The 141,965-nt window shown below is 36.0% G+C and overlaps 2 protein-coding genes across 3 annotated transcripts; both read right to left on the bottom strand.

Moving 5' to 3' along the window:
- Positions 1-15,031: 15,031 nt before the first annotated feature.
- Positions 15,032-42,865, bottom strand: Prp31 (pre-mRNA processing factor 31). The gene is made up of 10 exons (XM_081751159.1): positions 42,715-42,865; positions 39,205-39,360; positions 35,844-36,041; positions 33,773-33,977; positions 30,918-31,087; positions 29,739-29,896; positions 26,140-26,280; positions 21,368-21,517; positions 19,330-19,557; positions 15,032-15,272 (listed from the first exon to the last, which is right to left on the bottom strand). The coding sequence occupies exons 2-10, from the start codon at positions 39,332-39,334 to the stop codon at positions 15,165-15,167; spliced, it is 1,488 nt and encodes a 495-aa protein (XP_081607285.1). The 5' UTR covers positions 39,335-39,360; positions 42,715-42,865; the 3' UTR covers positions 15,032-15,164.
- A 32,684-nt stretch (positions 42,866-75,549) lies between these two features.
- Positions 75,550-127,519, bottom strand: LOC145680539 (uncharacterized). 2 transcript variants are annotated; one of them, XM_081751157.1, is made up of 9 exons: positions 127,366-127,519; positions 124,747-124,824; positions 122,008-122,078; positions 100,583-100,732; positions 97,221-97,406; positions 95,511-95,766; positions 91,302-91,572; positions 82,722-83,445; positions 75,550-78,214 (listed from the first exon to the last, which is right to left on the bottom strand). In XM_081751157.1, exons 1-9 carry the CDS (start codon positions 127,385-127,387, stop codon positions 77,978-77,980), a joined length of 1,995 nt encoding a protein of 664 aa, XP_081607283.1. In that variant the 5' UTR covers positions 127,388-127,519; the 3' UTR covers positions 75,550-77,977. The 2 variants fall into 2 exon arrangements, with proteins under 2 accessions (XP_081607283.1, XP_081607284.1); XM_081751158.1 differs by lacking the exon at positions 97,221-97,406.
- Between the last annotated feature and the right edge of the window lie 14,446 nt (positions 127,520-141,965).

Genomic DNA, 141,965 nt, shown 5'->3' with positions numbered 1-141,965 from the left:
TGTCGCCATTTTGGACAGTCCTAGCTCTGAAACTTTGCATTTTTCGCCATAGGTCCATATGAATTTTTCTCTTATTTTGGTGTGAGGACCAAACCTATTAATTATTGTTGACCAAACTTAAACATGCTTACTTAATCAGACAAACAATATCCATCTAAAAATTATTTTAGTATTTGTTGATTCATTGTTGGAAAATTATAGGTAAATGCCTTAGCGACAAAATTTATTTGGTCATACAAAATATCAATATTGGATCATTGTGGTGTGGAAGGGATCCAGCTGTTGAAATGTTAAAGGCAAATGACTTCTCTACAATAAATCATATCTACATTTAAAGAAAAAACGAACAAGAAAGTAAGGTTATCGTTTTCTCTTTATACATACTAATTTATTTAATTATCCCGTTGCATTATGGACTTAGAATTATTAACAAAAGTTTAAGACCACCTTCATTTTCGAAGGTTTATTTAAAAATTATATGGAAAATATATCAGAACAAAACATTAGTAGAGTACAAAACTGTCTAGTACTCAATTGATAAATCTCTCGCTTTTAAATAGACATTCACTCTCTTACACACGAATGCAATGAATTGTTTGCATTTTCTTAGCATCGATGTTCAATCATATTAATATTTAACACTTGTGGAAAGTTTTTGATAGACACCGACGCTGATTAAATTGTTCTAAAGTTTTTTTTATTATTATTATTTATTGAGTCAGGCCTTGATTGCGGCTTGTGAGAGAGACATGGTAGAATTAATACACCATTTTGGTTAAACTGCACATAAAAACACGTAATTTACTGCATAGAGCTTTGTCTTCCAGAAAGAATACTTAAAAAAGCATATAGTAGAACAGTTATTAAATAGATACTACTATATAATAATAGAAACAGCTATTTGACAGAAGATTCAGCCATTAACTATCAGTAACAGCACGATCAGTGACCTTAGTTGCTTAGAAACAGCGTAAAAGAATACTGCAGTGATTGGCAAACCACCTTTCCCTTCATTTCGTTTACAACACGTATCTGTCAAAGGTCAGCTTTCCTTAATTACTTTAACTGGAACTGATTTAATTCTTGTAAATTTGTATTATATTTTTAGGAGGCCCGAAATTTATGTTTGTGGGGGGCCTGCATACTTACCGCTACACACTACTATATATATATATATATATATATATATATATATATATATATATATATATATATATATATATATATATATATATATATATATACTGGGTGTTAATGAACTAAACCGACAAACTGTAAGAGGTGATTCCTCACCTCAAAATAAGATAAAAAGTTCATATGGACCTGTGGGGAAAAGTGCATAGTTTCAGAGCTAGGGCTGTCCAATATTACGAAAAAGCCAAATTTCAAGAGGCCGTATTTCGAATTCAAGAAACTGTGGATGGTGTCCTTATCAGTGTAAAGGAAGTCACGCATATGCAGTCCAAAAATTCACATTTCATTAATGTTCCATGGGTGTACAAGTATTCCCTGCAGGGTGAAACTCCCAGACATGCCATCAACCGAGTTTTGAGATATGCTCTGATTATATGATTCGTCTAAAGTTGGCAAACGAGAAGTCTTGATAGCAGTGAACGGAATCCTTTGGCGCGATGTGGGAAGTGTTAAGGATCGTCAGCAGCACGGTCTCTTGTACACGGGAAAATGCATGATGCGATGTTAAAAGAGAAGAAAACGTGAAATATACCGTGACGAAATACATCGCATCACGCGTTATTCGAACACACACACACACACACACAAAAAAAAAAAAAAAAAAAAAAAAACGTGGAGCTGTCAGTTCCTAACACTTCTGACCTCTCCGAAGCATTGGATGTTCATTGTTGTCAAGGCGTACTTTCCTGTCTATTTTTGACCCCCCTTAAAACCAGGGTATATCCAAAAAGTCTATTGAGAGGATTACACCCTGTACACCTATTAAAAATTGATTTACAGTTTGTCGATGTAGGTAATTAACATCCTATATATATATACAGTGAAACCTGTCTATGTTGGCCACCATCTGTTCCATCTAGGGATGCACGCGAGACGAGACTCGGTTAAGTCTCGCACGAGAAGTCTCGCGAGACTTCTCGCAGTCTCGCAACATTTATGAATTACATTTAATTGTATATTTAGTGATTTTACATTTATTGAGTTTTCTAAGTTGAGCGTTAATGCCTCCAGGAACAAAAAAGTGATTGGGGCAATAGACATTTTATGAGATTTATTATTATTCAAGGTTGATTTTCAGAATTAAAGCCTTCTTTAGTTTCTAAAAAAGAAAAGCTTTGTAAATTGGACATTTATTACAGCATCGATTTAGGACTTTATTTTGCGACACAAACACATACACGCGGGCGCGCACGAATACATGAACTTCTGTTTTTGGTCTGAAAAGCGGACTCCCTATTGCTGAGAAATGTGATATTTCTGTTGTTTCTGTCTTTTTCACATTACTACTAGCGATTAATATTGGGGGATTGCGGGGAAATACCATCTCGTCAAAGTTTATCCCCGGCCCGGCTCGCAGAAATAACATGATATTTTTACATGGAATAAGTATTTTCTTTCTATATATTTACCAAAAACATCCTCCTGTAGTTCAGAAGTTTAATTCAAACACTGGTTTGGTAGGATGGCCCTATAGGTTTGGTGGGAGATGGTAGGAATGGCCCTATATCTGTCAGTAATTTTATTTTCTAGATCTGGCAACACTATAAAGTTGAAAGCGAAAGTTGATAAAATGCGATAATGCAACATTACTACAAGCGCGATCGAACCGAAAGAATTGGGTCGTATTGTGTTGTGAGGAGTTCTTTTGTTGTCTACAAGCGCTTTTGGTGGTATAAAAACATCTTTATAATGGAAAATCACCCTTCAAGGAAACGACCAAAACGTGTAAATGTTGATAGTGGCGACGATATTTTAGAAGAGCCAAATATTGCTGAAGACCTCTAAGCTGGAAAACAATGTTGGATCCAGCAACAATTTATGCTGGTTTTGCTGTAAATTATGCTATTAATTTGACGAAAATTAATGGTCCAGGAATGAAATTCCAGCACAACTTTTCTTTTAATTTGCAGCGGAGGGAACACAAGTTCGGATACCATGTTGAACTCTAGGTTCCGTCTCCTTAGGATGTTATGAACATTCATCCCATGGAAAGCAATGGCAAACCACCATGGATTCACCTTGCCAAGGGACTTTTAGTTCAAATACCTGCCTTCGGACAGAATATCACATCACCATTCATTAACAGCCATAGAATAACACATTGCAAAATTTTGACCCAGAATATATGCGAGACTGCGAGAAAGTCTCGCGCGAGATGAGACTCAAAACTTTATGCGAGACGAGACCAACATTTGAGGCTGCGAGACGAGACGAGACTTTTCCAATTTTCGTCTCGTCTCGTCTCGCGTGCATTCCTAGTTCCATCGAAAAGTGGCCAACTTACAGAAAATAAGTGTGATTTGAGTATTTTTAGAATAGGATTTCTAGTATTACTTGATTGTAAAATTTTAATAAGAAGTGGCACGACAGCTACTTATAAATAATGTATATAGAGTAATCATAAAAATATACAGTACTAGAAAATATTACTATAGTATATTTAATATATGTGCATACCTTTCTCTTCCTGAGAACTAGTCTGGTACATTGGATTATTCGGATTGAAAACACAATAACACAAACGACCATGAAATAGAAGTGTATGTACGCAGTTTATTGAAACGGATATTATAGCACACTGAGTTCTTCAGATTGAAAACAAGAAAAGCTAAGTTATAAATTGAGAAATTCATATGCAATTTATATGACATTGTTTTATTCTTTTTAGCAGATATGCACATCATAATATTGTAGTTAACTATTACCTGACCAGGATATTAGTGCGGTTTTTCGTGGAGGGCGCTAGTGTAGTGTTTACGTCAGTTTCTAGGTAAGCGCGGTGGGACAGGGGAACGGAGAGCGTCAGTCTGCAGTGTATCCAACGATTTTCAAAAGCTGCAGTTTACATGTTATAAGTAGCCTAATCTGTTTCGCTTAATAAAGAACTCCATAAACTATATATAGTTGTTATTGAATGCAGTAATGGTTATTCCTGCAGTAATGCAGATGTATTGTGGATAATGGCATATGCATGGAAATTAACAATTTAAGAACAAGATAGCATACAAGTGAGTTTCTACCGTGTATTAAGTAGATTATATTTTTTTTAAAAAAATGATTACGTTTTATTTGATTCCATTATAAAACAGTAGAAACCTGTAAAACTCAGTAATAAGATGTAATGACTAAAATATTAATTATGGGTTGGTAGCTTAGATACTTGCGCAATATCTTGTAACTGTAAGTTTAAATCAAGTTAAGGCTCGCGATACTTGTATTTGTTTTAATGTACGTCTATCGATTGACAATTAAATTATTTTCTTGAGTTGTAGCCAAGAAAGAAGTCCGATACGTTTCCACTCGAGAACTGTGGAAGTTCTCTCCGTTGGTCTATTGGCTAGCGCATGTGTCTTTGTTGTACGTGGTTCTGTGAGAGCCCAACAATTAATTTTACAATGTTTCACTTTCATTAATCATCTGTCTCCTCTAGCATAAAGAGTATAATCATGGGACGTTAAACTAAAGAAATTTAATTTCATTGTTTCGATTAATGTGAACCCTTTGGGGGAAAAGGAAGTGAAGAATAAATTTTCCTTAATTTTTTAAAGGGCTACGGGATTGGATAGCTTGTCTTTCGGGATTGCCTTGTAAACCCTGATTACAATGTATCTTTCTTTTAGGATTATAAACGTAATCCAGCCTTTTGGTAAATGTGAAATAAAAGTGTCGATAAAACATCAGCGTATGGGTAAATGTAAGCATAAATATCATTGGTTCAATACACAATAAATTCACAACTTTTATTTATGAGTATAGAAATTCCCTTTGAACTTCCTCTGAATTTCTTTCAGACCCTAGGTCTCTTGTGACAAAGAATTAATTCTACTATGTTTTCATACACAATATAATTTTGAAACTTGGGAACCTAGTGTTGTCTTTGTGTCTGTAATACGTAATCATTTGTCGATTGATTTCAGAAGACTGAGTTTAGCCCGTAAGCATAAATTGCATATAGTTCAAACATATCAGATGTGCGGTATTGTTTAACAAATCCTGTGTGCACATATGAAATTCAAAGACAAAGGTAATCAATCGTCTTTAAACAGCTGTATTTTTATTTCAAGTGTAAGTACTAAAATGTGCTACGTAGATTTCCGGCCAATTGTTTCATCGCCGGTATCTTTGAGCAATGAGATAGCAGTGGAAGACAAACTTCGTTCTTCTAACTTGATATTTTGAAAAACTTACGCAAGTGGTTTTGTTACTTAAATACATATCTATTCACTCTAATCAATTTCAAAAGTATCATTAACTTTATAATAACATAATGAATGTAAGAGTTACCCTGAAAATGTATTTTGTATTTCTTTTTTAATATGAAATTCATTTTTTTCTGAATTTCACGAGCTATAAGAAATCAATTGTCAGGCTCCCCACTTTAAATTTTAATCGCTCCCCTACCGCCTCAAGGTAACATTGGGTTTATTTCTTTCAAATATTTTTTTTTTCAAAATATGGTAGAAATACTGGATTTTTAAATTACCAAACCATGCTAAATAATGACAGGTTAGATATCAGAGAAAGTTATCTTTATCTACCTTCTTAATTAGGGGCGGATCCAAATCTCCTTCGGAGGCGGTTAGATTATCAGTTTCTCTCTCACCAGTCTTTTGCAGCACATCCGAAAATGATCTCAATGCAAATTTGTTACTGAAGGTACTGTCAATCGATCGATCACATGGTCCAAATTGGTAGCAATTTTGAAGACGCCTTATCTCAAAACTACACAATAGAACTTGCTTTAAACAATGAAAGCGCAGTTGCCAAAGTATAACTTTGATTCACAAAGATGAACTTCGAGGTTTCGTTAACAGATGAATTAGGAATTCCTTACACTCTAATGCTACGAAGTTCTCAGTGTTCCTTTGTACAACACTGAGGTTAGTTTATTCGCAAGTTATTGTCATATTAATATGGAGGGTGTATGTACTTTTTTTTTTTTTTTTTTTTTTTTTTTTGCAGTCCCTTAAAATGTTCTGAAAATAACTTCCATAACTTTTGAAATTGTGTTTGTCTTAACTTGAACAGATTAATTACAAGTGATCCGGTTAGAAACACTGTTGTTTGTATTTTAGTTCCAAAATCGGCCGCCCGCATTCGTTCGCTGGTGGACTAATACCTCTTGTTAATGAGCTAGAAGTGTTTCCCTCGGAGCAAAAGATGTTTTAAGAAAATCTTCAGGGAATTGATATCTCAAACACTCCGCTATCTTTTGACAAGCCGACAGGTGCCAATAGTTGACAATTGAGATGGTTAGTTTTAACCCTGAGAATTTTCCGGAATTACTAAAGCTCCCCACTGATGAGAGGAGTTGATGTAGCTAATGGTTTTACCAAAACAGATAGGGTAAACAAATACGTACAACCATTTCCTGAATTCCTGTACGTGCTTTTTCTTATTCACACCTTCCTTCACCACCCCTTTATGAGGGTAGTGTTTTCGCCATTGACCTTCAAGAACAAATCGTGCGAATTGCGAATCTATGCTTCTTTGTGTCCAGTCACAAATACAGAACATCTGCCTCTCATATGGGAATTCGAAAGAATTAAGAAAAATAACAAAACTGTACTTTGCGTGTCCAAGACACTCAGGTAAATTTATCATTATCATCATAGGGTAAACATTGCTTCAGTGTGGCCAACTTCCAAGATAGACAGGTGGCCAACTTATAGAGTAGTAAGTAACGAATGTCTTATGGGAAAATGCAGGTTCAAGACGAACTAGGCCAAGATAAGCAGGTGGCCAGCTTAGAGAGGTAGCACTGTATATATATGGTAGCACTGTAGGCGAAACTGCTTATTTATGCCGCGCATGCCCGGTAATTTGTTGTGGAACTAGCCAGTCAAAATAGCCAGTGCAGCAGACAGTCGAGTAGCAATAATGGGCGAGGTTCGCTTGCGGTTTGTTGAACGTAAGGCCGTAGCGAAATTATACTGGAAGTACGAGAATATTCACGAGATCGACGACATTGATTTGGAACACCGCACCAACAAGTCGAACAGTTGCCCGTATTCGCGATGATTTCGAAGCCGACGAAACAGTTAAAGATGTGCACAAGGAAAGATCCGACCGACCACGAACAGCTACAAGTCCGGTGTCCAGTGCTGTGGTATTGCAACATTTCACCTGATCACAGCAAAAATCAGTGAATTAGAGAGCGTGGGAAAGTGGGGTTAGCCGGTCAAGTGTAAGACATATTTTGAAGAGAGCAAAATGGAAAGTGTACATCCAAGACTGCTACACGCGATGAATGAGGACAATTCAGATCAAAGGGTAGAGTACTGTAAATGGCTTCAGCACAAAGAATGAGGAATTTGCACGCAAGTTTGTGTGGACTGACAAGGCATACGAATTCACTCGTGGACTCATAATTCAAACTTAACAGTAGTGAACCGCCAGAATTGTGTCTACTACGCTCATGAAAATCATCACGCTAATATGGACAGGGCAGTGAGTCTACCGGGGGTTGGCATGCGGTGTGGTTTATCAGTGCGTGGTGTATCTTGATATGCTTCAGACAAGGATTTTCTCTTCAATCCAAAAACTGTATGGTGAAATACTTTTTTTTTTTTTTTTAACGCAACAAAATAGAGTCCCACCTCATTACCATCGAGAGTCAGGTTGTATCTCGATAAAAATCTACGCGGATGTTCGGTTGGTCGAAAAGGTCCTGTTGAGTACCATTCTGATTTGGCACCTCTGGTGTACCGTCAATAATGACTATATCGACAAAAACGAGTAACAATCGACGAACCACGTGAAAACATCAGAGTCATGTGCTGCCATTACGCCAGATACACTAACAACCATAGTTCGATGTGTATTTGCCGTCATGTGCGTTGTAAAGAAGCTGCTAGTGGTTATTTCGAACACATACCATAGCCCTCTCTGAGTGCCAAAAATTGTCACAAGTTAAATTTGTCACGAGATATGGTCTAGTAAATAGCGAGTACATGTTTTGGATCCATGTTTATGTAGACACCTAAGAAACTTCTTCCGATTATTATTACTAAGAACGAAGGACAATGACATATTTTAAACGCCGTAAAGGCTACTTTTTGTCGATTTTCTCAGAAACTAAGCATCAGAATTCTTTTAACCCTTTCACTACTATTTTTTTTTCAGAGAGAGAAACATTAATATATGGTTACTTTGTTTTCAAACTTATAAATATAAAAAAGACATTTTCCACCGTTTTGTTTTTCGATGTGGGAAGAGTGGGGCATATGTATCCCACTGATACTTTTACGTGGGACCTATATGTTCCAGTGGTAGTGACATAAATGATCATCTTGTATTTCCAATTACGATACGTATATTGTCAGAAAAACGGTTGGGTCGTATTTATGATTACAAATATTTTACATTTCACCATCCTTTTCCAAATAACAGTACATGCAACCACTGCTTTATCACTAGTGCCTTGTTCTTCACTCTCATCTGTTCCATTATCACCACGTTCACTTTCACTACTGTCTATTTTATAATGTTCATAAGAATTCTGTAAACCATTAGCAAGCGTCTCTTTACCAGTGGAACATTGATTCATAGCAATAACATGTGGTAAATTACCACGGGTCCTCTGAGAATGTATCGTGAGACACATATGTCCCAGTGGTAGTGAAAGGGTTAAATATGATATTTTGTTAAGTTTGATAAGATCTATTGATTGATGTCTTATCTTTGGATAATATTTAAATTAACTAGAAATTAAAGTTTAATAATTAATTATAATTTTAGGCAATATCTCATTGGCCACAGTACGTAGTATCGTCTCGTTAGTCTTATAATGAAGGGCTTCATGAGGGTATAATTCAGTATCAATCTCACCTTAAAAACAGATGTGGTTCTCGTTCAGTATAAAATTTTTGGCTTACAAAATAATTCGTTTTTCTCAATTTTCTCGTAAACTACACATGAGCTTTTACATTTTTTTTTTAATTTCAATTTTTCGTATACCCTTTTGGATCAATGAAGAAAGAGACTGGCCACACTACACCTGTTCTACTGACTTACTGCGTGTAAAACGCTTTTTCAGGCCAGTCACACTGAACGATGTTTTCCTCATTCACACCAGGCAAATGCCGGGGTGGTACCTAATTTATAGGTCCACGCCGCTTCCTTCCTTCCCCAATCCTTTCTTTTTTCCCTTTCCCCGGATTGTATGCTCGCCGAAGTACGTCATCCCTCAAACGTGACGGGTTAAATGGACTTAGATGCCGAAAGCCCAGAAATCTAAATCCTGAATCTACACTGACTTCTTTGATCTCACTGAACTACGTTAAGATAAGCGAGCTAGAACCAATATTTTGGGTAGAGTACTCAGCTAAAGCAAGAATGGTTACAAAAAAGAAGCTGACTCTTGATCTAACCTTAATGTATCTCCCGTTTACAAAATTTCAACATTACACTCGAACTACTTGTACTAGACTCAAGCCTACATCATCATTCCATCATACACAATTGACCTCATCTCACATCAATCCAACAGGATTTCATTTGAATCCGCACTCACAACGTGAATCTAACATTGTATTCATTTGACCTCAAACTCACACCAACTGAATATCACCTTAACGATCGTATCCTTATATCACTATTCCGAAACCTAACGCTCACTTTATGAGACAAGACTGAGAGCTGACCAGTATGATACTCATGAGTTCGGGAACCATTGCATCCGTCATTTTACCTTCCTATGCGCTGTTGTGTAAGTGGTTTTTGCATATGAAAGATTGCGGCTTTGGATATCCTTCATTTTCTTGTTGTTCTTGTTCACTTTTCTTCTTTCACTTAAATCTAAAACCTAATTTTGGATGCTAATCTATAAGTTACTTATCAGGCTTTGCGCCAGAATATCCTGATGGGCCAGGCGAACAATGGTAGAGAAAATTTTTGGGGTAAGTAAACATAGAAATTGAAAAATTATTTTGATTTGTTGATGATAACGTCAACTAGGAAGAGAAGGTGTCAAGAATCTTTTCAAAGTTTCAAACTTCTCTCGGCTACAATTTGAATCAGCCTGTTTTATTCAATGATCAGGATTGGTTCTTATGAAAAAGTAACAAACAAACAAATAAATAAACATAAGAGCCGATTAAGGATACATACATCTATCTCTCAACCGAGACATGCCAGCCACCGTTTCTCAAACTTTTCTAAAGTGGGGACTACTTTTATTAGTCAGAATGTTCTCCAGAAGTGATAGATCGTTTCAAAATGTCTTTTTCCACGAAATTCACAAATTTGCAGTCGTCGTCGGCAATTCAAAACCTGCTATGTGCATTTTGCAGGAGAAGCGAAAAACAGTATCCTGGTTAGATTTTTCGCTTTATAAAAGTGATGTTATAAATAATATTTGATGCTGCACGTAACTTGATATCTTCTCAAGTTACTTGAGAAGGTATCAAGTTACGTGCAGCATCAAATATTACTTATAACATCACTTTTATAAAGCGAAAAATCTAACCAGGATACTGTTTTTCGCTTCTCCTGCAAAATGCACATAGCAGGTTTTGAATTGCCGACGACGAATTGCTTTCACCATTACAATATCCAGTTCACAATGCGAGCGTTCTTCCTCGTGCCTTAGACACGTAGAAACATATCTAATAAACCGAATGGGAAGCAAGCAGTCGCATACGCGATCTTTAATCTTTTCAGTAGAAAGAAAATATCGTAATGAACATTGTCTTACACTAGGGCTTCCAGAGTTTCAGACTTAAAAGCCGGAACACCGTATGAAAATTTACAGGATACTCAAAGTTAAGCACTTGTTTACTGAAATATCAGAATTAAAATCATAGGTCAATGTCACCAAAAGTGAGTGTTAGAGTGCAGATTTCCTCCTCCACCTGTTTCTAATTTTGTCATATCCATGTGATACCACACTGTATCATATCGTTCTTTACACAATTTCCTCTCTTCTACTCTGGCCGGCCTTGCGCTGGTTTATTCAATTCTATGGTATCCACTCGGTGAACTACATATTCTGAAGGTCTTCTCCTTACTTGTGCAAAGAATCGAACTTTACTTTCTCGCACTTTTCATACTACTCGTCTTAAGGTCACTTCATTCTTAATTCTGTCCTTCTGTGCCACTCTACACACATCCACCTCAGCATCTTCATTTCCGCAACATGCAACTTAGGTTTTTCTCTCTTCCTGCTTGTCCATCATTCCGTTGGCATGTCTCAATTGCTGCTTTGTAAACTTTTCTCTTTCAGGCGTATTGGTACTCCTGCAGCTTCTCTCTATTTTGTGCAATACCTGCATCTTTCTCTAGATTGATCGCAAACTTGAAATTGTTCGTCATTGCCACCTCTTCTTCGTCCAATTGTATTATTGTATTTTCGATTACGTTTTTGCTGAATGAACAATGTAAATACCCTGCCTTATCTCAACTAATTCTAAGCCATTTGCTCTTCAATGCTCCTCTCCAGGTATCTAATTTCTCTTGAAGTACTGGCTTGATCTAATTCAAGAGCACAATGTTGTCCGCAAATAGCATATTCTAAGGTGTTATCTCTTGGATATCCTTTGTAAGCTCGTCCATTACACTATAAAAAGATATGGGCTAAGACTATATCCCTGATAAAATCCCACTTAACTGTGAACTCTTCCGTTATTCCACTCGCGCTTCACTCTTGTCCTACATCTATTATACATATCTTGAATTACACATATGTGTGTTCGTAATACACTTTTTCTAGGTCGATAAAAACCATATTTAGACTCTCATACTTTTCATTAGCATCCATCCTAAGTTCGCATATTGCATCCGTTGTCAACCGTCCTCAAATGAAATCAATCTGGTTCTCTGTTATTTCGATCTCTTCCTTCAAGCTTGCTTCCATCAGGCTCTCCCAGAGCTTCATTGCATGGCTCATAAGTTTTATTTCCCTGTAGTTGCCACCTTTATGCACATCTTCGTTTCCAAAAACAGTCACAATGTAGCTGCCTCTTCACTTTGGCATAATTCTTGTTTCCAATATCCCATTAAAAAATGTCGAATAAGCCACTGCACTCCATTTTTACCTAAACTTTTCCATGCTTAGTCAGCGATATTGTCTGGTCCTGGGGCTTTACCATTTCCATCTTTTTCATACCATTTTCCACTTCAACCACAGTCATAGGCCGAACAAGTCCTTGATTCTTCGGTAGATTTTTGCAAGTTTCCTTCGCGTTTTCTTCATTGAGAACTTAATGTAAATACTGCATCCGCCGCTTTCATTTTCTCTTCACTTCTCTGAGCGTCATTATTTTCACCCTTGATCCAGCGCACAAAAAACATCTTTCTTTTGCCTCTCTTCTACCTTCGCAAGCTTGTATATTGTCTTTTCTCTCTCTTTTTTTTTTCAAAGTATTCCTTGAATATCGGTGACTAACAAAAACGGTATCTTTTTAAATATTGCACGAATGATATTTACATATATTTTGGAGAAAATTCGGGAAACCTGGAGTTTTGAACATTTTTGGAAAGAACAATGCCGTTGTGAAAATTAATTGTAAGATTATTTGTGTTATTACTCATCTAATCAAAATATTTAATAGTCTAAAATATATTGTGGTTTATATGTACTATATGCCAAACAAGTAAATGCACGTTTTTGGTGGGATAGTATTGTCTGTCCCTTGCTAGTATCGATGATATAAAAATAAAATACGACACATTATCCCGTATCATTTTGCCAGTAGATCCCTGTTTTCTGATCAGTTAAAACAGTATTCCTGGCACAAAATAGTTCTTGTAACTACGACGATAAAGGTTCGAACTTCCAACTCTTATCGCTTTAGTCCCAAGAACTATTCTATTCAAGACATCTCATCTTTCTACTTAGAAGAAGGGCGAAACAAAACTCATTACTGCTACCAGCAAACAAATATTTATACTCCATTTCTTTCTGTCATAAAATGATAGTTCTATTTGTAAACCCATAAACGTAATAATAATATTATGTTCATTGTAAATCTAAAAAGCATCTGACATATGTATATCTCTTCTTTTCTTATCAAATTACTTCCCTATGTGACTTTTTACTTTCTCTTTTGTCGTTCTAGAAATAAAAAAAGAGACTGTTTTCTTCGGAAACTGTACTTGTGACTTTAAATGTAAAGCGTTGCCGACAACAACACACAGAACATTGCTTATAAAAAGACCGATAACCGCTATTCACTAGCTCATTGCTCAGGTTTAGACTGCAAGAAATGAAAATATTTCTTTGCGTTAATGTGCCTGCAAAGTGAAATATTTTGTTCCTGCACAATTTGCTTTTCTCACATGACTGGATAATTAAAAAAAATAAATGAATAAATAAATAATCGTGATAATTAAACGAAACCATACGGCTTCAGCGGGAATCGATCTGAGGACCCCACGATCTTCATTGCACGTTATCTATTACACCATAGAGACGGTACTTACAATGGGCATGATATCTTGAGTGATTTGTTCGAGAGGAAAGACACTTTACATTGAATATTTTACCTTGTTTCGTTTTTATTGTGTTCACGCTTTGTTTGTCGTACAAAGCATGAGAAAACAAATACATTTTTCGCTACGTGTCCAGGAATACTGTTTTAACTGATCAGAAAACAGGAAACTACTGGCTAAATGATATGGGGTAATGTGTCGTATTTTATTTTCATGCCATTGATAACAACAAGGGGCAAACAATACTATCCCGCGAAAAACATACATTTACTTGTTTAAAACATAGTACATTCGAAAAAAAAAGTGACTCAGTTAAAGACATTTTAATGGCATCAACCAAATAGAAATGTAACGTATCTACAGTATTACTAATGATAGTAAATATTACGATAATAGTGAGTGAGACGTGAAGGTGTTATGTGTTTACACTTTCTAGTTCCTTTTCCATATTGAAGGAGTGATGGCTTTATAATTTTACATGAGCTGCTACTGAGGATAGAGCTCGGGTTTCTACACCAACATTAAAAATACTAACCTTTTAGCTACCAAGAAATTCTTCACGATGCCAGCACTATTATCCAACTATGACGTACCGACTGTGGTCACTTGCTGCTGTTTTCATTCAGAACTAGTCTATTTGCAGTACGAACTAGCTTTGAAGCCATTCCAAGTCTTCTGTTCGAAACTATCACATCTCAAGTCCAAAATACACCTTCCAAAACAAAATTCTTACTTCGTTAATTATTGTTAACGAAGTCTTCAAAATTAATTACTCTTAATTTGAGACGCAGAAAATACTAAACTGAAATGCATCTCGAAAACACCACTTTCGTAACAGAAAAATAACATTTAAAAAAAAGCAGAAGTGGATCATAATATTGTATTGTATTACAACGATATTGTATATCTGTTTTGTGAATTTCTTCTATTTTTTGTATCTTGATTTTGGGCAACGGTGCTTGAACGTACACAATCTGTTGTGTAGAAGAAGAAGAAGAAGAAAAGAATATATATGTTGTTGATTCTAAATATAAAGAAATAAGGTTTAATCTTAGTAGCTGAAAATATATGTTGATTTTATATGTATAATCGGTACTCATAGTTACTGTAAGAGCAGATAGTTGTTTATTTAAAAGTTACTTTGACAACCGAAAAAGAAAATTATTATTATTAATGGAGATGTGAAAAGGAATAAAAAGGGTAATAATGATTCAAGGTTGTGTGTCTGATTTTATGTAATTTGATCGTGTTGACATATTTTAAAAATTACACGAATTGTGGGCTGAAATGTAGCGTGTATAAAATATAAGAATAAATAAGTTAATCGTTACAGTATTAGGATTCAATATATCTATAGGCTATTTTTATTTTAAAATACTACCCAGAATAATAATAAGCCAGCTACTTTATCAAAAGTAAAACTAACTTTTTTATTTATTTATTTATTTACAGTTACATTTCACACGCATACACAAAAACACACTTTCGAATTTAAATTTCCCAACACACTTAAATTACAGGTTCTGATTTTGTCCAATTTATGCCTTCTTTTGTATTTTAAGAAATCCAGCAGTGTTTGAAAAATACTTCGCATTTGCCTCGTTGATTTTCTTTTCTGCTGCCTGGGGATTCACTATTTCCAAACCCTGAAATATACAATCAATATTAAATATATCATTTAGGAATCAGCTGCGTTTTTTTTAACGCTAAAAAAACTAATTAAATTTTGTTAAACTTCCGTTCGTATTGTTGCAAAATGTTCGAAGCTCTAATTTCCATCATCATCACCATAGGTATTCTGCCATTATTGGCAGGTCCATGCTCCACGGTCTTCCGCTAACCTCTTCGTCTTCATGTATGATTTTTCTGTTTTTATATCGTCCATTAATTGTAGTCTCCTTTGCCCTCTCCCTCTCTTTCCTGCCACCATACCCCCTAGCACGTCCCTCATGATACAATTTCTTCTCAGGCAATGTTCCAATGGAACATCTTATACTAATTTCCAACAATACGTCAATAATAATAAAAATAAAATTAATAATAATAATAATTTGTTAAATGGATCAAATCCTATTTCAAAATGCTACAACTATTTGATTTTCACAAACATGTGGAAGTATTCCGAACTTTCCTTGCTTCCTAAGTGTGCATATGAGTAATATTCCCGATTATTATTATTTTAAATTTTTGAAACAACAAAAGAAAAAAAGAAAAGAAATAGTTTTATTAGTTTGTGTGTTTCTAAATTTAGACAAGTCTGATTTTTCCATCAGTGAAATGAAAGGAACTGAATAAAGGAGTAGTCACGAGCTTTTAAAGTCTATTTTGATACTTATTTCAAAATAATAATAATAATAATAATAATAATAATAATAATAATAATAATAATAATAATAATAATAATAATAATAATAATAATAATGCTTTATTATAGTACTAGGAACAGCGCTCAGCCAATGTACGGCACTATGCAAAATTTTACATCAGTACATTTAGAAGTGTAAACATTAATAAAGAAATAGAAGAATAAAATGTTCACATACAGCTTGACTTTTTATCACATAAACTGCCGATATACGTTAACTCATGATATTGCAATTATCTTTACTTTTACTGAGCTTGTTTTTTAAATACAGTTCCTTAGCACCTACCTAAAATACTGTAGATTATGTATGCTTATTTACACACTTTATTCCCTGTTTTGTTGGAACATTAAGAACTTTCAACAAAATACTTTGTACTATATAAGCTTAAGTCTGTACTAATGTCCGATCATGACACACGTGTCTCTTTTTCAATAGGTCAAGCTTTAAAAAATGTGGTCCATTGTTCGTAATTATGGGTGCTAAATCGTATCTGATTTTAACACATGAGTGCTTTTTAAACCTCTTTTGCATTCGTTCTAATTTTTGAGAATGAACTTCAGGTACAGAGTTCTATACTGGACCGGTAAGGTCTTTAAGGTCTTTTTAGATGGTATTCCTAGAAGATACAACCGACAGCAAATTGGGTTTACAAGGTATAGTATAGTTTGTGTTAAGACACCGAAGTCCAATGGAACATCAGGCAATGTTATTCAGCGTAAGACGTTAATTGTTGATAGAACGTTAAAGAATGCTTAAGTAGACCATACTCTATGTTCCGTCACCAGGATGGAAGTAAAATTAAACGAAGTAGAGAAGGATCAAGTAATGATCAACAGAAGAGCACAAGCTCTAACCTTCAAGCCACGGAGCGGTTTCAATTTAGAAGATCTAGAATCAGAAGATCACCTATTAAGAGTGGGATATTGAAAAAAAAAAAAAAAAAAGAAAAATCTTCTGGTAGATACTGCTCATTGTTTTGTTTTACTTGATAAGACCGGGGGAGGAGGATGGGAAGTTTTAAGGAAACTGTGAATTATCGGATATAGTGTTTTTATCAGTTCACAATAAATGAATTCATCAAAGAGTTTCCAGAAGTATATGCGAAAACAGTGCATCGAATTGCAACTAACAAGCTGGGTTATCACAATCTGCGTGCGAGGTGGGTGCCAAAAATGCTGACTCACAAAGAGCAAAGAAAGATAGCTGCACGTGAGTTTTGGCCCGCTGAGGAGAGGATGAGAATGACATAGTGATGGAAGATGTAACCTGGATATCGTACGTCACTGGGGTGTCGAACCCGCAGTGAATGCAATGGCGGCACTCCAGTTCTAAAGCGAAGAAATTCAAACACAATCTGTTCACAAAATCACGGCAACCATGTTTGGGACCAAAAGGGTGTGATTCTGGAACCAGGACGAACAATTACAGTAGATGTGTATTCCCAAATACTATAATCTGAGACGTGCCATGCAAAAGCCAGAGGAATTTTAAGTTCTGGAATTCTGATCCATGAGAACGTCCACCTCAACACACAGCTGCTTGTACTGTTAAAACATTTAAATATTTCGATGGGAACTATTTAATCATCCCCATTACAGCTCCGATCTTGTTGCCAGAGATTTTTTCTTTATCTGAAAAAGTGGCTTGCATCAGTGTTTCAACAACAGTGAAGTGCTCAAGACAAAAGTTCTGGATTGGCTGCTCTCATGCGGACAATTTTTTACATAAAGTGTACAGAAGGTTTTACCACGCTACCACGAATATTTGGAGGAAGATTAGAATGTAGATGGATTATATTCTTCGGCCCCTTGCTTGATTGCAGAAAACTGCTTCTCGCTATATTTTAATATTTTCACTTTTGAGCAATCAACGTGAAAACCAGGAGTGGTTGATATTTGCAACTTCAGGTTTGAACAGAAGGTTAAGAGAGAAGATTGTACCTATTATTAGAACGCTAAATCGATTCCAGATAACAGTTTTTCGATTACTTGTTACCGCTTTTGCCCCATTAGTTCAATATTGAAACCGGAAGTTGTAGTAGATTTGTAGCACTTTCAGTTTTAATCGAGAGTTAAGGATGGGAATAATTTGTTCTTGGGACGCTTAATCTACTGGAGAAAGCCATTTCTCTCTACCTATTATAGTTTTGCTCTATAGCGATTAACGTTAAAAACAGAAATAATTAATTTCTACCACTACTGGTTTGAGTATCTGCTCCAAAAACTAACTCGATTCCTAACTTTTGTTCCTCTACATTCTGTAAAAATCTGATGATTGATAAAGTAATTCTTGAGAATTTTTGTCTCACAGACGGACAGGGTAAATACGCTGTATACAGGAATTTTGATAGATCAAGCTCTTTAACTAATATTTTGGTAAAATGAGAAGTTTATATTTGATATAAACCTTGAAATTCTTGTTTAGGCAGGAAAAGAAGACAAGTAGAGCAAATGAGTGAGAAATATAATCATTTCATTAATATAATCTTAGTTTATGAGTGTTATATGATTTTGCCTAAATTTATCATTGTTTGCTGGTTGAAAGTGAAAGGCAGCCATGTTGTAAAGAAACCATTTGTACTTGACACATGTTTAGAAATTTGAAATAAATCATGTTAATAATGCTATTGTTTGCTGTACTAACCTGGAATCTGTTTTTTTACTCTAAATCACAACAGTATTACTGCATTAGATTAATTTTCACAGATTTCTATGAAGAATTACAAACTTTATGACTAGGTTCATGCCATATGAATTCCACTTCCTGCCAGTAATTTATAGCCTGTTAAGCAGGCAGTTTTCTCTAGTTCGGAGGTTCTACCTATTATTAACGTCCTGTTGAAGATTTTTTTAAAGGAAAGAATTTGTATATTAAGACGTTACAAAGGTAGTTGTCTGAAGAATAGACATAGCCTATGATCACTTATTTCATTACTTAGCTCTTTCTTGTTGCATGTATTTTTTGATACAATAACTCAATGCGTATTATTATTTCGTATCCTTGATATTTGCTTTGAAGAAAATTTCGTAATAGTGGGTATTTAACTATCCCAAAAGCTTAGCTCTTGCCTTAGTTAACTGTCCCTCGCTACGTCGCCGGTAACTTTCATTATTGTTACGTCTGACTTTTGTTTCCATTATATTTGCTTTACAGAAGAGAATGCTGAATTTTCGATCTAATAGTGGACCATTATGTGTGTTGTGTTTACAGTAGCAAATACTAAATAAATAAAAAGCAAGTGTAATATATAAAATTTTGAAGCACAGGTTTCATTATATTCGGAGTATGATACTTCCATTTAAGTAACAAGAGAATTTTTAAAACTAATAACACTTACCTGTAATGGAGTGAATGCTACACTGGAAGCTGTTCCCGACACATGTTTCTTTACCGTTGTACTGCCGCCCCAAACCTGTTGTTGTTTTTGCAGATTTTTCTGTAGGGTTTTCGAAATACGAACTTTGGTCTTTTCATCGATCTGAGGAAGACGAATTCTTCCAGTGCCTGTTTTCCCAATGGTGCCACGGGTATAACCCAAATCTTCTTGATACGCATCATCCTCGATCTACAAACAAGAAAAACAATGAATATAAATATCCATACGCTCGACCACAAACCTGGAAAGGTTTTCTCAGAGAAACGTCTCTGAATACTGTGATAAAACTTAATGATACTGAATGAAGTTTCCTGTCTAAAGAAGCAATTACATGAGATTAAAATATTAAAAATATGTTCAAGAAAAGCTTAAATAATGAAAAAGTTGGCTATGTTGCATTTACCGTATACAGTTTACCATATCTGAAGGAACAGAGCAATAATCTAATACAAGTACCTTCAATCTAAAATACTAAAATCTAAAAATGATTTTTTTTTTCTGATCTAGTAAAGCATATAATGCTAATCAACAGAGATCGGATATTAGGTAAAATGCCTATTTCTTGATGGTAGAGATAAAAATGAACGCGCTGAAGTTCGTTTGAGAACACTATGTTCCAATTTCAGCAAAATTTATTTTGACTTAAACACCTACTACTCTCCGCATTTTCTTCAAAATAAGAACTTTACTGAAATAATTACACACATCTCCTGTTTAATAAAGATTTCCGTGTCTTCCGAAAAATTTAAAAATCACAAAGACTATCCAGATACCAAGCTTCATCCTGACACATGAAAAGAATGCAAAGCAACAAATTGAGCAAGTTATTGCGGCTAACAGACTTGTTAAACAAAAGAAATCAGTAAGTGTTCAAAAGTGAAAAGGTATTAATCGACATATTCCTGAGTGCTTTAAATATTCTGGTTACATCCATTAAAATAAAAAGATTGTTTTAGATTTTAGAAAGTGTTCTGTAGGTCAAAGATATACTAAAAATTGAGAACTAAAAAAAATACTTCATTATCATGTGAAATCTCAATAAATTCTTACGATAGAAGGCCAAAATGTATTACATTTAAAACGTACTTAATAATTTATCTGCTCATTCGAACGTGACCAACATTTCCTTTCTTTGGACTATTATGTGTAAAGTGCAGCTATAGTCATAAAATGTATGAAATAATTTATTCATTAGATATACTGTATATATGAAATAATGTCATGTTTCTTTAGAATAAGACGTTCTCTCTTAACACGATAGTTAATTGGGATGGCCAAAATTTTCCGGAATCGGAAATTTCACTTTCTGGATTTCGGAGAAAGTCGGATTTTTCCGAAATCGGAATTTTTTAAATTGTTTTTTTCCGACATCGGATTTTTTCTAAAATCCGGAGTTTTTCCGCTTTCACTTTCCGGATTTCAGAAAGTAAAAATTCTGGAATTGGCCTTCCTTAATAGTTAACTTCAGTGCCGTACGCAGAATTTCATCAAGAGCGGTTTCAACCTCTTAAGTTTATACCACTTCAAGTGTTCGTACACATATCTTAATATAGTAAATGTTAATTTCTGCATATACTGCTCAAGGGGGAGGTCAAAACTCTCAAAAATCTCTTGCACATGCGACTACTTAATTTCATTATTTCGAGTTATAATTTTAGTGTCTATTTTATTATTTATACGCCGTTTTGCCCATCTGCATTTCACTGGCTGAACCTCCAGCCTCTACTTATCAATAAACTCAAGAGTAAAATAACACTAAAAACGCATCTGCAATACCAAGCAGAACATAAACAACAAATAAGACAATCATTAAAAGTCTATTACAATACTGAAAATGAGTGCTCCAAAATTAAATCACAAAGAAAAATTATAATCACAAAATATACACATCCTACCAAATAAACCCCCACAAAAGTCAATTTTTCCTATATTATTCAGGTACATCCTTAATTTAGCTAAGAGGAAATACAATGAAGAAAGAAATGAAGAATAAAGTTACCTCTCCAAAGTTTAGTCTATTCGCCTGTTTCCGAAGCTCAGTCATCGCATATCGTTCCTTCATCTTTCGTACGTGCCTTCCACCCCTCTTCTTTCTGCTGGGGTCGATTGGTTTGGGAAGTGGCTTTACTGCTTTCACCGGAGGTGGTTCCTATTAAAGATGTACACATGAAAATGTCTTCTAGTGAAGAACAGTCGGTCACATTCGCGTACATACATATACTTAGCACTGTCGACAGTTGTCCTATATAATTAATCCTAATAATTTTAGATGTTGCAATGTATTTTATTCTGTTCATGAACACAAATATTGAAATTTATTTTGCAGTTGGAAAAAAATCAACAGCATCAGTAAATAAGACAGAACAAAATTATCGGATTGTTCAAGGCTGGCCATGATGATGCACCAATGATATTTTTAAGTTCCTGGAATAGCTTAGATTTAAAAAGAAATATCTACAGGGTTATTGCAAAATTCACTGAAGTTAGCAGAACCAATAACAAGCTATGGTCTAGCAGACTACGCAAGATGCTAATTCCACAGGCCGCCAAGGACAAAATCTCTCGAAATCCTGTGTGAAATCAAAAATCATGATCATACATGTGAAAATATCCCTCAAAACAATATCTCGAACCCTCAAGGTATATCTGTCACTGTATTCTCTGTGCAAGACAATGACAACAATCCAAGAAGTTAAATTTGTGATGCAACAGTTTGGAAAAAGAAAAATACGATTCATTTCACCACTGAGTGATTTCAGTGAACACCCGTTTCTAGTGATAGTGCTGAAAGTATTATTTTTAGGGAACATCTGAGGTCATTAGAGTCTCAGCTAAAAATGATTGGATGAAACTCCCTTTCTATACTGAGAATTTTAATATGGAATACTTCCTTCTGTTGAACAATGGCAACTTATCGAGCTATCTTGTGATTCAACGTTCAAGATATGGTTTCCTTCTATTTCCGTTACTAGCGTTTTAGTTCGTCTGAAGCTGTTTATTCTTAAATTTCAGAAAGTGCTGTAAGACAACTGCTGCCATTGCATATCTATGCAGGATTCATAGTGATCTGGTCCCTTCTAAATAGTTGAAAAGTGGTCAAAACACATGAAAAAGTGACCAAAATCTCATCGAAAAGCAACTTTAAACCTTGATGCCAAACTTGGGCATAAATTGAATTTTACATTATTTTAAATTTATTTCAACCAACATAGGGCCGGCTGGATGATAGCTGAAATATGTAATGTTTTTACATGTTAAGACTAAAAATTATTTTACTTAAGTTTGTTAGCTAATAAAAAAAATTGGGTTACTTGTGTTTAGAGATTCATTATTAATTACATATTTGCACGGTTCTAGAAGAAAGAATAGGCAGAGAAGCGCTCTCAAACCCACCTTGAGAGCTTAAGCACACACCACCTACCCACTGTGCTTTAGAAAGAATAAAGCTGACTTGGTTCACATGTGGTAGCAGTACTGAAGTTTTCACAAGAATAATAAGTAACAAGTTTCCATCTTTTTCCATTTATTTTTATAACATTTTCTTAGAAAACTGCCAATGCAAAATATAAATCAAACGAAAAAGTGACTTTATCCACCCCCCCAAAAAGTAACTTTTAATGACAAACTCGAAAAAAGTACTTTTAGTGACTAACTTAAAAAAAAAAAAAAAAAAAGTAACTTTTAGTTATGTGACTTGCTATGAGCCCTGTCTATGCGAGCCTCACCTTCTCGTCTCGTACATATGAATATCAAATACAGGAACATACTTAACCTTGAGTCAGATCTATGTCGGAATTATCCAGTTTTGATCCAGGCATACAGGAGCATATGTTCGAAAACACAGTATCATCCATCATATTAGTTGAGTGTTAATTCACATTAGGGCTACCTGGTATGAATGTATTTTTCCGAATATCTTCACTTATAACGGTACTGCATTGTTATAAATTACACATTTAATGTTGTAAAACTGTAATTTATCACTTTTATTATATGTAAATATATATTAAAAAATATTTATTTCACAGGGGAGCGCGGAGAATTAGCAGTTGTTCCAAGGAGTCCACGACATCAGAAAGATTGGGAAACGCTGCTCTATATTGAAAACAGACACTGAGTTTTCAACAGGACACTGCTTCTACGCCCACAGCCAAAATAGCATAGGAGTGGGTCACGAGCAATGTACTTGAGATCATTAATTGTGCAGGTTGTTCGGCTGGAAGTTCAGACTTTAATCCGCTGGACTATAATTTGTAGTATAAATTGGAGATGACGGCGTGTACTGAATATCACCTAAATGTACTATCTCTAAAACAATCCCTTGTTCAAGCTGTGAAACGATTTCCCCTGCAAATAGCGCACATTAACATGCATGCGTGGTCTGAACGTTCGTGACCTTTTTATTGAGAATAAAGGAGGTAAACTTGAATTCTGTGTTTCTCATGTTGTACTTTGATGAATAAATATGGTCGAGTTAATTTCTTTAGCTCTATTATTTTTGTAGATATGTACCATCTTGTATATGAGAAACTGAATGTATGGTAGTACTAACTTGTTTTCCTGGTCCGAGGAGTGAATATTTGTAATGAATGCTCGTTTGAATTTCGCAGGACACGAAACAGCTTGAATAGCAATACTGCATCAAAATCTGCCAAAAGCTTAATAATATCTAAATAGAAACAACTTAGAAGAATCAACACTTTTGACAACGATTGGTAACAATGAATTGAAGAATGATTAACCATTTCACAGATGGTCGTACATCAATGAAGAACGGACATTGTTCTCAAATAGCTGTAATAATAAGATATCGACCACGTTCCGGGTCATACAGGAATGTCGTGCATGTCACAACTTGCAGACAAGGTTGAACATACGGATTTGGTATTCGATTTTCAGAAAGAATCTGACATATGGATTCTGAATGATTATTAAAGTGACGTTATTGATATGGTTTGAAAACCAAGATACAATGTGGGAATATTTACTGTCGCCAGTATGGAAACATTTATCTCGAAAAAGAAATGCAAGAAAATCAATGTCACGTTGATTGTTTTTGTGGAGAGGTACATCACAAACACCCACCATCCTCCGACGCTTTTGTGATGCTGTGTGTCACAAACGACTTTACTTGGATATGGGCAGCAAATCTTAGCAACTGTATCAAGACACCGCACCCGCTCATTCTTTGCATCTGATTCAGGATTTCTTGGCCAAACACAACATTTCTCAGCTCCTTGAGACTACCTACTCTCTCAATACAGCTCCTTCTAATTTTGGCTGTTCTTTAAGGTGAAAAATGCACCATTAAGTGGTACAGTTTGAGTTACAAAAAGATACTAGAGAAACGCAACGTCCCAAATACTTTTAAGTTGGCGGGACTGTAGGAAGAAGTGTTTGAAGAGAATTAGCTTTCAGACTTTCAGGTGAGTAATTGTATATTTCTCGGTGAAAGTCAGTGATTCTTGAATAGAACAACAAACAATTTTGATTGGAATTAAAAATATCTATAAAAGAAAAAAAAACTAAGGGTATAGTGCACACAATATTAAAGTTTAGGAGAGAAAAACTACAAATTACTGGTAATATACACAAAATAAATACTATTGGTAGTTATAAAATGCATAATTGACAATATATTTACAATATATTTACTTTCTTATATATATATATATTCTGCAGCCTTCATTTTGTTCCAATGTTTCAAAATCTCGGAATGTTTCGTGTTTCATTTTAGCAAGAAAAGCATCGTTAAAACTAAAAGATGAAAACCAATGGAACTAAGCAAGTACATGAGAACATAACGAATTTAACAATCCTCTTGATTACGCCAATACATCATTCCTTGTATTCACACTTTGTTTCATACATACGTGATAATGCCATCAGGTCAATGTAGAAACTTTTGTACCCTATTAAATTCTTCAGTAGTTCTTAAAGGAACCGCATTAACATTTAAATTGGCCTCTTTAAACATTCATTATAATTTGTTTGCTAATCGTGAATTGTAGATAACAATCCATTTATTTTTCTTTTCCGTTTATTCTGTTACGAAGACCTTACTTCATTTAATGATACCCTGAACGATAACGTTTCTGACGAATAGGGAAGCACCCTGCGAATGCCAAAACTCATATTTTCTTACGAGCAAAACGAATATTTGAACTAGAATTAAGAGATGTCAGTAATTCTAAACTTAATAATAACCCAATATGAGAATTATCTAGACATTTAAAAGGATTCTTAAACAACCATTTAAATAAAGAAACGGCACGGGTTAATAAAAAGTCGAATTTAGAAATGAAAGTCAGGTGTTATGAGCCATAATTATTTTAATTTTATTATTATCTTCTTTACTGCAAGAATAGAGTCTGAATTAGGACAAAGTGGACAAAATATTTCATTCTCTAAAACCACAAAATTTGCAAAAGAACAGAATAAATAAATTAATTACATACTTAAAACTATGTTCCTTCTACTACAATTATAACTGGTTTAGTGAACAGCACGACTGGCATACATCTACAACAATGATACTTTATTCATCACCTAGTTACTGATTTTTAACAAATCCTCCATATCCACATGTAAGCAAGTTTATTAGTTTTCCTTAGTTTATTAGTTTTTTTTTCCCACAAATTCGGTATGAAAACAATGAACTAAAAGTAGAAAAACATGAGCGCTATCTACAAATTTTGAAGAAGACAAAACTGCATACACAAATAATGACCCAATATCTTCACGTTTATAAATCAGTAACTCCGCACATACCTGTAATTTATCCAGTTTCTTTTCAATTTCCTCCCTCAAGGATTTGCCAACAGAGCCATCGGGATATTCATGAGAGCTATCAACTCGTGCTGCTAAAGTGCACTTAGCAGCTACTAATCGTGCTGCTTTCCGACGTAGATCCTAGCCAAAAGAAAATGACACCACTTTAATTTCTAAGTTACGTACTGGCACCGATAACGAAGATAAATTAGGTTCTTTTTCTTCTTCGGTACTATATACATATTTCTATACAAATTAAGGATGTGAATAATCAGTTCCTTATCATCAATATCGATTACGTGTCGTGAAAAACAGATCGCTTGCATACGGCAGTCCCTAATAAGCATAAAATTCTTGCTTAACAGACTTTAGAAGTTTTCCTTAAATGTCCTTTCTACAACAGTACGTTTAGGTTCAAAATCGCCAACTTTACAATTGATCGCAAGACTTGTTTATCAAGGGTTCAAATCCCACTTATGGCATAGACGCTATGCATTGTTCTTTTACCATTTATTTCATTATGACCATAATGTTCTTTTACCATTTGTGATAGAATATATGCTGTTCAGCAAGTGGACTAGGTAGCGTAGTGGTTAACGAATCAGGACAGTAAGCCAAAGACCTGGGAGTAGAATCTCGGTAGAGTAATGCATATATATAATTGAATTCGAACCTACACCGGAACTGGTGTAATATTTCCTTCATCATATGAGTTTAGGTAACACTCTTTCAGAATCCATCAAAATTAATTTATATCGTATTGAACATATGACTATAAAAAAACATTTAAATACCGAAGCCGGTATCGGTATTTTTGAATACCGAAATATCGATATATGGAACCATACCGAAAACCGAAATATCAATCAATATCTGAATCAGGGTGTCTACTAAAATTCCAAAATGAGATTTCGTGACTTTTTCGTGACCTTTTCTTTACCATACCATGAAATTTAGTAATATTGTCAGGAGCGAATTTGGGTGCGAATTAGGCCGAATTTTCATGCATGCGATAGAAGTATGCTTCGCTTGCGATTTGCTAGCGTCTAGAGCCGATCACAGACAATTTTGGTGGCGAATTTTGACTTTTTATAGAACAAAAGTTTTTAATCTCTACATATATTTGTACAGATAAAAAAAAAATCGTGACCCAAAAGCTAAATTTCGTGACTTTTTCTTGACTTTCATAACCGTTTTCTGATTTCGTAACTTTTTCCTGACTTTCGTGACCGATAGACATTCTGTGAATGGTTTTTAAGGACGTTTTTCCTTATTTTGTCTCTGTTAAAGCAGAAACTTAATTCATCTTTTCTTTTCACTCTACATTTAAGTATATTATGGGCCTATATTGTCTTTCTTGCATAATATCTTATTACGTTTCTTGTATATACAAATTTATTTCATCAGAGCGCGATTCTTGTTTTATTTAGTTTTTTCTCTTTTTTTCAAAATGAAGTTACGTATTCTCAACTAATCTTCGGTGTTGTATAAGAAAGAAAAATATCTAACTCAAACTTCAAACTAGAATTTCCTCCGTTATATTACTGCTTTACACAGGTTTTTCTTTTTAAACAAAATAAAATTTTATATATATATATATTAATAAAACGATATTGTACGAAATTTTCCACTTAACAAGGGATAACGTACTGTAACATTTTAGAGATTGATTTAATTGTTCTTTCCAGACTTTCGACTTTAAACAAATCTATGTGACATCAGCAATTTTCAATTGCACCTATTTTGTCACTTTGCTGCGTATTTTAATTATTGTCTTCTTTTGGTATTTTAGTTTCTAGTATTTAATTATATCATTCTTTTGTGTGTGTAACTTAATGGTATTTCTTGGTTGGTTAGTTGTATTGTTGTTGTTTACCGTCCCTTTTAGCACAAAGGTTATATGAAATGTGGACCTACAGTTTAACGTAGGTTTCGAACCATGGGCTTCTACCGGGAATGAAAACGGACCTTTCGCGCGGAACACGCGTAGGATAACCACAGAGTATGAGTTGAGTTGATTTTGAGTTTAACGTCCCGTTCAGCAGCGAGGTTATATGAGACGTAGATTTACTGATTAACGTGGGATGTAATGGGAAATATACCCAGTGCTGTAGTACTAAAATTTCCACAGGGTATACGCTGTTTTGTGTACATCTATAATAGGTATAAAATACATATATGATAGCAGAGAAGAGGTTTTTAAAAATTAACAATGTAAAACGCACATAAAGGCTGAGACACTATTCTAAAGCATTTTACTATTTTCTTTATGGTACTCCTAAGATAAATCACTCCATTAAGAGCATAACGGTGTAGTAGCAGCTTACTGGGAGAAGGAATACAGAAAATCGCGCCCGATGTGTCAAAAGGTATTAAGAAAATTGTGGTGAGGAGTAGAAATGAAATGAAATGAAATATTTGAGTTTTATGTCCCACGGTTATGCCGGTTAGGCTAAAGGAGACGGTGATGATGAGAGATGAGTGAAATGGTGGAATGAAGAAAGTGGGAGGAAACGGGAGAAGCCCGAGAAAACCCACGAGCACGGTGTTTGTCCACCACAAAGTTCACTTGGCGGGGGCTGGGATCGAACCAGGGACCCCAAGCACCAGAGGTGAACGCTCTACCACTGAGCCACAGCACCCCCCTGGTGAGGAGTAGAGTGGAAATACTTATATCGCAGTTAAACAAGACTTTCATATGATATTCGCTGATCAAAACAACAAGAACTTAGACAGAATACACATAAGTTTTTTTTTCTTTCTTCGCTCTTCGTCTCTCTTTTGTAATCCTCCCACGTGCCTACATGTTTAAAGTAAGCATCTTTGAGGCAGGAGACCCGTGTCCAATTCCCGAGGGAAGCTCAAGTAGTTTCGGATTCCATGTTAAGCTGTTGGTCCACGTGTCCTGTAACCTCGTTGCTGAAAAGATGCTGAACTTAAATTCTATCTAGCTAATCTCTTTTATAATCGTAGGTGAGAAAAAATGAACTTTGCGCATGATCAATATATTTGAACAACGGCTAAGGATAGGATAGAAAAGAATTGATAGTCATTTTACCATTTGAGTCATGATCCGATTAAATAAATACGTAAATAAATATAAATTAATCAAAAGTATTATACGCCTTGAAGCAGAAAGTATACTCTAACGACTAAGTTCAAGCAGAAGGTGTACGGCGGTGTAAAACGTCTACAGTTTGAAATAGGAACTGTTCAAGTTCATGAATATATCATTCGATTTCAAAGTGCACAAATCCCTTACAAAATACAAAATAATTTTAGTTATGTTCAATGTCTCTCTGGACAGAAGTATACGTCAAGTACTTATACTTTGAAATTACCCTCATGGAAGTAGCAGGTTGACTGATGGTTGGCGGAAAATGTCACTAGTGTGTTTCGATTCTGCACACTAGTGATATCCCTGTCAACCAAATACAACTTGAACGATCACCCTTTCGAACTGTGGAAGTTTCATTACGATTAACCGTTTAAAGATTTAACACTTTGAAATTGGATGAAGACACCTTGAACATGGTCACCAAATCTATTCTTTTAGAACACGTTACAGTACTATTGCAGGATGGCACAGAAAAGCTTACCGGAGGCGTATCTTGTACAATGTCAGAATAATACACAAATCCTGTATGAGGTAATACTGCTACTTGTGAAAAGCCTGATAGCGTTCTTTTCTGTGCACCCAGGACCAGAACATTACAGGCTGGCATCTTCGAAAGTTTCGTTAAACCTCCAGCCACACCTGAAACATAATTTTGCCAGTTAAAACAATAGCCACAATAAACCTGCGCTCTTATAGATAATAATATATTTCAGAGAGGCAATAGTACACATATTATACAGGGTGATACTATAATACACCGACAAATTGAAGGAGATTGTAATAGATATGAAATTTAGCAAAAAAAAAAAAAAGTCTAATGAACATGGATCGAAAGCGGCATCGTTTTACAGTGAAAAGGATTCAAAAATCCGCGAAGGCGTTGATATAATGCCGAATATCTCACGGATGCGGAAAGTTGCTGCCGGGTCAAAAAACAGAAAATCGTACTTGACAAATGCAATGAGGTACCGATGGTAGCGGAGCAATTGCTGCAATACGGGGATCCCTACAGACAGATGGATAATTCAGACAAGTAATTCCCCATGCGACAGCGATATCCTTCCTTGTTAATGAGATATTCGGTATTATATCAACGTCTTCGGCGAGTTTGAACGGCTCTCACGGTAAAACGGTGCTGCTTTCCACCCATGTTCATTAGACATTTTTGCTCAATTTCATGTCTATTATCACATCTTTTAGCTTCTTGGTGTATTATCGTACCACCTTGTATAAACATTTGAATCACATTTATATGGTCCATCAGATACATTTTATTGTAGCACTATTTAATGAAAATGGGTATCCATCTTTAAACGATCTACCTCATACATGTAGGATCATAAATGTTATATTTGTTCTTAATACTACGAGGCAAAGGTAATTCCTAAGTCATTTTACGAAATTTAATGCATCCCGTCTGATAAACAGCTGCTCATTTTCTATGTCTACGTAATTAAGTAAATTTTTATATGATACAAAAGTCATTACAGAATCTACGAAGAAAATAATGACAACAAAAATAACTATATCACTCAAATATGAAGTATAACAACTACAAAGTAATGTGACATTTTGATATATGGTTTCATTAGAGATATAAACTAAGTGACATATTATTGCATGCAGTGCAACAAAAGCAATCACGAACAATTCTACTCACCCATGACTTTTGCAGCAGTGGAAGCACCAACAATTATCGACAAATTTGGCGCAATAAACGCCATTCTACTTTCTACGTATTCATAGATTCTTAACTTGAAATTATTTAATTCTATTGCCATATCGCACGCCTCACATATTCTCTCTTTTTCTTCTTCAGTTAGCAATTGCCTGCAAGAGGAAAAAGGAAATAATTGTGACAGATACTTCGATTGACAAATTTATTTCATATTATTTTATTCGAAACCGTTAGAGCTAGACAAACCCACCACAGATACGAATCCTGAGCAAATTTTAGTGCTAAGTGATTGCCATACACAGCCATTCCTATTTAAAATTTTGAAGTTGAATCCAAGATGGCGGATTTCAAGACGACCGCCGGAAACGCGGTATGGTCTGATATTACCCCTTCCCTAGTCTATAACAGTGTAGAGACGTTTCATTCCTGCCTGTCGCGTATTTTTAAATTTTATTCAACTGTCCTTAGAACCTTGGCCCACTATATATATACAGGGTATTTTAAAAAATCCGGAGCCATATGCTAAACCAGTTATGAGTAAAGATACGAAAAAGTGGAAAGAGGAAAATGCATAGCTTTCACTTTGAAGTGACCGAGATTTTCAAATCGGACCATTTCTATGGGATCCACATGACTAAGGTGTCCTATGTTAAATGAAAGAGCTACGTTTCCAGTTCAGCACGCACAAATGACACATGAACGCGTATATTGTTCCTAATGAGAAAGCCTAGAACACTTCGAAGCAGTTTCCCAACATCCTGTACTGTTGGTATGGTGAGGGTAAAAGGAAATAGCCTGCTTAACTGGTAACAGTGCCTTTTTATTTAACATGGGGAGCCTTACAATTGTGGATTCCAAAAGAATGGCGTGATTTGCAGAAGTCAACATTTTTAGAGTGAAAACCATTACTTGACAGAGTTGGCCTACGGCCCAGGACTTTTGATACCCCGATATTAATCACGAACTATAAAGACTACATTCCAAAGATGAATTTTATATAACACAGAGGACTGAGTTCAGTACAACCGACAAGTTAATACACTAACTAAATAAGACACTAACTATACACTAATAATAATATAATAATACACTAATTTAATACGAAATTTCTTAAAAACAAAATATTCAATTACTTTATATGAATAAATTTATAATAGAAGTGAGTAACAAAAAAATCTCGCTCTTCATGAAGTACATATTAATAAACTAATGGTTAAATATACAGATGGAGTGTGCTATCATTCCACTTCTTTACATAAAAAGGATCTTAATATTAACATAGGGTAGATGTGAATGTCTGGAATCAATTGTGGTACTGTTTGCTGATTTCAGGTAATCTGTGGCACTGAAGACAACAAAGCCCAATACGAAGCATTCACAGAAGTCAACGCACAGTAGTGTATTTGCAAACTCCGTTTAAAAACTTCGGAAACAGAAAATGAAATGAAATTATATCTTTTAGTTTAACGTCTCACGATTATGCCCTTTAGGCTAAGGGAGACGATAATTAAATCAAGTGAATGATGATGGAAGAATTGGTGGGGTGAGACTGTGGAAGGAAACGGGAGTACCCCGACAAAACTCCGGATATGATATTGTCCACCACAAACTCACTTGGCCGGGGATCGGAACACGAACCCCACGCATCATAGGTAACCAACCTACCACTGAGCCACCGTGCCTCCCACTTCCGAAACAAGATCGATTATGTCTACTGAATAGCTATTTTCAAAATCCAAGTATTTCTGATGTTATTATTATTATTATTATTATTATTTTAGGTCTATTCAGTTTATTATAATATTAACAGCTTTTATTCTGTTGCACACAAGCAAGGATTGTTTATGTCATCAGCTAAAAGGGGGATATCTTCAGATACCAAACAAATTCTATTTCTATAAGCTACTGTAAAACAAGAAAATAAAAGGACATATATCTACACTAAATGCAAACTGTAAAGAGAATTTAGATATGGAAAAACAGAACACGCCATGTTAAAAATCTAGTTGAGCAAATGTGCACTAACTTTAGTAATAAAAAGAATTACAAAATCTACACGTACGATTTTTAAGTTATTATTATTATCAGAAAATTTAACATAATATTTTAATTAAATTCTTTACCTCCTCCTTAGCTTTACAGACTCAAGAAAAATTCTAGATCAATTCGCCTTTCAGGTCAGTAGACACATTACGATATGCAGCATCGTGGCAGACCAACGCTAGGTAAAGACATCTGCATTGTATGCCAGTTCTATGAATACACATACATAAGAACTTCACATCAATTCTAAGAAGTCAATGGGGATGGAGCACGGACAGCAACGAAATCATATTTTCCTGTTTCCGGACACTAAACTGAGAGAACGCTATCGATGTAAGGGAACCGCGATCACCAGATTTCACTACTATAGTCACTGGCATTAGGGATGCGCACGAGACAAGATTTGTGGCTGTTTCGTCTCGAAAATGTGCTGTAAAAGTGATGTCTCGACTCGAAAAATGTACATTTCTCTATTAGAAGAGCCGTGTCTCAACTCAAATATTGCCAGGAAAATCCTGTCTCGACTCGTCTCGTGCGCATCCCTAACTGACATACTGGCAAGCTTGAAATCTAAAATGTATAACTGGAAAATTCTAAATCACTTACAGGAATAGCTGATCTTACTTGTTAGTCTTCACATCTCGAAGTGAATTCGAAGAAAGAAGCTAGAACGTTTAGAGACGTGTGTTGAGAATAACAGCGAACATGCCAAGCATGTTCTGAATTAAACTAATGTGTTGTTTTTCATTGGTCCCAGACTTTATATCACCCTGTCTATAAAGCAAATCACTTACCCTTGTGTTGTAGAAGCTGTAACGGAAACGACCATAATAGTAGCTTGAGTGAGAAACTGTTGCAGTGCTTCATTATTTTTGGCTTTGTCCAAGTCATTACCCAATTCTTTTACAGTCATCACGTATTCTAATGGACCAACTACCAACGATTCCAATTCGGGAAACCTCTTCGAGTACTTGTCTCTGGTAAATCTGTGAATAATAGCTGTACAATAATAATTTGAATTAATTTCATGATATTTCTCTTAAATTTTATATTAACTTATTGGCTATTATCGAGAAGATCTTTATGGAATAATTAAGTCTCATTTTTACACAATACAGTTCGTTGCTTTATATTATGGTTGTAATTAATTTTCAAAACGCGAATCTTAAAAGCAAAACGAGCTGAAAATAAATTGTACAGTGATCAGCAAAATGGATAAATAATATTGTCAGTAACTTCCAAACGAATTTATAAATTAGAAAAAGTTTACAGTAATGTACAGAATATTACATTCCTTTTATATTGAAGATTGAATTCAAAATTGGTTAATTCTTTCCAAAGTTATTGCTAAAGTATTTGTATATTCAATTTTGCTGGTGACTATGCGCAATCCCTAAAATATTAATTTAAATCACGAAATTATTTAAAACGTAACCAGGGCTCGAAAAATCCGGGCGACTGGCAATACGAGTCTGGCGCCTAGGTTTTATTATACTATTATTATCATTATTATTACGTTGGAAGCAAAGGACGCTACAGTTCATGCACGGTATCAAAACAGAAAAATCGTACGTGAAGACAAAAGGTTCGCCGAAGATCGTGCGTGAAAGCGTCTCAGTTGCAGCAAATGACCTGTCAACAATGGCAGAATACTTATGATTATGAAGTTGATGATTGCCAGTTTTTGCCTGTCAGCAGTTCTGATTTCTACTTCTTGGAAGGATTAAAAGAAGAAAAAAAGTACAATAAATTCGTCAGAAAGTTTAAAGTTTCCAATTTAGTTTGAATCTCAAATGTATTTAATTCCTTGAGTTACAAGTACTGCCTTACTCTATGCTGTGTGCATCTGCGTTTGGCTTTAGAGTTTGCAAAATGTTTTTGCTTCCGGATTAATCATGCGACATCAAATACTCAACTACAGTATCTGAAGCAATCGCCACTGACGAATTATTTTATCACCGATGCGAATGACTCATTGAGTTGGAACCATCCAATTGTATTTTGCATAACAGTATCTATCATTTTAGCCCAAAACATGTAGGCATATGTATCAAATTTTATTTATATTACCATAACGCCTGATTTTCAGAACCGGCACCTAGGAAAGAAGAAAATTTTCGAACCACGAACGTAACAAAATTCTGAATTATTTGCAAATCTCAATTAGCTGGTTTAAAAACTATCTAGAAACAGCTTTGATGCTATCCGCTACGTATTAAAATACAATTTTCACCCAAATGGTATAGTAGGATACTGGAAAGCATTTTTTTTTTTTTTTTAATGTTAAATTACTAAAATCAATATATCTTATGACACAAATTATCTATTATCTAAGACACAGAACTGCATATAGAAATTTAGTAACGGCTAAATTTTCACTCCCACTCTTATCTCTAAAGTGGAAAGTCGCGATTTGGACACAGGTCTTATCGATGAGAACCACAAAACTGTTTCCTTATCACGCATTCAAATGATATATTGTTGCCATCAGACTTAGGAAATAATCATGATATTATTATACGAAGAACAAAAGGATGTACATCTGCTATTTTATATACACACTTTAAGTACAAATGACTGAGCAACTATAAAATATCTATGAATAAAAATGAAACTACACTTTTGGAAAATTACATAATGTGAACAATTAAAAACATTACTACTTCATTCATTCACAAAAGGTTAATTTTGATTTCAAATATGGACTATACAATTTCGTGAAAGTTACAGTATTTAATATATGTATGTGTTTTTCACTTGTTTACAATTAATTTTAAGAATTATACTTGAACTTAACTACATCAAGTATCCAAATTTTAAAAAATGGAGACAAACGGAAATAATTTATTTATTAAAAAAACTTACTGATTTCATTGTCAATATCTGCTGCTACATTGTTTGCTTCAACAATTAGTTGGTACTCTGGATCAGATTCAACTGGTCCAACAATATCTTCGGCACTTCTTGTCATTTGAGAGTATCTTTCAATTTGTGCCATTATATTTTTTAAACGATGCGAATCGCGCAACGTCGCAAGCTGACGAATAGATGTGATTTTTGTTTCTGAAAGAAGACATACAAACGTTAATTATACAGATCTTTTTTCCATTTCCTCACTCTCGACTCGAAACAATTACTATTTATTTACAAAAGAAAGATTATACAATAACCTTATATACCAGACTCCATTCGAAGTATATTTTGTGCAGTATTAATTTCTACAGCACACAACACTAGTAGAAGGTTTACAAGATTTGAGCAAGGCACTTTATACAACTTTTCTTTAACATACTGAGTTTTCAGATGCTTAATAGTTTTAATCATCGTTGAAAGGTATGCATAAAAAAAATAAAATAAAAAAATTGAAATCAAATCTTTAAGTTTTACGTCCCACGATTATGCCGGTTAGGCTAAAGGAGACAGTGATGATGAGAGATGAGTGAAATGGTGGAACGAAGAAAGTGGGAGGAAACGGGAGAACCCCGAGAAAACCCACGAGCACGGTGTTTGTCCACCACAAAGCCCACATGGCGCGAGCTGGGATCGAACCAGGGACCCCAAGCACCGGAGGTGAACGCTCTACCACTGAGCCACCGCGCCCCACATGCACAAACAAAACTAATGTCTTGATAGACAGTGTCGTTTCCTAGTGCATGAAGAAAATATTCTAAAGGACAAAAAAACTCTCTAAAGAGATGTCTAATACACACGAAACAACCAATTCGGAATGTTAAGAATATTAAAATGACTCATAACTTAAAATACACCTAGAAATAGGCTAATATTCTTAAAATACGCATTTACCTTCAACATAAGCGTTTGCACAAGGAGTGATCAATCAGTACCGTGAATGCAGGTTTGTACAGGGTCATCTATCGATGTTGTATCGACTTCAACTAGTAAACCCGGTAGCCTAACAGTCAGTGTCGCGTTTGAACGAGTTGTCGCACGTTAGTTGGCTTCCAGAGGCAGAAGAGTAAGGACGTGCTAAGTGTGTTTGTCGCGCATCAACATTAAGTTTTCTTGTAAGCTGCAAAAAAGTGCCAAAGAAGCTCAAGAAATGGCGCGAAGCAGTGGCGAATGGCGATGAAGCAGTGACATTGAAAGTCACCGACATCAAAAACAGATTAAAACGTGCACAAATGATTTGTTCAAAGAAGTGAATGAGTATTCGAGAGCTTTCCGAGGAACTAAACACCCCGTATGGGTCCGTGGAAAGCATTTTAACCGCCAATTAAATGGGCAAATGGCTTCCTTCTTTACCACGAAAACGCGCCGAGCCACACCTTGCTTTTCATCCACGAGTTTTTGGCTGAAAAAATATTTCTCTCTGTCCACATTCACTGTGCTCTCCAGGTATAGCACCATGCGACTTCTGGCTCCTCCCCAAAATTAAAACCATGCTTAAAAGAAAACGTCTTGATACCATTCCTGACATTGAGAGGGCCACGACAGAGCAGCTGAATGCCCTTCCAAAAGAAGCCTTCCAGAAATGCTTCCAGTCACGGATTCAACGTTGGGATAGGTCCATTGCTAGCCAAAGACAGTACTTTGAAGGAGATCAAATCAAATTCCATGTAAGCTTATTACTTTGTTTCTAATAAAATTATTCACCGTATCTTTTTGATCACACCTCGTATATGCGCATTCGCATTAAAAAAAAAAAATCCGGACTCTACTCGTAACAATCACTGAGCAGGTGCATCAATATTTGTGTTCTCTTCCTTGTTTATATAGCTTATAATTTAAGCATATTTTTTTCTATTGTCTTCGAAGCGTTTAAGGAGAATGGGTTTGGCATCTAGGATTTTACACAGGGCAAATGTTAGTATAAAAAACTGCTTCCTTACGGAACCTATACGATGGAAATATGGTATATAACAGAGAAAAAATAATTCTTAGGAACTATACATAATCTGTAAGAAGTTAATAAATGTTAATATAACGTTTATCTGTTCTATTACTCATTAATACAACACATTTCATAATCTAACATTGTTAGAGAAAAACGTTCTACTATTCGGATATTTTACAATTTAACGGTACATCGGAAAAAAGTTATAAGTGTGAAAGTCACTATCCCCTATAAGTGTGAATTCAATGAAAAGTATGAGTATGTGGAACTGAGCCTGAACCGAATCAGAGTCCCTAGTTTATGGTATCGATGTGACCATACTTTCAGACGACATAGTCTGTACCACAATTAACAACCGACATCAAGACTAGAAAAGAATTAACGAGATTGAAGGAACAGACTGAATAGCAAATAGGTACCACACCGCTACGGTAAGCTGGTTAGCTGGAGACCCTGATTGTTTCTCGCACCTTTCACGCTTGAATTTTGATCGATCCATGAAGCAACCTGTGAATGCTAAAAATAAATATATGGGACAAGAATGGACTTAAAATCAAAATACAAAAATTACTGAAAACACAGTAATGCGGTTCTTCAACTATTTAGAGACGTAAGAGAGGGTAGTGAAAACAAGTGGGTTTAGGCAATGATAGGGGTTTCAATAGCACTTGCCATCGTTTCATGCTAGTAACGCTCAACTTGTAAACATAAAATACGGCTTCTGTACACTGTGCAGAAAGACAATGTTGCAGTGGCCACCTAGCAGGTCAGGTTGGTAGGTTACACGCTCGTTATTTTTGTATACTTCTATAAAACTCAAACAAGATATGTAACAACCTTGACATATACACGCCATTTCTACACTCCCTTTCCGGCCACTAAATCATAACAAGTGTACCTCTCCACTAAAAAGTCCCTTCCGAGCCGCTTACAACATTAAAAACAAGCAACAACAACAACCACTTTCTTATCTTCAAGTATTTCTCTCAGAACAAAATCTCCAAAGAACGAAGGAAAAAAAATTCTCCAATTCACCCGGTAAATTTCCTAAAATTGGTCCGATGATACAGAGCTTAACCCCATGAGCCAATATCTATTTAGAAAACAATCATTTGCGAGAAAGGATGCGTATAAATCTTACCTTGAAAACTGGTTTATCTCTTAGTTCAGTAAGCTCCCCAACTGCCTAAGATCACGAACATAGAAAATTATCCTACCGATAATCAAACCTACATGTTTTAACCTTTCCAATCCATGGGAACGCTTACAGTATATACAAATTAAACTATACAAGAAATTGTAATTCTTTTATGTACATAAATTTAAAATAAGGTTCAATTTTTCTCTTACATAGAGATACTTCACCCTTACCTTCTTCCATTTGCACGACGTTGTTACTACTTGATGGCTCCACCTCTGGCGCCATCGCGCTATCAAGAAACGCTTCCTCAACATCATCTCGATCTTCTAAGTCCGCCAATAGTTCATCCGCTAACGACATTTTTCACTTCTTAAGGACAGACACTTCTGTAATAAGAAATAATATACTTGAAAATTAGGTCAATTTTCTGTTATTTCTATATACACTGCGATTAATATCAAGAAAAAATATAAGTGTCCGAAACTAGTTTACAATCATATACTTCATATATACCAACCACATACTCTATATTTTCAGCAGTCTCTTTCTGCCCTGCTCTGATTTCATTAAACACGCAATTTGTTCCTAAGTATAGGTATCATGTAGTTTAACAAATTATACTTAGGAAATTGATGCACTACCAGTATCGGTACTTAACTTACTTCTTAGATATTTTTCAAAAAATTCTCGCAAAAACGTGAAATCTCAAATTAAATAAGCAGAAAATATATATTCTTTTCATGGGTTAAGTTCCAAAGTCGGTCGTCCGTTTCTAGTAACATTCCGAAAATTAACCGGGAAGAAATGGATAATTTGCTTGTTTGTGTTGCTGACATGTAAGGAGAGCGGAAGTTGTATTTACTTTCTTTCTAAGCAGCTATAAACACGGAATTATTTGGCAAACGGAGGGAATTACTTCGCGCAAGGTTATCATATGGTTGGATTGTAGGAAAGTAACGAGCATTTGTGTTCTGAATATGACTGCACGTGACAGACGCTCCAGTTGGTATCCCTGAGCAAAGACGAGAAATTACACTGTTAAATTTAACAAAATGAGTCTAAACTTCCCTAACTCTAAGCTAAACCCACCGTACTTATCCCTATCTTACTTTACTCTACTTTACTCTATTCTATTATACCCTTTTAAAGCAGTCTTTAAAAATTGATTGTCTTTAACTTTTTCGTAGCTATTATTACGCTTTTTGTTGAAAACCAGACGGACGACCAACTTCGGAACAAATTCCCTTTTCAATTGCGCATACATTCTAATATATCATGGTGCATCGCATAACGAAAAACATGCTAAATAAAGAAAGTAAAGTAAATGTTTAGCGGAAGTCCAGAAGTACATAAAATACAAAATTTACAGGGAAAATGGAAGATGCAAGAATTTAAATTCAACATAACTAAATCTAACCCAACCTAACCTAAACTAACTTACTTCGGTATTTTACGCTATGATACGATGTGTTATTCAATATTATAATACGGTCAGAATGTAATTTTAAGTATTGTTTCAAACCAATTTTTGAAGACTCCACCGTTCGTTCATGTCTTCAAGATAGTGTCTTGTCTTTTTAGACTCAAACAGCAGTACACCCCCTTCAACAAATCCGTCATCGCCTCCGATATGTAAACGTATTAAAGGTTTCCTTTGTCTGTGGGTTTTCGAAGACCCATACTTCGTCCTGATAAACAAAAGGATAGCATTTAGTACCTCTTCCAAATCCATCGACAGCTTCGCAGCCGGTACTGTGACCTAAGTGATTCTTTGTAAACGACCTCGTCTATGCGTATGCTCTCTATCGCTGATGCGCCTGCTTTTTACGGAGCACCCCCTCGCAGCACTCCTGCTCTGACTCGGTTAGATATCATTGTGCTTTTTAGTGGCCACCTAACACAAGTTAGTTGGTGGTTTTCGCACTGCAGTTTTTATGTCATACGTCTGCACTGTATTTATATCCGTCACAGTTACAAATAACGAACCGTAATAATTACTAAGTAAGTTAGAGTCACTACCAAGTGATTAAAATGATTTGGGAGAGAAACTAAACAGAACAAAAAAAAAGTCTTATTTCCTGACGTAACAGACGAGTCCACCCACGCTGTTTTAAGTAGCGTGTCCCTTATTTACCGAGACTTCATCTAACAAAACTTATGTTCCTATTTCCTCCAATGACGCAGTTGGCGAAGGTAATTCACACGCCAGAATGTAAAATTGTCTCTTTCAGTGATAATGTTTCTGCTACATCTCTTCACAAATTCAAACCCGATATCTATTTAAAATGTCATACAAACTCGTTCTCTACAAGGTGGAGAGATCGCTGATGTCGCGGTTTATTAGCGAAGAACAAACTAGGCCTATGCATGATTCACAAAATCATCACTCTTATCTAACACGGAACTAGCACATTTCCTTTTCTTCTCTGATGTCACTAAAGTACGTTTGTCGCGTTTTTCTCTACGCACAATTTGAACACTCCCCCAAGATATTCCCGTAAATTCTGACATAAGGTCGTATAAATTTCTCACTGCTAATTCAACTGTTATTCGCTGAGCTTATTAAACACATTTCTAGCATAAGTTCCTTATCACCATTATGTAGTTTCCCTTGTTTGTAATTTTCCATGCCACTCGTGGAACAAGGATTCGTGCCAGCCATCTTTCCAACTTGAAAGAATATTGGAACTACACGGCCGTAAGCGCGCAGATAAAGAACGCCAGTACCAACATTCAATAACTACAAATTGGGACAGTACATATTTATAATTACACTATTTCATTACACAACCATCTAATACCTTACTGATTTTATATGAAATCAGGATTTGGCATATAGGGAGTACAAATGCAGCCTTACACAAACCATCTGGTTTTTCTTTCTTGTATTTTATTTAAACTTATTCTATAAGCAACCATCCACTTTCAGCACGTATATGTTTGCATGGGGCTATTGCTTCCTAATACATTGCCACTCAAAGGAAGCAGAGGTAAGCAACCAATCAAGAGATATGATGAGTTCTACTGATAATCAATATTTGCAGCACAGTGTATATATATATATATATATATATATATATATATATATATATATATATATATATATAAAGGCGCAATCAAATAAATAAACACTATTTTTTATAGATTTTACCTATCAATTCGGGAAGGTTCTAGAACACAGGTCCTCCCATATAGGTTAGTACCTAGGTTGGTTCCTTTCTGTACCAAAGTTTAAATTTAATTCACATAGTATTACTGAGCGAGCGTTAACGAGTGAAGGCGGGTGGAACCCCACAGGGCACGTTGTTTTCTGTCTTTAATAGAGCCAAATGAGAAGGGGGACCTGTTTCAGCTTAACGTCCCACGTTATGCCGTTTGGCTAATGGGGACGATTAAAGCAACTCAATGATGATAAAATTGGTGTAATGAGAAAGTAGGAGGAAACGGGTGCTCCAAGAAAACCCACGGACACTATGTTGTCCGCCCTTAGCCAGGGATCGAACGAGGGACCCCATGCACTAACTCTGTACCATAATGGGTTTACCAAATAATGTTTAATTTTAAATCAAGATATACATACCGCCCTGTCAATTATGTGTTATGACCGTTCAATTGCAAATATTGTTCGGACTTATTACATTAGTTATTTTTTTAAAAAAATCAAAGTTCTAGTTTTGTGTGTGTATACTGTTATTTTAAACTCTTCACAAAGAAATACAATAATATTGACTGTAACTTACACTCTTCACATTCGTACATAAATCGTTCATTTACAATCCTACAACGGAACGCGCTTGCCTCTTGTTGTTATCTTCCGCCAGTGGTGCCAACAAAGTTGAATACAAATTCCCTCGTGCTGGTCTAAATTTTCCCCTAATCCTTACACAGCAGCCACACTGAGAATTGATGACTAAAGCCTGTTATAGACGAACAAATATTCCATCATACATTGTATCAAATATTTCATCAAAGTGGAATTTGAACGTGTATGATACCAAGTTGTATGCAACTTTTGGGTTGGATACAACATTTGATACAACTGTTCTAAATTAGAACTTGTTCTATTTCTATCCAACATTGTATCAAAGAAAACAAACGAAAATCGCTATGCGGTGGCACTAAAATCGAGTATAATCTGGAGACGGAAAGCAGTTGACATTCTATTGATGCATACTGACAGTAAGGCCGCCTATACATTATAAGATAGATCCTACGAAATCTCTTACGATTTGTCCTAGAGTCAAAATCTCAACGTGTATGGCATCAGATCGCATTTCATTTCCTGTGTCCTGAACGATCCTATGAGATTTCTCTTGCACAGACAAAGGATATACAGACCGCAAACTTCCAATATGTGCAATGGAAATCAGTTTTTATCGTCTGCACAGCGAAAGAGCCAATCAGCGCTCGGGTGGGTGGAACGATGTGTCGTCCCGGGTGAGATGGCGCTGCCATCGGTCTGTGAACGTGACGTCATGGGTTGTCATAGTAACCAGGGGACTGTATTCGTCTGCTTTGAATCACAAGTGTTAGACGCAGTGCAGAATGATTAGCTAGCTTGTGTTCAGCTTTTCTTGTACTGCCTCTGGATTTGACATTCCTTTCCAGCTTTATATATATATATATATATATATATATATATATATATATATATATATATATATGTGTGTGTGTGTGTGTGTGTGTGTGTGTGTATATAAATCAGATTTTTCTTTTTTCCCTTTTTTTCGAGTTCACTGAAAATGCCCAAGTTCTGCAAAATACGTCAACATAAAAAGCTGTTCCCCAAATGCAAGTAAAGGAGCCAAAGAGTAATAGTTTTAAATAAAAATATAGAAATTCCTCCTGTGGCTGCGAGTGTGTGCACAGACAAAGGATATCCTTTGTCTGTGCTCGCAGCCACTCTTCCACCACGTGCTAGTATCCTAACCCGCGCCCAGTGAGACAAAGCCTCGAAGGTGGCGTGAGATCGACTGATTAGTTCCGTCGTCGTTGGTGCAGCGGCGCTACTGTTCCCGAAATTTCCAGTTTGCCGCGGAGTTTGCGGTCTGTATATCCTTTGTCTGTGTTCTCTTGTTTAGAGCACGCTCTATTTCGGAAAGAAAATTCGTAAGATTTCGATTTAAGCGACATCAGGTGAGAGAAAGTGAAAACAAAACAAGTGAAAACACAACTGATGAGGTATCTTCTGATCGTGCAGGTTTACTTTAGGCGTACCACTCGAAATAATTGTTGAAAAATTATAATTTGTCACTGTTTCCTAAATGATTTGTGTTGACCGACATGAAAATATTTTACGTAGCATAGATAACATTCCTCAAGGAAACCATCAAAAGCAATTGTTGATAAACTACAATTCTTTTACGATTTGCGTAGAAATACGGGGTCCAGATATATAGTATAAAAACTATACTGCAAAAAACGCAAACCAAGTTGTGTAAGGTGGTTTCTATAAAGTCAGCGCAGGGCGAAGCGGATGCCCGAGTGTCAGCGACGGGATGCGAGCGAAGGAAACAGGCGCGTCAGTGAATATAGTGAAAACGAGTGGGTTTTGGCAATGATACGAGTTTGAAGACCACTTGTCATGGTATCATGGTAGTAGCGCTCCACTTGTAAACATAAATTATAACTTCTCTAAACTATGCAGAAATACACCGGTGGTGGAAAATAGTATCACCGGTCATCTTCCATATCCACTCACTTAGGTAAATGATTCGCAGAAGGGGTCCACAAGTAAGCAGAACATACGAAAATTACAGGAGAATGGAAGATGCGAGTACTTAGACCTAACACAACCTAACCAAATCTAACCTAATTAAATTAACTAACTTAAACTAACCTAATATTAATAGAAGTAAGCGAAATTCTATCACTTTTGGAAAATTGTGTTGGATCCATATGCTAATATAATCTAACGTGACATAACCGTAACTAACCTGAACCAACCTAAACTAAACTAATGTGAATAGAAACTACCGAAATTGTAACATTTCTTAGAAAAAAATAGCTGGACCCTTTCTGCTAAACATTGTCTCTCACCTATTTTAACCGTCATTAAAATATTTATAATGATTTTTTTACTAGTAACCCTACAGTTGTAAACATAAAATACAGGTGTATTACTTTGTATTTAATTATGTTGCTTACAAAAAATTTGTTCCTTGTAAATATGTCTGTTCATGCAAAATATTAAATTTTACTCGGAAATCTAAGTTTCCAATTTAAAAATATAGCGGCTGATATTAATATCAGTGGGATGTGCAGTGTGGTTAGCATAGTAATTCTTCAACTTTGTACTTTTATTAAATAGAACTATTTTACAATGTTGATAAACGTCATTCGGTCAGACAGGAAAACTCTTCACGTGTATGGCATAAAAAGGGTAAGATTTCCTACAAGATATGTCATAACATTTTTCCGAAGATAAATCCTAAGATATTTCCTAGGATTGATCTCGTAGTGTATAGCCCGCCTAATTTGTTTTGTTTATCTACTAGTATAAAATTAAAGATTAGGGCTAAGTACCACAGATGACTTCCCAAAATTGACGTAGATTGAGAATATTCCGTGATTTTTTTTTTTTTTTTTTTTTGAAAAGGCAAACATTTTCTTTCACTTTTCTTGATTTAAATTATTTCTTAAAACGTTCTGGTATATTATTACTTTGGCGCATGCTCAGATTATTGCATACAGATTGACAATATGCCTGCATATGATGTGTCTGGAATGATCATGTGCTATCTTATTATATGTATGCCTAGTTATTTCTTCACGAAATTAATTCGTAATGTCTTAAAATTGTTTCTCAGGATAGGAGTTGCATTCATGAGTGCAGATTTACTTTACGAGGACTATCTTTAAGGGCCTTCACTACACTGATATTAAACTACCGCTCATTTTAGAGTTTTTCTGTAATGTCTTCAAAACTAATAGAAATATTCGAAAAGCAGAAACGCAGTGAACTAGACAATTCGATTGTGCATGTGATGCCTTTACCACAATTCGCCTATCTGCGTTTGTTATGCCGTTATTTACAGAACCTGCACAAACCGAAAGCAGATAGATGAGTTGTGATAACGGTATCACACGCAAAATCGTATTGTTCAGTTCACAACGTTTCTGCTTTTCGAATATTTTTATTTGTTTCGAGGATATTACAGAAAAAATCTAAAATTAGATGTAGTTTAATTTCGCAGTATTAAAGACCCTTAAGGTATAAATACGCATCGGACGAATATTCTAATTTTAGATTTTTAAATAGAGATTGCAGAAAAAGCAACTTACAATAGGTGGCCATTAAAAGCGAGGATGATATTTAACCGATTCAGAGAGGAGAACAGCATGGGACCCACGAGTTAGCACAGGGTTGGGTTCGCAAGAGGCAGAGGTATCAGTGACTAAAGGTGAGAGCGAAAATGAGGATAGTGCGAAAAACACCTGATGTTTCATAAAATCACATAGGTTAGAGTACGTACTATTTTCGCATTTCTAAATATAAATTAGTAGTTTCCTACACTGAAAAATTCCTCCGGAATTTAATATCGTACAGAACCCTCTTTAATATGTACTCTCTCATTTTAACTGTAAAACCTAACATTTGGTAATTGCATAGTAATGGGGGGGGGGGGCAACACTAACGAAGACAGAAAACAACGTGCCCTGCGGGACTCTAAACCGCCTACACTCGCTCGGCAATACTGTTTCAATTAAATGTTATTAACGTAACCTAACCGAATGTGAATAGAAAATCGCAAAAGAGTCTATTAAAAACCTGGACCCCCAAAGCTAAACAATAGCCTAGCATTTTTATGACGGACTATTTATTCTTAATCAGTGCCCCAAAGCTACAAAAGTTACTCGAAAATTAACTGAATCGTATCGGACCAATAAATAGAATATAGATTCATACGTATTTATTGAACAAGAAAGGATCCATGAAAATAAGATTTATTTGGGAATAGCAATAAAGGAGGAAAATGAGACAGAAGTAACTGTGAATAGTCATTCCATTCATTTCTACAACCTTATTCATTATGGTTACACCAGCAGGTGCTACCATAAAACTACACAGATACTTTTAAGTAACCTAACAATTGAATCAAAAAATATATTATAAACAATTGAGCAATGATATTCACCTTTATATTTGATCGTTTATAATGGGTGCGAAAGTTTTAGCCAACTTATTTGACCAAAATACCATCAAAGAAAAGTTTAATACAATATTTGATGGAAAAGTATGACAATGTATAATAGCCTTAAGCCTACAGCGCTAAACGAAGTTTTAACGTAAGTTCGGAAAAATAAACCACCCTATATATATATGAAGAATTATTTTGTCCAAACTGGTATCGATGGTTTGTACATATAGGATGTATATAAAGGAAAGAGTCCTGGCCGCCCTAGTGTTCCTGAAGAAAATGTTGCACGAATTCAAACTGCTTTCCAACGTAGTCCTTCAAAATCAACTCGTCGTGCCAGTCGGGAGTTACAAGTGAAGACAACAACAATTTGGCGAGTTTTGAGACATTGGTTGGTCATAAAGCCGTACAAGTTACAGCTGTTACAAGCTCTGCGTCCTGATGACAAACACAAACGTGTGGCATTTTGTAACGAGATTCTGGATGCTATTGACAATGATAACACTTTTGCACAACGCATCGTGTTCAGTGATGAAGCGACTTTCCGTGTTAGTGGTCAGGTAAATAAACAAAATGTTCGAATTTGAAACCTACAGAACCCACATGCAGTCATTGAACATGTACGAGTTTCTCCCAAAGTCAATGTATTTTGTGTGGTATCCCGATCATCGGCCCATTCTTCTTTAATGGAAACACGTTTAACAGTCAGTAGTATCTCGCTATGTTAAAAAAACTGGTTGTTTCCGAGGCTGCACGAAGACAACTTCACTTTTCAACAAGACGAGACACCTCCTCACTGGAGTCGCCAAGTGCGTGAATATCTTAATGAAACTCTACCGAACCGTTGGATTGGTCGTCAAGGAGCCGGCGACTTAGCATGTCTTAGCTGGCCCCCACGGTCACCGGATTTCACACCCTGTGACTTTTTCCTGTGAGGTTTCGTTAAAGACAACGTTTATGTACCACCACTCCCACAGAACCTGGAAGAGTTGAAGAACCGAACCCGTACTGCCATAACATCAGTGTCGCAGGACATGCTTGCCCAAGTGTGGGAGGAATTTGAGTATCGGTGATATTGTTCTTGTCGTTGATGGAGGACATATTGAACATCTGTAATTTGAACTTTGAACTGCATTTTGAACTTGAGAGGTTCGTAAATATGTGTATGTTTATTTCATATTCGTATGTCTTAAAGTTTAATAAATATATGCATTCGAAATATGTATATTCTTTTTGAAACAGGGTATATATATATATATATATATATATATATATATATATATATATATATATATATAGGGTATTCAGAAAGTAACTATGCAGTGCATAACTTGCCGTATTTTATTTACCATAAACCACTTTAAACAACTGAAATTAACTCGAAGCTAAACTTTAATGTCATGGAAGTTATAAAAGATGCTGGAAGTGATCCCCTTACATTTGAAGACACAGTCGCACACGTTTCTGCATGTTCTTGAAAACGTTGTGCAGAACATCGGGCGTGATAATCCGAATGTGACGTGTCAGTGCATCTTTGAGTTCTTGTATGGTGTGCGGATTGCCTTCATAGGCCTTTCCCTTCAACGTAAACCATAGAAAGTAATCCGGTGGAGTCATGTCGGGTGAACGTGGAGGCCAGAGTCCTCGAGAGATGATGCGGTCTCCGAAGATGTCATGTAAAAAGCTTATCGCCTTGTGGGCGGTATGTGCAGTCGCCACATCCTGTTGGAACCAGACATTCTCAACTTCGTCCTCATTCAGTTCACCCAGGAAGGGCTCCAGAAATCAGGTGCACTACCGTTCTGCAGTTATGGTGCCCTGAAAGAAGATAGGCTCAGTGATGCGTTTACGAGTGACGCCGCACCAAATACCAAACTTTTGATCATGCAGTGGGGACACAAGAAATTCGTGCGGATTCTCCGTACTCCACACACGACTATTCTAGCTATTCGCGTAACCTAAGAGGTGAAACCATGCCTCATCCGGGAAAAACGTTTTGTCAAGAATCCCCTCACCATTGTCCTGCAGGAAGGGCAGGAACCAGATGCAAAAAGTTCACACGCGCCGGGCGATCGGTTCATGCATGACCGAAATTTTGTACAGATACATGGACAGTGACTTCCGGAAAATCTTGTGAGCGGAACCCACGGACACGTGGTCCTGCTGAGCTAGTCGTCTAACCGATTTCTTTGGACTGTGCAGCATCACGTCTTGCACCTCCGCCACCTTCTCTGTGGATGGCCTACGTGATTTTGGAGCATTATGAACGCTTCCGGTCTTTCAAAACTTGGTGACGAGGTTCTGTGTAGCATTGCGGTTAGGCATTTTCACTCCTGGAAACTTTGCTGCAAATGCAGCTTCTGCTGCTGAGGTAAACTTGTCTCAATTGCGGAATACATGCTCCACAAGAAACACTCTTCGTTCCATCATCAGCATGATGACCTGGATCCCAATGATGTCACACAAGACGATGGTCTTCAATCAAACCGGACCTATGAACAAATACAAATATGTGGTCAAATATGGTTCAAATATGTTAAACAATGGAAAATGTTGTATTACTAATTGGCAACCATATCAATCATCACTTAGCACACCACAACATGGCACTGCATAGTTGCTTTCTGAACACCCGGTATATATATATATACACCCTCCATTCCAAAAGAAACAGAACTTTTGAAAACAAATAGTACCACTAGTGCCATCTGTTGTAATATTTTACCGGTAGATGGCGTAGTCCCTCATTGACAAGTGGTATAAATGTCATGACATTTGGATGCACGGCAACAAAGTTATTGCGTTTCAACAGTCAGTGTGTTGTGTACATCGGTCGGAAAATGAGTTTCAAACAACGAGCTGCAATTGAGTTTTGTGTTAAACTGGGTAAAACTTTTAATGAAACGCACCAAATGCTACAAAATGCATATGGTGATGAGTGTCTATCCCGTACGCAAGTTTACGAGTGGTTCAGGCGATTCAAATCGGGTAGAGAGACGCTGGATGATGACGAAAGATCAGGCCGTCCCAGAACCGGATTATCGGAAGAAAACATCGAAAAAGTGCGTGAATTCATCAAACATAACAAAAAATCGTCGGTGAAAGTTATTGAAATGGAATTAGGCATTCCTCAAACAACCGCATACCGCATTTTGACCGAAGTTTTGGGCCTTAAGAAGGTTAATTCGCGGTTTGTACCACACAAACTCACCGAAGACCAAAAAGTTGATCGAATTGCGCATTGCAAAGACATCGTTAAAAGTGCTCGGCAGGACCGAAACTTCTTGAAATCGATTGTAACTGGTGACGAGACGTGGTGTTTTGAATATGAGCCCGAAACAAAGCGGCAAAGTGCTGAATGGAGAGCGCCGGATGAAGGAACACCCAAAAAAAGTAGCTTGGTGAAGTCAAAAGTTAAGGTGATGCTGATTTGTTTTTACGATTCAAAAGGAATTATCCACAAAGAATTTGTTCAGCCCGGCCAGACAGTCACTGGAGAGTTTTACTTGGGCGTCATGAAGCGTTTGCTGGCAAGAATTCGTCGTATTCGGCCCGAATATCGCGAAATCGGCAGTTGGACTCTTTTGGACGATAATGCACCATCACATCGTTTGCGACTTGTAACTGAATTTTTGGTCAAAAATCACATTATTCGGTTGCATCATCCGCCCTATTCACCAGATCTCGCTCCGTGCGATTTCTATCTGTTCCCGAAACTGCATTTGGCGATGAAAGGAAAGTGGCACGCATCGATTGATGCCATTGAGAAGGCGACGACCGCCGTCCTAAAGACCATTCCAATAAAAGACATGGAGAAGTCGTTTGACAACTTGTTGGAGCGTGCAAATATGTGTATCGATGCAGAAGGGGAATACATTGATTAATAAAAATGATTTGTTCCAAAATGTACATTGCTTTTTTGTTTTTTTAAAACGTTCGGTTTCTTTTGGAATGGAGGGTATATATATATATATATATATATATATATATATATATATATATATATATATATATATATATATATATATATATATATATATATGTGTGTGTGTGTGTGTGTGTGTGTGTGTGTGTTTTCAGGGCCGGATTTAGGGGGTGCACCGGATCACGCGCACCCCTCTCTGTTCTGAATATACAGTATCTCAAGTGAGAAACTGGCAGTGGAAATAGCAATACTTTTCTAGAATTTCATGTCATGTTTCCGTTTCGGGCTTAAAAGGAAGCGGTTTTGCTAAACACGATTGTTTAAGTCAGTTCCTCATACACTTCACAGATGCCTAAAGGCATTAAAAAAAATTGATTTTGATGTACTGATAGTTAATGGTGCACTCCACTCAGAAAATCCTGGATTCAGTCCTGTATATATATCAGCTAGCTTTTCTAAATTTTGAAATCATCACTTAAGTCCTTAACGTTAGGAAAGTTATTGCTGAGTAAATTATTCACGCAACATAGGTAAGGATGCATTTGGATGGTGTTTCCTATCTCCGACAGGTTAGTTTAAAACAATACACTAATTATTATGTAATCATATCAATTAAAAATATTATTGTCCTGCAATTAAATACCGGTATTATCCTTCCAAAACATTGAAAATTCCCACATTTTTCAGCTGCTAAAGGATTTTTCACTTTCCCCTCATAAGCAAAATTTTGGTCTGTCTTCCTCTCGATATTGAAAAAATTCCCTAGAGCTTACATCATCTGTTATTTTCTTCAGCATGAGGTGCATAGACGTTATTCAAATCAGCTATACTGGCCATATTCAGTAGAGCAAGCGATAGTCGGCATAGACTTATAGGGCCTTATGCAGAGACGTTTTGAAGTATGATTAACATCATACTAAAAGCCTGACCCCTGCAGAAAACATATGTTAGTCAAACTCTTTAGTATGGCACTAATTATTCGTCAGAACGACTCTACATAAGGCCCATAATTATTTTTTGCATTATTCTCGTTGCGTTGCGGACAACTAGCTTAGTGAAATCCGTTCTGGAATGAGGCTTTAACAGAAATGTTCGGGTTTCGCACCACTAGCGTAGCTGGTATCTTTTTAGGTAGGGGTCAAAAGGAGAATATTCATGTTTAACTTTTTAAAAATAAGTAGTAGTACTGACAGCATGCCTTAATGCCATCTCCCTCAAGAATCATGGGGCCTTATGCAGAGTCGTTCTGACGCGTGATTAGTGCCTTACTAAAGAGTTCGACTAACATGTTTCCTGCAGTAGTCAGGCCTTTAGTATGACGCTAATCATACGTCTAAACGACTCGGCATAAGGCGGATGGTCTCTGGCCCGGGATCAATGACCTAGGGATATGTATAAGGATAACTAAGAAAATTATATCACTTATTTCACCTACCACACGTACCTGGAGGATCAAAAACAGTCCTCATCAGCATCGACGACCTTCTGCCAACGTTCTAAAAGGCCATGGATTCCATCGCGGTAGAACTTGGTGGACTGTGAAACGAAGAAGATATCGAGTGCCTTTTGCAACTCTATTTGGGATTTGAACTGGCGTCCTCTAAGGTGATTGTCCAAGGAATGGAACAGGTGATAACCGGACGGAGCAATGTCCGGGGAGTATGGCGAATGCAATAGTGTTTCCCATTCAAAACCACATGGGGCCAGGTGTCTTGGGTCATCCTAACCACGTGGGGCTTAGCGTTGTCCAGTATCAGGAGGACCCCTTTGCGATTCAGAAGTGCTGGCTCCAGAGTTTTGAGTTTTTTTTTAACACGGCTCAACTGCTGACAGTGCACAGTTGTATTGATGCTCTGACCAACTGGTAGCAGTTCTTGATGCACGATGCCACGAGCAGCAAACCAAACATAGGAGGACCTTCTTCTGGTGCAGTGCTGGTTTCGCTATTTTGGAACCGGTTCATGGGATGCTAATCAATGATGACGGCGCCGTGGAGCTTCGTACGGGATCCACTTCTCATCACGTCAACAACCTGTCCAGAAATGGCTCCTTCCTCAGACGAGACAGCAAAGAAACACAGGTGTCTGCTCGCGTTATCTTCTGGCCTGGATTCAAATCATGTAGAACCCATCGACCCAACCTGTAGTGCTTCCAAAATTCATGGAGGGGCTGCCGAATGGTTTCTCCACTCATATTGAATTGTAATCCCAGTTCCTCACATGTCTGGCCACTGTTTGCCTCAATTGCTGCCTGAAGATCTTCATTTTGGAGATGTATTGGTCTTCCGGCACATGGTGCGTCTTCGAGTGTTTCGCCACCTTCTTAAACTTGTTAAACCTTCGCTGCATTGTCTGTGTAGTCACGACCTCACCAAAGGCCTGGCATATCTTCTTCCTCGTTGCAGTGGTGTTTGACCCTAGTTTGAACTCGTACAGCGTACTCGCCCTTATGACGTTCTGTGGAGATACCATGTTCACTGTCCTTACGCAAATTCACGGTGTAACTGAACTGCCACAACCAGGTAGTATGTTGGATATACCCACACCAAGAACTGACCTTCGCCTTGTCTTCATTCGCATTTAACTCACAGTGTGAGGGCCAATTGAACACAGACCTCCACAAAAAGCGTCAGAACTTTGTTACTTACCTTAATAGGATCACTCCCATTAAATTTGGCAGGGGTACGTTGGTCCACTTCCAAATTTTTGCAGTGGTATCTAGGCACCCCCCCCTTAAGTTTTGGAAATTACCAAATTTAAAAATTTGATATGATAACATACTACCAGGGTACGTGCCTCTGTATGTTTTGGGTATCCATCTCGTTCTCTTTCACGGGTAAACAATTCCAAAATTCAAATTTCGGAGGTTTTGAGTCTAATTTAATTTGAGCCTCGTATCTCCTTTGAGGAGGGCTTTATTACTTTATATGGTTAATTATATGGGTATATACAGGGGTCCATTTTCTTTCATAGGGCATATGGGTATATTCATGCACCCTTTAAAATTTGGGAGGGATACTTAGGACCACCCCACTTAAATTTGGAAATGTTCTCTATGATCCTAATATGTACAATCCACGGCAAAAAACCTGCAACATGAGCATATAAGTTTATTGCGAAATGACGAAGTCTTTTGCTCCAAAATAAGTGTGCACGGGAGGAGGCTGAGGTTTATCCTGGCGTGATTCGTTCCACTTAGACGTTATGTTTATTCCCTGTGCTGTTAGACGTAGTTTCACAATAAACTTACATCCTCATGTTGCAGATTTTTTTGCCGCGGATTGTACCATTATAAATTTGGGTGGTCCAGCTCGTTCTCTTTCATGGGTATAAAATTGTCAAATATTAGTACGGTCACGTGTTCGCCACGAGATCGGTTAGTAACCTAATTTATCTCCTTTAACAATGCTTTATTACATTATATGATTCTATGAACGAATACAGGGTCCATTTTCGTTTCATTAGACATGGGTGAATTAGAAGTAGTTCCGTATTGCTTGGACAGAGAGGGGAATGTCAGTTTACTGCTTACGGGTGAACTGAGCGGTAACTGTGAAAAAATGCCTATTCTAGGTATGTTCAACGATTTCTGATCCTAGTAAAAGGGAGGAAGCTTTGTGGATAAGGAGCTGGCATCAAACTCAAATGGTGACTTAAGACATACCATTGGATTCAGGATGAGATGCGGGAGTATCTCGACGTGTGCGTAGTCCCTCTGTGCGAACGGCGGTAGCCAGTGAATGTATAGAGGTAGGCAGGGCCGGGATTGAACAACCTCCTTGGACATACCTGGGACTCCCGGATTGGGTTGGATTCTGCCGGGCTGTGGTCACACCTTGGGATTCGGGAGCTGATCTCAGGAATGTGGATAGCAGCAAACTTAAAACGCTCGAGCACAAGCCTGCAGAGCATGAGAGGACCTGACTCGCAAGCCGGACCGTCTCAACCACTAGTTTAACTGGAAGGCACTCAAGACTTCGGTCTTACCGCGCAGTGGGCATATCCCACTCCCTTAGAGAATAGGGGTTACATCGCAATTTGCGAATCAGGCTAAAGGGACATACCTTGACGGTGTACATTGTGCACGAGAGCAAATGACCAAGATTGAGAAACTACGGGCCGAATGAATCTAACAGTACTGATTCAAAACAGACCGAATGGCCGCAGCAAGTCTTGCAAGGCGTGTGAAGTGTGTAAGTAGAAAACTATCATATGGCTAATAGAAAATTTCCATGTATTGGGTTGTTGCAAATTTATCGCAGAATTTCGGGTACTTCCACTTTGGCCCATTGCTTTGGACATAAAACATATGTCCTGATAGATATCATGCAAAACTTCTATATTTTCTGGCTCTATACAACATAGGAAGTGTATCTGAGCTTTCGTTTATTTTCAAGCCTGACGTCATAGGAAGCCAAAATACGATTTTTGCAGAATTTACTTCAACAAATTTAAGTTAGGTCGCAAAGGCGCAAAAGAAGCAATGGATATTATTGACGGGTAAAGAAAAATATGGAATTTATAATTTAACGTCTCAATTATGACCTTTAGATTAATGACACGATGATTAAATGAAAGTTAATGATCACGAAAATAGCTACTGGAAAAAATGAGAATATGATAGGAACCGGGAGAACCTCGAGAAAACCTACGTACCTGATCTTGTTCACCATGAATTCACATTGTCTAAATCGAACCACAAATCCCTCACACCAGAGGTTTACAGTCTAAAGAAAGTCAGTTTGAACTAACACACATTGCAATGTTAATTCTAGGAATTCTGTAGTGGATACTTAAGCTTGGAAGGTAAGAAGACCACGAATGCCATTCTGTTGTTGACAAGGATTTGGAAACGACTGTAGAAGCATATTCATAGTAAAGACAATACAGCTTGTGAAGGAACCGCGCCACAGCCAAGGGAGACAGGAGCCTGTCCCCCCCCCCAAAAAATTCTCCTTGCCCTTCCAGACCACAATACATTATTATGCCCTATATTTAAAAAAGTACACTTTAGGTATTTGTAAGGCGAGTTTTATTTTGAATTCATTTTAGTCCCTTTGAGAAAAGATTTCAGTTTAACGTCGCGCGTTTATGCCCAAGAGAATTCGAGATGAAGGTAGGCTAGACAGATAGACTAAATTGATAGGGTGGATATGGAGAATACACGTCTTTTCAGCGAAATTTTTATACGGATTTCTTGGTAATTCCTCAAGGACACCATAGTGAAATTCTAACGAGTTGAACTGAATGACGGTACTTGTAAAAAGCAGAATAGTTTGAATCAAATATGGATTTAGAGAAGGATGAAGTCAAGGAGGAACAAGTAAAAAAAAAAAAAAAAAAAAATCGCAAATCTAGACTGAAGCTGGAGCGTTCTTTGTATATCTCAGTAGACGTCTACGAGCTAGCAAATGAAAATAAGAAGCAACAAGGAAAATAATTTTCAAGACAGCATTACTGTAACTATTTACTTTCGTGCGTCGATAGAAGAAAAAAATATGGTGATCGTGAAATAAACAAAATCAAATTTGATTTTCAACAGATTTACATATTTTGTGGACCCTACATGCCAAAAAGGTGAATTTTGAATCTCTGTCCGTTCTTCTCGAGGGATGTTCACTAGCTTAGAGGCCATATCGCTCAAAGCATTCACACCAAATTTTAAACTTAAGATTTTGATAAGATTCTCCCGGCTTTCTTTCTGCCCCCAAAATAATAATTGGTCAGAGTACTGAAAAGCGAAAAATTAAATACGTTGAGAATGCTCGAAGAGCATTGCTAGAACGGGCTTAAAAATAATTAACTTTTTCGAAATTTAAATGAAGTTGTATATTAAATTTATTTGATTAAATTCAGTAGATAATACAATATATATAATTATATTAATTGTAATAAAATTATTAGAAAATTATAATACAAATTGTAAACAATTAATTAAATGAAAAAATATTTAAATCTCCGAAATAGGAACTTTTTGACCAATATTTCGGGAACGGTAAGAGCGACGCGAAAAATTCCATCACTTCTTTTAGATAGTTTTTGATGCTTTATCGAATGGAGGGCTCAAAATTGAATCTTCAACACCAGCATCATCCCTCTATGACTTATTATTATTATTAGGTATTCTGCCTTTCGGCAGGTCCTGGGACTAATGAGATTTTTTTTTTTTCATGTTTAGATTTGGGCCTGAAAATGTTTCTTCCATTTTTGTCGATCTTCAATTTCCTCTTTTAACTCTCAATATTTTCTCCTATCTTTTAAATCATCGATCAGCTGTGTTCTTCTTCTTCCTATTCATCGCTTCCCTTCCATCTTTCCTTCTATGGTGGTGTGAAGAAGACAATTTCTTTGCAAGATGTCCAATCCAATTGGCCTTTCTACGAAGAATGGTGGCTAGAAGTCTCCTCTTCTCTCCTATCCGTTTTAAAACACCTTCGTTTGTTGTTCTCTCTGTCCGTTTTATCTTCTCCATCTTCCTCCAACACCACATTTCGGTGCTCGGTCCCCCAAATATGGCTCTTTAAATCTCCCAAAATCGAAACTTTTTTGGCCAATATTTCGGGAACAGTAAGAGTGACACAAAAAATTCCATCACTTCTTTGAGATAGTTTTTGATGCTCCATCGAATAGAGGGCTCAAAATTGAAAAATTCGCGAATAACAGAAATTTTTGAGTTTTACGTCCCACGGTTATGCCGGTTAGGTTAAAGGAGACGGTGATAATGAGTAATGAATGAAATAGTGGAATGAAGAAAGTGGGAGGAAACGGGAGAACTCCAAGGAAACCTACGCACACGGTGTTTATCCACCACAAAGTCCACTTGGCGGGGGGTGGGATCGAACCCGGGATCCCAAGCACCAGATCGCGAATAACAGATACACACACGCAGACATAGAGAATTCAGTAACGAACTTTGTAAGTTCGTTGAAAATGCTATTTTCTAGAAAATACTTAATGATTTTGTTATTTCATTTTTTTAAACAACCTTGTACCGTGGCATAAATAATTTCTCTGGTAAAAGACCAGAAAAAATACTTAATACTCGGGGATGAGTTCTTTTCGAACTATTTTCTCAATAACGACTCAGATAATGTCCAGGTTACATAAATAAATGTTTGAATAATAATTATAACCCATAAATTGCTTCCCATGAAAATATGCAATTGAATTTTTTATTCATCCATTTGTTTGCTTTTACGACTAAATAAACATGACATATGCAATTTTGTTACTATTTCATTAATAGCTCTAATATATTCCGTAAGTAATCTCTCACGAAAATAATCCACGAGGAGTAGCTTACGCTTAGAGCAATACGTTTTATCAGATATTTTTTCAGAAAGATTTGACGCAATTCTGTTCGTATTTAATGAATATATTTTAATAAAAATACAAATGCGGCGTAAGTGCTTTCTCATTCAAAAACTCACAAGAGTAGTTTACTTTTGGAGGCGAGTTTTTCTGGATGATTTTTCAAATAAGTGACAGGTGATTTCGTTCATATTTCATTAATAAATACGCACTTCACTAATTACAATATAATATGACGTAAACCATCTTCCTCCCCCTAAATTACGAAAGGACTAGCTTATTCTTGGAGGTGAGATGGTTTCGAACGATTATCTCAAAAACTGGCGATTTTGTACCTAATTTATAAATATATAACACACCTACAATAGAGAACACGCCATTTCAAGTGATCAACAAGTATAGGTTAGTGGTAATTTCCGAAAACGCCCATTATAATTTTGTTCGTATTTCATAAATGAATGTTTTAGTAGCAGCATGACTTAATTTAATAGATGAGAACAATAAAATTTAGTGCGCTAATCCGTATCATTTTGTTTCGTTTCTTTCTAAATATGCATTTTAATACATTTTTCGGATATTATTATTCAAATGTATGGCATCAGTAATTCGAATGACCTGGAAAACGAAAAATCAATTCAAACTAATTTTTCTCCGGAATACGAGCGCTGCTTTGGACCGTATGTGTTTGTGCGTACGTTTCCCCTGAGCTTGGTTCGCTAATATGTCAGAAGTAAGATCAACTCAATCCTGAACAAAGGAGTGAAGCGGAAAACAAGGTAGACCACTTCTGGCCCCTAAGAAAAGAAATGCCCCAAGTGTGTGATTCTGCTCTTTGAGGTCAGTAATGTCTAAATAAATAAGGAAAGAAATACAATAAAATAAAAGAAAATTAAGAAATAAAGAAAAAAGAAAAGAAAAATAATATTTGACATCTTTGAGTATAGAACTAACTAGTTAACATATTCCGCCTTATGTAGAGTCGTTTTGACGTTATATTAGCGTCATACTAAAGGCTTGACTACTGCAAGAAACATGTTAGTCGAACTCTTTAGTATGGCACTAATATAACTTCAAAACGACTCTGCATAAGGCCCATTGTGTACAATAGTGGTACTTGAGATTATCAAGTATAAACTAATTTTAAAAAAAATCTTGGATCAGGAACAGCGAATACGTACAAATCTCATAGTTAACATATTCCGCCTTATGCAGAGTCGTTTTGACTTATGATTAGCGTCATACTAAAGGCTTGACTACTGCAAGAAACATATGTTAGTCCAGCTCTTTAGTATTGCACTAATCACTTGTCAGAACGACTCTGCATAAGGCCCATTGTGTACAATAGTGGTACTTGGGATTATCAAGTATAAATTTAAAAAAAAAAAAAAAATCTTGGATCAGGAACAGCGAATACGTACAAATCTCATAACAAGTGCCGATTGCAAAATGGAAAGCGAATGCGCTCGGAGAATCGAAATGAGAATGCACATTTTGACCGACCGCCAGTTTCCATGGGGTAATTTTAGAGAGACGAGTCTTGTAACGTCGTCTTTCATTTCCCAATCAGCTTTCCAACGATATGCTACTTGACCTCCCTTGCATTTAAAAATTGAGTACGTCCCCGTCTGGGACAAATATTTTTACTTTCAATTATTCTATTTTTGAAATGATGACACATGTGTTTCCCTGTTTTGCCTTCTGTCTCACCGTTTCAGATTTATGGGGGTGCCCATAGAGTTTACAATGACGTTTTTGCTGACATTTTGATAGCTGCAATTTGCTCAGGGTAATTTTAGAGTCGAGACTACTTCCGTCTTCTTTCATTTCCCAACAGGTTTCCAACGATATGCTACTTGACCCCCTACCATTTGCAATTTTTGAGTTGTACCCCGTCTGGGACAACACGTTTTGCTTTGATACGTTGTAGTTTTAAAATGATCAAACACCTGTTTCCCTGTTTTGGCATCTCATTCGCCGTTTGCAATTTCTACGGATGGGCACGGATTTTCTGGGCACCCTGTATATTCATATAACTTCATATAACTCGCACAGTATATGCATTCGGAAATTTTTTATGCAGTTTCGTAATAGGCACCAGTGACAAAACCCTACATCTAGTCTTAACGAATATTAACAACACTACAGTGATACATGAATTTCAACCAATAGTGCCTGAAGATGCGTATCATCCTGCTCTTTTTCACTCACTTGTACTTTTAGATCAAAATAAGAGCCCCAAACACAACATTAAATTGTAATTTTTTAAAGCAAATTTTGTACAATTTTATCAAGGTATCTCTGTAATCACTTGGCCAACTGTAAATAATAATTATTGTTAAAGGTGCTAGATTTTTTTAAAAATAATATACGTTGCTTTTGATAAGTGGGTACCGCGTACAATAACAATCCAGAAATATCCTATTTGGTATACACCTCGTAAAATTTAAAAAGAAAAAGGAATCACAGGGAAAAATGGAGGCAGGGCATAGGGAATGTTAATTATCGTTTTAATAAATTTAAAGAAATTCGGACTACACCAGAGAAAATTCTTTATAGCGCACGAGCATTATGTTCGTGAGTCCAGCATTCTAGCTAATCCTAAATTCTTTTGGACGACTTGTTAGACATGTCGAGGTTAAGGCTATAAGAAGCCTTGTCTACCACGTGAACATGATACAAAATTCTAAGCAATATGTTACAATTAAAAAAATAAACTCCAGTTTAAGCCAAAACTAGAAGAAAAAATTCTTGTATAACAACATGAAAACCCTACGAACTCAAGATATGTATCTCATTTGCATAATTTTGTTAGACACATTGCAAGTGTAAAGGATTATTTGCCACGCCCAGTAATAATTGCTCCAATTTCGATCAAAACCAGAGCAAACCCTCGTACAAACATAAAATCCCAAGACAAGTCATATCCCAAGTTCATCTGCATATTTTTAGTAGACGAATTGCACATCCTTGTACTTCTATTCCAGAGCACATTCTCAAGATAACGTTCCGTGAGTTTCTAGTGTATTTTCACACTCTTATTATTCAACCTAATAATTACTCATTACTCATTTCTGTTTATCGACGTCTCTTTTAGCCTCCAGGTCGTAATAGACACTAAATGAAGATTTTATGACAAAGGATATTGAAGCACTGTTTCAAACAGGTACATCGTTCACGCAATAGTTCCAAGAACAATATATAATTTTCTTGTCATAGTCCCGTTCTCTCAATCTAAATGAAAGTCTATGAAATGAGGTGGAATGAGCTCATAGCATTTTCTGTTTAAAATCTGTACATCAATTGAAAGAATCAATCACTTGCCTACTATTGGCAAGATGAGTCAGGAGTCTGAAGGTGACGCACACTATAACAAAGAGTACCGAGTAACTTGTTGAGTCAATTTTTGAGCAGAAAGGCTTTACTATTACTATTATTATTAGAAATTTGGAAAGACAGGGTTTGGTTAAGTAATAAGAACTCACTATGCCTAAATAGATTTGTTATTTTATTACAAAATATTTATTATTTATAAGTACAAAAAAATCACAACAATGTACAATGCCCAGTTCATTTTCAATAATAACACAAAAACAATGTTTGTTCACGTATCTTAGTGTAATGTTGAAACAGCACCAACACTTTTTTCCTTTTTTTGGTAGACTAAATACGTAAAATAAACATATAAATAAATAAAATAATGGAACATTAAACCAAACAAACACGTCATCAGATCTGACATTGTAAATTATTATTTTTTTTATTAGTATAGAATAAAAATTAACTAGATTTATCACTGGGAAGTGACATAACGATACTTCAGTACAATTAATTTCACAGATATTAGTGTCACGAACACATGAGATCCACTATTATAAATAAATCATGAATTCAATTCCTGTGCGGTTAAGAGAAGTTGGGGTCTGGTAGTTGGTCATAACATTTGGTGCACTTGAAGGTACCAAAGGCTCCGCAAAAAAACAGGAACAGCAGCTCTGGCGACCAACTTAAACACTTACCAAGTCATAATTCTATAATCATAGTAATATGACACAAAGATTTGTAACGTGATTCACAAACAACAATATTTGCAAATCTATAATGCTTCACAGAAGATTCAACATTCAACTACCAGGAATACTATGGTTAGTAATTTTGGTTACATAGAAATGTAAAAGATTACTCCAACGATTGAAAAAAAGTTCCCTTTACTTTTTTACAGCACATACAGATATATCAGACATCAGTTTTCCTTATCCGCACAGTAATAAAGTAGTAAAAATGAAACATTATACCCGACAAGGAAGTTTAATTTACACGCTAATGAACTTAACGATTTTGCAAACTACACGAAATTAATTATGCTATTACTTCACTAAGTAATATATACAAAACTTGGAAAGAAAAAAAAGTTATTGGGAAAATTTCGTCAACTGAGTGGCTTGGAATGAATTTTAGTTTAAGAAAGAGGATACACAATGGAATATACGGACGAATAGTTATTTACCTTTATCTCTATTATGGATATTTGACTGTACGAGATCAACTTCCTTTCTTCATAACTTTACTACATAAAATATGAAGTACAAATTTATTTCGTAATTTTCTTTTGTGATGCGACAAATTATCGTTCACCTATAACAAAGATGTTTCTGTTTCAACAGGCCTGTTCTATACCAAACAATTATTCAGGGTGCCTACTAAAATTCCAAAATGAAATTTCGTAACCTTTTCCTTACCGAATCATAAAATTTCGTAACACTCTCAAGAGTGAATTTGGGTGCGAATTAGGCCGAATTTTCATTCATGCGATAGAAGTGTGGTTTGGATGCGATTTGATAGCGTCTACAGCCGACCATAGCCAATTTTGACGTTTTATAGAACAAAATTTTCCAATCTGTACTTACACTTGTAGATAATAATAATAATAATATATATATAAAAAAAAAGCTAAATTTCGTGACTTTTTCTTGACTTTCATGACCGTTTTCTGATTTCGTGACCGATAGACACCCTGTTATTGTATTATATGTTTTTAAAAAGTAATTTTAGAAAAATGAACGCATAATTTTATTAAAAGTTGGGTTAGATCCTTCGATATGAATCTACTCAATGTAAGAATATGTGGTGATAAATAATAACCATCAGCACTCCGAAGAATCTTCTTTCATTTCAGTTAACAAACAAAGAATATATAGCAGACGAATTAGAAAAAAGCAGACTTCTACCATCTCGTCCTCATGTAGAAATTTTCAGAGCAAAACATATACAATAAAAAACATCATGGTATTATGTAACTCCCTCATAAAATGAAAATAAAAATAAAATAAAAAATAAGTCGAAATAGCACAATATTGATATAAAGTTAACTTATTGGCATAAAGTTAACGAATGTGGAACGAAGTTACGTCAATTCGGTTAGGCACTTCAAGACGTCATTAGGAACGAAGATTACTGCGCTAATGACATCTTGGGAATTGACAAACACATTATTAACTTAGCTCACTCAAAACGAATTCTGCCATTGCTATTATATTAGTCTAGAATAACTATTTGCTTTGAAATTAGTTTCTACTTAGCAAAAGCAAGACTTAACAATGTTTGTATCGTGATATACTGTCACTTGGAATCTTAATCCTTATAACCTTGTGTAATTTGTACAGTAACTTGTACCAGACAAATAATTATTCGTTACAATGAATGAAAGAATGAAATCTGTAGACATGTTCCTATTAATCAAATTAAGGTTTAGGATTGACATGTATGGTTATCAAATGAAGTAGGTCTCACCGTTAAGAACAAAGATAAACATAAATCTTTCGAAACGACACATTATTTCAAGATATCGGAGACGACGGAATATGTGAATTGTACAAGTTCCCTAAAAGGAAAGAAGTAAGAACGGTATTGTGCTTTTATCTGTCATGATTGTATACGCCACATGTTTGTTTAATAATACTTTACTTATGTAACAAAAACAATCAATAGCTGCACTTTCTCAACGTATTATTCAACCAATACTGTAACTGCTAAAAACAATACTGTTCAGTTAATCTTATAAAACTAGAGGTTACGTATACAAAATAAAAGGAAATGGACGGAAAGAAAAGAATACGAAGAGTGGATATTTTGTGGACAGAACAAAAGCATATTTTGAACGTTGTTAAATGGAAGGTTTCTTCGTCTGAATGTTTCTTCTTCTCACTACATGCCATTTACAGGAATTAGATCACTATACATGACGAAATTTAACTTTTCGGAGCAATGAATGCTAGGCAGAAAGATAACAGAAAATTTATTTCACAAATTCACATTTACGAAAATACAAGTGAATGAAACATAAATACAGGGTTAACTAACACTCACTTATAATGTGTCCTCAGAATCCTGAAAGGATTGTTATATTCCTCATTTAATTTCAGCTTTTTACGGATAGACAGTAATGAGAACCTTGGATTTCACAAATATTGTTTACATTTTACTCAACTTAGTTCTTATCCGCACAAGAAACTAAAATCAGCAATAACTTATTAAAATTGTAATAATTACTATGCACACTAACCTTTCATTTCAAATTGTATGAAACACGTAGACAAGTTTCATACTGGTACCGCTATATTGTAATTTAGTGTATGTAGTAATTTTTAATAACTTACTGCAGATACTAGTTTTTTGTATGGAAAAAAGATTAATTGAATCAAACGTATTAAAAAAATCTGTGACGTCGAAGCTCTTCTTTATTCAAATGCAACATCAAACTTTAGTCATCAAAGGCAACGTAATGGCTACCAAAATCATACTAGGAATATAACAATACGCGGTTTCAGAATTTCTGGGGTACATTATAGCTGAGTGTTAGTTAATCTTAACAAAATATGCTATACACTATCTACGTTGAAGTATAAATAAAGGGAGCATCTCGAGTTTGCAACCGGATTTAAAATGCTTGAAAACGGCTAATCGTATTTTGAATGAAATGCCTACGGTTCAGCTCATACATGTATCATCCAATTTCAAAGTGCTGTACTGACTTTAAAAATACAATAACAATTTGTTACAAAATGTAAAATAATTGTAGTTATATCAAATTTTCAGTTCATCTGGCCGCACGCTACACATCTCGAATACTGACGAGCGTTGACTGAAGATTGCTGAGAGATGTTACTGGTGCATCACTCCTGCACATTACTGACATCCCCTACCAACCAAAAAAACTTAAAACATTTCCTCTTTCGAACTGTAGCCGTCTCATTCAAATACTACTAGTCGTTTTCAAGTTATAACATACTGAAACTGGACGAAGACTGTAAAAGACACCCTGTACTACATACAGAAAATATACGTGAACATATTTTCCCAATCATATTTAAAATGTGTTCCTATTTACCATCTAAATTTATGATCATTTACCATTTGTGCACAACTAAAAGGACTATACGAAATACGTACTATACGAAATATCATAAAAAGTAAATTTAGTTGCTATCCAGTGACAATGAAGTATACAATAATAAATAATAACAGCAAAATTTGCAGCAAAAAATGTCACTTATTTTGAGCACATTATATTGCATGATCTTCGATATGGCTTATCAGGAAATTGTTTCAAACACAATATAACAACTTAGTTATATATACATATTTATAATGCTAATGTTGGAACATTTTTCGCTCCTATATCTATAGATAGACTTGATTCAACAGGTTTTTTTTAAATAAATTTTAAGAGAAATATATATATATATATATATATATATATATATATATATATATATATATATATATATATATATATATATATATAGTCCACACTATTTAGTATTTGGTTCCCTACAGGTATGTTTTACTTATTCACTTACTGATATTTCAAATTTACATTCCAAGTTCTGCTAATCAGCTTAGTCTTCTCTTTAGATAATGAGTAATTTTAAGTTATAGTACACAAAATATTTAATTATGTACAATTCCATTTTTAATGCCCCCTTTTACAGCGAAAAATTTGATATATACACATATGGTGATCAAAATAATGGAAACACATTAACAAAATGCAAATCTCTAATACCACATTACACCGTTTGTATTTCTCCCGGAATTGAGTACACGAGATGCACACCATTTGTTTTAAAGTACATATTTTTTTTGTAATTTCAGGAAAGAAACTGCGGCATCGAAGGCCTCCATCTTTCGTATCTAGGTAGTTCAGGTTTTGTTTACTAAGTGGCAGCAGTTGTCAGTGCCTGAAGGAGTAAGACATGTTTCTGATACTACCTGGGTACATAGAATTTTCGGTTGAAGAGCAACGGGTAATTGTGAAATTCCTCGACGCAGCTGGACGTTGTGGAGAAGATATTCATCATCAACTGAAGAATATATATGATGATAGGGCTCTTGCAGAAAACACTACTGGAAGTGAATGTGTGAATTCAAAGCAGAGTAAACGAGTGTGAAAGATAAGCAGAGGTCTGGACGTCCGAACACAGCATCAACTGACGCTAACATTGCCTGTGTTGAAAATTTCATCACACAAGATAGGCGTGTAAAAATGCAGATTTGTGATGCACTGGAATTAACAATGGGAACAATAAAACGAATAATTAAGGAAAGTTTTTTCTCAATGGGTTCCCCGAATGCTTAATGACGATCAAAAAGAGGCAAGAATTCGATCAAGTGTTGCAAATTTGACACGGTTTAGAAGAGAGGGACGGAATTTCTTGGAAAGTGTTGTGACAATGGACGAATCACAGATTCGATTATTCAAACCAGAAACAAAAATGCAGTCGACGCAGTGGAAAAACACAATTCACCCCCTCCCCCCCCAAAAAAAAATCGTCAGGTGGCATTCAATGAGAAAATGCTATAAGCTATTTTCTGGGATTTCCAGACAGTGATATTGTCCTACCCTGTTCCGAAAGTTCATACAATTATGTGCGAGTATTTTCGTACACTTTTGGATACAGAAGGTTTGCCACAATTGACTGAGAAATGACCACAAACAGCAAATGGTAATTTTATCCCCATGGACAATACACCGCCACACCGTGTTAACGCTGTAACCTCACTCTCAGCCGACCACGGTACTGAACTGTCATACCACCCTATTCACCAGATTTAGTCCCAAGTTACTTTTGGTTGTTCCCAAAGTCTTCTTTGGACGCCATTTTGCTAGTACATCATCCCTGGGAAGTGCTATTTTCTGCAATATTCCCCCAAAGATGACTATGCGACATGTTACACAAAATGGACGGAGCGATGGCAACTGTGTATCAATAAACAGGAAGAATTTGTTGAGAAATAGACAGAAGTTAGTTCCCTCTATTTCCTTGTTCTTGGAAATTAGAATAAAACGGCACGTACTTTTGGTGCACACCTCGTATAACTTGTAAATCGTTTTCAGTTGAGTAGTGGGCCATTCTTCACGCAGTGGAGAACTCAGATGCATCAATGATGATAGAGGAGGAAATTTGCGCCGGACTCACTGCTCTACAGAGCATAGTAGTTCAATAATGTACAAGTTCAGGGACCACGGGAGGAATTGAAGTTCATCGATACTTTCAAACCACGTCTGAACAGGTTTGGCTGTGTGCATTGTCAATTTTGAAGATCGTGTTGATGTAAAGGAACATCTGTACTATAGAACGTACCTAGTCATCCAAAATCTTCACATAATCACTGATTGTAATTTCTCCTCTAAGAGTAAAACAGGATCATCAAAATATTATGAATTTTCGTCCCATCCCAACACAGAGCCACCCCAATCAGGAAGTAGGCAATCGGGAGCATTTGGCTCTTTGGACGACAGTGATGCATACATTTAGCCTCTTGTTGGAAACACAGAGGCTGTTTAGACTATATTACTCTCGCGTTGGCCATGTTGTGCGGCTCTTGTTGGATAGATTGCAGAAACATGCCGTGATCCTAATTAGTACTGTAGGACTGGCTCTACGTTTTCTTTAATGTGTGGCGATTTTTCTCACTTAAGCTTAGTTACCGTTCACTATTCCTTCTCTCTGATAATCCCTTGTGGCGAATTCTTAGTTTGTGTCGTCGAGTTTCAGCACCGGAGATACATGAGACTGAGATCTACAGTTTAAAATGATATCCAAACTACCTTAATGTATTCAAATTTTAATGCTTTCCCACCAGGAGTCGAATTCGGGACCGCGTGCACCGACGAGACACACTAGGAACTACGCCAACGAGGGCGGATGCCGCAATTTCTGTATGCCGTTATCAGCTTAGACATTGTTCTCGATATGCCCAACACTGGCACTTTTGTATACACATGTTCCAACTAACCGTGCACTTATCTTTGGAAATTGGAGGGGTCTCCCATTTTGAACACCCAACGTCTGGACTATTGAGCACAAAATTCATACTATCTCGTTTCTCGCATACTACCCACTATTACCTACACAGCACTAACACAGGGTTGTCACAGTACACGAATGTTTCCATTGTGCTGATAACTATATATATATGTAGTGAAATACACTAAAAGTGTATTATACGCAACTAAGCTTCATCAGGTAGAGAGGATAAGAAATAGGAAGAAAAGTAATTGTGTATTTTTTCTTTTCTTCCTGTATTATACATTTTTTCTTCATTTATCATTCCTTTATTCTCTTGCACTCTTACTGCACTCTTACAGATCCAGTTTTATTCCCCTCCACTAAATTCTTCATCTACTTGCAGATAATACTATTACGTAACACTGTTTCAACATGATTCATCTGAACCTTCATATCTCCTATTCTGTTCTCTTCCCCCCTCCTCTATTTCTTTTTCTCCGTATCTGTTGAGTTTAGCGAGTATATATCAATGTATGGGATTATGTTTTCCGAGTTTTCTGGTTAATTCATTTTGCATTTCCACTTCAGGCTTCTACCATATACTTATAACGAACTCTAAACTTGTTATAGTGATTCTCTTGTTTCTTTACTATCTGTTATTAAACTGTCTATTTAAATACAATTTTCTATTTCCAGATGCGATACCTTTCTATACCGGCGTTATTTACTTGCGATCTTAACTGGTATATTTTCCTTACTGAAGTTACTTATGCTGTCTATATATAATTTATCTGTACCACTGATGTTTGCATTTCAAATTGGACGCTATAAACTCTTAACTTCTGCTCCTAGGTTATTTTAATACTTTTGAAACTGTTATTCCTGATATACTCCGTGTAGACATGATTCGTCAAAAGTAAACAACTGTATGGCAACGAATCATTAATTTATAAATATGTATTAATACGAACAGAAATTGAGAATAATTATGAATTGTAACTTTTATTTTATTTCCTACTAAACAAAGGTCAATTTAACTCTGGAAACTAACTGAAATAAACTAACAAGTAAGAGTAAATTCAACTTGAATATTGTCGAAGGACTGGAAATTGTACGTATATTTGATTTTTCGATTTAAATGGTCTATAGATGGAATATATATATAACCTAAGAAGCGTACCAATTACTGTAGTAAAACACAATGGCTCTCAAAAACTTTATGACATGTTGACCGAATATGCAAAGTTTATGATAGGCTCTGTTTAGATATGATTAATTCTTCACAAGTTTTATATGGTTCTACATATACTAACTAATAATGCTTATACTGAATAGATAATAACAGAACTGATTAGATGAATGAATTGAACTATTACACGCAACGAAATTATTTTGTTCTATGGAAATAATAATTATATACTTTTCCTGTATCATGCCTAATACAGTTGTTTATTTTGTATAATTATGTTTTTTGTCTGAATATCTTGAATATGCGATCTGAATGAAATATCGATGATCTTAATTACCTGAATGCTTCCTAGATATTGTGTAATTTCCTGGAAGTATATAGTCTTACCGAACAGTGATCCAACTGATTTTTGTAAGATACACAGGATAGGTAGAATAGGGTGTCTATTGAAATTGACTCGATATTTCCAATATTTTTAGTGTCCTGCTAGAAAAATTTCCAGTATACTACGGTGAACTGAAAAATGTAGATGAATGCCACATACAATTGTATGTTGTGATCTTTAACAGCCTGTAAAATATGTTGAAAAGCTACATCTTCTTCAATATTCTAATATAAAGAACATACAGAAACTAGTAGGTTAAATCGTTTAAAAAAAAGTTTTCTGGACGTTATTTCTCCAAGAATGCCTGTCGTAAACACACTTTTTTCTTTATGTTCGCGGCACACCCCTTACAGCCAACTATGTCCTCACCTAGTTCACCGTATTACATATATTTAAGATTTTTTTTTTCATTCGTATTGCATTCGGAACAGCAGTACTGTTAAGTACAAGAGCAACTAATTACAAATATCAAAGAGTAACATGATTAATATTCATGTTTACACATTTAGATGTTCTACTATCTTGACATTTCATAAATATTAAATGAATACAAACTACATATAAAATAATTTAAAAGATACTTCTATGCTTATAATGGATGTCCTAAAATTCACGCAAGATTTGAATTTTGCGCTATTTGTGCCAACGATAAAAAAAGGCCTGACTCCTGACATTTCAGGGTTATTAAAAATGGAGTGCTACACGAAAGAATAACGTGTTTTTATTGTTGAGTAATATTCTAAAAATAATGAAGGTTTGGCAGCTACAGTTCGCAATTTTCGTACAAAATAAGGTCGGAATAGTGATTTAACTTCATCAACTGCGAAGAGATTAATTTAAAAATTTAGGGAGACTAGATCAATTTGTGATCTTGAACACTCTGGCCATCCTTAAACAAGTCGTTCAACACAAAACATCGAAACAGTTTGTGAGTGTGTTGCTGAGAATCCAGAAATATCAATTCCGCACCGTGGTCAAGAATTGGTCATTTCGAGAAGTTCTCTACAATGTATTCTCACGAAATATTTACATCTTCATGCTTACGAAGTTCAATTGACTCAAGAGCTGAAGCCTACTGACCATGCACTACGAAGAGTTCGTTGAATGGTTTCTGAACAAATAGATGCTGATTTTGCCACTGTGTATGTGCCAGCAAAGCAGTGGAGGCCATTCCCGATATGCTATTTCATACATAACCCTATACTATACTTTATGAATCAATTAAAAAAAAAAAAAATCATAAACCTGTGTTTTCTATTAAAATTACTTCTTGCGTGAATGTAGGGACACTTTTTTTTGTATAAAATGTGCACGTGTGTCTGTCAGATTTTCGCATAGAAATGAGTCACCTAGAGCCACTAAATTAGGTACACAGACAGAGCTTCACCAGATCTAATTGCGTACGAAGCAGTTTTTGCGATTTTCAGCTTTGGGGAAACTGGCGGGGTGTTAAAAATGTATGCATAAAAAAAGAATAAATATCCGAAACAACGGAAATCAAAATCTTTTAGTTTTACGTCTCACGGTTATGCCGGTTAGGCTAAAGAAGACGGTGATTATGAGAAATAAATGAAATGGTGGAATGAAGATAGTGGGAGGAAACGGGAGAACCCCGAGAAAACCTACGAGCACGGTGTTTGTCCACCACAAAGTCCATGAAGCGCGAGCTGGGATCGAACCAGGGGACCCAAGCACCGGAGGTGAACGCTCTACCACTGAGCCACCGTGCCCCCCACGATGGAAATCAGTGGATAATCTATAATGTTAGGGATCTACAAACCGACTGATGATAGTCCTGAGACATTTAGGCTCAAGATTATGCCAAAAAGGGACATGTCAGCAGGCCCGTGTATTGGCAGGTAACATACACTAAAGGGGTTGCTCTTAGTTAATTGCTTATTTAACTCAAATTAAAGAGGCAACACTAAATTGCTGTTCCTTATTTATTTATTTCACTTATTTCTTTAATTTCAAATATGATATACTGCATAAACCTTATCCTTCTCGTGCGGCGTATTTCAGCTAGTATACTATAAACACTATCACTTTCTTTCTCCAACTAGCTAGCTTTTCAGTGATTGGCCAGTTAGCCCTATCATTACCTACACCTAGATAATGGGGCTGCTTTCCTGAAGGATCTCAAAGAGAATTTTTACACTTCTCCAGCATTACACAATAATTTCCAGTACATTTTCAGTATTTACAGTACCAATACAAATTTCCAGTATTTTAAGTATCATTAGATAACCTGTAGGACCATATTACATCTAAATGAATGACAGATCCAAACATATGTCTACTGTACGGTTTTCCTTCCAGGGTGAATTAAATTTAACATTATTATTCTATACAGGTCACGCTTTCTTTTCCTGGCAGGAACCTTCGCACTTAGCAACCTTCTTGCAATGTTTGTGTAACTCTTTTATAGGTCTGCCGAGTCAAGGCACAGTGGGGTAGGGCAGGAAAGGATAGAACAGAGGGACTAAGTGCATGACTGTGTCTGTTTGACTGTTGGATAGCCTTAGTCTAGCACTTGCTCAAGTGAATATGCGGTACGAGGCTTTATTCACAGTATTGTACCTCAGCTCGACTGCCTCGCCCTCTGGTCAATATCCAGCCGGCTTTATACTTCTGCATTAATTGCGACAATATTGGTAGTAAAAGTGCACGCATCTATACTTCCAGTACCGATACAAATTTCGCCTGTCTTACTGCAACAACCAGTAATATCACCATGAGATTTGGTTCCGCATTACCAGTCCGACAGAGTGCCTGTAAAAGTAGCAAACCCACTGACTCACACATTGGTCTTTCTGAACTCATAAGACTACGAACTTGTTGAATATAGATGCTCATCTTGAACAACAGACTACAAACAAGATACCATCTTGTGAAATTTATTCTCTACAGGATAGAATGAGGAATTTTTCGCACCCTTCACTAGATTTCGAAAGTGATGACCGAAGGAACTTTTTTTTTAATTATTTTTTTTAACCTAACTGTAGATTGTAGTTATTACCGGAGTTTTGTAAAATTCTCTCTTAAAAGAAAAAGAATTTTCACAATTATTACATGTTTGTTTCAAGCCGCTGGACACAAAGTCTCAAAATCTGGTATATGTGGAGGGAGAAGAGATTGCATCCGAAAACAAAAATATATTTGCATGATTTCTGTTAGTGAGATGTGGAGGGGGAGATGCACAAGGGGCAGCAAAATACTGACACCATTGTGCATTTGGTAATGTCATTGCTACACCACGAAAACAGAGTACTGTCTTGGCACTTCACTGCTGTAAATAACACGTCCGAAATCCTGTTTCATACGTTTTCTGACTCATGATCTCCATGATTTTAAACATACAGTATTTTGAGAGAGAGAGAAAAAAAGACTGATTTTACTTGAAATTGTTTTGAGTCAATATACCCGCAACAAATTAACACACTGATTATGGTAGTTAATTATTACGAATATTTTCCTTTATACGTGAATCCTATAAAACAAAAATATCTATTACGGAAGAGCGCACACAATTCGACTGAAAACTTACTGTTATTCATAATAGTTAAATAGCAAATATTAAATTACTGAATAAGTTAAACAAATATGCATATAAAAGAAACAGTCGAAATTAATTATAATTTACATACAAAGCTGCCCAAAGGTACCTGCAATATTGTCAAGACAAGTATAACTACAAAAACCACTTTACACTACACGAAAACTATGGTACACAAGACATCTTCAATGTTCTGATCTGGTGAACTATACAACCTACTACAGAATTAGATCAAGTAACGGTACTCTAACTTAAATGTACAAGGAAGAGCTTAATGGATTTGACTATATTTTAAATTGTTCTTTGCTGACACCTCCTACAGTTACTACAGATGCCAAATAGAGACAAGCTAAACCTGATACTCAACGGAATGATCATAAGAATAGAAATCTGATCTCAATGTTTTGTCTAAGGAATTCAGCTACACTATAACCTAGTTTCTTTTCTACAATGAATTAATTGCATATCATACAGCTACCCGTCAAGTTTCAAAAGACACAATTCCACCATAAATATTCCGAGGTAGAAAAAAATACATTATATCTATTATTATTATTATCATCATTATTATTACAATATCATTCTCTACTTCATAACGTTTTCTATATACTTTGTTCCAACGATAACATTTTAAAACAGTACATTCTTTGCGTAGTCAGAAAACTAGGGCAATTTCCTAGGGGACGGTTATTTCATTCACACATCTTCATATTATTATTATTATTATTATTATTATTATTATTATTATTAATTTATTGCTAAATGATTTAACCTCACAAGATTCATCCCAAAATATCCTAAAGATATTTCATAATCGTTTCGCATTATTAGCCCATTTTCGTTCTCCCCTAATCCAAAAATACAGTGCATCACATCAAATACAATCCTGAGGTGAGAGAAATTATCCCGAAACATTTGATGAAAGGAAAATAATGTTATCATTATTTTATTTAAGTTAACTGTTAAAGTTACTTGTAAACAGGTGTGATTTGGAGATGGGTCAGTAAGGCAATCATAAACATTCTGTCGTTACCTACAAAACTAAGTAACAGGTGAATTCAAATTTACTGACGATTACATTTTGCTTTCCAAACGTATAGGTCAACTTACGCTTATGACTAAGTGAAAAACAATTCCCAATACTTTAACGTCACACTCATTGAGAGAAATATGAAAAATCAATGTACAGTAAGACACCACAATTTCATGAATACAAAATTTCTGACATTAAAAAACAAACGAATTGAATCAATAAATGACACATAATTAGAAGGAATGAAAATCACTCAAATTCAAATCTGTACATTATTTGGCAACCCATAGCATATTTGCTATGTTCAGTACTTAAAACAGAGGGATATGCAGGGGGTATTGGCTCAAAATCCCTACTTCGTTCTATTCACGCTACCATACACTACTCAAGACTTACTTTACATGCCTGCAGCCACATTTAGTTTTGCCTTGTGATGAAAAATACCTTTTGCTAAAACTCTACTGCGAGCATTAGTTATATTCAATATTTCAATACTTCGCATAGCGATATTATAAAACTCTTGAATTCAACAAGCTTTGTTTCAGCTATTCAATATGAATATGAGTGAAAGAAGAGTTGAAAGATCGTCAGTAAAACTAATACTAACAATAAAATAATAAAAATAATTTACCCATTGAAGCATTGTATTAATTCACTGGAATTTTTCGTTTTCTTTTTACTTTGATGGAAGCATAAAAAGGGAACGAAATAACGCACTGGTTTATAATTAATATAACGCTTCAACAGGTAAATTATTTTAATATAGGTAGAATGCGTTATTTGCATATATTCTTAGACCAAAACTAGAATGAATCCACAGAAATTCAATTTACGAACTGTGACAATTTCAAAATTCATATTATGTTAGTAATATGATCATTATCATCTACATTTACAATAACGAATTTATGTAAACAAGATGAACATAAGATGCAACCTTACCTTGTTGTTTAATAATACAGTTTTTATTCTTTCTTTCATTCAAAACTCTTCTTATCAAAAATATAATTCAGTTCATTTCTTTTTCCCAACGCTGGTAAGACTCCAAGTTACGAACGAGACTGTAATAGCTCTCATATATTCTACCCGTTCAACATTCCATCTTTTCAATAATTAACCTGCTTTCGATCTAACTTCTTCGAATACGTAAGCTGCATAATACGTGTAACTTCCTAGGATTTTTGAAGTTACTTTCACGTACGTCCATTACAAACGAAATCAACAGGAATCAATCGACAAATTCGTAACAAGAAGTTTTCATTGCCTTTTTTTCAATATATTGGAGGAAAAGAAAAAAATCTATGCGTATAACAGACAAAATGGACCAAGTGCTATTACAATACTTTTCATTGCATTGACAGAAATGGACGAACAATGGACATTTACTGCATCCTTGCAGTAAAATATGGCAAACTGCAATCAATGAATTGCAATGGTATTTTTTTCCAAATTTAATTATGGTAACGTTACATATATTGCTCTCTCAAGATACAACCGTGAACATTTATTCTTCATTCATCACTCTTCTTAATTATTATAATTCTGAATTTCTGTATTTCACACAAATTGTAACAGCCAAACTTTATTTTGAATTGAAAATTTTTACAATGCAATGCGTTACAAACAGGAAGGATAGAGAAGAGAATATAAAAACGATGCCAAAAGGTGAATACACCTGACGAACATATTGACTTTACTCATTATATTTTCATTTCGTACATTAATGAAAATTGTAATGTTATTCGGTCTTAGAGCTTTCAATCTTATCTGTTCTTTTATAACATGTCATGAAACCAATCTTTAGCTTTAAGAATATCCAAATTTAACAATTCAATCGCTATTGCGTACTGATAAAAACATACTCTTTTTATTTACATTTTGCTGAAAATTATTAATAGGATTTTATAGTAACAGTATACATACACTTCATACAAAACTTCCTAATTGTATTTATTCGTGATTATCCTTTATATTTACTTCAACTATACACAATATACATATTATGAACCTTCCTTTAGAAAGCCCATAGATTTTTTAGAATCTTTTTACAAGTTAGAAGAGAAAACTAATGACTAATATAGAATCATTGTCAAAAAGAATATCATTTTAGAAATCATGGCTAAGAATAAGCTACCGTTTTACCTTCAGTGATTTGCGAAAAGATACTCTGTTCTTGATATTTTGTTTTCTTTCTAAATATTCGTAGCTCACAATGACCTCTAGGCAAAAAGTCAATTTATGCTTTTCTTAATCTATTATAAACGCAATGTATTTAGCTTTTCACAATTACTGTTTACATTCCTTTATTTAAGATTTAAAATACGGTTTCAAACAGTATTTAATTTTACCGAGCAACTCAACACTTCTTTTCTTTACGGTTATACTAATATGTAATTAGGAAAACAACATTCTAGAGCAAACAACATTCTAGAGTATTGTCAAATTTCCATTTTAATCTAAGCTTTAAAATAGCCATAATCTTTGCCTCCGTAAGAGTACTTACTCCCCAAGACGACTCAAGCGAATTCTCATTTGTTACCTTCATTAACACGACACGAGAGTTATTAACAATATACCAACATTTCTATTTTAAACGTATACGCTGTGGTTTTTAAAACATGCTCATTTAATTCACTGAACCCTATAACTTCCTACGATGATATGCACATTTCAATAAACTGGTAAACTACCTTAAAGGACACAAGAAAGTTCAAAGATAGCTAAACAATTAAGGAATTGTAAAATACTGTTCTAAACTCTATTATTAACTCATGTAATGATCAAAATAATTATTTGAAGTGTAGCCTTGGCATTGAATGAAAATTTCTATTTTACTCGCCATTAATGATAGAAGCGTAGCAAGCAATATATATGACAACAATTATATATATTTCGCTTGTAATTCATTGTGCGTCTATTCCCGTAACAATAAAACAAAACTGAGTAAACAATGGTTAAAGAAAATTATGTAAATAACTTTGAATTACATCCCAAGTAAGACATTAAACGGTATAACGATAGAGTTATAAACTAGTATTGTCTTCTTTGCAGTGCAATTAGTGTATCTTTAATCTTGTTGAGCTCAACACGTTGTATATTTTACAAACAAAAATGCGTGCAAGTTTCGGCATCTTTGTAAGAAAAAGACAGTATTCCCTTCTAAACCTAGTAGAAATCAGCAACCATCAGTAGTGAAATTTGCAAGTGTTTTCAGAAGTCGTTTTCTATAGACGTGACTCTTTATAATATTGTGTAGTTGTTCAGGAAAAGGAAAATTAAGTGGCATTGACTCACACGCGGTTGTACCTTCATGTGGTTTGTAACTTCCCTGAATTTCAGCAAGCATCACATTTGCCAGATACTGCTTCCGTATTACATGGCATCGAAGTATTCTTCGTAATTTCACGTTATGCTGAAAAATAAATGAAAATATATAACATGGTAAACAATCGCTAATACAAAGAACTTTTATTCATAATTCAGATTGTCACAGAAATGAGTTCCCACTATTAAAAATAAATAAATAAATAAATAAATAAATAAATAAATAGAAATAATAAGAAATCGAATCAGATTTATGGAATTACCTTCTCAAAAGTCTGAAAGGATAATGATCCTGTTTTCTACTTACTGCAATATACTGGTGATGGACACAAACTGAAACACCTGGTAGAAAGCAATTATTTGTATTTAATAAGGTGCTGGGATGTTTTTGGCGGCCAGTACAGCGGCCAACAACACGATTTGGAAAGGATTGATAGAGGTCCTGCACCATTTGCAGAGGGATTTTCAGTTATTCCCCTTGAAGCGCAGTGACACGTTCAGCATGTGCACGTAGTGGAGGGAAATATTTCTCACTCGATTTTCTAACAAACCCCATACACGCTCAATAATGTTGAGATCCGACGATTGCGCGGGCCATGCAAATATTCCACCTGCATGCACCATCGTCCGGTAAGAGTGTTCCAACCATAGAGTGTAAATGGTCCCCCAGAACTGTCCTATAGTCCTTGGCAGTGACACGACTGTTTAGGAACATTAGTGGGCCTAACGTTTGCAACGATATTGAACCCCAAACCATCACGGATCCATCTCCATGTTTGACTGTGGTTATCAAGCAATCTGGATATCAAGCAGAGGAGTTTCTCCAGGCGAACATTCTCCCTGTTGTCTGCAACACAGTATAGCCGGGTTCATCCGGAGTATGACATGTTTTAGGTCATTTAACGTCTAGGTTTTATGTATCTGGAACCAATGAACTCGATTTGCGGCCTTTGTACTACTGATGAAAGGCTTTGATATAGCAACTATACTATGGATGTCAGCCTTATGCAGGTATCGACGGATCGTTTACGTGCACACAGATTCTATTTGGTCTAGGAATTAATTCGTGCGGGTGGACAAGAGATGGCGCAACGAACGGAGCGTCCCACAGTTCCGTGTATCCACACATGTGTTGCAAACCCCTGTCATCGCGTATCGTTCGTAGTATAGGGCAGTGGATTAAAGCGTCAACAGCACCAGTTTGTAGTTAAGTGAACATGGCGCAATTTGTGTCTGATAAAGTGTTTTTGCGGGGTGTCCTGCTGCATTACTTTAACATGCAGAAAAGTGCGACTGAAAGTCATCGTATTTTGGTGGAAGTGTATGGTGACCATGCTCTAGCTGAGCGAACGTGTCAGAAGTGGTTTGCACGGTTTAGAAGTGGTGATTTCGGCTTGGCAGACCAAGAGCGAGCTGGACAGCCAAAAAAATTTCAAGACGAAGAATTGACAGCATTGCTCGAGCAGGATTCGTGTCAAACGCAGGAACAACTTGCAGCAGCATTAGGCGTTGATCAAACAACAGTCTCCAAACGCTTGAAAGCCATGGGAATGATTCAAAAGATGTCACATTGGGTTCCACATGAATTGAAAGACAGAGAAGTTGAAAGACGAAAAACCATTTGCGAATTGCTGCTTCAACGACAGAGCAGAAAGGGGTTTCTGCATCGAATTATTACGGGTGATGAGAAGTGGATCCATTACGAGAACCCTAAACGAAAAAAGGCCTGGGTGAAACCAGGTGAACCAGGTCCATCACAACCAAAACGAGATATTCACTGTGCAAAGGTTATGCTGTGCATATGGTGGGATATGAAAGGTGTGGTGTACTATGAGCTGCTGCAACCGGGTGAAACTATGAATGGAGAACGTTATCGACGACAATTAATGCGTTTGAAGCAAGCTCTGGCCAGAACACGACCAGAATGGGAGAACAGACATGATAAACTTATTATTCAACATGATAACGCTCGCCCACATGTCGCAAAACCGGTCAAAACCTATTTAGAAAATGTCGGATGGGAAGTTTTACCCCACCCGCCGTATTCACCAGACGTTGCTCCTTCGGACTACTACTTGTTCGATTGCATGAACAACGATTTGATTGGACAGCGGTTTACTTCTTCAGAAGATATCGAAACATGGGTCTCTGACTGGATCGCTTCCAAGGATGAGGACTTCTTTCGCCACGGAATCCGTACATTGCCTGACAGATGGGCGAAAGTGGTGGCTAGCGATGGACAATATTTTTCTTAAGGTATTTATGTATTTTGTGTTTGTACTACAGCTTCAATGTGTGCGTACCAACCGCACGAATTAATTCCTAGACCATATATAAGGTATGTATTCCCTTCTGCGGTGATTTATCTTTGTCGTGCAACAATCCTAGTCAGTAACCCGATGTCCCTTTCAGACAACTTCCGTTTTCCCCTGCAGTTACTCTTCTTGGATGTGGTTCGTCCTCCCTGTTCATATACACACATACTACCCTGGATACTGTTGCTTGTCAGACGTCACAAAATATTGCAGTTTTAGATACAATTGTACCTGCTAGACGCACCCCTATGATCATCTTTTGAAATCGGATATGTCCCACATTATACCGCTCTACAACACGACTCGACGTTCACAGACGAACCTCTTCTACTGGATTACCTACCAAGGACACGCACATGTGACTAATTGCCCAGAAATACGATATACAATTACCAGATGGCTCTGGTGAGTCACGCGAACTTCCTATGCTATTTTCAGTTTCAATGTCCATTACCTGTATGTTAGCCAAATTATCAATATTACGTTGTGAATATTTAACACGTTGACCGCCACTATATATTTTCACCTTTCTCATCTGTGAGCCACGGGCAACAATCCGCCACTAATACTTTGTTTTTGCCTTTGTTTTAACTCCATAAATGTATAATTTTCTTTGTGTATGGTTTTGCATACACGCGGCGTGGATATTAAATTTTGACTTGTACACCATATGTATGTAATAGCATACACACCTATAGAGCGAACGTGAAAAAGTGCAGTATATATTTGTGTGTATGGAAAATCATACACGAGGCGCTGCATGAAGGAGCCGTACACATGGCAGCCAACGTGATTACGAGGGTCATCCAGTGTGTAAAGAACGTTTTGCTGACATACATAGAATACACGAGGAAAGAATATATATATATATATATATAGGGTACATATTATCAATCTTAACCTATTTCACTGGATTCAATAATAAATATCTCATTCATAACGTGCCCACAATGAACTTACATAAAACAAATCATTTTGGCATTCAAAAATCGACTCACATTTTGCCGATTTTCATTTTCTGGTACATGTTTGAGGTTATCTATAACTCGACAAACATTTCGAGGCTTAGCTCAGACTCAGTCGGGAGCACAGGAACACATATGCCAGGGATGGCTGATAGCCAAGAACGCTAGCACTAATTTTTTTAAGAACATGGAAGGCAACCGAGTACAACGGCTGTACAGAAAACACTGGTACTAAGTTATGGTAAGTGATGAATTTATATGGTGTTTTTGTAGGTAAGTAATTAAGAATTGTGTGTTCAACTATCTTGATAAATAATCACTTGTTTTACACGTTTTCCAAACATGTTTGAATTTCCTCACTTTCTGATACAAATCTTTTGCGGTATTACCTTTTTGCTTTTCTCAAAGTAAAAAGTGCCCACGTGTGGATACATTTTTAAGTGTGCTTTTTACACTACATTGAGGCGGTTAAATACAATGGAACTAGTTTTATACTTATCCATTCAAGGGGTCACAACTTCAATTTCCAGTGAGAGAGCCTTGATATTTGAACGTATTACAGTAGTTCGGATTATGTCTTAAATTGAATGTAGCTTAAGTGCTGAAATGGGACGCTGAACTCCAATTAAGTATTTACAGTATTTACACATGCAAACACAAACATCTTAAGTCTTGTAACGATTTTCACAGTACAAACCCTCACTGGAAGCCTTAAGATGTTCAGGCGAAAATTTATTACGAGACTATAAGGAAAGATTTACCAAAATTGAATACAAATTGAATATGGAATCGAATCATATCCAGAAAAACTAAAAAACTATTATATAACATATACTTCGATCTGTAACAATATAGAATGTTGACTTGCGAATAAACGATGAGAAAAAGGTTGAGCAGACTTCAGACAACGGAGATTAGTTCGAAAAATTTTGGGAAAGACAAGAAAAATCGAGTTAAAAGTGGATTCATCAAAAACACAATCAATCAAGAGTTATAAATACGCAAAAATATAAGTTACATTGATATGAACACGTAGAAAAGAATGAAGGGAAAATATTTACCTGAAAATTTTCTACATAATAAAATTACACGAAAGTTGCCAAGAGGAAAATCAAGTTACAATTGGCAAATGAAATACGAACTGATGTGGAAAGAAGAAAAATAAAGATGCAAAAGGTCAAGGATTTCAAAAACAGCAGTGAAGAAAGAAAGAAAAAAAAAACATTGGTGTTGAAATCTCGTACACACCTGAACTTTGAAGGATGATGAAAACGGGAATTTATATGATAAAGATTTTTTAAAAATCGTTACGCACCTTTTCACAATACTTTTTCCATGATTTCTGTATTTTCCTAGCTGCATAATTCTCTCGTAACTCCTCAGCTTTCTTCTTTCGTTCGTCCTCACTAAGACTTGATTGTCGTGGAGACGACGACTCTGCTACAGAAGTATCCGTGACTACATTCTTTCGTTTGAGTGATGCTGGTTCACGAGTTGCTGATTTCCGTGGAGGTGTTTTGGAAGTGTCGGATGTTCTGGTTGGAGAAGAAACTTTTCCTAGTGGTTTCCTTGCAGGAGAGGACGGTATGGGTGGTTTCCTATTAGGAACGTCAGTCTTTGACGGGGGTGACTGGACTTGTCTTCGGGAAACAGTCCTATTCGGCGACAACTGACTAGGTGCAGTCTTTAATTTCGTTGGTGGTGAAGGAGTCGAGCGCGATTGTTGTAACGGCGAAACCCGCCTTGTCGGAGAAGGAATACTTCTTGGACTGGAGCCTGAATCAGGGGACATTGTAGTCAATGTACTACTTCTGGTACTTGGGAACAACTGTCTCTTCGGAGGCGACGCAGGAGAAGGTCTGTTCCGTGGCGCTCGTCTCGGAGATTCTGTTTCACTGCTGCTGCTTGTTGCACTCGACAGCTTCGGAATCCGAGACGGGGATTCCCTCGATGCTGGAGACTTACTTTCCATACTTTGGGGAGTTTTGTTAGACTTTAGCAAGTTCTCAAGCTTCTGTTTCAAAGACTGGATCTCACCTCTGAAACAAAAGAAAAAAACAAGATTATTATTGCACGTAGTGGAAATTTCTTTAAAACATCCTGTTATTCAACACTTATTTTAGAGGAAAGGTCAAATTAGTTGAGTCGTTCACCTACCAGCCGCAGGGTTAGAGATTCGATCCTAGACCACACGAGCTTCATTGCACATACTGTATTGCATATTTGGGTTTTCTGTTAAAACAGTAGTGCCCTTTAGGCATAGTGAGACGAGGTTTATGTTAAACATTGCACTCATGGATTTTTCACGTTGATATTCTACTTTACTCGCATTTTGTTACTATTCTACTAATTATTTCTTCACCATTTATAATACCGTTTACAGGGATTATCTCAACCCATTCCAGAGATATGAAAAACAACATGGGTATTGTGCTGCCAAAATGTCTTGAGCCGTGGCAAAAATGCGAACTAAAGCTCACATCCTCACACACCCACGCGTTGAGCCAATAAGGGATCAGCTGTTGATAAGCGAGAGAAAGTGAGTGGAATTCCTTCAGCCGATAGCAGCGCTTGCAACGGAAGACTAGGGATCAAGTCAATGTGGCATTAGTATAGAGATTATTATGTTGCTTGAAATGACGTAGTTGTGGGATTTCTTCCGCCAGCTTGAATAATATTTCAGCAATAGCTTTCGGCACTTGTAATTGTTAAGTTCTGTAATTTCGTAATTTTAAGCAGTGTTGCAAACTTTAGCAATGTTCAACATATCTCCAGAATTGACTGAGATACCGAATTGCTGTAAATGGTATTGTGATCTCTACGTTTATTGGAAACCACCGATGTGATAATTATCTAAGTACTTTCTGGAAGTAAAACCTTTTGAAGAAAGTACAATTTTCAAACACTTGTAACTTTGTTCCTACTTCTTAGAAATACACCATATCCTGGTCATAGTATTCAACATTAAGGTACTTCCAATATGGACTGACACGTCTGTCTCACGTTCGTTAGTACTGTTGCAAAGGCCTCCAAAATTTGGATGTTTACCTATGTTTATGATAGCGCCCTCAGTTTGTAGTACTGAATAATAAATGTGGTATCGCATATTTTTGTTTAACATCTAGATTTGAAATATGTAATAATCGAATGTAGTGCTATTTAAAAGCATATAACTTTTTATTGAATTAGTAACACTGTTAACCGGGTGTATTCCGCAATACCTTGAACAATATCTCCCTGTCAATATTTTCATGTAGCAAAATATCATTAAGTTTCATCTATTAATTGAAACGTTACAAGGGCGTTGTTTCAATATAAATGGTCTATTCTCATACATATATACGTGATTTACAACAACAGATTTTTCCAATTACTGAAAATATTAATATATACCAGGTTCTATACCTTTTTATATGTCAATGCAAATCTTCGAAGATGTGTATCTGTCTTCTGATATTAAGAGTCAATTTATTATCTTAATGTCAATGTTGTATCTGTACAGCTATATTCAAAAATCACTTCAATTAAATTGCGAATGTATGTAGTCAAGTTTTGTGAAGTATAATGAGAAGAAAGGTGTAAGCCACTGAAAACAACATTCTAATTGGCTTATTCATTCAGAAGTTATTGACAGAACAAACCATACAAGAAGGGATAGACTAAGACATGACTACACAGTCAGAAACAATACTAAGTATAGGTTGGACCTATCATTTCTTATACCTACAACCTATACTTCATATGGTTTCTGACTGCGCAAATACATAAAGACAGTTGAATAACTACTACATGGAAGCTAAATAAATCCAGAGAATGATCTTAAATTTAGAAACGTCCAAATATACATAATCTAAATTAAAAGAAATTCTAAATACGCATTATTACGTTTATACATGCAAAAAAGTTTTTTTAATTTAATATTATGTATATATTAATTCAATGATTTTTATAGTATAATTATCGATTTCACTTTTGAATTTTTATTTCATGAGATGATCCGAAACTTTTACGTTTGATTAACATTGACTCTCTCTCTTATATATAAAGTTATTTACTTCTGCACTGTTATAGTTTTGAAATAGATAATCTATTACGTCCAAAAATAAACCTGCACAAAACTCATACAACCTTTATTTGGGAGGGGAATGCATCAATTATCCACTAATTTCGAACACGTACTGAATCCTGATCGAACAGACATGCGAAGAGAAAACAGATAACTGTTATCTCATGCAACCTAATTTAAGTACCTTCAACACAACTGTTTGTATGAAAACAATGTTATTGTGATTTTTTGTTACACATACTCCGTCACTTTTGTAACCTTAAACAGCGCATTTTTTTTCTTTTTTTCAGCGAACAAAGCTGCCAGACATGACTTTTGGTTTTAATCTCAAGTTTTTACTTAGGATTACAATAATTATTTTTGTACGATTATTGACTACGATTTAGAATAAAACATCATGATGATTCTAAAGAAATTTCATATTATGAAAAGGAAAAATATATTAATTGTCTTTGTTCTTGCTCTTTTTCATATACAATTTGTTAATTCTAAACAATAATTACACGATTTACATGAGATAACACGCAGGACATGGAAATACATCATGTTACAATGTACGCTAAGATGCGAGAAATAAGTGCATTTTAAACTGAATAATTTGCTGTATTTGTCTTAGTCATTAAATTGTTTATATATACTGATTACTTTCACTTAAAAATCAAACTTAACGTATTTCAACTGAAGCTACCTTATTTTTTCTGGTACTGCGGACACAATGTCCATCATTTGGTATGTTTGCTGCATTCTTTCGAAGTTACGAATTTAATCATCATTTTCACAATTTTACGTCATTTTTCCATATTATTAGGGCATTTTGTTAGTCATATATCTGTATTTTTTAAGGTCACAAACTTCCGCCCCCTAGTTAATTCTCATGTCTAAGATGCAAGGTAAGAACATTTTTTTCTAATACAAAACATGTGACCAATAGCTTTCTTAAGTAAATAGCAGGGTTGTTTTGTTTAAAACAAATGATTAAAACATGTTTTAAACAACTGATTTTGTATATATATATATATATATATATATATATATATATATATATACATTGCCAGAGAAAGAAAATTATCTTAAATGCTCCCATTCAGAAGGCTATTTACTTCGCGTGTGAATATTTTGATTTCTTGTGGCTACAGCAGGTTAATGTGGTGACCTACAATTCATTTAATCTCTTCCTTCCCCCCCTTATTTTTAGCGTTTATTGTATTGTTTAAATGCTTATCAGTTAACTTGTGACTAGTCGAAGGTCAGACCACTGTAGAACTCTTATTAAAAAATATATATAACAGGAATTATCATGGAAACAAGTTTTTGTGTTGTTTCAGAAAACAAACAATGGGTACTTTGCTACACTGGGTTCTGAAATTAAAATATCGCAGGCATTCGTTGATACAGTACACGTTGGTTCTCAGTCTCCGTGCAATAACATGCTTTCGGGAAGAAAAAAAGACATCATTTGGAGCAAATTTACTAAAGTAACTCAAACTCCATCTATAAAAAAAACGACCATATGAGCTCGTTGTAAAACGTGTAAGAAATGCTTGGTTTAGTTCAAAGAATGAAGAAAATAAAATGAAATGAAATCTTTAAGTTTTACGTTCCACGCTTATACCGTTTAGGCTAAAGGAGACGGTAATGATCAGAGATGAGTGAAATGGTGGAATGAAGAAAGTGGGAGGAAACGGGAGAACCCCGATAAAACCCACGAACACGGTGTTTGTCCACCACAGTCCACACGGCGCGAGCTGGGATCGAACTAGGGACCCCAAGCACCGGAGGTGAAAACTCTACCGCTGAGCCACCGCGTCTCTCTCAACGAACGGAGAATCATTATGTAAAATCCACACACTGGAAACCCAAGAAGTTTTGATCCGAAAATTGCTTCTGATGATTCTAACGTCAGTGATATGCTTGAAATGCAACTGGGAATTTCAGGTAAGAATTACTTTTGTCCCTCTCCCCCAATTCCGTTCTAAATTTTCTTAAAAACTTTACACTCTGGCATAATTTGTATTGAAGGGACTAGCGAGAAAGTGTAAGGTATGGCAGTCGCTCGCGTAACTATTTCTTAAAGCGTGATAATTACTGTCGCATCATTGCCGAAGTCAGTGAGGCTCCTGGGACAACTTGATCTACATTAGTTCGTCTGCCTATATGTATGTGCCACGCTACAGAGCGCAATTTTCGGTCTTTTAACATTCAATTTTGAGGGTAGAGGAGAGACATCCAGAATTTGCTGTATCGATTTTGTCTGCGATCCAACGTAAAATTTCAAAATTAGTGATTCGGATCCCACATTAAACAGTAAGGTCTGTCTCATACAGCCTTATTACTGCTGCAAAATTGTAATCAATCAAACCAAACAAACTAATTTTACGCATTTCGAACAAACTTGGATTGCAGAATAAATTTGGCTTCAATTTATTTTTTTTTCTTTTAAAATATTCGTAGATATGGGCATTCAGAACACAAGCGATCCAAGTCCATTTTCAAAAAGGTTTATTTTTTCTCAGCAAACGTAGTATCTTCGTAATCAAGAGTTCGAAATAAATAAAACAAAAACCACGTGAAAGGATATGGGCTAGAATTTCATAGGACAAATACTAGACAAGGGCGTTGATGGAACGGGGAAATAGAAGGGCTAATTTCCCTCTCCCTGCTCATAAATTTACAATATTAACATTATGTTGTGTATGCTGCAGCGTGGAAAAGATTAACAAGTCAAGATAAGAATGCCACAGTCAATGATGCATAATTATTTGGTCTAGGAATTAATTCGTGCGGTTGGTACGCACACATTGAAGCTGTAGTACAAACACAAAATACATAAATACCTTAAGAAAAATATTGTCCATCGCTAGCCACCACTTTCGCCCATCTGTCAGGCAATGTACGGATTCCGTGGCGAAAGAAGTCCTCATCCTTGGAAGCGATCCAGTCAGAGACCCATGTTTCGATATCTTCTGAAGAAGTAAACCGCTGTCCAATCAAATCGTTGTTCATGCAATCGAACAAGTAGTAGTCCGAAGGAGCAACGTCTGGTGAATACGGCGGGTGGGGTAAAACTTCCCATCCGACATTTTCTAAATAGGTTTTGACCGGTTTTGCGACATGTGGGCGAGCGTTATCATGTTGAACAATAAGTTTATCATGTCTGTTCTCCCATTCTGGTCGTGTTCTGGCCAGAGCTTGCTTCAAACGCATTAATTGTCGTCGATAACGTTCTCCATTCATAGTTTCACCCGGTTGCAGCAGCTCATAGTACACCACACCTTTCATATCCCACCATATGCACAGCATAACCTTTGCACAGTGAATATCTCGTTTTGGTTGTGATGGACCTGGTTCACCTGGTTTCACCCAGGCCTTTTTTCATTTAGGGTTCTCGTAATGGATCCACTTCTCATCACCCGTAATAATTCGATGCAGAAACCCCTTTCTGCTCTGTCGTTGAAGCAGCAATTCGCAAATGGTTTTTCGTCTTTCAACGTCTCTGTCTTTCAATTCATGTGGAACCCAATGTGACATCTTTTGAATCATTCCCATGGCTTTCAAGCGTTTGGAGACTGTTGTTTGATCAACGCCTAATGCTGTTGCAAGTTGTTCCTGCGTTTGACACGAATCCTGCTCGAGCAATGCTGTCAATTCTTCGTCTTGAAATTTTTTTGACTGTCCAGCTCGCTCTTGGTCTGCCAAGCCGAAATCACCACTTCTAAACCGTGCAAACCACTTCTGACACGTTCGCTCAGCTAGAGCATGGTCACCATACACTTCCACCAAAATACGATGACTTTCAGTCGCACTTTTCTGCATGTTAAAGTAATGCAGCAGGACACCCCGCAAAAACACTTTATCAGGCACAAATTGCGCCATGTTCACTTAACTACAAACTGGTGCTGTTGACGCTTTAATCCACTGCCCTATACTACGAACGATACGCGATGACAGGGATTTGCAACACATGTGTGGATACACGGAACTGTGGGACGCTCCGTTCGTTGCGCCATCACTTGTCCACCCGCACGAATTAATTCCTAGACCAAATACGTTAATTAAATGCAAGGTGTGAAACCTGCATAGCAGGTAGATTTTAAAATCTACCTAAAAAGCTTATTACAACCAAGAAAATATTTATGAGCGTCACTGGCAAGAGGGTGTAATAAAAGAGAGTCGTGATATGAAGTAAGTTGAGAATTACTGATTTATATTGAAATATTCTGTACCCAACACAGTGTAGTCTGAAAAAAAAATAAATTAAAAGGTCGGCTGCAAGTAAAGAGCAAAAAGTCTTAACAAATAAGTTATTACACGATTTTGAAATATATGTTTAAAATCATATTTTAAACTGTTCAAAATATTTAAAACTTTTTTTCATGTGAGTTTTGAAACTTGTTTAAAACATTTTGAACATCTTTTTTATGTTTTAAACACGTTTTGTTCTTTTTTAAAAAGAGAAAAAACTTTTTTTTCCAACCCTAGTAAGCGTTCTATCGCTGAGTTACAGTGCCTTCCCATTTTTTTAGCCACGCAACTTCTATAGTGTCTTGCAATTAACATGGTATAAATAGTATGTCACAATTTCCTTTTTTTCTTTGGTTATTTTGTGAAATTCGTTAGTTTCTAGACACACGAAAAAAGAAAAAAAAATGTCGTTGGCAGCCTGTCCACTGATATATTAACAATAAACTCTCATGCACTACTTACATCGACTACGCATCTTTTGATTTCCATCAACAAAAGTAGTAGTAAAGTTAAGAATTAGCCACTATCTAATAAACATTTATTTAATGAGCTTTTTCTACAAAAAGAAATTAATTATCGTTTTTGTTTATATTATTTATTACAGAATTAGTATCTATTAAAGAAATATATTGTAATTTTTTTTATTTTAAAATAAGTCAAGATCCAAGTTTTTTACTCATTGTTCTGAAACAGAGACATTTGTAAATAATAATAATAATAATTCCCGTAATGATAATTACTTCAATTCAGTTCAGTATTGACATACTAATGTCAAAGCTCAAGCTCACTATCCACACGGTCTTTCGTTCAATTATTGAGCTAAAGGCTGATCGAGTCCAGGCTTGCCAGTTTAGATATGTCTGTTCCGAATGAATTGAATTATTACAGTATAATGCCTCCTATATTAAAGAACATTTCCTTCTTAATATATGTTTCTACTCAAATCAAATATTTCTTGTTCTTAGTTTTCGTGAACAAACAACTGTTCAATACATTTGTGAGACATGTCTCGCTCCTTGAGGGAGAGATAGATTAAGAGAAATTTTTGATCAAATAAAGGATTTTTTGTCAATGATTTTCACAATTTTTTTTTCTTCCTTTACATATTGTGAAACTCTTATTTAATAAGGTAATGTTACGATTCACAGACATTTGGAATACCAATATGAAATTTTAATACTTTTCACTATTTAAAAACAAACAACAATAACTTAATGAAGTGACAATACATACGTACCTTTCTTACACGTTCATCATGTGTATTCAAATAAGGTAATTACTCGGAAGATTATGACCTTCAAAGTTTGGTATGGGTAAGTGTACCTTAAGGTAGCACTTTTTGAGCCCGCTGTACATGAAACAAAGAAGTAAGGAAAGTCTATACACTCCTAAAATTACATATACATTTGTCTGATATCAATGAGAAATAAATAATGGTTATTTACACCACAAAGTAATATTTCAGGTGCAACGTAACGCACGTAAAGTTTATAAATTCTAAGCAATATATATATATATTTATCCAACAAATATGTTAGTCATAGGAATCTATCTTGTTAGAAACAAACAAACAAAAAAATAGCTTACTCCTTCTGAGACAAAATAGTATGATAGTGTTCCCTATCAAATTTCAGTCTTCGGACTTGTTCCTTGTGTTTCTCTAATTCCTTGTGCAATTCACCCACAAGACTTTTCAGTTCAGCAATAAATGAATCATCACCAGTTTCTCCGTTACATGCGACCTGTTCATGGGGAACATCGCCATTACGAAGCTGAGGAAAATCCTTTCGATTACGCTCCAATTCTAAGGACTCAATAATCGATAACAAGCGAACTTTACTCAGATTTTCGTATTTACCTGCAAAAGACACACATTTCGAAAGATTAGCAATTTTTCAAATAAAAGAATACAGAATCATCAGTGCAATTACCTTTTTATTTTCTCTTTCAACGAAATATATCAAGACACAAAAAAAATCTAGTAATGACAAACCATCAGCCGCAATAAAGTATCGCAACATTTTTCAACATTATACAACGTATATACTGATGGGAAAGCAATGTAACAAGACGCATGTATGAACCTGTCCTTCGGCCTTGGGCTTGTATATGCAATGCCTACAATAGTATGTATAAAAGTAATCAAGAAAGTTCTGTCGCTTTTTGTGGAGGTCTGTGTTCAATTGGCCCTCATACCATGAGTTGATAAGGCGAAGGTCAGTTGTTGGTGACCTTCCAACATACTACCTGGTTGAGGCAGTTCAGTTACACAGTAAGAACAGAGTAAACATAGGACTCCACAGAGCTTCGTAAGGGCGTGTATGCTGTACGAGTTCAAACTGGAGTCAAACGCCGCGGCAGCGGGGCGGAAGATATGCCAGGCATTTGGTGAGTGTCGTGACTACACGGACTGTACAGCAGTGGTTTAACAAGTTTAAGGACGATGGCGAAATACTCGAAGACGCACCACGTACCGGAAGACCAACACATGTACAAAATGAAGATCCTCAGGCAGCAATCGAGGCAACAGTGGCCAGACACGTGAAGAACTGCGACTACAATTCAGTGTGAGTGGAGAAACCATTCAGCAGCACCTCCATCAACGTGAAAACACTGCAAGTTGGGTCGATGGGTCCCACATGATTTGACTCCGGGCCAGAAGGCAACGCAAGCAGACACCTGTGTTTCTTTGATGTCTGAGGAAGGAGCCATTTCTGGACAGGGTGTTGACATATGATGAGAAGTGGGTCCTCGACAAAATTCCAGGGCGCCGTCATTACTGGTTAGCATCCCATAAACTGGTTCCAAAACAGCCGAAATCAGCACTGCATCAGAAGAAGGTTCTCCTGTGAGTTTGGTGGACTGTTCGCGGCATGTGCATCGGGAACTGCTATCAGCTGGTCAAAGCACGAATTCAACTGTGTACTGTCAGCAGTTGACCCGTGTTCAACAAAAACTCAAAACTCTGGAGCCAATACTTCTGAATCGCAAAGGGGTCCTCCTGTTACTGGACAATGCTACGGCCCACGTTGCTAGGGTTACTCGGGACACCATTCTGCGCCTTGGATGGGAAACATTATTGCATCCACATACTTCCCGGACATTGCACCTCCGATTATCACCTATTCCATTCCTTGGACAATTAACTTAGAGGATGCCAGTTCAAATCCCTAGCAGAGGTGCAAAACGCACTTGATGCCTTCTTCGCTTTATAGCTCACCAAATTATACCGTGATGGAATCCATGGCCTTCCAGAACGTTGGCAGAAGGTCGTCGATGTCGATGATGATGGAGACTATTTCTGATCTTCCAGGTACGTCTTAGGTGACATGTCGGTGTTCGAAGGTGGTGGGTGAAAAAGTGACATAACTTCTTGGCTACCTTTACATTTTTGCAGTCTTTCTTTTGGAAGTATTATTTCCTTTTATAACGGAAATCTTAAATTTCATATGGGCGTCGTTCTGGATGCGAAATCTTAGGACGAGGAATTCCCCTACTTAATGTTTTTGGAATAAAATCCCTCCGCTTCCTACACATACACTAATAAGTTACTGGGAAGTGAATAAAGGGATACTATTGTCAGAACTCTGCAAATTTATTACGGTAATTTATATGTAACTGAATGAATGAATGATTATAGTTGAGGACGTCAGCAGCAAAGCTATTTGTCCCCGTCACGATACACACGACTGCTCGCAATAAAATACTGAGAGGAACAGAGTAAAATATAATAAAAAAAATGATGAAAGAAAAATGAAAACCAGAAAGAAGATTACAATATTAAATATATGAGATAAAACATAACAATAAAAAACAAATAAACAACTAAATAAAATAAAAGAGTAGAAAAAAGTTAAAATTGTAGCAGTGATAAACGTAAGGGTTAAAATGCACAGAAAGCATAAGCTAGGTCGGAAGGTCTAGAATTTGGCTGGTTAATAATAGCATATTGATAATGTAAACTACAGGAAAAGAACTAGTACACAAAAATAATTATTTTGTATATTTTAATGTAAAAAAGATAAAATAATTTGGAAAACAAAACAAGTGAGATATATTCGTTTTAAAAAAAAGATATTTTGTAAAAATTAAGATGATAAATGATAACGTATTTACGAAAAATACATAAATTCGCATATATCGTATTCTGTGTTATGTCATTTTGAATAGTTTAGTGAATTACGTTAAAGTAATTCTTTAGTACATCTAAACGAACTTAGGACATATATACAGGGTGAAAGGGAACAAGACCGAAAACGTTTGGGAAGTGATTCTACAGCTAAAAACAAAGAAAAAAGTTCCAATAAATATAGATCCAACGTGCGCAGCAGCCGTGCGACGTTTCGCCGGGCTTCTTCTTCTAAGTGCAATATCTATCGAACAAATAGAGATATTGACGTCGGTTCAAAAGAATATAAAGAAAGTCATACCCATCAAAACAATAGCGCGTACAGAAAGAGCAGAGTGAACTCCCTGAGCACAAGGGGATTCCCCAAATGATTAGGATTTAGTTTTCCGGGCTTTCGGCATCTATGGCTATTTAGCCCGTCACGTATGAGGGATGACGTTCCTCGGCGAGTACATTCTCCGGGGAAAGGGAAGGAAGGATGCGGCCTGATACCACCCCGGCAAGTGCCTGGTGTGAACGAGGAAAACCTCATTCAGGATAGCTGGCCTGAAAAAGCTTTTTACACATTTTCGACTGAGTACCCCCACCGGAAATCGAACCTGTGACCGTTCGCACAGAAGGCGAGACCATTATCGACTACGTTACGCGGAGCACTTCACCAAATGAGATGCAGTAGGGGACGTGAAAGTGAATAATACGTATAATCGTAAAATGACCTGGTTGTATTTAGTGTACATACTGAATGGTCGGTTAGAATGTGCAAATGGGGATTCCCCACTGCAGCGTCGGGGAGTAATTGTGGTATATTCTGTCGTATACATTGCTCCCCGACGCTGCAGTGGGGAATCCCCATTTGTACATTCTAACTGACCATTCAGTATGTACGCTAAACACAACCAGGTCATTTTACGATTATACGTATTATTCACTTTCACGTCTCCTATTGTATTTCAATTAGTGAATCCCCTTCTCCATTTGGGGAGTCCCTTTGTTCAGTTTGCTATGCTCCTTTCTGTTTGCACCATCATTTTGGTAGGGTATGACTTTCTGTACATTATTTTGACCCGTCGTCAATATCTCTATTTGTTCGGCAGATACTGCACTTAGAAGAAACGTCACACGGCTGCTGCTTGAAAATGCTGCCGCGTTGGATCCATGTTTATTGAAACTTTTTCCCCTTACTTTTAGCTGTAGAATCACCTCCCGAAATTTTTCGGTCTTGTTCCCTTCCACCCTGTATATAACGAAGTGTGAATGGAAATAAACGTTACAGGACTGTACCATCTCCCGAGACTGAACTGTGCCGTTGCAAGACTCCTTAAGGTCTGACATACATAGGAAACAGGTGGTGGTATTGCGATATTTTGTATTTCAATTTGATTCGACACTTTTTTTTTTTTTTTATTAATGTATTTTCAGTATGCTTGCATGAGGTATTCAAATCAATCTAAGTATACCACCAAAATATTGAATACGGAGTGATGTGGTTCTACTATATTCAAGCCATTATGGTCATACGTAATTATAGAAATTAACTTCATTGAAAAAGGTATCGATGCACATGTTGATTAATATCTTTCCCCTAATATGTTTTCAAATTACTATGACTGTTTTATGATAAACATATCGATCAGGTATGGATATCAGAACAGATAAAGTGTACTTACCCCTTATAGATTCATCTACGTTTAAAATCCTATCTAAATCTTCTTTGAGTATTGCATTCTCCTTTTTCAATCCTTCGTTCTCTTTCGTAAGAAGCTCAATAATTTCACTGAGATCCTTTTGTGGAGATTTTACAGATCGAACTCTTTTGTTTGATCGAGTCTTATTTGCATTCTGTGACGCATCGCTGAAAGAACTTAGAATTGAGATCTTTGATTCCTCTCGAGCTTTCACCAGTTGAGACTTCAACCTCACCACCTAAAACAATACAAGCCTTTTTTCATATGAACTTTAACACTGCATTATTCTAGTAACCTTATCGACTCTTTTACGGTTTCGAGCGTGCACCACCATTTCTGTTTTCAATAAGAACTAATGGAAGAACGAAACATATGTCCATCTACAAAACAAAGCTTCTTACATAACAAAGGGGCGTAAGCGACAAATGTGGCTCTTTTTATTTCCCTCACGAAGCCATATTAAAGTTATTTAATTCTACATAAATCAATACTATTTTCCGATGAAAAAATAATTTAGAAACTCACATGACAGGTGATGCTTCGCCAGACAATGAAGATATGTGAGTATTTTCAATTTTGGCGCGTACACCCGTTCGTTATCTAAAAGAAAATATCAGACAAGTTTGACAATCTCATCTGCAGGTCAATGAATACTTTTAAATAAAACTCAACTTGAAATACTTGTCTTCAGCACGGATTCAATTCTTGGTGGTAGTTCATGCGGAAGTTCAAATCCCACGAGTTGTAAGCTCACGTCTCATATGGGGTTGGTGTTCAAAGGGAATGAAATTTCTAGTTTTACCCCACGATTATGCTCTTTAGGCTGAAGAGACAGATGAATTAACGAAAGTGAATGATTATGAAGTATGGTGGACTGAGAATGTGGGAGGAAACGGGAGAACCCACGAACACAATATTTATCAGAATAAACTCGTGGGGCCGGAAATAGAACTAAGATCCATCCACTATCACTGAGTCATCATGTCCAATTCAATCAATCTTAAACATCTCTAGCTTCCTTGAAGTTGAGTTGATTTTAACGTCCCTTTCAGTAACAAGATTATATGAGACGAGACATACTGATTAACGTGGAATCCGAACATGAGCTCCCGCCGGGAATCGAACCCGGGTCTTAAACGCCAAAGGCGAGTACGCTAACCGCCTAGTTACGAAGGAGCTCTCTAGCTTCTTTGGAGAACCTCCCTGTGTTTTGCTTGCCTCCACTCTGTAAATTAACCCTGAATTCTTTAAGAAGGTAATAATATATACATCTCTTACCTTGATATAGAAAAAGTATTTTTTCTCTAACATCTCGTGACTGTTCTGTACGCTGTTTGAAATAGCATACGAGAAATAAGGGTACAATGAATATCAAATAGAAGGAAAAAGGGAGAATATCTGTTTTCCGACATACACTTGATTATACTGTATACTGTCGAAATTGTATTGGAAATCGGAACAATTCGGTTTAATAAAAATATTTATTGGTATTTCTACTGTAGCATGCTCAAATAGAAGTAACTATCTTTATTCTACAGTTGTCAAATATTACTTTAAAAAGCACAGTAAGTAGCAAAACCGCATTCAAAGTGGCAAAATAAATTGTGCATGTGCAGCAAAGCTTTAACAGTGCAACATGTGCCAAACAGTGTGCAATATGCGCCTCACAAACAGTAAGCATTTTTATTTTACCTCCTGAAAATAAGTTTCTGCTTGTAATTTATATTCGAACACTCTTGTAGCTTTAATATCACTCTGAAGATTTCTCAATTCACTCTCTTTTTCTTTCAGAGCTTTTTCTAGCCTAAAATTTCTCTGTTTAAGGTTAGTAACTACTGCAGATCCCTTATCGGACAATAATCTTCTAATCTCATCATTCTGTTTAACAAAAAAGAATGTTAGTACATGTACAACAAGCATTACGATAAAGAACATACATATTTGTAAGGTTAGTAACTACTAGTACAATACACATACATACGTACATACACAAATGAAAATACTGCTATGAAGGTAATATTTACACCATATAAAGAAAAGTAAATTAACTATACGCAACTTATATACATCATTCAACGGCGCATTCTGTTTCCTATGACTTAGGTAACTACATTACTATGCTAAAAATATGCCTATAAGGATTGATTACTTATTTGTTTTCATGAAAAAAAAATCAAGTTTGTTTGTTTAGTGTTAGTCTTTTCTAAGCACTAGGGTTATGTAAGGCGTGGTTCTACAACTTACTTTCAACGGGAACTGAACTCGAAATCAAGCAAAAATGTTAACCATTTCACAAGGAAGTAGCACATTATCAGCTTTATCTGTTGAATGTATTTTGACATACGAGGGAGTATTGGAAACTTTCAACTATCACAACGAACTGATAAGAGACAGAGTGTTGAGTTTCATGAGAGTCTTTCCTAAGACTTCTCTACATGGTTTCCGTGCAAAAATGCACATTTCTTCCATCATTTTTTGACCTCAAAGGCTGCCGTTGTAGATGTAATAATAGTCTTTCTGAAAGTTAATAATAATAAACCTTGAGTATCCAGTTATTTCCTTTATTTTTTGTCCATGCATTTGATAGTTATCCGCGTTTTTGATCATGTTTAATTTTACGTTATGGAACGTTATACGTTATGGAACGTACTACCCTTAAGTTAATTCGAAGTGTGTTAGTACATTATAAATTTGATGATATAGTGAATATAAAAACAATAGCTTTACTTATTTTTACTTGAATAGCCTCTACGTGCCGAAACATATAGCATGTCATGACCTTATTAGTGTGTAGTAAACCATTCTTTGACAAACATATGCGTGCAGGAGGAGGCGTGGTTCAGGAATTTTAGGAGAGACATTTTGTTCATAAAAACTTGAAAGATAAAATAGTAAATTGGCAAATTAGCGATCTGTTAATACTTGATTTATGAGGCTTCTGGATTGTTTCAATACCTGTATTTAAACACAATAACAAGAAATCATTCAACATCACAACAGTAAACTCCTTGAAGAATTTGCAAACTGTGTGACAATTACTGGCACAAAGAGTTTTCATTGTTTTGTTCTTGTGTCAGAGAGAAATCTTAAGTGCTTCATTACTATCAAAATACAGAATATGAAATTCATTCCACTATAAAAGCTGTACAAATTACATTTTACAAAGGAGATGTGTATATGATGGTCACTGGTGGCTAGCAGAGGTGAACGATATTAGTGACAAACATTAAAATGTGCACATCATCCCGCAGAATCAAGGACGGCTTATACGAAAAATGAGAAAGATCAGACTTGGATGCTCATGAAAAGGTTCTTAGGAATAGCTTTAGAGCTTACAATACTTACTGACAGGACATATAACATTACTCCCAAATCAAGCGAAGAAATATCAAAAACTTTTTAATGAATACAAATCACATTAGAATTACAAATATGACCCAGAAGTGAAAAATAAGTTGTAAATAACATAGCAATAATTTTGTTTGAACCAGAAAAGTAATTTTATCAACGGCATCCTTCATACAAACTGTGCTATAAAATAAGGACTAAATAGGCCTAAATTATTTGTATGTGGAACTTCTTTAATTCGAACATAAAGGGACCATGAACAATTTTCTAATTATCAACAATTTTAAATTATTTTGTTCATTTAACATTTACATCATGTCAGCTACTCCATATAACGCAGATCGTTAAAATGTATTACAACATATTAGTTGAAATCATATGAGTATAATTTATTATTGTTAAATAATACATTTTTCTCCTTTTTGTGTGTGTGATATTTATTGTCATGTAACTTGACTTGTTGATAAATCTTCACATGATATTTGTACAGCAATATAATACACATGGAGGGTTTATCAGTCAAAATCTTAGATTTTAAAACTTTGTCCCAACGAAAATACAGCATGTCCTTTTTCTTCTTCTTCTTCTTCTAAGTTTCTGTTTTGGAAACACTGTATTTTGTAACGGAAGCAACTCTAACTCTTTATTTTTGTTTTTTATATACTACATTTAGGTAGCTCCCTACTCTAGAATTAAGCCTGAGATTACATTTCTTTTACGTTGATATGCTTTCGAACATTGAAAATTTATCAATTTTAATGTCAATTGTTCGATTAGATTTGGACTATATTGCATTTCATTAAACATTATTGGACATAAGATAAACTCTTCTTTCTTGAATAATACGTTTTTTGTTTCAAGCAACTCCTCATTGATTCACTTCATATGGATTGACTTCATTACCAATTCTGTCATATACACGTATAATCCCGATTTTACTTTCCCTCATGTAACGAAATATTAATTTGGTTTTGAAATATGATGCCATATACATAATGCATTTAAGGAGAATCGTATTAGTGAATTTCCCGCATTTATCGAAAAACAGAGGAAGAATTAGCATTAGAAAGCATACATCAATCACGGGACAACAGATTACCTGAATCGGTAAGTCTATTTGTATAGTATATTTTGACAATTTCGACCAAAAAAAAAAAAAAAAAAAGTGTCGATATTGCAAATAAGTGATAATCATGTTAATGTTAGCAAATTTTCTTCAGGATTTTCTTAGTTTTTTACATTGATATGTTTCATCATTTTTACTCTGGATTTCAGTACTGTATTTTTAGTTTTGGTAAGGTAAAAACACTGATACTGTATGTATTTTTAAATCAGTAGGTCAGATTCGGTGGTCTATCACTTAACAACCTGTTTGAAGCAAGATGTTAAATATGTCAACTTTGTAATCTTACTCCTATTTAGTGGGGAGAAAAAGAAGTAAAAACCCAAAAATCCCAAGCAATTAGTTACATACGGGTTATAGTGTACGATGACAGAAGTAATAACACAAATGAATGATGATTAAACTGCCTGATGGAATGATAAAAGAGAATGTACCTCGAGATAACTTGTGTTCAAACCAACAGCGTTTGACTATTATAAGGCAAACAGGACACGACTAAGCTCGAACTCCACTCTTGTACTCCTCCTGAGCCCCTGCTGCCACAATACAGTTGCAACGTCCATTATAAGATTATAAAACTTACCTTTTTAGGGTCCATTAGTCGTTCAATTTCTTTGTCCTTTTTGACCACTTCCTCTTCCATCTTTCGCACTTTTACTTTCAAATTCTGATTTTCCTCCTTCAAACTACTAATCTGACGCTTTAGTTCTAAGATACTATCAGTCATGTCCTCCTGTAAATAAAGACAAATTACAAATACTACCATAAAGAAAAATAACCTTCAAGAAGCGTAGCTCTGTAGCTAACATGCATGATTTGGGTTCAATTTTCGATGACGATACTTGCTTGGATACAATCTCGAATACAGGTTTGGTTTCATTTTAATCCTTTGGAGTATGGGGGTTTCCAAGCAATTTTTGAGACTTTTATTTAAATAGCTATTCTGCTACAACGGTATTCATCCTAACTTTATGGTTAGTACATCATTCTCTTCAGAATAAACAAATTGGAATAAATATAATGTAAAAATAATAATAATAAAAAATAAAATAAAATAAATATGATGTCACATCTAGTTTTTTGACATGTGTTTTAAAACAATCACGTTATACGCAGTAACCTTTCAAAGAATAGTTAGTGAAAAAATGAAGCTTTTAATGATTTAAATATATTCTATATTCGATCAATAAAACACAAATGAAGAAAGGGAAAGACGGAGAGGAGCGAAAGGAAAAAGGAGAGGAAAGATTTGGGGAAAGCAAAGTAAATTTTTGCTGAGTTAGAATTCGTTCCTCCTGTCAAGAAGATTTTGAGCTGGTGGTCCAGACACCAAGTGCAATTTGAGTAAAAGTAATTTATTGTTGATAGCCTGGTCCCATCAAGCTACCAGTGTTGATGCAACTGAGCAGTAAATAGCGAATACAGATCTATGCTGGGTCTGGGGAGATGAAGTTCTCTTCCTTCACGGGCAGTACTGCACAGTCACTCTCTTCATTACCAGCTATGTCAACATGGCTCGGAACCCAATAGAGATGTATCTCACATCCCCGTGCTAACAGTCTATGACATGTGCTGGACGAAGTCTATATCCAGAAGGCTACTCAGAGCACTTTCCGAGTCGCAAAAGATTAAGATATTGCGTGTATGACACGTAGAGACACAAGTGTGTAAAATTGCAACCAATACGGCAGTGAATATTGAAGAAAAAGTAGTGTAATTTAAAACCATAAGTATGTGTAGCTGTAGAAAAAAAAAAAAAAAGCACTTCCAACAAAATCAACACCTTTGGAACCATCATAAAAAAAATACAGTTAAGTCTTGAAACTGCTCTACGGAACGAAACTTTCATTGAAATTCGTGAGAGTTGGTGCTTGGTTTGTTATATTGGAACAGATGATATTATATATATATCTGGACGATGTATCTTTCATGGCGGTGTAGATAGAAAACCTAACTGATATAAAGAGGAACTTCGACGGCATGGTCATCCAAAAGTTCCAGAGCACAAATTCCAAAAGCCTGATAGTGTTGAATCGTGCCTGATAACGTTGGTAGCCATCTCCAGCTTCCAATGGAACAGATAAAGGATAATACGGCATTAACTTTAGATGAGCAAAATAGTAGAGCATCAGTCGATGACGGTGCTGAGTTAATGATAACTAGTCTGCTTCAACATATAAACTAAGAACAGGACTGTACTTCGCCAAACGTACACCAAGACGAAGAGGACAGTGCTCAGTTGGCGTAACGTGATACGTCTGACTGATCCATAAACAAGGCATCCATAGTCCAATTTTGAGTGGATTAGGGTATGAAGCAATCTTACAAGGACAAGGCAATCAGCACCCCCAGAAATATGGAACACTTTCACAACATTGAGTGCTCTTACCGACATTTTAGCTCTCGTAGATGGACTGTCCAATAAACCCGGTGATCACACTGGAGGGCTAAAAATCGGATGCTGTCAATAAATGACAAGCTTGTGTGGCCCAGATAAAGGTCTGGATAATATGCGCAGTTGCGTAAGCGACAAAAGTAGACAGAGTCTTGTCGATGTAGAAAGAACTCCATAGTCGTTGACCAATGCGAAAGCATGTTCAAAGTGAGTTTTAATTGTCTAGCAGCAACATGGAGATCACAGGAGCGACAATAAATTACCAGTTTATCCACATACAACATTCCATGAACGGGAGCTAGTATCTGATACAGTATTACTTATCGCCACAGCAAAGAATGCTACACTTAAGACACCTTGTCGAACGCCGTTTTCTTGCAAGAAGCAGTTGGAGAGTATGGATCCTCCAAGAAACTGGTGCAGAGGCTCATATTGTCTCGTACTTCAAAAAGAAATAGGTGAAGTAAAATTCTGCAACGTCAAGTGGTGTCATAAGCCTTCAGAAAGTCAAAGAAATTGGCAATCAGATGTTGGCGATTGGGAAAAGCATCCTGGATTGCACTCTCAAGACGAACAAGATGATCAGTAGTGGAACGGAAGCCCAAGAAGCGACACTTGAGAAAAGCAAGGAATCAGTTTCCAAATATCGCACTAAGCGTGCAATGATCATTTCTCCAAACACTTGCATAAACAACTCGTTAAGGCAATTGGCCTGTAACCGGAGCTGGACATAGCCGATTTCCCAGGTTTCAGGACAGGAAGAATAGGATAGAAGGGGGGGGGGGGGGGGGTGAAATGAAATCTTTGAGTTTTACGTCCTACGATTATGCCGGTTAGGCTAAAGGAGACGGTGATTATGAGAAATGAATGAAATGGTGGAATGAAGAAAGTGGGAGGAAACGGGAGAACCCCGATAAAACCCACGAGCACGGTGTTTGATCACCACAAAGTCCATACGGCGCGAGCTGGGATCGAACCAGTGACCCCAAGCACCGGAGGTGAACGCTCTACCACTGAGCCACCGCGCCCCTCGGTAGAAGGGGGAATTGGGTAGAGGGGGAAATAGGGCGGAAAACTTTTTAAAAATTTACATTTTTCATTTATTTCAGTATATTTTTATAGAATTTAATTATACCCAAAATTTTGGGTGGGTAGATGTTGATCAGAAAAAAGGCTTAGATGAATTTTGAGAGGGTGTAATAATGAAATGAAAAAAAAAAAAAAAAAAGATTTAATTGAGAAATGACATATTTGAAACCAGGTTTCAGGTCTGTGTGTTTTAGTTTGAGTCACAATAAATAGCACATCTGTTCATGTTTTGATCCTGGTTTTTTACTGTTGCTTAAAAACATCATAAGGATGGTGCCGTGAAGAGCAGCAATCTTGAATCCTCACTGTGAGGCAGTTAAAATTTGTACCTCTCAATTACCCCCCGGGGGTAATTGGGCGCATGATGTGGGGGTAAATGGGTGGAATGCCTTAAGTGAACATTTTTTGCTTAGAATTCATTTAAATGATTGTGCTATCTTGGTCTTTTGTACACTTGTGTTTCATAGTGCATTGTGCTTATTAAGTTATTTTATTCAACTTAGGCCACCAGTGGCCGTTGCGTATGCCAATAATGATGCTGCTGTAAATAGGACCTGTTTATCAATCCACAGTTCCAACACATATTCTACTGTAATAGTTTATAGTTATTTAGCGTTAGTCTTATTACCTTCTCCTACGCTTTTTTTTTTTTTTTTTTAATTTTATAACGTTTTCGGTTAAAGTTATGACCGCTTGTAGTTTTTTCGTATTGGATACATTTTGCTGTTCACAGGACAATATACTATGCTACAAACAATAGCTGGAACGCTTGAAAAGGCATTCAAATATCTTTGAGATTTAGAAATAAGTTACTCCTTACTTTGCGTAAACAAAGGTATAATTTTTTCCTAGGCCACATAAAACTTAGTTTTTAAGTGGAATACAAGTTATACACACCAAATGAAAGCTTGATTTTTTTCATTTACATCCAACTACCTTTACGCGTTTATGTGCACCAGCAATGGTTTTAATCATTTTGCACCCCTTGGGGATAATTGGGTGGAAATCAAACCAACAACAATAAAAATGTTGCAGCATCAGAAGCATGGGCGGATTAAAGGAGGGGGCGAGGGGGCGATCGCCCCCCCCCCCAAGAGCCCTCTAAAATATTAAAATTACACACACTGCCGCTCGAAGATTACCGCCACACGAACGAAAGTTTGGGATCATTCTTGCATTATTTCAAAAGAGGGTTAATTCTTTAAATTCTATTTAAAAATAGTCTCCGTTTAGCATTCCGCGTTTACGCTAACGATAATTCGAATCATAATATCAGATAAATCTCAGGAAGAAGGACGAGGTTATTTGAGGACAGAACATCTGGAAAACTATCCATGGCTGGTTCTTTTCCATAAGGAGAGAGATATTTATTTTGTAAATATTGCTCACTTTTTGCAACGGGTTTTGAAGGGGGGGGGGGCTATCGAAGAAACGTGCCTCTCCAAACTCTTGAGATTAAAACTTTGAATAAATTCGCTACTTTCTACGGTACTTTAGAAACTCACAACAAGGCACAATATCACATTAACGCTCTTGAGGTCGGAAAAGCGTTTCTGAAAAACTACTGAGGACCAGTGAAATCAGTCGAGAATCAAACCAACTCGTCAAGAAGACAAGTCATCCAAAATCACGACAAACTGAAATTAATGTTGGGAAATGTGTAATTCCTTGGGAGTCAAGGCATTGCTTTTCAAGGCCACACGGACAAGAGCGCCGATTTCTACCTAAATTTGGGAGGCCATTCAGATACAGAATGTATATATATGAGGATTTTAAGACAAATTGCATTCAAATTATATCAAATATTGTATATTCATAACTACAATAGGGAGGCCCACATGAGATTTGGGGGGCCCGGCCCCCCAGGATCGGCGCCCTTGCACAAGGACGGTGCGTGTGTGGATAATTGGACCTCAGATGGTGACAGTGCAGAAACTAAGTTCAACGAGGGCAATTTTCGAGAATTGCTCAAATTTAGAATGGCTTGTAGTGACGATATCTTAAAGAATCACTGGAAGAAAGCATCGAAAAGGATCATTTTTGCCGATAAAAAAAAAATGCCCTCATTGAGGGTTGGGGATGAGAAATCACGTCTGCAAAATTGTCAATCGAGTGCGAGAGGATCAGTTTTATTCTATTATGTTTGATGAGACTACGGTCGTTTCGCACACATCTCAGCTGTCTTTGATTCTACGGTACGAACACATGGGTGAAATAAGAGAAGACTGCTTCGGTTTTATTCATCCTCGATCAGCAGAGCTGAAAGGTGAGGTCATTGGTTCGAGCTCGAAATCCGAAGACGCAGAACCGCCCGAACTCTCACTGACTGATGGAAAATTGGAGAAATTGTTCTATGTTTGCTACGAGACTTCTCACGCGACCCGAAAAACTGCGTTGGTATTGGTACAGATGGTTGCGCCGTCATGACCTCTCAAAGTCGCCGGGCAGTGCAGGAGATCCAGAAAGAGGCTTCAAACGCGCTGCACTGTTCATATTGCAGTCACAGCCTCAACTTGTCCATCTCCAGGTCGTCGTCAGTGCAGTGCATGAGGAACTGTCTGGGAACAACGAAAGAGATCATTGCGTTTTTCACCGCATCATCAAAACGTAATACTGTCCTTAAGCTTATGGTTAGTGGCCAGTTGGAGACATTGTGTGAAACGAGATGGGTTGAAGGGAACGACGCGGTGTTACAATTTTACGTGAAATTCCAATAAATAAGTGAGGTTCTATAGTGTGTTCCAAATGATCCGAGTTAGATACAGCAGCCAAAGCATGGGCACTTTCTTCTGCCATGTACGACAGCGAGTTTATCGTAACTATTACGTGTCTTCAGGGTGTTCTCACGATAACCCTCCCCTCAATCGACTTTTGCAGAAGACAAATTTAGACATGAACGCAACGTCAGATGCCATTCAGGACACAATCGCAGCATTAAACAAGAAGCGTTCAAACAGCAAAGAATTCAAGGCAACTTTCGAAGCAACATCCAGAATGGTTTTCCAGTGTCGACGTGCAGATTCAAACTTCTCATCTCACCCAAAGACAACACATCGTACGAACCTCAGGGCAGATGACACGACATCTTACTACTGGAGAACTGTCTACATTCCTTTGATTTTAGTCGGTTGTAGAAGACCTCAAAACTCGTCTTGCGCAGGAAGTTTTAAATGTATACGGACTCAACATTCTATTGCCAACACGCGCAACTGACTAAACTCTGAGCAACAACTTCCGCGTTCTAGCAGACAGATTTTACAAAACTATCGGAACTCAAGAAAAAATGCTGTTTTCCCTCTTTAGTTCTGAATTTGCAATCTGCACTTCTAAATGGAACTCTATCACGGACTGCGTTGGAGGCCTTAACCACCAGCGACGAAGATCTTCACGTGACTATTCGAAAACTGCTGCGCATACTTGTAACCCTGTGGTACGGATTCCACGTTAATCAGTAGGTCTCATATAGCCTCGCTCCTGAAAAGGACGTTTAACTCAACATCAACTAAATTTGTAACCCTGCATTCGAGCGTGGCCAGTGCAGAACAATCTTAATCGACATTGCACCGACTGAAAACGTGGTTGCGATCTCGTTTTGGCGAAAAGCGGCTGAATGGACTAGCACTTTTAAATGTCATAGGGACATTGTCGTAGATCGCGACAATATTATATCGACAAATACGCTTTGTGTGGTATTCGCCGAAAAGCGTGTTTTGCGTTGAAACTTGTAAGTTCTTTTGTCCTTTTGTTTAATTCATTTTACTAAAATACAGAAACATTATGAGCGTTCTAAAATATGTTTAACCTGATATTTTTTCTAGCGAAATATTTAGTAAAGCATAGCCACGACCAGGCCTGTAGACAGGATATCTTTTCGGGGAGGGGGCATTGTGGTGAAAATTCCGTAGCAATTATATCTTTCACCCACTTTTCCTGAATCCGTTTTACCTTTCTTTTTTTGGGGGGGGGGGAATTCGGGGAACATATCCCACTCTACAATAAAGAGCCCCCCCTAAGACGTTTGGTTTAATCCGCCAATGATCAAAAGTAAACATGTCGAAAGCTTACCACTATCAAAGTAGTTGCAGAAGAACCTGTGACATACAATCAGTTGTTAAAAACTAGAAAAACACCTATAACCTGTGAGAAAAAAAAAGTTGAAAAAACATATCTCCCAATTTCCCCTCTTCTACCCTATAAGCTTCATGCCAGGCAGCACGAAAAAAGCATTCAATCCAGATACCATTATACAGATCTAAAAGAAGACGTTTACCAGTGGCAGGAAATTTGTGAAGCATAGCATTATGTGTGGAGTCTGGTCCAGGTGTTGTGTTTTTAGTGCTGGTGAAAGCAGTGGTAAGTTCAGCAGCGGCAAAAAGTAAGTTGTAAACTTCATTATTTGATGACGCAAAATGTAAAAATTTACATTCTGCTCGTGCTTTAACTTGTAGAAAGTCAGGCGAATAACTAGCTGAAGTAGAAACTACAGTAAAATGCTGGCCCAATTCATTGACAATTAGCTTCCGTGAGTAATCAGTTCGTCTTGCAAAGAAGTGCAGAAACGTCGATGGAAGTGAACCAGCCCTCATGACTACGGACTTTAAGCACTCACTGAACTATAGTTAAACTGGAGACAGTCGCACCAACTACACCATTTCCTTGTTTAATCAAGTAGCGAGCTCTGGCCCAAATTTCTCGACGTCGTGCGACGATAGCTTTACGTATTTCTTCCGACCACTAAGGAACAATAAGTTTTCGAGGTGCCCCATCTAACAATGGAATCAAGACATTGGCAACAGATACCACACTACTGTGGAAGACCTCGAGTTGCTGCCAGAAAACTGTTCCCAGTGTACACGGCGAAGACTGTAACAAGGCAATTGAGTAAACTGTAAAGCAGGTATCAAAGTGAGAATGATCGGAAAGTGATCGCTACAACATAAATCGTGATAAACCCGCCACTGAAGATTAGCTTCAAATCATGAGCTGCAGACAAGATCCAAATGTAAATACGTTCCTGTGGTTGTGCAAAAATATATTGGACTGCCATCGTTTAGTAAGATGAAATGTGAAGTGTCAAGAAAATTTGCAAATTCTCTACCTCAACGTTCGATACGAGGGAAACTTCACAGTTCATGGTAAGAGTTGAAATGAACTGAAAATGAGAAGAAATATTTAGTTTAACGTCCCACGATTATGCACCGAGGCTAAGGGAGACGGTGATATAAAAATGTATGAAATTGTGAAATAAAAAAGTGGAAGGAAATAGGAGAACCCCGACAAAACCCAAGCACACGGTGTTTGTCCACTACAAAGCTCATCTGGCGCGAGCCTGGATCGAACCTGGGACCCCACGCACCAGAGGTGAACGCTGTACCACTGAGCCACCGCGTCTGATAAGAGTTCAAGTTCATCACCAGAATAACTGGATGTGGGAGTTCACAATATATGTAATCTGGATCAGACGATGTAAAACTTTCAGATGTTGCAAAAGGTGATAGGTTGTATATGGCCATTTTATATGAAATCAACAAATCAAGGTGGCTCATGTGTTTTAGATTTTCTTAAAATTTTGTACAAATGTTGTGGTATCCAAACATAGCACGCCTGTCAAATTTTACAGCTCTACCTCAAAGGGGACTGCTGTAGGAGCCATTCGAAGTTTGGGGAGTTTTGTGCAAAAAGCACCTAAGTCCGCCTTTGACTGAAAGTACTGAAACCGCTAGATCTCTGAAGATGCTGAAGCTATTTGAAAATGGTTTTCACTAAGACAACCTTAGAATTCGTAGCATTTAAAACATTGTAGAAAAGAACTTCTCAAGTAGGGTTAAGCATATGAATTTCACCATCAAAGAGCAAAAAAGAAGGAAAAATAATGTCAAAATTTGGCAACTATTTTTGAAAAAGGCTCACCTAACACCAACTTCAAATGTTCAAAATAAGTAGCTCTGGTGTTCCTCTTTAACATATAAAAAATTAGGAAGGTGTTTTTGGTATGTTCAAGAAAAACAAATTATGGCACAATGTAAATTGAGGGCGGATTTAGGCACTTTTTGCATAAAACCCCCAAATTTTCAATGACTGTTTCCAATTTTCCGTGTTGAAAATGTTTATAATTGTCAAGACTGAGGTGACTGAATAAATGAATTGTGCCAGAAATCTGAAACTTCAAGTACCATTGCTGAAGGGACTCATATCCTGTCATTAGTTCCAAAATCATGGACGACTATGAAAACTATTGAAACATTTCAAACAACCGAGTATCTCGTTTGTGCATTAAAAGAACTAGCTCACTTATAAGATGTAAGTACAAACAATGGATTCAAATTGACAGAACCGAAATGGAGACAATGATTAAAGATACAGACGACTTCATTGAGATTTTGGTAGGAATAAAATGACAAATTAGCGCAGCATCACTTCATAGCCAAATCCCAGAGCAACTACTTCAAATACACGCAATAGAGACTTTGGATAACAAATCATGCTTAATTGTAGTTGATTTTGCTGAAAACTACTCCTGTATTATTCAAGATGAAGTTTAGGTGTAGCACTGGACCAAAATCTACCCAACTGTGCAACATTCTAATCTTTTTAAATGCAAGATCCTAAGAGATCCTGTAACTTCTGTTATCAAATGTTCCACTATGTTGTGTCAGTGATGTTAAAGCACGATACAGTTACATTTTATGTTTTCCAACTTATTCCTTTGATGTATGTTAACGATGTTTTTCCTCAAATTAAACACGTTATCTACTTTGGAGATGGGTCAGCAGCCCGATATAAAGACTATAAAAAGAACTTTGTCAACTTATGCCTACATGAGTGATTTTGGACTCACTTGTGAGTGGAACTATTTTGCCACAAGTCACGGCAAAAGTGTTTGCGATGACAGTTGAGATGCTGAAATGTCTAGACAATACTAGTTTACAGAGGCCACTGGATGACCGGATTGTTACTGTTGCCGATTTCTTCGAATTTCCTCAAACTACAACCAATGTCAAACTATTATCAACTATAACCAAACGCTTTTTTATGCTGGAATATGTTGGAAACCTTTGTTCAATGCTTCAAGAGAGACTAGAAAAGCCATAACGTTGCAAAGGACGCGTGAAATTCATCATTATGAACACATAAGCCTGTTGAAACTTGAAGTCAGTTGTGTATCTTCTTCAAAGACAACATTCACTCTAAATACTTGAGGAGAATCGAAAGACATTCAGCTTTCATGTGAGCAATTTATTGCGTGCATTTTTGAAGAGAAATGGTGGATTGGAAAATTAGTTGAGAATTCACAGGAACATTGTGACTAATGTGAATTTCCTTCATCCCCATGGACCCACGAAAATGTTTTTCTGGCCAAAAACACCTGACACATGCTAGATTCCATACGAAAACTGCATCATTAATATTGGGGTACCAAGTATTTCAACTGGTATTGGCAGAAATTATAGTATTTCTGAAGAAATTCAAGCTACTGAGAAGACCTCTAAAATTGGTGATGAGAGATCTTAGGCTCACTATTTCAAATTGCTTAGAATCAACCAAACATGTAAAAGTTATTTGTGTATTATATAACGATAGTTTACTATTGTTCAGTGTTTCTTTTGTTAAATCAAACACACTATATAGGCTGCGAAATAGGCACATATTTTGTTCTAAAATAACTTTATAAATTACATTTAAGGGAGAATTTCTACTTTTATTATTATTATTATTATTATTATTATTATTATTATTTCATAAGAATCATCAACCATTGTAGAAGAACATACTTAGCCATGCAAGTCATATTACTAGAAAATTAAATAATATGAGACTTGAATTATGTATTTTTCCTTCAACATATCAAAAAACACCCACCTATTTTTTTATATGATAAACAGAAATACCAGAGCTACTTAATTTGAAAATTTGAGGTTGATTTTAGGTGGGCCTTTTTTTTAGAAATAATTGTAAAATTTTGACATTATTTTTCTTCTTTTTTCTCTTTGATGGTGAAATTCATATGCTTACTGACACTGACACTCAATCCAGCACTTCAGGGCACTTCATCATGTTGTAAAATCCTGTGACTAAATTAAAGGTGTTTGCAGGAATACTATATCCTTTCTTAGAACCAGGTTTGGCTAAGACAGAATGTTCCTTTCTGATCTTCTGGGCATTACGAACGAGATACTCGGTTGTTTGAAATGTTTCAACAACTTTCATAGTCGTCAATGGTTTTCGAACTAATGACAGAATCTGAGTCCCTTCAGCAATGGTACTTGAAGTTTCAGATTTCTGGCACAATTCATTTATTCAGTCACCTCAGTCTTGACAATTATAAACATTTTCAACACGGAAAATTGGAAACAGACATTGGAAATTTGGGGGTCTTATGCAAAAAGTGTCTAAATCCGCCCTCAACTTACATTGTGCCATAATTTGTTTATCTTGAACATACTAAAAAACGCCTTCCTAATTTTTTTATATGTTAAAGAGGAACACCAGGGCTACTTATTTTGAAAATTTCAGGTTGGTGTTAGGTGGGCCTTTTTCAGAAATAGTTGCCAAATTTTGACATTATTTTTCCTTCTTTTTTTGCTCTTTGATGGTGAAATTCATACACCGTGTATGCTTAACCTTACTTGGGCAGTTAATTACTACAATGTTTTAAATGCTACGAATTCTAAGGTTGTCTTAGTGAAAACCATTTTCAAATAGCTTCAGCATCTTCAGAGATCTAGCGGTTTCAATACTTTAAGTCGAAGGCGAAGATAGGTGCTTTTTGCACAAAACCCCCAAACTTCAAATGGCTCCTACAGTAGTCCCCTTCGACGTAGAGCTGTACAATTTGACAGGTGTGCTATGTTTGGATACCACAACATTTGTACAAAATTTGAAGAAAATCTAAAACATAAGAACCACATTTTAGTTTCAAATTTGGTGATCTCATATGGAATGACCCTTATATATATATATAAAACACTTGAACAGCTACGACTGGAAGGAACAATATTCGTCCTGTTGCCAATTTCTACTCCACAAGCGGCACAAACATCGCCGTCCTTGTCATGGCGGTAAACAGTATAGCCGGAAACAACAGAGAAGCAAGTAGCGGTAAGGTGAGTTTCTTGGAGGCAGAAAATTACAAAATGAGTGACAGCAAGCTTTAAATTCTTCGAAGTGACTGGAATAGTTATTCATATTCCACTGCAGAAGAGCCACTATGGGGTAGAATTAAGAACGCCTGAAGGCCTACTATGTTTTTCTTTTTGTTTCTTACCTTTAAAAAGATGGAAATCATCAAGATTGTCCCCTCATACTTTCCATCATAGATGTATCAACTGTGTGCTAGATTGAGTGATGAGTGTTTGTTTTCTCTTAACCAGAGAACTCAAAGACTGCTGACATGGAGGTTTCCGTTTCACGGTACATGTGCTAGGAGCAACAGGTTGAGATTTAACACATCGTTTAACTGCAAAGTCCTATATGGACTTAGATTCAGTAGTAGTCAACTTTTTAGGTTATTTCAACGTGGAACTGGTGTACTCTTTAGGAATTGTTCTCTGAAGGATAACTGAGCGGGATCAAGGAAAGTTCTCCAGAAGTAGTGTTGGTTTGAATAGCAATGGATATTGGTGGCTGCTGTGTAGTGTTCACTGCTGGCGCAACAGGAACATCACATGTTTGAGTGCTGACATCGGCAATCCGTGTTCCCTGCGAACGAGTAGATTCCACAGCATAGTGAAGGCAAAAGTATGCACCAGTCTGATGTTGCGCTTGACCTCAGCGGAAGAAATATTTTCAGTAATAATAAGTTCACGAAATACTTCTTCCTTGAATGACGGGCAGTCACGAGAACCAAGCCGGATGTGCTGGTTTACAATTGGCACAATTAGGCGGGGCCGTACATTGTATTGAACCATATGCTGCGTTAGAACTGCCATAGAACAGAGGCACTGCATGACGTAGATGAGTGTCCAAAATGAACACATTTAAAACAGTGAAAAAGGATAGAAATGTATAATTTCATCTTTAAGCGGTAAATATACTACAGTAAGATTAACAAGTAGGTCTGGTATGCCAAACACAATGATATAGAAATCCGTCGGTTGTACTCGCCACTCTTGCGGGTGTAGATTCGCTTGATCATCCACAACATGCTGTTCAAGCAATTCGTCTGTATTTCGGCTTCCGACAAGCTTCAAAGGTCAAAACAAGTTCTCACGCTTATGTTGATGTTCAGTTGATGATCCGCTTCAACTTGTATTATTGGCTGTCGTTGACAGTCGATATAAAAAGAATTCCATTTCTAAGTTTGCGAATATGCACCGGTGGAAAAGTTCCAGTGGCAATACGCTGCAAATGTCTAAGTAAAATAAATGGTGAAAGTTCGTTCAAACTACCAGCCGTTTCTTTCTTTGTGTCTTCAAAAACCAAATCCCGTGAGACATGTTCCACTGTATTTTCTCGTTAGTTTTCATTAATGTATTATTTCTCTCTCTCTCTTTTAAGGGGATTTGATGCAGAGCCATGGTTTGAAAATAACTGTAACTAGCAAACCCGAACGTCCTGCGCAAACGCAGGACACTATTGTTACCTGAATGATTGAATATGATACAAAATTAAAGATATTTATGACTAGCAAAGTAGTTTTAATAACACGTTAATATCTAATTAAGAATTTCTCGATAATTACTCGAATTTAAGACGTCCTCGAATCTAAAACGCACGCCGATTTCGCTGGGTTAAAGAGCTCTTTGATATTTTCAATGATTTTTATACATCCCTCTCCCCTAACCTTGTTGCGAGGCACGCCATGATGTGAAATTACAAAAATGTTTCCAGATCCGAACCTCATGTATCTCGAAAATTTGATTGAGCTCGATCGGATAGTTCAAGAGTTATTAAGTTACAAAAATAGTCACTTTCAGTCTATATAAATTGATTTTTATATCTCCCCCTCCTCCTCCCTACATTGCTCTGTCAAATTGAAATCATAAAAACGATCCCATGCCTGAACCTCATCTATGATGTAAATTTGAACAAGATCGGTCGGTCGGTTCAGGAGATTTAGAGTCACAAATATAGTGATTTTCAATTTACACACACACACACACACACACACACATATATATATATATATATATATATATATATATATATATATATATATATATATATATATATACCCTCCTCCTTCCCTAAGTTCTACCGTCAAAGGGATATGGTAAAAACTACCCCAGGTCCGAACCTCATCTATGTTGATAATTTGATTAAGATCAGTTCGGTGGTTTAAGCGTGTTGAAGTAACAAAACAGTCACTTTTATTAATTGTTTTTACATGTCCCCTTCCCCCCCCCCCCCCATACATTGTGCCGTCAAATAAAATGACGAAAACATCCCAGGTTAAAAGTTTGATCGAGATCTGTCGGATGGTTCAAGAGTTATCAAGTTTTATACATTTTCATATATTTACCCTCCTCCCCACCCCTAAGTTCTACATCAAAATGAAATAAAAATCTTCCCAGACTCGAACTTCATCTATGTTGAAAATTTGATTGAGATCGATCGGGTAGTTCAAGAATTATTAACTCACGAACATGGTCACTTTTATTTTTATATTTATTGATTTTTGTATATCTCCCCATCCCCTACGTTGTTCCCTCAAAGTGAAATGGTAAAATCCATCCCAGGCACGAACATAATCTATGTTGAAAATTTGATCGAGATTGGTCGTTTGGTTCAAGAGTTATTGGGCCTTAGACAGAGTCGTTCTTATGCGTGATTAGTGCCATGCCAAAGGGTTCGACTAACATGTTTCCTACAGTAGTCAGTCCTTTAGTATAATGCTAATCATAGGTCAAAATGACTCTGCATAAGGCGGATTAAGTTTTATTTATTTTTTTATAGTTCTCCCTTCTCCCCCTTCCCTAAGTTGTACCATCAAAGAGAATAGCTAAAAACACTCCTAGACCAGAACTGCATCTACGTCAAAAATTTGATCGGGCGAGATTGGTCGGGTGCTTCAAGAGACTGAGTGTCACAAATATAGTCACTTTCAATTTGGATCTGAAGTTTTTTGTTCACAGACACTGCTATTAATATATAGATTCCATCCACTTTCCCATCATCGTTCTGGAGGACCAATGAGGTGGGTAGTTATTACCCAACATAACCCTTGTCAGGGAGCTGAGGGATGACTCTAACCTCAATGTGCGAGGAGCCAGTGTCACTTCTATCCTCGACTGATGGGTATTCTTAAGAAACCCACCATCCCATTGGCTCATGGTAGAGGCTAGGCTTCTTTGGAAGTAGGGGTGTTCGGAATTCGATTTCGCATTCCGGAATTCGGAATTCATCTAATTCCGGAATGTTCCGGAATTCCGGAATTTTGGAATTCCGGAACGTTTCGAAATTCCGGAACGTTTCAAAATTCCGGAACGTTTCGAAATTCCGGAATGTTCCGAAATTCCGGAACGTTTCGAAATTCCGGAATGTTCCGAAATTCCGGAACGTTTCGAAATTCCGGAATGTTCCGAAATTCCGGAACGTTTCGAAGTTCCGGAATGTTCCGTAAATTCCGTAACATTCCAAAAGTTTGGAATTGTGGAATGCTCAAAAGTATGAATTTCGGAATTGTTTTCAAGACTGAAATTTTGAAGCTCACTGTTGATTCTGGAATCGTAATATTAATATTAGTTCGAAGTTTGAATATAAAAGTTCGAAACAGTCCTGAGGCAATGGTTCTCAAACATTATTACAAGGCTTTAATCCCACAAATTTACTCGCAAATACTTTCTCGTTTTCACTTTGGTATCTATGGAATACAGTAGCAACATGTCTTAAACAGTTATGCATTCTCGTATTTACAATTATTGGAATAAAGTACAGCATTTTATCTTTATCTTTTACATTTTTTTTTTTCAATCATTGCCATTTTGTATTTCGAAGTACCAACAAGGAAACAATTTACATGTTTGGCATTTTAATTCCAAAATATTTGTTTTACTATTAAGCAAACAATACAAGAGCACACGAAACATTTATAGTCATGTCATTTGGAATTATATTAATGAACTTTTAATCTAAAGTACAAGGAGTACACATGAGTAATACATAATTGTGAAAATTTTGACAACTGAAACCCTGAAATGGTATAACTGATGCTACCTGAGACGTCATCAAATAATGCAACAAAAATGTAAATGTAAATTACTATTGAAAGAAAAAGCAAAATTTCTGTGCTACAAAATAATACTGTTAGAGAACAATGATGTGGATAAAATATTATAAGGGCATGTATTAAATGTCAATTTTCATATAAATGCCCAGATGATTTTTTTTTTAAAATTAGGGGAAAGTAGACTTAGACGATATTAGACAAGGCAATTATGTATGCAAAATTAGGAGACATGCATTCAAATTATTTCCTGTAATAAAAATTAGAATTCAACTTTCCATGGTAGATTGCACATGTTCTATCTCCGAACAAGGTGAAATACGTGCAATTTACTATGGAAAGTTGAATGTTAATTATTATTACACGAAATAATTTGAACGCATGACTCTTAGCATGCAAGATTGCATAGAAAATTGCATCGCATAAAATGGGCTTTAGGGACTTTTAGCTTAACAAACTTCTTTTATCTCATTGATCTTTTTTATCTGATTTATTTGAGAAATCAGGAGAAAGAAAGTTTTCGCCAACTTTTCTACTCAAGGAAAGTAAGACATCAATTTTTGTAAAGATCAATTTACGCGAAGTACGAATAATTTTTGATACAAATTAATTATTTCGTAAGAGTGAAATATGAACATTAGGCTAATACTTTTAATGCATTTACGAAATGATTTCTTTCATTTTTAACTTTTACCATCGCTACTCACAATTTCGGGTATACTAATTGAACATTTACCTTTCTTGTTGTTAGTTAGTCATTGGTGCAGACCCTTTCATCTGAATGCATAACTACCCTTCATATTGCAGCTTTGTATGAAAATGTACATATTCTGTTGGCTTGTATCAATGTAATTGTTTAAAGAAAGTAACATGCTTTTACACATTGATAATATATTGGTGATTAATACAATTTCTCAACAAACCAATTTTAAATGTTTTTCACTCACACAATTCATTTATCACCTTGCATAAAATTTTGATTAGTAGAGTTAGAACTAATCTTCATACGTAGGTTCCAATGCTTAGTATTTAACTGATAGACACCTTTATTTAGTTAGTTATTCAAATAAGTGTCGCATGACAAGAAAAGAGTAGCGCGTACATGTGAATAATTATAAGATATTATGTAAAGTTTGCACCTCTATTCGATTTACTCTCGTTGTACATTTTGACAAGTTATGCAAATAATGCTTGATAAAGCTTTCATTAAAAAAAAAAAAAAAAAAAAAAAAAAAAAACCAGCAGTAGCATCATGATTATAGAAGTTACAAAAAACATTAAACAGTAATCCCTTGTTCTAAGAAATTTTTTGCTGTTTGCAGCATGCAGTATACTAAATACAATACAAGCGATGCATTAATAATTTTAGCTTTGCGTGATTTGAACCTGAAATATGAAATACTGATTCTAGTTTCCAAAAAGTTCATGTAACATCAATAATGCATATTTTTACATAATACGGACAGCAGCATAATAATTGTACATTTTTATTTCAGACTATCCTATCCCTTTAATTACTGAAAATCGTATTTTCTTTTAAATGATTCTCTGCCCCTCCTTCAGGTACTTATACTTAACAATGGCCATACATCAAAAGATATGCAGTTCAATTTCTTGTTAGGGTTGCCTCGTATAAATGGAAAAGGTACAGTCGATATTCATTTAAAAAAGAATATACAAAGTGGTTTATAAAAAAGGTGTTTCTCGGAAGATAAACCAAACTAAAGGGAAGGACTAGCTCGAATTTCTGCAACAAAATCACGGAATTTAAAATGAATCACTTATGATTGAGACTTTATGGATAACCAGACAAAGTTTCAAATCTTATGCGCAATCGTTCACAGTGAACGGATCTAGAGAATGAAACAAACCAGTTGCCGTGGACCAAAACTCCTTCCTTCAGCACAGCGGAATCAATATCCAGTTTCAAAGCTAAGCTTTGCGCACACCTCTCAGTTCGGGGTAACAGCAAAAATTATTTTTTCAATAAGAAGTTCCGGAATGTTTCGAAATTCCGGAATGTTTCGAAATTCCGTAATGTTCCGAAATTCCGGAATGTTTCCAAATTCCGGAATGTTTCGAAATTCCGGAATTCCGGAACGTCTTGAAACTGTGTTCCGATTCCGGAATTGGAATTTCCGTTCCGAAAAATTCCGGAATTCCGGAATTAGGAACAGCCCTATTTGGAAGCCCCATTCCCAGTTTTTTTTTTCCTTTCAGGACATCACTCGACCCAGTACGGTTATGCGCCAACAACCTTCACTCCGTCCTCACAAGATCCCAGGACGACCAAAATCAAATCTACTTAAGCACTAGCAGATCAAAATAATTAAAAAGGAAATCCAGCCCATAATCTTCGCCAGGTCACAACAGAAAATCAGCCCAACTTTATCCAGAGCATCATATTCTACAATAACGTCATTCCGCTGCAGCAAATTCGTGATCTGGGCCATCATCCGCCGCAGGAGTTTTACAGGAAGGTGATGATCCTCTCCCCCCTCAAAAACCAGAGGCTATTGCATTTCCAAAGAACTGGGCAATGGGTCGCCACATTCCTGACCCTGAGTTTTTTTTTCTTTTTTTTTTCTTTTTTAAGTCCAGTTTTATAAATGTCTTCTTTTTCCCTAGCCCAGATTTATCTAGATTCAATTTTGGTATCTTGGTTCTGGTGAAATACAAGTCTTTCAATACAAAAATGCAAATACAGATTCTTAAACAAGTCTTCCTATGTCGACGAGATTTTACCTAAGATGTTGACATTATTAATGTAGTCGTCTAAGATGCTTAAATGCTTGAATAATCAGAAAACTACTGATTCTGATCATTACAGATTCTGAATGCTCTTTCATTCTGATATTTATAAATGGTATGATTGGAAAGTTTTAAGACAGAAGTCGCCACTGCTCAATGACGTTAGGTTTGCCTGCGGTAAATATATTCAGTCCATAGAACATCCTGCAAAACTCACCGCGATATATTTGTTCAATACAGAGTGGCAGTCTGGTGAGCAAAGATCTGTGGTCGGTGCTCGGCGGATTAGTGATTTTGTAAAATGAATGTAGAAATGGAACAAAACGTGTGTGTAAAACCGGGAAATCACCATTGGAGACACATGAACACTTAAAACAGCTTTCGAGGATAAATGCAGGGTTCCCACAAAAAAAGTGAAGATCAATTTCCCTAACATGAAATATTAAATTCTTTGCTTACAATTTCTTAATTTTAGCATTTAGTTTTCTTTTTGAACCTCTGATTTTACTTTCCTCTGCATTTTTGATTCGTTTCAGTTTAAGGTATTTATCATAGCGTCTCTGAGCTGAACGAACTGAGAGAAGCATTCTTCGATCAATAGGAACAGATTTCACACCTTCATAGTACATAACTGCATCATGCAAACCCTCCCCCCCTCCCTCTGTCCAACCAGAGAATCTTAGATTTGGTTTTCTACTGATATGGTTGGTCTTATTGACTGAGAACCCGCACTCCACTGAGGCATTGCTGTGGGATAAAATTTAATATATTTTCACAGCATGCCGCAAATCGGAATATTCTTGTTTCTTGGACATGACGTTTGCAAAGAAGTCATCTAAGCTGATGCTGCTCATCTTCTCTTCGTATTGTCTGAAGTCAACTGCAAGAGACCCTTGAATTTCAGTATAAAAGACAAACTATTGACATTTTGCTTTCTCAGGTACAGAATCAGATATTCTGTTATGCTCACGCAGAATTTGTAGGATACGTTTCGTTCTAGTCTGAGCAAATTCTGGATTGTTCTTTTGTAACCTTACAACGAGATTGTATATCTAATCCATAAATTACTTCCATTTTCTTGTAGTTATTTTGGATAACGGTGCTTAAACGTGCACGATTTGTTGAGAAGAAAAAGAAGAAATGTAGAATATGTTGTTGATTTTATATTGATAATCAAATAAGGAGAGTTGTTAAAAAGAATATAGCTATTTTGCTTAGTTGCTATAACAACAGAATAATAATTTTCATAAAAGTTTTAAGAATAAAAAGTTAATGGTGTTCTGCATTTGATGTCTGATTCTCAATGCATGCAATCAGTAGTTTATACAAGTATAGGTAAATAAAATTAAGATGTTTATCCGTGTTGACTTATATTGCAATTCGGACTGTGGGCATATATATAACGAAATATAAACGTCATTTATTGTTATAACCTGGAGTCTAAAGCTGACAGAGAACGTACCAGTTTGTACTTCAGAGGGCTCCTTTCCACAATCTTCTTGATTGTCCCCAGCAAAAAGTTTCGACAGTCAAGCCTGAAAACTAGTTATCTGATGCTTTCAGTTCTTTCAGTAGTTTTTCTGTCTTAAAACCAATGTCCACATATCTTATTTCTAGTAAATTTTCATTTGCAGTCAAATCCAAAGCAAGAAGCTTCACTGCACTGTCAGCAACTTTGATAATGCTTTGTTTGACACAAAGACTCATTAAATTCCTTAAGAGAGATAGAAGTTCTAAGTACAGGAAACAAACAAATGGCTCAAGACTCTGGAATTTCCTTTAAAATGGTTCACACTCTGCTGTGACAGTTTTGAATAAACCGAATTTATACTGCATGAACTGTCTTCCATATTTACGTTCCCTGATTTTTCAAAATGTGGGAGCGCTGTAAATGTCTGTGCCGGTTAACTGATTTTATCTGGTACACCATCTTCAAAGATGGCCACGATCACTCGATGATAATCGGTTCGGCCGGCCCATCATTTCAAAAAATAAAACAAAACAAAAAAATATCTTTGTGAAAGTTCGTTATTTAGTGCGTTCTGACTGTAGACTTTCAATTAGAGAGCTCATGAACTGAGTATAAGTTTCTATGTGGTTCAGTCAATTTTAAGATCTCAGCATGTATCAAGTGTCCACGAAATTAATTCCGAAATAAAGAACGCTCTTTAGAGTTACTGGAGTCGCACAGCTTTGCAAAGTTTGAAAAATTAATCATACAAATGCCTGGCATTTGTAAAGCTCTTGTCAAGGCTAAGGTTCTGCATTTCACTTCTGCACGCAAACATATTCAATAAATTTGAATCAGTGGAAACAGGACTAGATGTTTTAATTTCTTATATGTGCGATGATGTTTACTTTACAGAACAAGTCCAACAAACTGGGTTTTGTATGAATACACATATATATTAACTCTAGAAAATCAGTAATGTGCTCCGACTTTTGACAATGACTCTATATAAAACCTCTACCATCCTTTTGGCAACAAATGAATCTGATGAAAACTGCAGAATTAACTTAAATTCATTCTAAGATTTGTTAACAAAATTAATAATTTACTAATGGTAATTTATTTGCAATACATAGAAAACATCATAAAGGATATTACCTCCGATTTCAATCTTGAATTTGGTGAAGTTGAAGTCCTTGGTTTCGAAGAGCTTCTAATACTGCCGGGCACTGAAAACGAATAGAAAAAACTATTCATGTTTGGTTACTTGAGTAAAATGTAATGACTTCCTTTAAAAATAAATAAATAAAAAATAAAAGAAAAAAGAAATAAAGTATTACAATTAGTAACTAGATATAAAGCACACTCGTAACTGTACTTTCATTCATACTACACACATGTTTTTTTTCTTCTTCTTCTTTCTAGTCTAATGTCAATCTGAGTACAAATGAACATCCTACATGAAAACTTTATGACCTTCATATAACACTCGACTGAGCCTTTCATTTTCTCTCACATTATGTTTTTTTGTTTTTATATTTTCTACACTGACGACGCAGTTTAGATCGTAATCGCTCCTAGTTACTAATTGGAATCTTTATACATACTTTATATTTTCAGGAAACAAAACAAGACAATCTTCTGTGTGTCCTATATGAATCTCCTACATGTGTCCCGGGAATCGAACCCGGGACCGCTCGCACCGAAGGCGAGTGCATTAGCGACTACGCTACGCAGGGCCACACAAAGATAATAAATGCAGCACAGGACCGATTACTATCAAGAACATAATTAAGCAATATACATACTAGGAAGTACCAGCTATTATTTTACCCACCAACAGGTGTCGAATGCAATCTTCATTGTAGTGGTTCCACGTGTGATATAACTTACGCGAATGGTCCCACAGGAAAACCCTCCTATACAACTTATGATGGCAACAAGGTTACACGTGTAACTGTGAAAAACACCCTGTGCGACAAATCGGGTATTTAAGTGTCGTAGATATTGCCTAAATGAAGCCCACCGTTGGGGCAAAATGACCAACTCTAGATGTCACTACGAGTGCGATCTAAGTTCGTTGCTACGCTGGATAAAGCTTTGATTTATGTACTCGATTATGGTAAAATTCGTGCCATAATTCACACTTCGGCCGATCAAAAATCCCGTTTACAATTTATCGGTTATAGAAAGAGGTTATGATGAAAGATTTTTTTTTTTTTTTTTTTGCCAGGTACCTAAAACTGTACAATCAGTTCCGCATCCTATCAACAACACACTAATTTATACAGTATACTTGGCTTGTCTGCATGAAAATGCAATAGATCAAACCGTTCGTACCAATATAAGGTCTTATCTATCTATCTACACACACACACACACACACATATATATATATATATATATATATATATATATATATATATATATATATATATATATATATATATATATATATATATATATATATATATATATATATATATATATATTTATTTGAGAACATTCTGGTGAACTCACCAGATGCCAGCCCTATTGATTTCTGCAAATCTGGTTTCCTGATGGAAGCACTTTCCTCGTGTCGTGTCACCACTCTAGTGATATTGTAGAAGAACTCCAAAGAGCAATGACGAAAGATTCTCCTTTCTTTGCTTCGCAGAAGCTTCCTATAATGGAAGTTGTGGTGCTGGGCTTTTGTCAGGGCACACAGGGTCACGCTGAGACCAACAGATGGCGCTGTAGTTTTCTCTAAATAATTTAGAGTTCAAATTTGGACACACATTCTTGACTCAATCTTCTGCAGAAATACTTATATTTCAACCTACAATGGTTCATCGCCAGAAAGTACGATTGAAGTATAAAGAAAAAAGGATATTTCTTGGCACCAACCTACACAGTGTCTATATATATATATATATATATTTATCTTATACTGTGTAGACTTCCTATAACTAATTTCAAATCCCTTCCGAAAATACATGTACGGCGCATGCAGGGCTCATAGTGGTCTGGTCTCTTGTAAATAGTTGAAAAGTGACCAAAGGCACACGAAAAAGTGACCAAAATCTCATCATGCTCCTTTTTCCCTTGGTCAATTTTTCCATCACCTCTCTCTTTGTTGTTTTGTTTCATTTTTTCTTCTTTACTTCATTTTTTTGAGCTTCCTTCTTTCTTAGGTTTTCTAAGCATGCCTTGTAGTTACGGTAAGCACACTTAGCAGATTGAGCAAGTGGAACCAGTTCTGGCCTATTTCTGAATTTCTTCATCCCAGACATTATATTTAACTTAGCATTGAGAGTTCTCAAAGCCGTGAAATATTCAAATTCATCACCTACCCGTAAGAAGAACACAAGAAGCATAACACAAAACGAACATGATGAACCACACACACACACAACGTTGAGCGGAGCGTTAACTATTACGAGAAAAACTAAAAGACTATTATGATAGAAGAATAGACACAGAAGGGTTCTCAACCTCACCTTCAGAGCTTCGGCATCCACCAACCATCCACTGTGCTTTAGAAAGAATAAAAGCTGAAGTGAGAATAAAGCTGACTGTTTCACATGTGGCAGCCAGTACTGAAGCTTTCATTATCAGTACCAAGTTTTTGCCTTTTTCCATTTATTTTTATATTTTTCTTAGAAAACTACCAATGCAAAACATTAACGAAAAAATCACTTTACCTCCCAAAAAGTAACTTTTAGTGACAAATTAAAAAAAAAAAAAAAAAAAAGTAACTTTTAGTGACCAATTTGAAAAAACGTAACTTTTAGTTTAAAAAAAAAAAAAAAAAGTGACTCGCTATACGCCCTGCGCATGTAAGTCTTGTAACTCAAAGCTTAAAGATAAATTACTCTCTTACAGGACAATGATGATAAAGCAAATGCTACGTACCTGGCCTAAAGCCAATATTCCCGACCGCACGAGACTGAAGCATAGTTGATGGAGGACGCAGATTTCCTGGGCTATTTCCTGCAAATACAAATAATTATAATAATTAAAAGAACCTTTGCACTCACATAACACATGAAATCATTATTAGAACTTCGAAAATAAACTTAACGTGAATCTAGAAAGTTACGGTGTTATTCGCCTACGCATTAGTATATTACTATATAAAATATTTACCTTAAGTGCGTAGTAATTTTTCTTCTACATTTCCATATCTCTTTCGACTGATACCATCGTCGGGGAAACGTTAAACCGAAGAAACCTGTGATTTGCTAGCACATACCTAATATTTTTCCAAAATCACGTGTTCTGATCCTGTTCCCTTCTTCTCATGAACACTAACGTATCCTTTGTCGTCTTTAAATAGGCAATGTAAAAACTTAGCATAGACAATGATGAAACAACAATAATTATTACAGTTCATAAAAAAAACACCAACTGTTTATGTACATGTATTATCATAATCTGTGCTAAATTTTACAGACGTCTATTATAAGATTGGGCAGAGGATACGTTATTTTACATAAGAGAAATGAAATATAGGATTTGATAGTTTGGGATTAGCCTATTATAAATAACCTGTCGAATAACATTTGTGAAATATAAGTTACAAAGTAATTGATAACTACTGCGATCCGCAAGAAACGAGAGAACACGAGACGAGTCTTAAGGATTTCTCGTGTCATCTAGTGAAAATGAAGTCTTGTTTCGGAAATACCTCCCTACCTTGTCTCATAATTTTCTTCCGCACAATTTGAGCAAATTTCCTCTTGTTGCTACTTAACTGCACAAAAATAAACTATGTTAAATCACAGCCCGCACAGATATTTACCATTTTCTCAATATACTCTCTTCACAATGGGGTAAACTTCCCCCGTAATGTCCGAAACAGATCCGTCTTCGCTATCAACAATATTCATAAATAAACGGTAATTTCTAGCCTTTTCTTATTCTAGCACTCTCTACAACTATACTCACGAAATCTTCCCGGTAATGATCACGCCAAGTGAACTTTGCGGTGGACAAACGCCGTCTGCGTGGGTTTCCTCGGGATTCTCCCATTTCCTCCCACTTTCATCATTCCAGCATTTCATTCATTTCTCATCATCACCATCTCCTTTAGCCTAGCCGGCATTATCGTGAGACGTAAAACTCAAAAATTTCATTTCATTTTCTTCCCGGTAAATTCTGCGGTGAAAGTACACTTTGTGCAGAACATTCACAGGAACCGATTCCTCGGAACAGTTAAAAGATAAATTCCCAAAAACGATTCCATCGATCGGAGCAATTGAAAAATAAATTCTATTCCTCCAATGCTAACACTTCAAAACAATATTATCAACAGGAGGAGCAAGAGCATAAAGTGCACTCTTGCCGATTCTGCAAACATTCAATTATCATGGCAAGGATTAACGGAACTTATCCCGAAGTTTGCTAAATGGCATTAACATTCGTATTCTACTAATTTAACTATCTACAGTTCTGATAAAGGACACCATTTGGGGAGGGCAGGGGTACCCAATTTGGCCTATTTAACACATGCCTTTTTAATAAATTTATACCGATATACTAATAAGAAACGGCAAATTCTCTTGTCAGTGCACAATCTTCTGTCCCCTCCTCCTCAGGAAAATCTGAAATAGCGCTATCTGTGATCTTCGCACACCAAATTCATGGAACAATTCTCGGGAACCGTGCCAACTCCGCCAAATCATGCCAACTACGGAAGTACATATTTTATCCGAATAACTCGCAAATCTGCACTGAAAAAGTTTATTTAGGCAGTATATATAGCGCCATAAGAATGGATCTGTATCGGTGTAAAAACAAGACATTTGAATTCCAGGAATGCTGAAGTTCTTGATGTCTTACTGTTTAGGTACTGTACATCTGTTCCTTTGTCACACGGTAAAGAAGTTAAACCATACCATCGGGTATTATTTACTTTTTTCCCTAAATCACCTGGTTGTGGTCCTAGCTAACATGGTACTGATTACGGTTCATTATTTGTAACTGTGATGTAGTCATTGATTAGCTTAGGTTTAGTGAAGTTGCGGCTCCGGAGCCGTCGACGGAGTTGGGGAGATATGCCATCTCTCATTTCTACAACTTGTACTTCTATTCTATTGTTAAGACATAAAACAATTAGGTTACGTTAGATTAGATTAAGTTTTGTTTGGTTTACGATTATATAAACAATCCCGGTGGGGCTTAACGAGATTTAATCCTATTAATTTCTTTAAGAAATAAAGGCATCTTGAATTTTGCCCCAAAACTTTGACCGGAAAAAAATTCAACAATGTTAAGTTTGGACTACTTTTGTCACGTAAGTACAGAGAACTTATGTATCAATCTATATTCGGTAAAATATTACTCGTTGATTTCACTGAACTACGTCCACACAATTCATGCTAATTATTCACATTCTTTAGAATCTACAGCAATATTCAAAGTAGGTCGCAGAAATCTGCCGGTGTCATTCAAAATGATTTAACTAGATCATGTATTTCCTAGTTTCTTAAAACCGGCAACTTCTATTATTTTAAGTATTACAATACTAACCATAACGTATTCTAGATGCCATAATCAAGTTTTGTGTTTTATCTTAACTTCATTTTATAAGTACACTTTGCTGCACTACCTCCAGCACAATTCATTCAAGTTTCTCACGCTCTGTCTTCTACTGCAGTTTTTCACCTCTAGCTTGTAAGTAAACCTATTCAATACCAATCGAAAAAATGACGCAAAAAATGCAATAAACAATTATAAACTGTGTCCCGAGTATCTTAAACTTACAAAAAAAAAAAAAAAAAACTCAAATTCAATTATAGCTGCACGTCTCATATAGCCTCGATGCTGAGAAACGTTATACTTCACCTCTAACAACCAACAAATACAAGAAAACAGAAAATACATTTAAAGAATAGGTGACATTTTGTAATGAAGGAAATTAAGGACTTTTCTTCGTAACTGTTTACGTCAAAGCGATACCTGTGCTTTAGCTTGCGATAACATAGCAGCCACACTTTATTTTCACAAGTTTTGAGTTCCGGTACGCTCCTGAAAATTGACTGCGAATTTTTGCGAAAGCTGGTACGAATAAGGGAGATTAAATATCACCTCTTTGGAATTTTGCGTGGAATTCACATTCCGAATCCGATGTTATTCTCATCGCAAATGGAAAACAGCAGTGATTCTCTCTCTGCAAACGCATCATAGCAATTTTGACTGCGCAGGATTTGTGTAAGAAGTTAGGAACTATGGGCAAAGATAAACGATTTTTTTATTTTATTTTATTTTATTTATTTATTTTGGTGAAGATGAATGTAAAGTTTTATTGAATGGTCTTATACGTTATCAAGAAGTATTGCTTTGAACTTTCACGTCCAGTATCATACCTGCAGCAAACGAAGAAAAATGGGTAGGCTAATTAAAGAATGGCAGATGCAAGCAGTGTTTCTGAGGTAAGTATGCATTTTATTGTATTTAGTTGATAAAGAACTAGTAGTAAATAATGGGTCTTTATGCAGAGTCGTTCTGATGTGTGATTAGTGCAATACTAAAGCGTTCGACTAATACATGTTTTCTGCAGTAGTAAGGTCTTTAGTATGACGCTAATCATATGTCAAAACGACTCTGCATAAGGTCCAATGACGCTAATCATACGTCAAAACGACTCTGCATAAGGTCCAATACATTTATCATATATTAGTATTACATATTTCCGATACCACAAATGGAACTCAGTACCAGGTTTATCATATATTAGTATTACATATTACCCAGTACCAGTTCTTACAACGATCGTCTGAGTTTCTTAGAATTAACAGCCGTTACGCAAGCGGAATATCTTCACCAACTTGAACAATTCTTTTTCCTAAATCATTATATCGGTTCGAGTAAAATTCGATTCGACTTATTACATTAAAATTTTGACAAGTAATATAAAAAGCATCGTAGAAATGTAAATTTTTCCAAATTCGGCGAACTGTAGATTACATGCGCGACTGGAAGATTTGGTTAAACCTTTTTTTTTTTTTTTTTACTCCTTTTTAGTATCTCTAATTCGCAACTTTTCTGCGCGCTAAATGTGAACATTTATCCTCAGGCATCCGATTGTTTTGTTTTACCAATTTTCACTTTTCGAAAAGTACACATAAGAATTTTAATCAAGCCTAGTGTGTTGATTCAGTATTAGTTTTATTTTATTCTCTTATGTGATTCTTGTTCAGCGTTAATTTTGAGTTTACGAAAGGTCATTCTGTCTTTAAAACTACACATGAGAATAAGAGAATATTACTGAAAAAACCGCCTGAGGATTTATATATCATTTTTGATCAGCTATCAATTGATCATCCTTGGATACTGGTATACATTAAATTTCTCTTATGCTCACTTTCCAAGTGTTGATGTAGATTAAGAGGTAATGAACTCTGATTTGAAAAGCTAATCCTAATTCGTTTGTTCTTTCTATCTTGTTTTAGATATTTTCCTTCATCTTCATTTCCTTCCTTTTGTTTCACTGTACCGTTTACGCTTCAAATTTAACGGGTGAACGTTAGAAATTCAAATCAACTGTCCTGCTAGTGGCACAGACATTATTGAATAAGTTCACATAGCATTTCAACATATACTGAGTTATTTACAGGAAACGCCAATGAATCATAAATGAATTGTTAATATTGTCACACGATGAAAAATAAACATTTTATTCTTTAAGAGGGAAGTGATCCGACGCTGGAGACGTTATGAATCTCTTTAAGTGTATATTCCAGAGTAATAACAAATTTCTTTTGAATGAATCATTTATAGTATATTTTCATCATGTTGATGTGTCCCGTGAGTACGCCAAGGCGTTTTGCAGCGCAAGAAACTTGAGTGAAAAATACAGGTTTTTATGAAGTTGGTTGCTCAGTAATTAGGGGCACTTGGTCAACACGCACAAATACGTCTAACTGTGACAGGCAACCCTGCCAACTGGGTTGCTTAGGAAGAGTAGTAATGCTCAAAGGCGTGTTTCTAGGGTGCCGAACAGTACTGATACCATTTTTTTTTGGGGGGGGCATATGATAAATCGTATGAGTTATTGGAAAAAGTTTATTTCGCAAGCAGTTGGCAAAACTGACTGGAATATCTTCTTAGTGCTTGGGTGGCCCATCATAATTTTTATATATGTGAAAATACATATAATAAGCTTTCAAATAATAATAATAATAATAATAATAATAATAATAATAATAATAATAATAATAATAATAATAATAATAATAATAATAATAATAATAATAATAATAATAATAATCCATGGCGGGGATTTTGCGAAATAAAAATTTGAAGTTTACAAATTGGCGTTTTTTTTTCCTCAAAATGTTACCTTTCAAATGACTAAATTTTACAACTGCTTTACGGAAAGTTTTGAATTTTCCATGGTAAATAACTTCAAGACAATCTGAACTAAAAGAAAGAATTATGTTTCTGACATTAATAGGAACCGAAATATGATTTTTTTTTTTTAGTGTTCTTACAGAACGGGGGAAGCATCATGTCATCATCATCATCATCATAGGTATTCTGCCTTTATTGGCAGGTCACTTGCCGCAGCTAAGAAGCTTCCGTGCTCCACGGTCCTCCGCTAACCTCTTCGTCTTCACGTATGATCTTTCTGTTTTTATATCATCCATTAATTGTCAAACTAAAAAATGTGATAAATCTATATTCTTGAAACCAGTAACAGAGAGTGAAATAATCATCATAATAAAACAAATGAAAAATTCGAATTCGGCTGGGTCGGACGAATTATCTAACAATTTAGTAAAAAGTTGTTACAAATATTTAGTTAAACCATTATGTTATCTCTCAAATATTTCAATCGCCAAAGGAACCTTTCCTGATAAACTAAAGATTGCTAAAGTTAAACCTTTGCACAAAAAAGGTAAACTCAATGAAATAGAAAACTATAGACCGATATCATTGCTACCCATCATAGGTAAAATTCTGGAAAAAATAATGTTCAATCGGGTTATGGATTTCATTAATAAGTATTCTATTATATCCAACACACAACATGGTCTCTTGAAAGGTAAATCTACTGAGACAGCAATTTTTCATTTTCTAGAAAACTGCAGAAAGTTACTGGATGAGAAAAAATTATCTATATGAATATTTTTAGATCTAACAAAAGCCTTCGATTTAGTAAATCATCATATATTACTAGAAAAACTCAGTTGCTATGGTATTAGAGGCTTAGCAAATAAATGGTTTGAATCATACCTTAAAGATCGGAAACAAGTAACTGAAATCACAGGAATAGTTAAAAATAAAATTCAAAAATGTGTGTCAAGTGAAGAAATTATTAATCGTGGAGTACCACAAGGATCAATTCTAGGACCACTTCTCTTTCTTCTTTATATAAATGATCTTTCTGAAAGTGTTAATAGTTCATATGTGACTTTATATGCAGATGATACAAACATAATAGTTAGTGGGAAAGATGAATGTGAATTAGCTTCAAACTGCCAAACGGCAATGAACCAACTTTCAAGTTGGATGAATAAAAATGACCTAATCATTAATGTAAATAAAACATGTGCCTTAAATTTTAACAATGGTAAAAGTAATCAAGCCAATGCAATAATAAAAATAAATAATAAAACAGTTAAATATGTAGAAACTGCAACCTTTCTCGGAGTTAAAATATATAATAATTTCAACTGGGAACCACATATAGAATAGGTAAGAAGTAAGCTAAGCAAACTATGCTATTCTATTAGATGTGTAAGAGATAAGATTAATGTAAAAACAGCTAAGTGTATATATTACTCAAATTTTCATTCTGCAATAAAATATGGCTTGATGTTCTGGGGAAATGCACCTAAAAGTATTGCTATCTTTAGGCTACAGAAGAAAGTAGTAAGAATACTTGCAGGACTAAAATGGAACTCTTCTTGCAGAAATATTTTTAAGGAACTTAAAATAACGACTCTTCCCTCAATGTATTTGTTCGAAATATTAATGTATTTGAAATAACATAGTAGTGAATTTATTGTTAACAAAGACATTCACAGTTATAACACAAGAAGTAAAGACGACATTCACTTGCATGCACATAGGACAAATATATACAATAAATCAGTTACGCACAAAGGTACTCTATTATACAATCTACTTCCATCATGTACCGTAAAACGGGGCTACTTTGACAGGTTTTGGACTAGTTTAGATGTGTACACGGGACACTTTCTCCAAACAATGAATGATACTATTCTCATCATAACAATAGGTATCAAGGCTATCACATCCACTACTAAACCTAAGTCTCTACAAGTAAGTTTAGGCGGGAATAAATTAAGAAATACCGGTCAAAGTAGCCCCGGGGTGGGGTTACTTTGATATCTTATGTATTTGCTGAATAAGGTCAAAGTTACTCAACGTATGGAGTTATTTTGACATGGAATTTATGTAAAGTGTATAAAACACGGTTTTGGTCATGTGTAAGGTACGGTATACTGTATACTTGATAAGCACGAAATCTTTATTTTGTTGTGGTACATCATTATACACCACTATACAAGTTTTTTCTAAAGCTTTACTTTTAACATCTTTTACTTTGAACATCACGGTGCTTTACCTTACATTCTTACTTTATTTTTTACTCTACTTTACTTTTAACATAATTACATATGTACCGGTATGTTATCTTTACATGTAACAATGGAAAGAAACACCTTAGTCGTCAACATCACACTCGTAAAAAGCATACTGAGGATTTTTTGATCCACCATTACAAAACCCACACACCCATTTTTTGCACAGAACACATTGAATCCACTCTCTTCCACCCTTTCACAACACGTTGATATATATCGTCAGAGTGCGAATTAGATTATTCATTTTTGGGGGGAATAAATAGTGGCGGATCTAGAAGTCCTTATATTATATATTGAGGGACAGGAAGGATATTGAGAGGGGGTAGAAATACAATGGGAGAAATCTCTCATCCCCTCCGGCAATTCGCACCGTGGACAATATATCAGCCTTTATCTATGAAAGTATATGCAACAATTCTCACAGGAAGCACGAATTGCTCATGTCAAAGTAGCCCCACTCTATGTCAAAGTAACCCTAAATGTCAAAGTAGCCCCGTTTTACGGTATAAAAAATCAGGTCTCTGTCAATAGCTTTAGATCCAAACTTAAAAGGTACTTTATAGAACATTGCTTTTACTCGGTTGAAGAATATGTAGAAAATAATTCGTATACGTAAAATTAAATGTATAGTAAGTAAATTAGTGAAACCATAAGAATCTATATGTAATAATAGTATATGTATGTTTATTAATACTGGTATATATATAAATGACATGCCCAATTTCGTTGTATGACGATGAACGGATGCAATAAATTATGATTATGATAGTCTCCTTCGCCCCCTCCCTCTTTCCCGCCACCCATACCCTCTAGAACATCCTTCATGATCCTATTTCTTCTTAGGCAATGTCCCAACCAGAAGCATTTTATGAGTCTTTTTCTCAACTCCTTATTCAAGGTCCCACAAAACAGACTTTTCTTCCTCCTAAAGGCTTCTTTCGCCATTCCTATCCTTGCTTTTAATTCACGTTCGCATTTCATGTCATTACTAAGAAGCCCAGATATCGAAAATTATTCACTTGTTCTATTTTCTCCCCTCCCACTTTTATATTTGACGCAGACCCCTTCGTTCCAATCACCAATCACCTTTTGCTTTCTAACATTTATTTTCATCCCATATTTTTCAAAGCCGTTCCTAATTTTTTCTTATCTTTTTTTTTCTAACATTTTAATGTGGCGACTGTTAAAAATGGATTTTCTTCCCATTTTCGAAATGTAATAACTTCTGAATCGCTGATGTTATTGCAATAACATTTACGTACTTGCAATCGGCATAAAAAGTTTTATAACACTATCAAGTGACCCAGACACAAAATGCTTGGCTCACACAATATATAGAATGTATGACCCAAAACCTTACCGTTCTAAAACGGACAGGAGAGTGGAACACACATATTGATACACTTGAATGAAACTGATAAAAACTAGTACGAAAAGGCATAAGCAAACTTTTTGTTCCCCTAGCGTGAAAACACATTAACATTTCATTAAATTTCTTCAATTACGGATTGTGTCGGTGCGTATTCTTCCTACGAACATATTTTTAAAGTTTACTCCTATTCACAATATATATGAGGATGTTAAGACAAATTGCATTCAAATTATGCTAAATATTGTATATTCAAAAATACACTAGGGGGCTCACATGAGCTTTGGGGGGCCTGGGCCCCCTCAGGATCGGCGCCCTTGGGGGACAATGTATTTTGATTCAGTGTTAAGGTTTAGATATCAGCTCGATGGAAAAATAAAGCGTTAAAGCAACCAGACCAAACTAGTCTTTGACAATAACAGCGTGTTACGAAAATACATTATCAAAATAGTGTTGGTGCTACTGAAATGTCCTACTGACGTATTTTCAAATGTGAAGAAAAAACTGAGTTCAGTAGTCTCATGCTATACAGGTTCATTTTGTCATGTCTTAACCAACGAATTGAATTCCATGACAAGAGACGTTTGTAGTCTGTGATGTGAAGAAGCAGTGAACACATGTTGCACTATTCGGTCATCAGGGAAGTTACTTCCCCGACGAAAAGTGACCGAAATACCGCAAGATGTTATTATTGGTGGAAGAAATGTCAGAGAATATGGAAGGTGGAGAAGGGTTTTATACTGCAGATCATGGACACACTGCCCCTTCTTTGAGGGCATGCATTGAGGGCGCCAGCTATGAACAATGTAAGTGTGCTTTGAAGTGAAATTATGAACACTGTGCCTACAGTCAATGATTCCTGGTTGCATGTGACAAGTTTGCAGTGCACTTCGTGGAATTCAATTGCAACGATCCGCAATGGTCGTTTCATTTTGAATGAGAAAGATGCTATCATAGATTACGATAGTAGCAACAAAACCTTCTGCAGTTGGAGGGATGGTTATAGAATCTATCCTTGATGTCGATCACCATCCAAAAACTGTCCTGTCCCTTTACGATTTTCGTAACAGGTCCATGTTCATCAGAAGGACAAAGAGGCTGGAAACATTTTGTTATTCCGTACACGCAAGAATTTCACACCTTTAGACGGTGGTTCTTGTTAGCTGGTATCGACTCATGTAGCAGTGTCGTGCCGTGGAAAATCAGCGTCCGGGACGAGGATATACGGCGGCGCCCCCGTACATAATTTCCCCTATTTTCTTTTAAACTTTTCCTCCCGAATTTTGCGCCCCCGTACTTAGGCGCCCTGGGCCGTCACCCGCTCACGGCACGGTACTGCCATATGGTAACCATAAGTTCTACTTTTGCATCTTATCTGTTGTACAAATGTCAAACAAATGTCATAGCGTATGCCAACTTCGTCTTCAATAGCGCGAATCTTTTTTTCGAAAATCCCGTTTCTATTGTTCCTTAAAATTTCAAGCGGGATATAGGAGAATACGCGGAGAGAGAGGAATGAGTTCATTGATTGTGTTTATCACAACATTGGGGAGGCCTTTGTCTACAGTACCTGCTCCACAAACTGATCATCACGCTGTGAGTTAGCGGCGAACCTTCGTTTTCAGTGTTATGTCACTGTCACTAGCTTGAAATTTTATACATGAACGGCGTATGGTGCGTTTATTCACTACTCAAATCCACTCTTGAGATTTTTCTTTGGCTAGATGTGCGCAATGTCCCTCTTTGAACTCCTAAAGGAAAATCACTCGCAATGATACATTTTTACATTACCCCCATCCCGTGTTCCGTAACCAGTGTGCTCCATCGAGGTGAAAAGTGTGACGCGAACTTTCACCTATTGTAAGAAATTGCTGTGTTTTTATTATTACTAATAGTTTATCCCGTTTCACATACTTGTACAGTACTTTATTTTCTGTAACATTTTCATCGATTGTTGGAAACAAATATAAAATAAAAACCTTCATAAGTGTTGCAGTATCTATTTCGGAAAAGTACAGGAAACCAATTAAGGCACTTGGAAACAGGCCCGTATCCAAGGGGGGTCAAGGGGGCCGGGCCCCCCTAAAATTTTCACGGTAGGCTTTCAAATGAACTATATGGTGATGAAATATAATATGGTTCGATCGCCCCCCCCCCTAACCTCTACCGCCCTGCCCCCTAAATTTTTGGGCTGGCTACCAGCCTAATTGGAAATGTGATGGTTGAACATTTACCTCTGAAGAGAGGGGTCTCTATAGAGATTGTGATGGATAATATTGTGTCCGTTGGTTTTCTCTCAGTTCTCCAGTTCCTACCTATATTTTTATTCCACCAATTATTTAATAATCATTGGCTTACATTAATCATCGATCTCGTTTAGGCTAACGAGCATAAGCGTTAGACGTAAAATTAGCAATTTCACTTGGAGTTTCATTTTAAAATAAGAAGAAAAAAAAAAGATCCTGTAAGGAAAGAACACTGAGGGAGGAAACATAATCCACATTTTTTTTTTTTTACTGTATTGGAATATCTGAATTTTTATAAATTGTGAGTTAACACAAAACATAATTATAACATTAGACAAAAAATTCTATAACTAGTGAACTGAATAAGTTGGCGCCAATTATTGATCTCCGTGTTTTCCAGAAGAAATCAAAGAATGTGTCTAGTGTGGGTGTGTATTGAGAAATACAGTATCCCAAATTGTGAAATTTGAGTTGGCTCTGAGAAAAGTAAATATTCTTCCGCACCGGCGTGTATAGAGTAGTGTCTTCTATCGACATCGGTTGCAAATTCTCGAGGTACCTTGCGATTTCGTTCGTTTTGGTGTCCAAACAGCTAACTTTAAATTGCATTTCCTCAATATCAAGTTTTTGGACTTACCGCACTACACACACACATCCGAGATAAATGTATATCAGTGATGGAGATTGAATCATAGTGCATGTTGCATGTGTGTAAGTTAATTTGATTAACTCTTTTGAATTCTAACGAACTTATATTACATTTCTCTATTTTGTATTTTCAAAGAAAATTTTTCGTTGTGCTAATTAACCACTTATATGTCAAATACAGAATTCTATTGAAAATAACATCATCTTGGACAAATTTTATATATCAGAGTGGTGACAAAAACTACGGGAAGGAATTCTCTGACTTTTCTCAGTTTTCCAGAACATTCATTTAAAAAAATTTTTTTCCTGATATGTAATTACCCACACAGACTTTCCCATGTTGATGGATAGACAAGACCTCGAACACATGACAACGATAATACATAAGTAATGTATTTTTTTCCCTTAGAACAATAAATAACGTAAAAACGAATACAACATACTATTTTATTATGAAATTACAGACATTTATCTAATAAAAATTTCTGCATAAAGCAAGAGATTAAACGATCTTTCCTGAAACTTGGATCTGTAACTTTAGTCACATATAAAACGAAGAAGTCAGTGAGAGAGTCAACAAAAAAGGACAAGTGTACGTACATAAAACCGGTTCCAGTATATTAATTACATATCCCCCTCCAAAATCAACGGTATTTAATTCATTTTATTTCTCCAAACGCTTTATTTCCTTATCAATACTGTGCACAGCTTCCATCATTTTAGTATCTTAGCTTCAAGCTCGTTCAGACTGATCATTATTTTCCTATCTTTGTCACCTAGTACTTTACGAATCCATGATAAAGAATTACCTAAGAACCAGGAAGAACAGAACCTGGTCTTGCAATACTTGGGAACTGACATGCCTATTATCTGCACAGGAACACTGGATACAACGAACAACACAACTGTAACATTTCTTCACTTTCGATTCTTCCTTTGCAACTTGAACCACCACCCTTCTCCCTTACTTCCCACCGCCTTTCTATACAATATGCTATCGTAAATAAACGTTTGTTGATGATCGTATAAAATATTTTTCTTTCATCACGTAAGCCGCATCAATCCACTGCATCAAATCAAATTGTCTTTGTTACTTCTTTTCCTTTTTGGGATACGGAGAGTTCCCGTATTTAGTCTACGCGTTTAAACTAATGCTTTAGTGTGAAATATAAATCGCTCCTTCTCGAGAGAAGTGACACAAGTCAAAAAACCTAAGGATACAACTTCGTATCCCTCGCGACAAAAATGACATAACTCGTAACTTGTTTTAAAGTTATTTTATGATCACAATGTTTTTCTTTTCTTTTATGTGTAAAAGTGTTGTAAATATAGCTTTAAAATTATCCCAAAATCAGAATGTATTAAAACAAAAATGACAAATTTCGTGTTATGTCATTTTTCTCGCGAGGGATACGAACTTGGACCTTTAAGTTTTTTTGACTTATGTCACTTTTCTCGAGAAGGTGCGAATGTTAAGAAACGATATTTCGTCTATCAATAACCGTAAAACGCATTCGGGAATAGTGAAGCTATGAATCTGCCATGGTTGACTTCCTTGATCCGTATAAATAATGTTCTGGAACACGATTTTATTTTTCTCAGGAATAAGTTGTTTTCTGGCATGGGAATTTAGTTTACTTTCACGATAGTGTTCGTTGCTGGAAAACAGAATTTTGTTAAGACCTAAATGTACGAACCTAATAATTAATACACAGTAATAAGGACATTATTGCACGAAGTGCCAAGTGAATAAGTAGTAACCTTAAAGTAATTGTAAACGCTTCATTATCGTGCACTAAGCGCGAGATCGTGTTTCACTGTTTACTTGTTTTAGTACAGAATTTTTATTTGAACTCACGTACCGCAAGTATTTTCCATAAGTAGAAGCTTTGCTTTGTATATACTGAAACACAAACAAACTATTTGCTGAGCAAAACAATATATTCACATAAAAAACTACATGCGTGTTACAGTTTCGCCAACTAACACTTTGGCTTCATCAGACACTATCAAGATAGTGTCTGATGAAGCCAAAATGTTAGTTGGCGAAACTGTAACACGCATGTAGTTTTTTATGTGAATATATTGTTTTGCTCAGCAAATAGTTTGTTTGTGTTTCGCAAGTATTTGTTAGGAAATTGATACATTATTTTTAATGTCAATAAGCTTTAAAATGTGAATAAACAATATTTTTTTTTCTAAGTTATGACACACATCATCATTAATAAATCAGGAAAATTATTAAATATATACCTATAAATGTATAACAATTAATAAATAATACATTACACAAGCATTATTTAGCATTCTACTTGGTAAGAACGAAATAGAAAGTACACTTTGGTATCTATAGTCGTATCTCATTTAAAAATCAAACGGATGAAATAGTCCGGCTATCAACTGAGTACTGACCCAATGCATACACTGCTATGTGCAACTTTATCAGCAATTTTTGTAAACTCATGAGCACTTCCGAAATAAACCCCTTTGTGAATATACATTACAATGAAAACACAGAAGCTCAAATACGTGCAACCGTACTCCAAAATCTTTTAATTTGTGTGATAAGATGAAGGAAGGACAGAACAGGATGTCGAAACTAGTGGGAACGGAAAAGGTGGAAATATGCATGCGTCGAAAATGAGCTTACCATTGGATCGCTGATCTTACTACATTTTCTGGATGATTCACCAATATGATACTCCCCTGCACAATCAAAAGCACCCATATTTTAAAATTATTCTGCTAAATTCGTTACATATCGAGCACTCAAAAAACAAGCACTGAAAAAACATCTGAAATCATCTTAAAATTTTTCATATATATATATATTTTAATCTCATTCTCAGCGAATCGGAATTCCCCAACTTTTCGCATAATTCCCTGACATTTCCCAGTCTTCCAACGCCACGCTGATATACATGCACTTCTAAGTGTAACAAGTAGAAATAGTCTGCTAATTTAATTGCAATTAGTATTACTTAAAATATTACACTAATCTTAGGGTGACCATACGTCTCGTTTTAGGGGGTGCCCCTGTCAGTAGATGCAAAAAAGTAGTATTTGTCCCGTTTTATGCAAGTGAAAGAAGTAAATAACAAAACCTTTACTCCTTGTATAAAGATATTAATAATTAACAATCACAAAGAGGCAAGAATTGAATTGAAATTCCCTACATTACACATGATCTATAGTTCGCAGTACTGCTCGAAAGGTCTTAGCAGTTGCTTGTTTGTTGAACAAACTTCTTCCGTTTAAGAGTCAACTTCTCACCCAATGTAATATCAAGGATTCGAGCTAGGCAGGGGCGGATTAAGGTTTCAGGGGCCCCCTCCCCAACATACACTTACGCATTTCTCATAAAACACCAGTACAACTCATGTTTAAAATATATACATACCAGTATGCAAAAACTCTATTCATCACATTACATAAAACAAATATTTATGACTGAATCTTACAGTGGTTATAGGCTACACCTTTACATGTCGTAATTTGGACGCTAACACTTTCTTTTTACCTTTCAATATCAACAGTTATTGGAAGTAGTACGATATTTGTTGCAGAGTAAAACACTTCTTCCTGGCTTTAGTGTCTACAAGTAAATTAATAACTGCTTCAAAATCTATTTTCCTTAACAGTTCGCTTTCAATACACATTTTACTAAGAGCTGAAAGATTTTTGTTGTGCATTCTGGACCGTAAATGATTCTTAATGCGTTTCAAGAAAAAGATCTTTCCCCTCAACGGTTCGAAGTTGACGCAGATATAAACATTCGTAGGCAAATATCTACATTGAGAAAAATGGTTTCAAATTTCTTTGCCCGAATGTACTTCAACATTTCAGATGCAGGTTTGATGGGCTATACCACACACTTTCAAGTGAGATTTAACTCATCTTCGTAATAGAGAACCAATGCAATCACTTCTGCATAATTCAGAGATGAGGTAACCAACAATTGCGTTACATGTCTCCATACGAAATCATTCCCTTCCTTTAAATCGTCATCTTTTGTTTCATCGGGAGCAGTTTTCCTACTTTTCTTCCGTCCCTTGTCATGCATATATTCCTGACATTCACGTATGTTTTTTACTTCCTCTTCATATACATCAATCTCCGTACGAACAATTTGCTAATACGCTTCCATTGCTGCAATTATTTCTGTTGCTTCACTCACATCAATATCTATTGTTTGTAGTTTTTTATTGGCTCCATCGAATCGCTCCCTGTTCTTTGCCCAGATAGTACACATCAATGCTGACTACAACTGTAGTAGTTTTCGCCAGTAATCATCAGTATCAGCAAGAGTGTGATTTTTCATCGTCTCAGTCGAAATTTCGTAATTTTTCAGTACTGGAGATACTGCACAACTGCAAGCATTAACCTCATCTGTGCCACTGTCATTGATGTTCACATTGGATTTGTTGCTGGATACCATCTGCAACTGTATCATTGTGCTGACGTGTTTGTTGTCTTATTACTTTCTCTGCCACTAAATAACGTTTTAAGTTTAGGAATTTTCTTCAGTTTCTCTCTTTCGTTTTCCTCCTCCTCCTCTGTTTAACTTGCGTTTTTCTGCACCTGATAATTTATTTCTTAAACCACTCATATTGATTCAATTATATCGACACATGTGCATAATAACAACGTAAACATAGAACTAGAAAACATTGTCTCGTTCTTTATTATGCGGGTGTACTTCAAACAAACATTGCAGTGCATTGTTCTATCTACAATTCTTTTAAAAATCCAAGTCGACAGCGCCCTCTGTTTAAATTTTTTAATCTTTTAAAGAAAAGAAAAGAAGCGAATACGATGTGCATACACAAGTGGGCGCTTCAGCAAACGAAATCGGTGCCTTATTGCCACCAAAACTGCACAGCTCTTTTAAAAAATAAAGTGCAAGTACAACATTGGATTAGTGCTTTATTCTAAAATTATAAAATAAGCCTACCAAGTGATTTTTTTAAAAGCAAAGACCAATTTCTCGATAACTGATTTTTTAAATATATTTCTTTTAGGGCGCCCCAGGCACGTGCCTACTGTGCCTGTGCGTTAATCTGCCACTGGAGCTAGGGCAAAGGAGCAAATGCAGGCAGCATCATGTAATACTATCTTGTAAGTTAAATGCTGTTTATAGATTATACATATTATGTTATATTACAATATAAATGTATTAGATATTGCTAAGGTAAACAGGAACTAATTTACGCACTGGCCTGTTTCTTATTTCTCATGATTTTTAAAAAGCCG

This window comes from Thermobia domestica, chromosome 3, assembly GCF_964235325.1.
Source record: "Thermobia domestica chromosome 3, izTheDome1.hap1.1, whole genome shotgun sequence".
NCBI classification, from domain to species: domain Eukaryota; kingdom Metazoa; phylum Arthropoda; class Insecta; order Zygentoma; family Lepismatidae; genus Thermobia; species Thermobia domestica.
This window is presented reverse-complemented; position numbering and strand designations above follow the sequence as displayed.

What these genes read in the sequence shown, in the direction of transcription:
- Prp31 (XM_081751159.1), bottom strand. Translation starts at nt 39,334, where the DNA reads ATGTCGTTAGCGGATGAACTATTGGCGGACTTAGAAGATCGAGATGAT. An exon ending in TTGTACAAGATACGCCTCCG is followed by an intron (nt 26,281 to 29,738) that starts GTAAGCTTTTCT and finishes TCTTTTGGCTAG; the next exon opens with GATCTACGTCGGAAAGCAGC. An exon ending in ATAGACTAAACTTTGGAGAG is followed by an intron (nt 19,558 to 21,367) that starts GTAACTTTATTC and finishes TCTTGTTTGTAG; the next exon opens with ATCGAGGATGATGCGTATCA.
- LOC145680539 (XM_081751157.1), bottom strand. Translation starts at nt 127,387, where the DNA reads ATGGCATCTAGAATACGTTATG. An exon ending in GACTAATGGACCCTAAAAAG is followed by an intron (nt 97,407 to 100,582) that starts GTAAGTTTTATA and finishes TTTGTTAAACAG; the next exon opens with AATGATGAGATTAGAAGATT. An exon ending in ACTATTTTGTCTCAGAAGGA is followed by an intron (nt 83,446 to 91,301) that starts GTAAGCTATTTT and finishes CTTTTGTTTCAG; the next exon opens with AGGTGAGATCCAGTCTTTGA.